General features: G+C 39.6%; 2 protein-coding genes and 1 non-coding gene across 6 annotated transcripts; 1 reads left to right on the top strand and 2 right to left on the bottom strand.

The window, feature by feature from the left end:
* Positions 1-13,197: 13,197 nt before the first annotated feature.
* On the bottom strand, positions 13,198-45,990 carry DDIAS (DNA damage induced apoptosis suppressor). 2 transcript variants are annotated; one of them, XM_033206780.1, is made up of 8 exons: positions 45,846-45,990; positions 44,836-44,999; positions 44,199-44,551; positions 34,950-35,049; positions 33,177-33,305; positions 18,617-18,778; positions 17,588-17,705; positions 13,198-16,146 (listed from the first exon to the last, which is right to left on the bottom strand). In XM_033206780.1, exons 5-8 carry the CDS (start codon positions 33,287-33,289, stop codon positions 13,510-13,512), a joined length of 3,030 nt encoding a protein of 1,009 aa, XP_033062671.1. In that variant the 5' UTR covers positions 33,290-33,305; positions 34,950-35,049; positions 44,199-44,551; positions 44,836-44,999; positions 45,846-45,990; the 3' UTR covers positions 13,198-13,509. The 2 variants fall into 2 exon arrangements, with proteins under 2 accessions (XP_033062671.1, XP_033062672.1); XM_033206781.1 differs by lacking the exon at positions 34,950-35,049.
* On the top strand, positions 44,281-127,452 carry PRCP (prolylcarboxypeptidase). Of its 3 annotated transcripts, none has more exons than XM_033206785.1 (9): positions 44,281-44,428; positions 92,439-92,579; positions 99,269-99,370; positions 102,077-102,258; positions 102,506-102,663; positions 103,346-103,515; positions 113,516-113,680; positions 114,374-114,561; positions 126,697-127,452. In XM_033206785.1, exons 3-9 carry the CDS (start codon positions 99,275-99,277, stop codon positions 126,911-126,913), a joined length of 1,176 nt encoding a protein of 391 aa, XP_033062676.1. In that variant the 5' UTR covers positions 44,281-44,428; positions 92,439-92,579; positions 99,269-99,274; the 3' UTR covers positions 126,914-127,452. The 3 variants fall into 3 exon arrangements, with proteins under 3 accessions (XP_033062676.1, XP_033062675.1, XP_033062673.1); XM_033206784.1 differs by lacking the exon at positions 44,281-44,428 and adding an exon at positions 44,433-44,453; XM_033206782.1 differs by lacking the exon at positions 44,281-44,428 and adding an exon at positions 45,409-45,770.
* Positions 108,569-108,669, bottom strand: LOC117081905. Its single transcript, XR_004436373.1, has one exon. It is a non-coding gene; the product is annotated as a small nucleolar RNA U13 (small nucleolar RNA).
* Positions 127,453-128,622: the final 1,170 nt, after the last annotated feature.

The raw sequence follows: 128,622 nt of genomic DNA, 5'->3' as shown, positions 1-128,622 counted from the left end.
TTACCCCTCTCAGCCTCTAGTAACCACCAATCTATTCTCCATTTTCATGAGATCTACTTTTTAAGCTATCACATACAGATGAGATATTTGTCTTTCTGTGCTTGAGTTATTTCACTGAACATAATGGCCTTCAATTCCATCCATGTTGCTGCAAATGACATCATGTCATTCTTTTTTTTATAGATGAACAGTAGTTCATTATGTATGTATATGTACCACATTTTCTTTATCCATTCATCCATTGATGGGCCCTTAGGTTGATTCCGTATTTTGGCTATTGTGAAGAGTGCTGCAATAAACATGGGAGTGCAGATGTCTTTTGGACACACTGATTTCTTATTTATTTATTTATTTTGGTTATATAGCAAGTAGTGGAATTGCTGGATAATATGGTAGTTGTATTTTCAGTTTTTTGAGGCACCTCTATAGTGTTCTCCATAGCTGTTGTACTGATTTACATTCCCACCAACAGTGGATGAGGGTTCCTCTTTCTCCAGATCCTTGCTGGCACCTGTTATTGCCTGTCTTTTAGATAAAAGCCATTTTAACTGGGGTGAGCTATCTCCTTATAGTTTTAATTTGCATTTCTCTAAGATTAGTGATGTTGAGCATGTTTTCATATACCTGTTAGCCATTTATAAGTCTTCTTTTGAGTAATCTACTCAGATCTTTTGCCTTTTTTTTTTTTTTTGCTGAGTTGTTTGAGCTCCTTATATATTCTGATTACTAATCCCTTGTCAGATGGGTAGTTTGCAAAAATTTTTTCCTATTCTGTGGATTGTCTCTTCACTTTGTTAATTGTTTTTTTGTTTTTGTTTTTGTTTTGTTCTGTGGAAGCTTTTCCGCTTGATGTAATCCCATTAATCTATTTTTGCTTTGGCTGCCTATGATTTTGAGGTCTTACCCCAAAAATCTTTGCCAAGACCAATTTTCTGGAGCATTTCTCCAATGTTTTCTTCTAGTATTTTCATAGTTTGAGGTCTTAAGTTTATGTCTTTAATACATTTTTATTTTTTTGTGGTATGGTGAGAAATTAGGTGTCTAGTTTCTTTCTTCTGCATCTGTTATCCAGTTTTCCCAGCACCATATATTGATGAGACTGCCCTTTTCCAATTGTATGTTCTTGGTGTCTTTGTTGAAAATGAGCTACTGTAAATGCATAGATTTATATCTGGATTCTCTATTCTGTTCTACTGGTCTACATGTCTGTTTTTATGTCAGTACTGATGGCAGTGGTGGCCTGTCTAGAGTGACCACTGCCATGACACTGACTGCAGTGAGGGAGGCACGGCTAGGGCTGCATGCTCCATGGAGCTGCAGGAACTGGGAACAGGCAGAAGCCCCACCCACTTCTGAGTTGACAGGGCAGGAGCTTCTTGCTCCCAGAGTGCAGCTGCAGCTGCCCAGCTGTAGCTATGGACCCAGGCATCCCTGTGCTTTTGGGGGCTGGGAGCAGGGAGGAACCCTGCCCTCCCAGGTGCAGCTGCAGCCACCCGAACTGCAGCTGTGCACCTGGGCATCCCTGTGCTCTTGGGGGCCCAGGAAAGTCCCCCTGTCCCTGAAAACTCAGAAATGCCTGCTCCTGCTGCGTGGCCTCTCCCTGCTCCTGGTGCCTGCTCAAATTTTGGAGCAAAGTTAAAGCTCAGCCCAGGGGCTGTCATAACCCAGCTGGGTATTTGCATGCTTGGGGCAGTGCTGACATGCTAGCTCCCTGCCACCTTGACCCCCTCTGGACTTTGGGCACCAATGAGCATGGGAGGGAGGCTGAGGGGGAGCTGAGGGCAGCTCAGCACTGACTTGCAGGTGCCCCCTGGCCTGAACAGCCTGGGTGCCATGAACAGTGGCAGGAGGCAGATAGGGCCTGGGGCAGAAAGGGATGGGTCCCCAGTGAAGCCTCACTTTCAAACTGGGGAAGGCCTGAAGCCTGGGGGTCAGGCTGCCAGTCCCACAGACCAAAGTGGGAACTTACGGTGTTTTTTCCAGACCCTCCCATGGCCGCCTATGGACCATTCAGCACGCACTTTCTCCTCTCTGAAGTCCATAAAAACCCTGTAGTCAGCCTGCCTTAGGGAGATGACAGGATGACTAGTCACAGAGAGGAGCTACCCACCCCGGGGGCTCCTCTCTGCTGAGAGCTGAAGAGACGTCAGGACAACCAGTTGTAGAGAGGAGCTACTGATATGGTTTGGCCATGTCCCCACCCAAATCTCATCTTGAATTGTAGCTCTCATATTGTGGGAGGGACCCAGTGGGAGATTATTGAATCATGGGGGTGGTTCCCCCATACTGTTTTTGTGGCAGTGAATACATCTCATGAGATCTGATGGTTTTATAAGGGGAAACCCCTTTCACTTGGCTCTCATTCTGTCTTGCCACCACCATCTTCCACCATGATTGTGAGGCCTCCCCAGCCACGTGGAACTGTGAGTCCATTAAACCTATTTTTTCTTTATTATAAATTACTCAGTCTGGGGTATGTCTTTATCAGTAATGTGAGAACGGACAAATACAGTGAGTTGGTACTGGGAGTGGGGTGCTGCTGTAAAGATACCCCAAAATGTGGAAGCGACTTTGGAACTGGGTAACAGGCAGAGGTTGGAACAGTTTGGAAGGCTCAGAAGAAGACAAGTAAATGTGGGAAAGTTTGGAACCTCCTAGATACTTGTTGAATGGCTTTGTCCAAAATGCTGATAATGATATAGACAATGAAATCCAGGCTGGGGTAGTCTCAGATGGAGAGGAGGAACTTTTTGGGAACTGGAGTAGAGGTGACTCTTGCTATGTTTTAGCAAAGAGACTGGCAGCATTTTGCCCCTGCCCTAGAGATTTGTGGAACTTTGAACTTGAGAGAGATGATTTAGGGTATCTGGAATAATAAATTTCCAAGCAGCAAAGCACTCAAAAGGTGATTTGGGTGTTGTTAAAAGCATTCAGTTTTAAAAAAGAAACAAAGCATAAAAGTTCAGAAAATTTGCAGCCTGACAATGCAATAGAAAAGAAAAACCCATTTTCTGAGGATAAAGTCAAGCTGGCTCCAGAAATTTGCATAAGTAACAAGGAGCCCCATGTTAATCCCCAAGACAATGGGAAAAATATCTCTAAGGCATGTCAGAAGTCTTCATGGCAGCCCCTCCCATCACAGGATCGGAGGCCTAGGAGGGAAAAAATAGTTTTGTGGACAGTGCCCTGTGTTACAGCTACTCTAACCATGGCTAAAAGGGATGAAGGTACAGCTTGGGCCATGGCTTCAGACAGTGCAAACCCCAAGCCTTGGCAGCTTCCATGTGGTGTTGGGCCTGTGGGTGCACAGAAGTCATAATCGTGGTTTGAGAACTTCCACTTACATTTCAGAGGATGTATGGAAACGCTTGAATGTCCAGGCCAGAGGTGTGCTGCAGGGTGGAGCCCTCATGGGGAACCTCTGCTATGGCAGTGCAGAAGGGAAATGTGGGGTTGAAGCCGCCACACAGAGTCCTCACTGGGGCACTGCCTCGTGGAGCTGTAAGAAGAGGGCTACCATCCTCCAGACCCCAGAGTTGTGGGTCAACCAATAGCTTGCCCTATGTGCCTGGAAAAGTCACAGACACTTAGCATGAGCCTGTGAAAGCAGCCAGGAGGGCTGCTATACACTGAAAAGCCACGGGGTGGAGCTGCTCAAGACCATGGAACCCACCTCTTGTATCAGCATGACCTGAATGTGAGACATGGAGCCAAAGGCAATCATTTCAGAGCTTTAAGATTTGACTGCCCCACTGAATTTTGGACTTGCATGGGGCCTGTAGCCCTTTGTTTTTGCCAATTTCTCCCATTTGGAATGGTTGTATTTACCCAATGCCTGTACTCTCATTGTATCTAGGAAGTAACATGCTTTGGGATTTTATAGGCTCATAGGTGGAAGGGACTTACCTTGTCTCAGATGAAACTTTGGACTATGGACTTTTAGATTAATGCTGAAATGAGTTAAGACTTTGGGGTACTGTTGGGAAGGTATGATTGGTTTCAAAATGTGGTAACATGAGATTTGGGAAGGGCCAGGTAAGGAATGATATAGTTTGGGTGTGTCCCCACCCAAATGTCATCTTTAATTGTATCTCCCAGAATTCCCACATATTGTGGGAGGGACTTGGTGGGAGATAATTGAATAATGGAGGCAGTTTCCTCCATACTGTTCTCTCATGGTTTTATAAAGGAAAACCCCTTTCACCTGGCTCTCATTCTGTCTTGCTGCTGCCATGTAAGACATGCCTTTAGCCTTCCACCATGATTGTGAGGCCTCCCCAGCCATGTGGAACTGTGATTCCATTAAATCTCTTTTTCTGTATAAATTACCCAGTCTTGGGTATGCCTTTATGAGCAGTGTGACAACAGACTAATATAGCTACCCACTCCAGGATCTCCTCTCTGCTGAGAGCTGAGCAGACGTTGGGGCAACCAACTGCAGAGAGGAACTACCCATTCCAGGGTCTCCTCTCTGCTGAGAGCTGAACACTTATCAGGACACCATGGCTGTGGAGAAAAGCTATCTACTGTGAGTCTCTTCTGGGCTGTTCTGTCACTCAGTAAAGCTCCTATTAGCCTTGCCCACCCTCTGCTTGTCTGTGTACCTTGTTCTTCCTGTGCGCAGGACAAGAACCCAGGACCTACCAAATGGTGGGGATGAAAGAGCTCTAACACAAACAGGGCTGATACATGCCCCTTGCTCAGCATATTGCAGGCATCAAAAAGGAAAGAAAACCTGCTGCCCTTTGGGGATCCCAGACCTAGTGGCTCCTTCAGCCAGGGCTGTGACATCCTCTTTGGGGCTCTGCGGTTCCTGGCATCTCCAAGCTTCTGGGCCCCACCACATTCCCCAATGTCAGCTGTGGAAGTAGCTTGTGGGATGCCTGGTCCAGCCACAGCCTTGCAGGGAGTTGGTGCTTTTGCTGGTTCCTGGAGCTGCCCATCCTGCTGCAGTTAACATGCCTGGCTGTGCGCAGTGGCTGGACCTCATGCTCACTCGCTCACTCACACACCCCCTGCTGCTCCTTTCACCCTTGACAGGCATGGGATCCAGGCTGGTAGCGTGAACCAAGTGCAGTCTGCCAAGCTGAGTGAGCCCAGTGGGCCTGAGAAAAACTCTGGTAAAGGCACCCTTGGCTACAGAGGTTTCTGGTTGGTGAAGCAACACCCCAAGGATCCCATAAGAGTGCCATGATGATTTGGTTACTATAGCTTTGCAGTAAATTTTGAAGTCAGGAAGTGTGATAAGCTTTTTTTTCCTTTCTTTTTTTTTTTTTTTTGTTCAGTATTGCTTCGGCTATTTGGGGTCTTCCATGATTCCATATAAACCTTAGGATTTTTTTTCTATTTGTTTGAAGAATGTCATTGGTATTTTGATAGGGATTGCATTGAATCTGTAAATTGCATTGGGTAGTATTGTCAGTTTAACAACATTAATTCTTCCAACCCTTGAGCATGGAATATCTTTCCTTTTTTTGTGGTCTCTTCAATTTTTTTCATCAATGTTTTATAGTTTTCCTTGTATGGATTGTTAGCTTCTTTGTTTAAATTGATTCCTAGGTATTTTCTATTCTTTGTAGCTACCGTGAAAGGGACTGCTTTCTTGATTTCTATTTCAGATTGTTTGCTCTTGGCATATATAAATCCTATTGATTTTTGTATGTTGATTTTGTATCCTGCAACTTTACTGAATGTTTATCAGCTCTAATAGTTTTTGTTTTTTGTTTTTTGTTTTCTTTTTTGTAAGTCTTTAGGTTTTATTTCTTTCTCTTGCCTTAGTGTTGTGGTCAGGACTCTCAGTACTATGCTGAGTGAAAATGGTGAAAATTGGCATCCTCTTCTTGTTATAGACTTTAGAGGAAAGGCCTTTACTTTTTTCCCCTTTTAGTACAATGTTAGCTGAGGGTTTGTCATATGTGGCCTTTATTTTGAGGTATGTTCCTTCTATACTCAATTTGATGAGGATTATTTTTTATCATAAAGGACATGAATTTTATCAAATGCTTTTTGACATCTATTGAAATAATCATGGTTTTTGTTCTTGGTTCTATGGATGTGATGTGTCATGTTTATTGATTTGTGTGTATTGAGCCATACTTGAATCCCTGTGATAAATTCTACTTGATCATGGTGAATGATCTTTTACATGTGTTCTTAAATTAGGTTTGCTAGTATTTTGTTGAGGAGTTTTGCATCTATGTTCATCAGTGATATTGGCCTGGAGTTTTATCTTTGTGTCCTTATCTGGTTTGGTATTGGGGTAACATTGGCCTTGTAGAATGACTTTGGAAGTATTCTTTTTTCTTCAATCTTTATTTTTTTGAAGAGTTTGAGTAGAATTTGTATTTGTTCTTTTTAAAATGCTTGGTAGAATTCAGCAATGAAGCTCTTGGTTCTGGGCTTTTCTTTGATGGTAGACTTTTTATTACAGCTTTGATCTCATTACTTTTTATTGGTTTGTGGAGGTTTTCTATTTTTTCATGACTCACTCTTGGTAGGTTATATATGTCCAGGAATTTACCCATTTTTTCTTGGTTTTTCAGCTTGTTGGTGTGTAGTTGTTCATAATAGTCTGATTCTCTGTATTTCTGTGGTCTCTGTTGTCTTCTGTTTCTAATGTTATTTGTCTGGTTCTTCTTTCTCTGTCTTTTTTGTTGTTAGTGATATAATATGGATCTGTGTCCCACCAAATCTCATGCTGAATTGTAATCTCCAGTATTGGAGGTAGGGACTGGTGGGAGGTGATTGGATCATGGGGGTGGATCCTTCATGAGTGGTTTACCACCATCCGCTTGGTGCTGTTCTCATGATGGTGAGTTATCATGAGATCTGGTTGTTTAAAAGTGTGTAGCACTCCTGCCCCCTACTCTTGCTCCTGCTCCCACCATGTTTGCCTTCTGCCATAAGCAAAAGGTCCCTGAGGCCTCCCCAGAAGCAGATGCTGCCATGCTTCCTGTAAAGTCTGAGAACCATGGGCAAATTAAGCCTCTTTTCTTACAAATTACCCAGGCTCAGGTATTTCTTTACAGCAGTGTAAGAACAGACTAATACCATTAGTTTAGCTAAAGGTTTGTCAGTTTTGTTTCTTTTCAACAAACCAATATTTTTTCATTGATCTTTTGGGCTTTCTTTAAGTCTCAATTTCATTTATTTCTGCTCTGATCTTTATTATTTCTTTCTTCTACTAATTTTGGGTTTGTTCTTGCTTTTCTAGTTCCTTGAGGTACATCATTAGGTCATTTATTTGAAGTCTTTTGACTTTTTTTTTATACAGGTGTTTACTGCTATAAACTTTTTAGTACTGCTTTTGCTATGTCCCATAGATTTTCTTTTTTTTTTGAGACGGAGTCTCGCCCTGTCGCCCAGGCTGGAGTACAGTGGCGCGATCTCGGCTCACTGCAAGCTCCGCCTCCCGGGTTTACGCCATTCTCCTGCCTCAGCCTCCCGAGTAACTGGGACTACAGGCGCCCGCCACATCACTCGGCTAGTTTTTTTGTATTTTTTTTTTAAGTAGAGACGGAGTTTCACCGTGTTAGCCAGGATGGTCTCCATCTCCTGACCTCGTGATCCGCCCGTCTCGGCCTCCCAAAGTGCTGGGATTACAGGCTTGAGCCACCGTGCCCGGCCAGATTTTCATATATTGTGTACCCACTTCCATTTGTTTAAAAAAATTTTAAGTTTCTTTCTTCTTCTTCTTCTTCTTTTTTTTTTTTTTTGAGACAGAGTCTTACTCTATTGCCCAGGCTGGAGTGCAATGGCGTGATCTCGGCTCGCTGCAACCTCTGCCCCCGCCTCCCCGGTTCAAGCAATTCTCCTGCCTCAGCCTCCTGAGTAACTGGGATTACAGGCATGTGTCACCACACCTAGCTAATTTTTGTATTTTTAGTAGAGACAAGGTTTCACCATGTTGGCCAGGCTGGTCTTGAACTCCTGACCTCGTGATCTGCCCACCTTGGTCTCCCAAAGTGCTGGGAAATTACAGGCATGAGCCACCGTGCCTGTTCTAAAGTTTCTTTCTTAATTTCTTTATTGACCTGTTGGTTGTTCAGGAGAATGTTTAATTTCCATGGAAATTAATTTTGTAAAGTTTCTGAGGTTCCTCTTGATACTGATTTCTTGTTTTATTCCATTGTGGTGAGAAAAGATACTTAATATGGTTTTTACCTTCTTTTGAATTTGTTCAGACTTGTTTTGTGGCTTAAGATATGGTCTGTTCTTGAAAATGTTTTATGTGATGTTGAAAAGTATGCATATTCTGCAGCACCTGGGTGAAATGTTCAGTATGTGTCAGATAGGCCTCATTAGGTGTTTTCTGTCTAGATGATCTGTTCATTCCTGAGAATGGGGCATTAACATCCTCTACTATTATTATTTTTAGAGACAGGGTCTCACTCTGTTGCCCAGACTGGAGTGCAGTGGTGTGGTAGCTCACAGTAATCGTGAACTCCAGGGGTAGCTCATTGTAACCATGAACTCCTGGGCTCAAGTGATCCTCCCACCTTATCCTACAGGTGCACAACACCATGCCCAGCTAACTTTTACAATTTTTTTGTGGAGATGGGGTCTTCTTATGTTGACCAGGCTGGTCATGAACTCCTAGCTTCAGGTGATCCTCTACTTCAGCCTCCCAAAGCATTGAGATTGTAGGCATAAGCCACTGTGCCCAGCTGCCTACTATTATTGCATTACAGTTTATCTTTCCTTTAGCTCTATTAATGTTTGCTTTATATACTTGAAAGTTCTGGTGTTGGGTGCATAGATATTTTTAAATGTTATATCCTCTTGCTGAATTGACCTATTCATCATTATATAGTGACTTTTTTTGGTCTCTTTTCACATTCCTTGATTTGTATTCTATTTTATCTGATGTAAATATAGCTACTCTTGTTCTTTTTTTGGCTTTCAGTTGCATGGAATATCTTTTTCCACCCATTCACTTTTAATCTACATATGTCTTTATAGGTGAAGTGGGTTTCCTGTAGCTAGCCCTTGTTTCTCTATCCATTCAGATACTCTATAAGAGGCACCATCATTGGGCTGGGCCTGGCAGCTCACCCCTCTAATCCTGGCATGTTGGGAGGTTGCGGTGGGAGGATTACTTGAGCCCAGGAGTTCGAGAGCAGCCTGGACAACATAGGGAGACCCTGTCTCCAACAAAACATTTTTAAAAATTGACCAGGAATGGTGGCTCATGCCTGTAATCTCAGCACTTCAGGTGGCCGAGGCGGGCAGATCACTTGAGCTCAGGAGTTTGAGACCAGCCTGGGCAACACAGTGAGACTCTGTCTCTACAAATAAAAATAAAAAAAATTAGTTGGGTATGGTGGTGCATGCTTGTAGTCCCAGCTACTCAAGAGGCTGAGGTGGGAGGATTGCTTGAGCCTGGGAGATGGAGGTTGCAGTAAGCCAGGACTGCACCACTGCACTCCAGCCTGGGTAACAGAGTGAGATCCTGCCTAAAAAAAAAGAGGCACTATTTTTTTTTTAAAACAGGCAAATAAGGAGGCACAAAAGGACAATAAGGAGGGATGATAAGTACCTCTGAGGCCTGGGTGAGTGGGGATCCTGTCACAGCCCCTGCGCTTCAGGGAGACTAAGGCTTTGGAATGCCTTCCTCAAGGTTCCTTCTAAATGCTCTAGTGCCTGGTAGAGGTGCACCCTGAGCCTGGACCTGGTCCCATGTGGGAGCTAGTTGCCAGAAGTGCCTCCCTTGAAATTTTCTAAGTCTCACTTTTGTGCTTGTGACGGTGCTATTTAACCAACCCTCTACATTGTGTTTGGTGTGTACCAAATGTCCTGAGGAGCTTGGGACTTGGCGCCTATGAAATCAAACCTGGGTCTTAAGAGAATGGGTCATTCCCGTTGGCTGAGGCAATAGTGCTTTCATAAGATAGTACAAGATTGGGTTGTCAGAATGGTGCTGACATATTTTTAGGGGACTCTCATATTCATTTAGGTGACTCTCACAAGTTCAGGGTTGTGGCTACCAAAGGTCACCACGGGTCCTCGGGACTGAGTTGTGCGTGTAGGCCTATGCAGTGGGTCTCCCTGGTCTGTGAGGGCAGTGGCAGCTGTTATTTACCCTGTCTGCCTCCAGCCACTGATACCAGGAAGGTTACCCTTCCCACTTCTGCAGGCCATGCCTATCTCTTCTGAGGCCTTTTAAGACTGTTGGTCCACAATGCCAGTGGGCAATTCCAATCAATGTCCTCGCATTTCCAACTGATAGTGACACTGTGCTTTCCAGATTAGGCGTTAAGCCATACTGATGGAGGGATAGACATTCTTTGCACAAATGGAACTGCTCTTCTTGCTCCAACCATGGAGCAAGGATAGACTCTTGCCTATCCTTCCAGGGTGCAGCCAACATTGAAAGAGATCACAGTATAGGAATGCAGTAATTGCAGCCTAACATGTTCAAAAGACTGCATGGTTGGAAAGCAATATTTAGTCCAAATGGTAATAGGACCAAAAAATGGATTGTTATTTATTTTCCTACACACTCTGGGTAGGACTTGCTTTTCAGTAATCGCCAGTGAAGTACAGTAACAACCTTTGAGAGATCATTGGAAACTAGTATTCACAGTAGCACAATGAATGCTGCATCATAAAGGAGGAAGTAGCATTAAACAAATGACATTAGGGAACTGCTGAGGCAAGATCTATACAGCTCAACACAAAACAGTTTCTGAAGTCATGACATTGTAAATACTAACAGCATCGTTACTCTTTTATCACAGAGGGAGATATGAAATTAGCCAGGAATAGCACATCTGACAAAAAGAACACAGACTATTTCCTAGTCCCAAAGACTAGGGAACAGTCTAGAAAGAATTAAGAATCTTTGTATGAACTGGTTGGACAATAAATATGCACCAGTCTTTTTGAGACAGGGTTACCCAGCCTGGAATGCTGTGGCACAATCTCTGTTCACTGCAAGCTGCACCTCTTGGGTGCACCTTAGCCTCCCAAGTAGCTGGGACTACAGGCGTGTGCCACGACACCTGGCTAATTTTTTGTAGAGGTGAGGTTTTGCCATGTTGCCCAGACTGGCCTTGAATTCCTAGACTCAAGCAAGCCTCCTGCCTCGGCCTCCCAAAGTGCTGGGATTACAGGCTCAAGCTACCGGGCTTGGCTGATTGTTCTTTTCACAGGAAAAATAAACATTCTTGAGTCTGTAGTGATAGAAGGAAAAGCAAACTCATTTACCACCACTGACTCTTTACTCTTAAAAATGAAAAATCAAGTATGTTTAACATCGAGATCTGGTGGGCAACATTTTAACCAAGCAATCTAACTTAGCATTACTAGTAGTGGAATAACTTGATATTGTGTCTCCTCATGTGTTACAACATAAAGTACACAACATGAGCCATGAAATATCCCTGCCAAAACCTGAATCGCATCTAGTCTTTAGGCCTAATTTTCAGGAAATGTGGGGACTGGGGTGGGGTAGAGGAACAATGTACTGATAGTATAAGGAAGCAAACATACCAGTCAAGAATGTAGGACATTCTACAGAACACTGGTTTTTTTTTTCTCATAGTTACTATTATGTGAAATAACAGGTGAGGTTCTAGAAAAAGAGACAAGCAAACACTGTGGATGAACCATGATGAAATTCTGGTTAAATAACAATTATAATTTGGGGACAAGTAGAAAAATTTGATTATGGGCTGAATATTAGATGATATTGGGGAATTACTGCTATTTTTCCTTGGTGTGATAATGATACTGTGGCTATGTAGAAAGAAGCCTTTAAGAAAATTTACACTGAAGAATTTAGGGGTGAAATGTCCTGTCTGCAGCTTACCTTTAAATGGTTTAGCAAAGCAAAACTGTATCTATATAGACACACAGAAACCAAACACACACACACAAGGCAAAATCTTTAAAATGACTGAATCTAAATGGTATGTACAGATACCGTATCATTGTGCTATTCTTTCAATCTTTCTTTTTTTTTTTTTTTTTTGAGACAGAGCCTTGCTCTGTCGCCCAGGCTGCAGTGGAGTGGCGCAATCTTGACTCACTGCAACTTCTGCCTCCTGGGTTCAAGTGATTCTCGTGTCTCAGCCTCCTGAGTAGCTGGGATTACAGGCATGCACCACCATGCCTGGCTAATTTTTGTACTTTTAGTAGAGACAGGATTTCACCACGTTGGCCAGGTTGGTCTTGAATTACTGACCTTAGGTAATTTGCCCACCTCGGCCTCCCAAAGTGTTGGGATTACAGGCGTGAGACAACGCGTGTGGCCGCTTTCAACTTTTCTGTTTGCAAATTTTCAAAATAAAAAATTGGGGAGAGGGGAAGACACAGTAGGGCAAGAAGGTAAAAATATAGGGGGAATATTTGGTATAAGACCTCAAAGATGGGTGTAATAGATCAATAGTCTAAATGGAAAGATTAGCACTTAGATGGTATGTATCATTTTCTGAGACTAGAGTACAGATAAGACATGTGGGTAGGTATGGGTGTGGGAATTGGAGAAAATATCAAGTGATCTCAATATTCTTCAAGAGATAGGAGGCAAGGAGACTAGCAGTTGCTTTGTGGCATGAAGAAAGTGTTGTTTTGGAATGGTTGCTGTGGGGAATGGCAAAGGAAGCTGACTAGGGATATGTGAAAGATTTCACAGGGTGCAGCAGAGCTGCTGCTAAGACTTGAGTGTCTGAAAATTGCTTCTCATTTTTGTTCCTATTAGCATCCCAAGCTTATCGCCTATCATAGAACCCACCAGATTCTAATTGCCTGATTACTCCAATAGATCATGAGTTTGAGGGAAGGAGCTTGATTTTTATCTTCAGTTTCCAGCACTAAGCATAGCCCTTGGCATGCAGAATAGGCATTCAGTGTATATGTATTAAATAAAACAGCAAGTTTCACACATAACTTGTAAATAGTTTTTTTTTTTTTTTTTTTAACGTTTCTTCTTACCCTCAGCTCACTGATGGGTTAGCTGCTTTTCTTCCATGCTCCCATAGCAACATAAATGTTTGTCATGCCCATTACAAACCCGTATCATTGCATTTTCTGCACTGTATGAAATTACCTGTTTATCTGTCTGTCTTCTCCAGCAGACTAAAATATTTTGAGATCAGTGATCTTGTAGCTTTCTATCCCAAACTCAGCACTCTCATTGGCCTATAATATAACAGGCATTTTCTGGTCTGAGCTGAACAATTAAAAAAGACTAAGTTTTGGTTTGCAAAGCCTTTATTTCTGGATGTATAGGTGATTTTAACAAATATTAATACTTCCAAAAACAATCTTAACAATATTATTAAAGTAAAATAAACAGAATAAGATAAAGTGCTCAATTACCTAATCATAGTATTCTAGATAAAACCTGGGGAAACAATGGCTTTATATTTTAAAAGGCACAGTAGCACCCAGCACAGTCCTCTTTTTCAATTTGCTTCTCTCCAAGTGTTCAAAATGTAAGGAATGCTTTCCATACCCATGAAGGCAAACATTTCCAAACAGATTTAAAAAGTTCAGGAATTGGGTTCAGGTGACTTTTTGTGAAAATAATTCAGGTGACCAAGCACTATGAGTATCACACACTGAAGGTGGGCCTTTTTCTGAAAACGGAAGGCAACATTCTAAACAAGAATCAGGTCCAAGAATAGGGTGCAGCTGAGGTGCTCCTAAGACTTGAATGTCTGGACATTTGAAAATCCAGCCTGAACTTTTACAGTTATATTTAGGAGTTTTCTCTTTCATAACAACTGCTGTAAGCATATTCTTTAATTTCTTCTTAATTAAACCTTTATTGGTTCCTTGTCTAATATGTTTCAGTTTCTTTCTTGGTAACTCTTGATCAGGGAAATGATGGGCAGCAAGGCATTTCCCTAGACCTAGGACTTGGAATCCAAGCATATCTGAAGGAAATATTTTTCGTGTGGTAGGAGGGACCCATTCATCACTATCAGTTTCATGGCACTCAGCAAAAGGATAGGGATTGAAAACTTCTGGTTGTGAAATACCAGATACAATAGGGCTTCTGATTTTCTGGCTAGGTGTTTTTATATTTTTTGGACAGCTTGGGCTGGCTTGCTGTTTGTCATTTTCCGGGAAAATCCTTATTTTTTCATAGTTAGCATCAAGATCTGAATAAAGTACAGGTTTTTTAAAAGCTCTGTTTATCCCATGAATTCTTGTTTGGTGGAATCCTGAAATTGGAGTTGACTGTGAACACGGAACAAAGTCTTGACTATTTTCAACATTATATTCTAAATCTGATTGAAATTGAGGTGTTGGAGAGCATGTTCTTGAACACCTAGAGTCAGAAATGCTTTGCAAGGATAATTTTTGTGAAGGCTGGATGAAGTCTTCAGAAAGTGATCTCAGTGAAAAATCAGACTCTGAAGGATGACTTTCTGCCAAACACGTTCCCCGTTGTAACAAAACTTCCTGTGATTTTTTGGTAATCTCTGTTGCAATGTCCACTTCTTTAGCGATATCATCAAAGAGATCAGCAGAGGCATCATAGCTACCTTCATAACCAATAGAATAGCTCTGCGTTAAGTTGTTATTGATATGTCCCCAAGGCATTTCTTTCAATGTATTTGTACTTCTATTTGGACTATTGCAAAGAGTTTCTAAAGGATATGTAAGTTTCCTGCAAATTGTAAAACTGTCATCTTGGTTCCTGGACCACCTATAATATTGTTTATTTTCTAATTTGCAAAGATCAGAGACATCGTCATACTTCCTAGAACATAGAGTTGTCAACTTTTCATTCATTTCTGAAAGTGATTTTTCTCCACATCCATTCAAATATTTGTTATTTAGACTAAAATGGTCACTCTCTGAAGTACTGGGCCTAAATAGAATTTCATCCCTGGGTGGTGAGATTCTGATAGTCTTCTTAAGAGTAACTATTGTTTCTGAATCTTTTGAAGATGAAAACAGAGCTGACAGGTAAGGATTTGGTAGAAAATACTCTGATATATCTCTTCCATTATGATTTACAGAGACAGCCTCTACTTTGTTATCTGGTTGTGACTCCTTTTCAACACTAGGACTTAGATTTACTTTACAGTTGAAAAGGAAGTCATCTTTGCTACAGTTTGCTTTGACTATTGCTTGTGATGATCTTAAAGCTATAGGTGGTGTATGCAGGGCTCCAGTAGTTCTCTGGGGAGTCACAGATAACCTACTGTGGTCTGCATGAAATGTATCAATGTCATTATCTACATGATACTTTCTACTACTGACATCTGCCTGGGTTATAGCAATCTCACTTTCAAGAACTGCCAGAAACTTGTTCAAGCTTTCAGAGAATGGCAGATCATCCCAAATTTGAGGGTCGCCATCCTGGGAATTGCTGGCTGTCTCTTCAAGTCTGACTAACGAAGGTGGACAACATGCAGACCTCTTTTGAAGGCTAGTGGGGGTATCTATACCATGATGCTGGAAACATAGTGGCTCATGCTGGGACCTATTTTTAATTTCCACTGCACTGTGGAAGGGTTTTGTATTACTTGACTCAAGGGGCTCTCGCATTTCCAAAGAGAATAAATTAGAGTCATTAACTCCAATTTCATGATGACTGCTGTGAACTGCACTTAGCTCCTTAGCTTGTAAGCCAAGTTTCTTACCCAACTTTTCTGCTGTACTCTTTTTATCCATATATGAAACAAGGCTCCATGAATCCTGAATGGGATCATGGCAGCTACTGGAACCAGTGGCCTCTGCAATGGAGATGGAATTTCTGCTCTGCTGAAGAGTACCAAAGGCCTTACTTTGTTCTGATGCTGAAAAATCATCATTATCTGTTAGCTTTGAAACAATGGAAGTGAACTCAAGTGATGGCTGCCAGAATTTTGAAAAAGTATCCTTGCTGCAGGACTTGAAAAAATAAGAAGTGCTGTCAGAAGTATATATGCTGCTGAGATCACTATTTGAGTGATTTAAAGAAAGTAAGTGACTGTTAGGTGCGTGAGAGTCACACTGAAGTTTCCTGAAATTAAAAGTCTGCAAAAGTTGACAGAAGTAGTCAATGACAGTAAAGCCTGCAACACCTGGGTCTGGTAGAACAATCTGGCAAGCCACTAGTGCTTTGGCTTTTCTTTTGTGGTCAGAGCATTGCTGTAAGAAGTTACTGGCATCTGCACCTTGTCCAGTGTGGCTTTCAAAATTCTGTGAAAGAAGTAAAGAAATTTAAGTAAGAATAAAATTGTCTTCCTTTTACTTAAAACATGAAACAGAGATTTAGCCAGGCACAGTGGCTCATGCCAGCACTTTGAGAGGCCGAGGCAGGCAGATCACTTGAGCCTTAGGAATTTGAGACCAGACTGGGCAACATGGTAAAACCCCGTCTCTACAAAAAAATACCCCCACAAAAATTAGCTGGGCATGGTGGTGTGTGTCATGCTACTCAGGAGGTGGAGGTGGGAGAATCTCCAGAGCCTAGGGAAGTCAAGGCTGCAGTGAGCCATGATCTTGCTACTGCGCTCCACCCTGGGTGACAGAGTGAGACCCTGTCTCAAAAATAAAATAAATAAATAGATTTAAAAGGTTAAAACAGACACAACTATTACCCCCCACCCCCCAATTCCAATTTCGATTCTGTTAGAGTTATAGGCAAAGTAGCATATGTAAGAGAATATAAACCTTAGAGTAAAGAGCTTGTTTAAACTGATTTGAAGAAATCCTAGTTCCAACATTTACTAATAGTGTTGAGACTGGACAATTTATTTAACCGCTCGGGGTCTTAGTTTTCTCATTTATAAAATAAAAATAAAAATGCTGATTACTGCTTAGTAATAAAATGGAAAACTGCACAGTGCCTAGAAAATAGTAGTGGCTCAATAAATGGCAACTATCACAGTTCTCATTAAATAAGGAAAGAGAGGAAGGAAGAGGAGGGGAAAAAAGGGGAGGGGGAAAAAGAAGAGAGAAAAGGATTGTCTATGATTTTAACAAAGTAAAGCTCTGTAGCCGCTGATTCTACCTTCCCTTTGGATTTTTCTCACTCTTCTGTTGTGGAGTGCTCTATTTCCTCTTTTAAAACCCTGATTTCAATGTGGAAAAAATGTCTCTATGTTCCCTTTAGCATAGATGAGACAGAAAACTATTACTCCTTCAAAGTCAATACATTTTTTAACTTCTTCTACAGTCACTGTTATAATTATTTAAGACCATATTTCTGAATCTAGTTTTAGTATTCTTATCAATACTCAGATACTTTGCCTTCAGTGTTCCATTATTCTCTTTTTATAAATGACAGAATTAAAAGGCTAGAGAATTGATGGAAGTTTTACTATATAATTTGAACAAAATCTGGAGGGCAAAATAAATACTAACAACCAAAAACAAATATCTAACATTTCTAAATATATAATAAATTTATATTTTTAAGCTCTGAAAGCATTTGAAGTAGGCTCCCCTGACTTTTGAAAGAGGAAGTTGTTACACATGGCGTTTTAACAGACCACCTATAGGCTATTTTTACGTAGTTTAAAGTGTTTCCACAGGCCTTCAGATTTATAGAACTCCTAACAACTATTTAGAAAATTCACATAATTCATTACAATGGAAATGTTAACAGATTATTAAAAAGAAAGTTAGTCTCAATTACCGTCACTCCAAAAATAAAGCTTTGTCCAACAAAGCAAGTTTCAACTGCTTTAGTTAATAGATTCTGAGTTGTATCACTGTCGAGTGTTTCTGGAATTTTATTAGGATCCTGAATGTACCTTGATTGGAAAAAAAAAAAAGTGAAGATATAAACTTTGAACTTTTAACTTGCCATAAAGTCAGAGACACAATTAATTTGAAAATGCAGCATGAATATTTTATAGAGGAAAAAAAAGTGACTTTAAGAGCCAGGCAGTTTGTTCTCTCTAGTTTCTGACAGCACAGAAAAACCAACAAAACCAATTGATCAAGTGTGAGTAAAGTAGTTACCTGACTAACCATCAGGCCTGGCAATAATTATAGGGAAAAATAAAAGTGGCAGTGCGAATAGTGGTGGGATCTCTAGCCCTTCACTTCAAAGCAGGAAAACGTCTTCCCTTTTCTCTGATAATCCTGGTTGTGGTCCCTTTATTGTCTCAAGCACAAAAATGTGGACATAGATTTCTTGTAAGTGATTAGGGGAGGAGGGCAGAAGATTGAAGGGGAAGAAAAGCTTTAATTGCTTATCCTTATATTCTCAGGACAATGTCATAAAAGGTCAAACTATGCAAATAAAGTTGCAATACAGATAAAAAATAACAAAACTTCAATTTCTGATATGCAAATATTCCCTCAAATAGATTCTCCTGCCTCAGAGGGAACTTAACTGTTTGAATGCTAACCTCAATTTGGATAATTCTTCAAGTTGAAATTACGTTACTTTCTTAGCCTCTATTTCTGTAACTTGGATTAGAGATTTATAATTTAATATTCTAATTACAGATTAATTACCCTAAATAAAAGGAGACTGTTTTAACATCATCATAATATATATTCAGGAAATAAACATCTTTCTAACTTGTTTGTCCTTTAAAGGAATTGACGATCTGGGGTTGAATGATCTTTTTACAAAAATGCATATTGCCTTATAAACTTGTATCTTCAAATTCTAAGGGCAGTCAGGAAAAAAGGATGTTTTAAGTATTCTTACCTGTGCAAACCAGTGGCAGTAAGACCAAAAAATGTATCTAAGCAACTTCCAAATACAGTAATAGCAAACAATTTGTTTGATTCTGCAACTTTTAAGGAAAGTTTGTATCTGTAATTGGCATTTCCAGATTCACCAGTACAGCCACATTTCGGACAATTAGACCTAGAAAAGTGGTGGAAAAAAGTGTGGAGATGTTCATTAAATGTTTTTCATATGATGAAAACTCCAGAAGAGTAAAAATTTAAAATAACATTTTGTGTATAAACACTCCTACACAACTCAAATTCTTCTTAAACTCTTTCAGATCAACTTCTTTTAAATTTCTCTATTCAAAATAGTCAGCTTTACTGATTTAAATTAAATAGCCCCAAGTTGATAGAAATACATACCAAATTGATAGAAAACTCAAGGAGAACTGTGCATGAAAGAGAGGACAAAAAGGCCGGGCGCGGTGGCTCATGCCTGTAATTCCAGCACTTTGGGAGGCCGAGGCATGTGGATCATGAGGTCAGGAGATTTAGACCATCCTGGCTAACACGGTAAAACCCCGTCTCTACTAAAAATACAAAAAAATTACCCAGGCGTGGTGGTGGGCGCCTGTAATCCCAGCTACTCAGGAGGCTGAGGCAGAAGAATGATGTGAACCCGGGAGGCGGATCTTGTAGTGAGTCAAGATCGCACCACTGCACTCCAGCCTGGGGGACAGAGTTACACTCCGTCTCAAAAAAAAAAAAAAAAAAAGAGAGAGAGAGGACAAACAACAAATAATCTCAAAATATTTAATACCTACTTATACACAAAGCACTTAATTGCATTTTTCTCACCATAATGAAAATTACTTTCTTTAATGCATTAGAATATGTTGATAATTTACCAGATTATAAAACTGGATATGAAAACCATGCAATTTAACTTGTTTTTTTAAGATAGTATGTAATGGTGGCTAAAGGCTTTCTAGTAGAAAAAGTACACATCTACATGGCAGTGTAATTCTATTGCCATGTACTCACTGTCTGACAGTTACTAAATTCTTGAGTTCCTCATCTATAAAGTCCAGGGCTGAAGGATTAAAATAGACAAATAAAGGGTCTAGTGCAAATACTGTGAAATTAGTGTTAGTCTGCTTCGCCCTCATAATTATATTAAGTATTGTGATAATTACTGTCACTTGTACTGTTTCCTTCTTTTCTAGTTTGCAATGTATTATAACTCCGATTTCTAACTTTCATGTTAATTTCCACCCCCTCAGTTATGTCAACTTTATTTAATAGACAGAATAGTCTAAAGATTTTTTTGAAATACAACAAGCACCTAAAAATATTTTACGGTAATGGCTAATACTACAATTTTGTTTTTTCTTCAGGTTGCTAAAGATCTTAAGAGTGGCAAAAGGCAAACAGAAAGCAAGGTGAAAGATGGTTGTATAAATTTGATTGTTGCCAGATAGCCACTAGGGGGAGTCTAAAATCTGCAGCTCTCAAAGTGACTCACCTTTATTAGATCTGCACTAGGATTCTTCTGCCATACTGAGGATGGATCTATATCAACCCATTCATATAATCCTACACAAATCGGCTGGAGTTTGTGCTGTCGGTTAGCCATAGAATGAATTAAAGGTAATTGACTCACTAGGGGATAAAACTCCATTCGTACCAAACTCTAGTGAAATGAACTGTTTAAAATATTTATTGGAATTTCTTTAAAGGCTATGCAATAATAACGCATACATGTCTAATGTAAAATTCCTAGCAAAACTTAGACTAATTAATATGCATTAGCATTAAGTTTACAAATGTTCTCAACATACATTATTTCATTTTTATAGGTAAAATTTACAAATGGAGAAATTAGTTTGAATTTTTATCTGAGATGACAAAGTTGGTAAATATGACCCAAACCCAAGGCTGCGAACTTGTATCATGAAGTTCTGATATTATGATATGATAACAGTGGGACCAAATGGTTAAAATAAAGAATTGCTTGCAATGACAATATCAATAATAGCCTCAAAAAACGATGTCTATTAGTGTTAATGCATTTACATATTAAACTATATGTTTTTATAAAGTACATATGTATAATGCAGATATTTATTTATATAGTTTCCTTTAATCCTTTTAGGAACGATGCTGGATTGAAATAAATGTTAGTGTGGTGTAATACAGATTAGAGCTTCTCAAACATTAATATGTATACAAATCATCCAGAGATCTTGTTAAAATGAAGATTCTGATTCAGGAAGTCTGGGATGAGGCCCAAGATCCTGCATTTTTAATAAGCTCCCAGGTGATGCTGATGCAGATGTACCTTGGGCCATACTTCGAGAAACAAGGACACAGACAACATATTCACATCACTGTCCCCTAATTTAACTTCTAGAGGCACCCCTATTTCTAAAATGTCATTTGATACAGAATAGCAGTTTTCAAACTTTTTGATTTCACACTCCTTTATACTCTTAAAAATTATTGAGAATATCAAAGAGCTTTTGTTTATGTGAATAATATCTATTTTTTTTATTCAAAAATATTTACTTGGGCCAGGTGTGATGGCTCACACCTGTAATCCCAGCACTTTGGGAGGCTGTGGCGGGCAGACCGCTCAAGCTCAGGAGCTCGAGTCCAGTCTGGGAAACATGGCAAAACTGCATCTCTACAAAAAATACAAAAATTAACGAGCGTGGTGGCATGCGCCTGTAGCCCCAGCTACTTGGGAAGCTGGGGTGGGAGGATTGCTTGAGCTCAGGAGGCAGAGGTTGTGGTGAGCTAAGATTGTGCCACTGAACTCCAGTCTGGAGGTGACAGAGTCAGACCTTGTCTCAAAAAATAAAATAAAATAAAATAAAATAATTTACTTGCCAAAGATTGAATATATTCAAGGTATACAACATGATGATCTGAAATACGTATACACTGTATAATGATTACCATAGTCAATTTTTTTTTTTGAGACAGAGTCTTGCTATTGGTCAGTCTTGCTAGTGGTGCGATCTCGGCTCACTGCAGCCTCCACCTCTTGGGTTCAAGTGATTCTCCTGCCTCAGACTCCCGAGTAGCTGAGACTACAGGCGCCCACCACCACACCCAGCTAATTTTTTGCATTTTTAGTAGAGACAGACTAAAGGATGGTCTCACTCTCCTGACCTCATGATCCACCTGCCTCAGCCTCCCAAAGTGCTGGGATTACAGGCGTGAGCCACCGCACCCGGCTACTACAGTCAAATTATTTAACACATCACCCATTACCACTCATGCTGTACATTAGATCCATAGAACTTGTTCCTCTTGTATCTGTCTATATTTCCTTTTTGGTTTGTTTTGAGACAGCGTCTCACTCTGCTGCCCAGGCTGGAATGCAGTGGTACTATCAAAGCTTACTGCAACCTCAAATTCCTGGGCTCAAGAGATCCTCCTGCCTCAGCCTTCTGAGTAGCTGGGACCACAGGCACATGCCACCATGTGTGGCTAATTAAAAATTTTTTTTTAGAGATGGGGGTCTCACTGTGTTGCCCAGACTACTCTTGAACTCCTAGGCTTAAGTGATTCTCTTGTCTCAGTCTCCCAGAGTGTCGGGATTACAGGCGTGAGCCATCACACCTGGCCTCTATCTATATTTCTCATGAAATGAGAAATTAAATGAAAGTGAGAAATTAAAACTGAGAAATCAAAAAAAATCAATTCATTAAAAACAGACCCATTACACAGTTAACACAAAAAACATACTTTTATGAAAAAGTTACGTTTTTCAAATTTTAAAAATTAGTAAGAAGAGACCAGCATTGTTTCACATTTTGCTAATCTCTTTAATGTCTGGTTTCATAAAAAGACAGCTGGATTCTCATATCTGCTTCTCTGCTCAATCTGTTGTGATAGTACATGTTATGTAGCCTCTGGGAAACTCCATTATGCACTCATGAGAGACTGAGAGTGAAAAGGCAAATAATGCCTTAGAATTATGAAAACAGATTTGAGTTCAAGAAGCCTCTGAAAGGATCTATCTGAAATAATGGTTGTAATTTGCTATCTTTTTTGTTTGATCCCAGTTAAAACACCAAGTTTCATTTGCTTATTTTTTATTTTTATTCTTTTTTTTGAGACAGGATCTTGCTTTGTTGCCCAGGCTGGAGTGCAATGGTATGATCTCAGCTTACTGCAGCCTTGACCCTTCAGGCTCAAGTGATCCTCCCATCTCAGAATCCTGAGCAACTGGGACTACAGGCACATGCCATGATGCCTGGCTAATTTTGTTTATTTTTGGTAGAGGATAGGTCTCACTATGTTGCCTAGGCTGGTCTCAAAATCCTGGACTCAAGCCTATCTGGGCCTCCCAAAGTGCTGGGATTAAGGTGTGACACACTGAGCCCAGCCTAAGTTTTAAATGTTTTTTTTTTTTTTTTAATTTTGTAGAGATGGGGTCTCACTACATTGTCCAGACTGGTCTCAAACTCCTGGACTCAAGCAATCCTCCCATCTTGGCCTCCCAAATGCTGGGATTACAGGCATGAGCTACTATGCCCAGCCTGATTTGTTTATTTTTCTAGTGTCCTGATATTTAGCCCAGATGTAGAAGAACTGGATTAATGTTTTCTTAGTCTTGAAAACCTTAAAAAATCAGATGAAAGCAATGGACTCACTCTCTCCCCTCAAAAAACATATATGAACACAATATTCTACATATTTTAGGGACCGGAGGAGTCATACACACCTATAATGTATCCACAGATTCCAGTTTAAGAATATCCTGACTATATGATTATATAATATCCCCTTCCAAGTTTATAGACCCAGATTAAATATACACAAAGTAATGAGACATATTTTAAAAAACATATCTCTTAATGCTTCCACATATCACTTCCCCCACAAAATAAGAAAACTATGATCTGTATGTGTGAAATTAAAATTTGACTTGCTTAAGTAAATGATAGAAGCTCTTTGGGTACTCGGGAATGGGGAGAGGATAGGTAGTCTCTGAGCGATGAGTCCTATTTTAAGACAGGAAAAGAAAGTTATTAGTGTTAGAGACAGATTTCTAGGCTAAAAGGGATTATGGGTCCCATTAGTCACCCAGAAGGGCAATTTCTATCTGTTTGGGCTGGATGGATAGCTTGTCTGGAAAAATAAATCCCTTCTCCAGCTTATAATTTTGGGGAGAGTACAGACATACACTATTGTGTGTGTATGTGTAGTTACTGCTTCTCATGAAGGACCGAACTAACTTTGTACACTTTTATAGATGTATGTCTATGTTTGTATATTTATATAATGACACCCCCTTTCAAATGAAATTTAATTTGGAACACTAATATTGATGAGAATAGAGATCTTGTTGAAACTAACCTGGGGGCCTGGAGTCCTTCCTACTACTCAGCACTATGCACTATTACTACTCTAATCCCATCTCCCTCCAGAAGCACTTCCATGGAGCCCCAAGGCTCTGCAGAATACCTATAGATTGGAAACTACTTTCTTTTTTTTTTTTTTTTTTTGAGACGGAGTCTCGCTCTGTCGCCCAGGCTGGAGTGCAGTGGCCGGATCTCAGCTCACTGCAAGCTCCGCCTCCCGGGTTCACGCTATTCTCCTGCCTCAGCCTCTCGAGTAGCTGGGACTACAGGCGCCCGCCACCTCGCCCGGCTAGTTTTTTTATTTTTTAGTAGAGACGGGGTTTCACCATGTTAGCCAGGATGGTCTCGATCTCCTGACCTCGTGATCCGCCCGTCTCAGCCTCCCAAAGTGCTGGGATTACAGGCTTGAGCCACCGCGCCCGGCCGGAAACTACTTTCAATTTACTGATCTTATCTTGGAGGCTAAGAAAAGAAAAAAGTTAATTCCATAAAGCACAAAATACTTATTATGATTACAGTCACTAAAAATTTCAGGTTCAAAGAAAATATTTAGGGAGGTCTCTCTGTTCTTCAGCATCTCTAAGATCTTCTGCAAAGGCAAGAGCATGGAACTCCTCTGTCATAAACTTGCTGTGCTATAGCAAGGGGGAAATGAACATGAAGAATTTCTGTTTCCTATGTTGGCGTACAACTGATTTCAAGTAAGAAAAGGGGAAAGCAAAAACAACAGTAGAAAAGATAAGTACCAGGATTTAGATCATCATGGCGAATGTGAGGCAAGATTAGATTGCAGCTCCAACTTGGACGGACAGAGCAGCATGTAGGGGCTCGTGTCATGAATTTTAGCTCCAGAACAACTGCAAGAACAAACAGGAATCCCAAGAGGACCCACAGACCCTCTGAAGGAAGTGGACTGCTCCTGCAGGACCTGGGAGACACCCCAAATACTGTGTAGTATTCATGGCTGAGAGACCCATAGACAATTCACACCACAGGACTCTGTGCAGACAAACCCTGAGTACCACCCTGGAGCCAGATAGACTTGCTGCATGGCTAGACCCAGAAGAGAGAGAATCACTGCAGCTCAGCTCACAGGAAGCCACATCCAGAGGAAAAGGGGGAGAGTATTACATCAAGGAAACATCCTGTGGGACAAAAGAATCTGAACAACAGCCTTCAGCCCTAGACCTTGCGCTGACAGAGGCTACCCAAATGAGAAGGAACCAGAAAACCAACTCTGGTAATATGACAAAACAAGGCTCTTTAACCTCTCCAAAAAAAAATCACACTAGCTCACCAGCAATGGATCCAAACCAGTAAGAAATCCGTGATTTACCTGAAAAAGAATTCAGCGAGGCACCAGAGAAAAGTGAAGCCCAATGGAAGGAAATCCAAAAACCAATACAAGAATCGAAGGGAGAAACATTCAAGGAAATAGAGAGCATAAAGAAAAACAATAAAAACTTGAGGAAACATTGGACACACTTACAGAAATGCAAAATGCTCTGCAAAGTCTCAGCAATAGAATTGAACAAGCAGAAGAAAGAAATCCAGAGCTTGAAGACGAGGTCTTCGAATTAACCCAATCCAACAAACACAAAGACAAAGGAATAAGAAATTACGAACTAAGCCTCCAAGAAGTCTGGGATTATGTTAAACAGCCAAACCTAAGAAGAATCAGTGTTCCTGAGGAAGGAGAGAAATCTAAAAGTCTGGAAAACATATTTGGGTGAATAATTGAGGAAAACTTCCCTGGCTTTGCTAGAGACCTAGGCATCTAAATATAAGAAGCACAAGAGCATCTGGGAAATTCATCACAAAAAGATCATCACCTAGGCACACTGTCATCAGGTTATCTAAAGTAAAGACAAAGGAAAGAATCTTTAAGAGTTGTGAGACAGAAGCAGCAGGTGATCTGTAAAGGAAAACCTATCAGATTAATAGGAGGTTTCTCAGCAGAAACCCTGCAAGCTAGAAGGGATTAGGGTCCTATCTTAAGCCTCCTCAAACAAAGCAATTATCAGCCAAGAATTTTGTACCCAGTGAAACTAAACATCATATGCGAAGGAAACATAACAGTCTTTCTCAGACAAACAAATGCTGAGAGAATTTGCTACTACCAAGCCACCATCACAAGAACAGCTAGGCTGGACACAGTGGCTCACGCCTGTAATCCTAGCCCTTTGGGAGGCCAAGGTGGGTGGATCATCTGAGGTCAGGAGTTTGAGACCAGCCTGGCCAACATGGCACAACCTCATCTCTACTAAAAATATAAAAATTAGCCAGACGTTGTGGTGGGTGCCTGTAATCCCAGCTACTCGGGAGGCTGAGATAGGAGAACTGCCTGAACCCGGGGGACGGAGGGTGCAATGAGCCGAGATTGCGCCACTCCAGCCTAGGTGAAAGAGCAAAACTCTGTCTCAAAAAAAAAAAGAAAAAGAAAAAGAAAAACTGTGAAAAGGAGCTCTAAATCTTGAAACAAATCCTGGAAACACATCAAAAACAGAATCTCCTTAAAGCATAAATCATGAAGGGCCTATAAAACAAAAATACAATTTAAAAAGCAAAAACAAAAAAAACCCAAGATACACAGGCAACAAATAACACGATGAATGCAATGGTACCTCAAATCTTAATACTAACATGGAATGTAAATGGCATAAATGTTCCACTTAAAAGATAAAGAATAGCAGAATGGATAAGAACTCACCAACCAACTATCTGCTGCCTTCAGAAGACTCACCTAACACATAAGGACTCACATAAACTTCAAGTAAAGGACTGGAAAAAGGCAGTTCATGCAAATGGACACCAAAAGCAAGCAGGGGTAGCTATTTTTGTATCAGACAAAAACAAACTTTAAAGCAACAGCAGTTAAAAGAGACAAAGGACATTATATAATGATAAAAGGCATTGTCCAATAGAAAAATATCACAATCCTAAACATTTATGCACCTAATACTGGAGCTCCCAAATTTATAAAACAACTACTAATAGACTTAAGAAATGAGATAGACAGCAACACAATAATAGTGGAGGACTTCAATACTACACTGATAGCACTAGACAGGTCATCAAGACAGAAAGTCAACAAAGAAAAAATGGATTTAAACTATGCCTTGGAACAAATGAACTTAACAGATATATACAGAACATTTCATCCAACAACTGCAGATTACACATTCTATTCAACAGCACATGGAACTTTCTCCAAGATAGACCATATGATAGGCCACAAAACGAGCCTCAATAAATTTAAGAAAATTGAAATCATATCAAGTACTCTCTCAGGCCACAGTGGAATAAACTGGAAATCAACTCCAAAAGGAACCTTTCAAAACCATGCCAATACATGGAAATTAAATAACCTGCTCCTGAATGAACATTGGATCAAAAATGAAATCAAGATGGAAATTAAAAAATTCTTCGAACCAAATGGCAATAATGACACAACCTATCAAAACCTCTGGGATACAGCAAAGGCAATGCTAAAAGGAAAGTTCATAGTCCCAAATGCCTACATCAAATAGACTGAAAGAACACAAACTGACATTCTAAGGTCACATCTCAAGGAACTAGAGAAACAAGAACAAACCAAACCAAAACCCAGCAGAAGAAAGGAAATAACCAAGATCAAAGCAGAACTAAATGAAATTGAAACAAAAACAAATACAAAAGATATATGAAATCAAAAGCTGGCTCTTTGAAAAGATAAATAAAATTGATAGACAATTAGCAAGATTAACCAAGAAGAGAGAAAATCCAAATAACCTCATTAAGAAACAAAACGGGAGCTATTACAACTGACATCACTGAGATACAAAAGATCATTCAAGACTACTGTAAACACCTTTACACAAGCTAGAAAACCTAGAATAGATGGATAAATTCCTGGAAAAATACAACCCTTCTAGCTTAAATCAGGAAGAAATAGATACCCTGAACAGACCAATAATAAGCAGCAAGACTGAAATGGCAATTAAAAAATTACCAACAAAAGGCTGGGCGTGGTGCCTCACGCCTGTAATCCCAGCACTTTGGGAGGCTGAGGTGGGTGGATCACGAGGTCAGGAGATCGAGACCAGCCTGGCTGACACCGTGAAATCCTGTCTCTACTAAAAATACAAAAACAAAATTAGCCGGGCATGCTGGCGGGCGCCTGTAGTACCAGCTACTCAGGAGGCTGAGGCGGGAGAATGGCAAGGGAGGTGAAGCTTGCAGTGAGCCGAGATCGTGCCACTGCACTCCAGCCTGGGCGACAGAGTGAGACTCCGTCTCAAAAAAAAAAAATTACCAACAAAAAAAAGTCCAGGACCAGATGGATTCACAGCAGAATTCTACCAGACATTCAAAGAAGAATTGGTACCAATCCTTTTGATGCTATTCCACGAGATAAAGAGGGAATCCTCCCTAATTCATTCTATGAAGGCAGCATCACCCTAATACCCAAATCAGGAAAGGACATAAGCAAAAAAGAAAACTACTGCCCAATATCCTTGATGAACACAGATGCTAAAATCCTTAACAAAATACTAGTTAACTGAATCAAACAACATATCAAAAAGATAATCCACCATGATTAAGTGGGTTTCATACCAGGGATGCAGAGACAGTTTAGCATACGTAAGTCAATAAATGTGATATACCACATAAACAGAATTTTAAAAACAAAAATCACATGATCATCTCAATAGATGCAGAAAAAGCATTCAACAAAAGCCAGCATCCCTTTATGATTAAAACTCTCAGCAAAAGTGGCATACAAGGGACATACCTCAATGTAATAAAAGCCATCTATAACAAACCCACAGCCAACATAACAATGAATGGGGAAAAACTGAAAGCATTCCCTCTGAGAACTGGAATGAGACAAGGATGCCCACTCTCACCATTCTTTTTCAACATACTACTGGAAGTCCTAGCCAATGCAATCAGACAAGAGAAAGAAAGAAAGGGCATCTAAATCAGTAAAGAGGAAGTCGAACTGTCACTGTTTGCCGATGATATGATTGTTTACCTTGAAAACCCTGAAGACTCTTCCAGAAAGCTGCTAGAACTGATAAAAGAATTCAGCAAAGTTTCTGGATACAAGATTAATGTACACAAATCAGCAGCTCTTCCATACACCTACAGCGACCAGAGAGTCAAATCAAGAATTTAACTCCTTTTACAATAGCTGCAAAAAAACAAAAACAAACACAAAAAACCAGACAAATAAACAAACTTAGGAATATACCTAACCAAGGAGGCAAAAGACCTCTACAAGAAAAACTGCAAAACACTGCTGAAAGAAATCATGGACAGAACAAACGAATGGAAACACATCCCATGCTCGTGGATAGGTAGAATCAATATTGTGAAAATGACCATGCTGCCAAAAGCAATCTACAAATTCAATGCAATCCCTACCACCACTATTCTTCAAAGAATTAGAAAAAAACAATTTTAAAATGCATATGGAACCAAGACATAGCCGGCATAGTCAAAGAAAGACTAAGCAAAAAGAACAAACCTGGAGGCATCACATTACGTGATTTCAAACTATACTATAAGGCCATAGTCACCAAAACACCATGGTACTGGTATAAAAATAGGCACACAGGCCAATGGAACAGAATAGAGAACCCAGAAGTAAACTCAAATACTTACAGCCAACTGATCTTTGACAAAGCAAACAATAGTGGGGAAAGGACACTCTTTTCAACAAATGGTGCTGGGATCATTGGTTAGCCACATGTAGGAGAATGAACCTTATACAAAAGCAACTCAAGATGGATTAAGGACTTAAATCTAAGACCTGAAACTATAAAAATTCCAGAAGATAACATTGTAAAAACCCTTCTAGACACTGGCATACCCAAAAGCAAACGCAATAAAAACAAAGATAAATAGCTGGGACTTAATTAAACTAAAGAGCTTTTGCATGGCCAAAGAACAGTCAGCAAACAGACAACCCACAGAGTGGGAGAAAATCTTCACAATCTATACGTCTGACAAAGGACTAATATCCAGAATCTACAATGAACTCAAACAAATCAGTAAGAAAAAACAAACAATCCCATCAAACAGTAGGCTAAGGACATAAATAGACAATTCTCAAATGGCCAACAAAACATATGAAAAAATGCTCAACATCACTAATGACCACGGAAATGCAAATCAAAATCACAATGCAATACCGCCTTATTCCTGCAAGAATGGCCATAATAAAAAAATCAAAAAACAGTAGATGCTGGTGTGGATGCAGCGATCAAAGAACACTTCTACATTGCTGGCAGAAATATAAACTAGTACAGCCACTATGGAAAACACTGTGGAGATTCCTTAAAGAACTAAAAGTAGAACTACCATTTGATCCAGCAATCGCACTACTGGGTAACTACCCAGAGGAAAATAAGTCATTATGTGAAGAAGATACTTGCACAGGCATGTTTATAGCAGCACAGTTCAGAATTGCAAAATCGTGGAACCAACCCAAATGTCCATCAATCAATAAGTGGATACAGGAACTGTGGTGTGTGTGTGTGTGTGTGTGTGTGTATATACACCCATATATATATATATGATGAACTACTAACTCAGTCATAAAAAGGAATGAATTAATGGCATTTGCAGTGACCTGGATGAGACTAGAGACTATTATTCTAAAGGAAGTAACTCGGGAAAGGAAAACCAAACACCATATATTCTCACTGATATGTGGGAGCTATGCTATGAGGACGCAAAGGCATAAGAATGATACAATGGACTTTGGGGACTTGGGGGGAAGGGTGGGAGGGGGTGAGGCATAAAAGACTACAAATAGGGTGCAGTGTATACTGCTCGGGTGATGGGTGCACCAAAATCTCACAAAGCACCACTGAAGAACTTACTCATGTAGCCAAATACCACCTGTACCCCAAAAACCTATGGGGAAAAAAAGATAAGCACCAGAAATTATGGATATAGTTTTAAAAAATTTTTGTGTCAATGTAGTATATGCAGAAAACAGGTTATAGTTCCATGGACTATGTTTCCACAGGCAAGGACTATGTGCCATGGGTTTTATATTCCAAAAGAGTCCCGTCACAATTCCTTTCCCAGGGCATTTTAAGCTCTAAGAAAGAGAGAGGAAGATGTCATTCTGAATACAAATTTCGCTGCCAATTTGGAAGTAATATGGTGATTATGAAGGTAGACAGAATTCAGATTGTGTAGGCTTGAATATGTTTCTGCCCCCAACTAGCTGGCTGCGTGATGATTTGTGGTAAGTTACTTAACTTTTCCAAGCTTCAGTTGTCTCCTTTAAAGGTTGGCATTAACAACAGTATTCACTTCATAGGGCTGTTGTATTAAAAGATATAATGCCCACAAAGCTCTTAGCACAGTGCCTACTGTACAGCAAACACTCACTAATGTTATCTATTGGTATTACCAGTCTAAATAAGTAACAATGGCATTATTGTTTAACCTAAATTTTTGTTGCAGATTATCTTTAACATAAATGACCGGAAAGAGTTTTAAAAATATTTTATATCTATATATTACTGATAATGAATCAGATAATGTTCTAGGCATGTTATGTATATTAACCTATTTGATCCTTACAAGAACCTTATGAGGCAGATATCACTTTCCCCATTTTGAGGCTCAGATAATTACAGTGACTTGCCCAAGGCCACACAGCTATAACGGCAGGGTTGTGATTTGAATCCAGGCAGTCAGCTCCAGAGAATTATGCTTTTAATCATGATAACATACTGCAATAAGGTAAAGTATACTTATAATAGATTATAATAATAATAGCTACCACTTTCGAAATTCTAATATATGTTATGTATTCTACTAGAACATTTCTAATTTACAATGATCCCATATTGTGGGTACCATGATCCCACCTTACAAATGAGTAATTAGACTCACAGAAGTTAAATATCTTGCCCTAGGTCACATAGTTAATGAGAGCCAGAGCCTACACGCAACTCTGTTGTGTTCTCTGAAGCTTGAAATTGTTCCATTACAGTAAGTCCTCATTTAACATTAGTGATAGGTTCTTGGATACTGTGACTTTAAGCAAAACTACTTATAGCAGGTTCTCAAATAACATCATTATAACGTTGATGAGAAAAAAATGTATTTCACTATACTTCATTTTGCTTAAAGTTGCGGTGTCTTAGAATCCGACAATATTAAGTAAGGACTGTATACCACACTGCTTCTAAGTATAGATTCTGATGAAAGGCAAATAGCCCATGGGTTTTAGTTGTTTCAAATGACAGGCAGCAACCTGAAAATGGGTGAACCTAAGACAATCTAAACACTATCATGCTATCACTTATTCATTCATTTAACGAACACTTGTTGAACATTTTCTATGAACTAAGCCCTAAGATGGATGCCAAGGATTTAATGATGAATAACACAAACAGGGTCTTTCTCTCAGAGCTTACAAATGAGTACTTGAGAGACTGGCTTAATAAAGGAACACTGTGATAACTACTTCAAGGATTACTTAGAGTCTAGATACGAGTTAGAACTGCCCATCTCCCTTTCTGCCTCCCCATTCAATGCTAACTAGACAAAAAGACTAGTTAAGAATATTGCTGGCACACTACTCTTTCTTACATAGTTTTAGCTACTTCCTAGTTATTCTTATCCTCTCTTCCATGCAGAGAGACAGTGTTCTGGAGAAACTTCAAACCTAACCTCTCATTTCTACTCTATAAAGATCAGAGGAAGACCTTAGGCTCTCAGGTATAGTTGGCTTACATCTGAGCACCATAATAAAGAATTATATGCCAAACACCTTTCTAGTTGCTAAAGGATAGAAATCACTATAACATAGCCTCTGGTCTCAAGGAGTTTATTTATTTACATTAAAAACTATTCTAAGGATCATGCAAAAATAAACAAACAATAAACAAAAGCCTCCTGTATTATTCCCAGGGATATCCCAGAAATGGGTTAAGTTTTGTACCCAGTATTGCGACTTACTCTCTGAGAAGTTATTTTTCTTCAATGAGGCAAGCATTTAGCAAAGGACTTGACAGTAACTTAAAACTTTTCTCTAGTAATAGACGATTAGCAGTGAAATCTGTTCTGGGATTTACAGAAGAACCAACTCCTGAGAGAATCGAATGTCCTGGTTTGGTAAATCTGGTCCTTGCCCTTGAGCCACAGGTAATCTACAGTGTGCACTTGTATTTCCTCTCTCACCCGTACAGACTTTACTTTTACCTTTTGGAGACCAGGATTATCCTAGAGAAGCACTTCTGACATGATGGATATATAAAACTTGAATTCTGGAGAGCAAGTACTGAGGCTAGAAGAAATTTTCTTCTTCTATTCATGTGTTCACACCGTGGCCTGCAAAACAAAATAGCCATTGGGATGACTGGCAAATCTTTCATTACAGTGCATATTCATTTCTTAGGAAAATCACAATCTCTACTGCAAAGCTAATAGAAGTCATGTGTTTCACTTTCAAAGTGAAGGTGGTGTCAATGTATTGGAAAATTAATTCTTTTTCTACTTAAAATATTAACAGGAAGAAAATCAGATTTAAAACAGTGTGGTTTAAGCAAATTCTTGTATCCTGTTTCTTAATAAATGCTCTATCCCAGTAATTCAGGAAAGATGTCATTTAGCCTCTTCACACCTTTACAAGAAGATACAAAACTTGTGTCTGCCATCAATACAAAGGAAACTACAGGTTGAGCATCTTGAATCTGAAAGTCCAAAACCCAAAATCTGAAATGTTTTGAGTGCACTATGATGGCACAAATCAAAATTCCACACGTAAGTACTTAACACAAACTTTGTTTCATGCACTAAATTATTAAAATAATTGTGGCTGGGCCTGGTGGCTCATGCCTATAATCCCAGCACTTTGGGAGGCCGAGGCAGGTGGATCACCTGAGGTCAGGAGTTCGAGACCAGCCTGGCCAACATGTTTTCTCTACGAAAAATACAAAAATTAGCCGGGCATGGTGGTGAGTGCCTGTAATCCCAGCTACTCAGGAGGTTGCAGCAGGAGAATTGCTTGAACCTAGGAGGCGGAGGTTGCAGTGAGCTGAGATTGCACCATGGCACTCCAGCCTGTGTGACAAGAGCAAAACTCCATCTAAAAAAAAAAAAAAAAAGGTATTGTATAAAATTACCTTCAGGATATATGTAAAAGATGTATATAAAACATAAACAAATTTTATGTTTAGACTTGGGTCCCATTCCTGTATCTCATTAATTGTATGCAAATATTTAAAAATGCAAAATTCACAAGACTTCTGGACCCAAACATTTCAGATAAAGTATATTCAATCTGTACACAAACTTACATGAATCTTTTAAAGAACCTAAATTGGTGGAAATGGTTCTTTTTTAGCTGAAATATCGTTTTATTAGATTCCAGTGTGCTCATTTTATACATCTTGGAAGAGAAAAGAAGACTTTAGATTTTTTTTTTTTTTTTTTTTTGAGACGGAGTCTGGCTCTGTCGCCCAGGCTGGGGTGCAGCGGCCAGATCTCAGCTCACTGCAAGCTCCACCTCCTGGGTTTTACGCCATTCTCCTGCCTCAGCCTCCCGAGTAGCTGGAACTACAGGCGCCCGCCATCTCGCCCAGCCAGTTTTTTATATTTTTTAGTAGAGACTGGGTTTCACCGTGTTAGCCAGGATGGTCTCGATCTCCTGACCTCGTGATCCGCCCGTCTCGGCCTCCCAAAGTGCTGGGATTACAGGCTTGAGCCACCGTGCCCGGCGACTTCAGATTTTGTAAACAGAAAAAGCAAAATGTTACATGTCAAACGATAGCTCAAAGTGTTTTAATATCCTTGTATAAAACACATCAGGAAGGCCAAGGGTGGTGGCTCATGTCTGTAATCTCAGCACTTCGGGAGACTGAGGTGGGGGGGGGATCACTTGATACCAGGAGTTTGAGACCAGCCTGGGAAACATAGGGAGACACTGTCTCTACAAAAAATATAAGAGAATTAGCTGAGTGTGGTGGCACGTACCTGTAGTACCAGCTGCTTGGGAGGCTAAGGCAGGAGGATCAAGGCCATAGTGAGCTATGATGATGCCATGGCACTCCAGCCTGGGTGACAGAGCAAGACACTATCTTCAAATAAACAAACAAAAAAAATCAGAGGAGTAAAATAATAAAATACAGACATACCTCATTTTATTATGCTTCACTTTATTAAGCTTCACAGATATTGCATTTTTTTTTTTTTTTTTTTTACAAATTGAAGGTTTATGACAACCCTGTCTCAAGCAAGTCAATTGGCATGTGCTCACTTTCCACCTGTCACATTTTGGTAATTCTCACAATATTTCAAAAGTTTTCATTTTTATTTTATCTGATGGTGACTTGTGATCAGTGATCTTTGATGCTACTATTGTAATTGTTTTGGGGCACCACAAACTGCACCTGTAAGACGAATTTAATCTATAAATGTGTATCCGACTGTCCCACCATCTCTCTCCCTCTTGTTGGGTCTCCCTATTCTGAGATACAACAATATTGAAATTAGGCCAGTTATTAACCCTACAATGACCTCTAAGTGTTCAGGTGAAAGGAAGAGTCACATGTCTCTCACTTTAAAACAAAAGACAGAAATAAAAATTAAGGTTAGTGAGGAAAGCATGTTGATAGCCGAGATAGACCAAAAGTTAGGTTTCTTGTGCCAAACAGCCAAGTTGGGAATGCAAAGGAAATGTTACTGAAGGAAATTAAAAGTGCTACTCCAGTGAACACATAAGTAAGAATGTAAAACAGCCTTTCTGTTGATATGGAGAAAATTTTAGTGGTCTGGATAGAAGATCAAACGAGCCACAACATTCCCTTAAATGAAAGCCTAATCCAGAGTAATATTCTAATGCTCTTCAATTCTATGAAGGCTGAGAGAGGTGAGGAAGCTGCAGAAAAAAATGTTTGAAGCTAGCAGAGGCTGGCTCTTGAAGTTTAGGAAAAGAAGCATCTCCAAAACATAAAACATAACTTGCTGCAAGGTAAAGCAGCAAGCGCTGATGTAGAAGCTGCAGAAAGTTATCCAAAAGATCTAGCTAAGATAACTAGATCTTAACTAGTTGATGATGGTGGCTACACTAAACAACAGATTTTAAATGTAGACACAACAGCCTTATATGGGAGGAAAATGACATCTAGGACTTTCATAGCTAGAGAAGTCAGCGCCTGGCTTCAAGGCTTGTTAGCACCTGGCTTCAAGGCTTCAAAGAACAGGCTAATTCTCTTGTTAGGGGCAAATGCAGCTGGTGACCTGATATTGATGCCAGTGCTCATTTGCCATTCCAAAAATCCTGCAGCCCTTAAGGATTATGCTGAATCTACTCTGCTTGTGCTCTAGAAATGGAAGAATAAAGCCTGGACGACAGCACATCTGTTTATAGCATGATTTACTGAATATTTTAAGCCCACTGTTGAGACCTATTGCTCAGAAAAAAAGATTTCTTTCAAAATATTAATGCTCATTGACAACACACCTGGTCACCCAAGAGCTCTGATGGAGATGCACAAGGAGACTGATATTATTTTCATGCCTGTTAACACATCCATTCTCTACCCATGGATCAAGGAGTCATTTTGACTTTCAAGTCTTATTATTTCAGAAACACATTTCCTAAGGTCATAGCTGCCATAGATAATGCTTCTTTTGATGGATCTGGGCAAAGTAAGTTGAAAATCTTCTGGAAAGGTTTCACTACGCTAGATGCTAATAAGAACATTCATGATTTATGGGAGGAAGTTAAAATATCAACACTAATTGGAGTTTGGAAGAAGCTGATTCCAGTCCTCATGGATGACTTTGAGGGGTTCAAGCTTTCAATGGAGGAAGTGACTGCATTTGTGGTGGAACAGCAAGAAATCTAGAATTAAAAAGTGGAGCCTGAAGATGTGACTCAATTGCTGCAATCTCATGATAAGGCATGAACTTATGAGGAGTTGCTTTTTATGGATAAACAAGAGAGTAGTTTCTTGATATGGAACCTACTCCTGGTGAGGGTGCTGTGAACATTGTTGAAATGACAACAAAGGATTTAGAATATTCCATAAACTTAGTTGATAAGCAGTGGCAGGGTTTAAGAAGATTGTCTCCAATTCTGAAAGAAGTTCTACTGTGGGTAAAATGCTATCAAACAGCACTACATGGTATAGAAAAATCTTTTGTGAAAGGAAGCCTCAATATTTCACAATGGTCTGTGCAGCCCTGGGTTAGCTAGATCTTGCCAATACCTGACCTCACTTAATATCACTCTCCTTCTTAATCACTGTATTTCAAGCCATGCTGGCCTTCTCTCTGCTCCTCAAGCATACCAAACAATTTCCCGTCTCAGGCTTTTGTGCTTACTGTTCTCTTTGGCTAGGATATTCTTCCCTTAGGTCTTGAAATAGTCGGTTCTTTATCATCCTTCAATCTGTAACTCTGTTATCCCCTCAGAGAGCCCCACTTTAGCTCAAGTAGAATCTTCCTTCCTCTTAGTTTCTATGGCATCACCTGTTTTATCCTTCATGGTACTAACCGTGCTGGATAGTCATCCCGTATATGTCTTTGCTTACTTATTTTTGTTCGTTCTACCCATCACTAGCCTAAGTTTCATAAAGATGGGGACCTAGTCTACCCTGTTCTCTACTGTAACCCCAGTGCTTAGAACAGTGCTCAGCACACAGTAAGTTCACAATAAATATTTATTGAATAGGGCCAGGTGTGGTGGATCAGGCCTATAATCCCAGCACTTTGGGACGCCAAGGTGGGAGGATTGCTTGAGCCCACCAGTTTGAGACCAGCCTGGGCAACACGGCAAGAACTCTGCAAGTAATAAAAAATATTAGCTAGGCATGGTGGTGCACTCTTGTAGTTCCAGCTACTCAGGAGGTGGAGGTGGGAGGGTCACTTGAGCCTGGGAGATTGAGGCTGCAGTGCACAGTGATTGTGCCACTGCACTCCAGCCTGAGCAACAGAGACTAGTCTCAAAACAAAATTTTATATTGTACCACAACAAAATTTATTGCATGAATGAAGAACTATAAGCAGAATTTTGCAATTCAAGAAAATTTTTGTAACAGAGTAGGCATATGCCATATGATACCATAATTTTCTTCCTATTTCATTTGAAGATCCCCTAAAAAATCTTTCTTTATTAACAAAGAGAATGGCTTTTCTTTTTTTCTACACCATATACTATTGTACCTCTGTAGTCCTACCATTTGTTTTGTCTATTGTAATGTATTGTCTATTTGGTTTTATTCTCCCTAATGCCTATTCTCTTAACTTTCTTTTTGCTCTTTATGTACTAGTAATTTATGCCAAGGGAAACAATCTGAGTTGTGTTCCTTGCTTCCCCGCTCCCATAGTATGTTTCACATTTCTATGCCTTTGTTTTTTTCCATTCTTCTCTCTAAAATGCTCTTTCACTCTCCTGGTAATGCTTATTCTTCTTTAAGATCCTTCTTAGAAGTCTTCTTTTCTAGGACGTTTTCCCAGAAGTTAAATTACTCTTTAATTCATCACATGCCACATTATATTAAATTTATCTGTTCAGTATGGTTTGTTTTTCCTGGACCCAGAGTAAGATCTTAGAAGGACTATCTGTTTATATCTTCAGTGCCAAGCTCAGAAATTGTCAATCTGAACTTCAGATATTAATCTTCTTCATGAGTTGCAGTTCCTCTTCCTAAGCCACAATTTTGTCACTTAGCGTTAAAAACACAATTTTACCAAATCATAAAATTATCTTATATTTGTATATGAAGTACACAGACTAGTTTCATATCTAGTATCTTATTTAATATTTATTTTAATCATTACTTACATCTTCTCCTCACTTCTAATATTTTTACTTGTGTTCATATTGTGAGCAGAGACTATTTTCTTTAGGGCTCTAAAACAGAATTTTATATTGTACCACAACACTATGGGCATTCATCAAATCATATTCTTTACACAATTGCTATTCAAACTTTAGGAAATGGAATAAACTTATAACATGACTCATACACTGGGCTAAGTGAAAATAACATACTGTCTGTCCTAAAAAAATTTGTTAATTGGGCTGACAACTCATCAATAAATGAAAAACTTAAATAAGCAAGAAATTTTGGATTCATTTCTAAATTAATTGTGCCAGCACTTATTACTATACTTTTAAAGGAAGATTGGTTACATTGTTTTTATTTAAGGGTTTATTGCCCTCTAGTGGATCAAATAAGTAAGTCTAAAAATCTATAAAAACGGCAAATTTGAGAACTGTAATGAAAGGGGTCATTAGTATTTTTACTATTTGTATTTCACCTGGTGAACCCCAGAAATTGGCAAAAAGGCTTCCCATTTATTGTCTATTGGACAATAACAGAATAAGATGCTTTCAGACAGTTAATATTAATTAATTTCCTTTGATGTTTTCATAGTATTTCCTTCATACTTGCCACCTAGTTTATTATTGTATTTATTTATTTGCCTAGGCTCTGGGGTGTTTTTAGAGTTTGTTTTATTTCTCTGTCTCTCTCTACTGCTTGACTTGCAGTAGAGTGGATGCATGTCTGATGAATAATTGAATGAAACACCAGGAATAAGTAAACACTAAAATTAGGAAGGCAGGATGACACACTTGGGAACAATTTCATATGTGGTATCCTTTGCAGTTTATCTTTCTTCTAACATTTATTGAGAAGGATGGTGATATCGTATTACATTTCTTTCAGCTCCATCACAGCAAACCATATCCCAATTTAATATGCTAACATATTTATTCATTCATCAGTTATTAATTGTGCAGCTGCTAAATGCTAGCGGGGGATAGCGTGATTGACGGACAAACAGACAAGGTCCCTACCTAGTCAGTAGATTTACTGTCTAGTGTAAGAGACAGACATTAAATAATCACACAAAAAATTTACCTGCAATTCTGGCAAATTCTATTTCGGAAATGCATAGTGCCATGAGAAGATATAACAGGGGGACTAATTTAGTTTTTGATGGGAGGAATGGGGAAAGAGAAGAGGATAGGAAAATACATAATCTTATTTTTAAAAAGTATTTTCTCAGGGTAGTAGTGTTAAGGGCGATTTTTATTTCCTTTATATATTTAAGATATTTTCTAAGTGTATCGCTTTCATAATTAGAAAAAATCAATAAATACAATAAAAATACTGGAGAGGGACATTAGCAATAATATACAAAGAAAAGCTTGCTTTCTTTAAATCTCTCACACATAAAAGTAGAAATAAGGAGGGTAGAAAGAGGGACAAAAGTATAAGTGTTGGGGCAGAACTAATTAAGGCCTCAATTGGCCTTTGTTTTGAAAGCCCAGGGATTACCCAGGTCAATGTCCAGGAATGAAGGCTCTGATAGACTTATGCTTATTAAAATATGTTGGGTCCATGTGGACACACTGTAGTACATATCTAATTTACCATGGAATATTTTGGAATACTTTCTCTCCTTTCACACAAGCCATTATGGGGAGCTGAACCGTAATCCAAAGATGTTTTACTAATTTACCATGAAAAATTACCATCACAGGGAAGGGACATATCAGAAGCCTGTATTTAAATATTTGGTATAACTACATATTATACTCAAATTATAAACAGAAAGTTGCTTGAAGAAGAGCTGTGTGGTGGATCAACTATTTAATGGAATCAAGCTAATGCCTGATGCATCTTCCATTCTAGAGATGATTTTGTCAGTGGTACCAGATATATAAACTCATCGATTACAACCTCTGCATCCCATTTTCATACTAGACAAGTATTTCTCAAACTTTATCATACATCAAAATCACCCAGAAGGCTTGATAAAACAGACTGCTGGACTCCAACTCCAGAGTTTGATTCAGTAAGTCTGGGATGGCCGGGTGCGGTGGCTCAAGCCTGTAATCCCAGCACTTTGGGAGGCCGAGACGGGCGGATCACGAGGTCAGGAGATCGAGACCATCCTGGCTAACACGGTGAAACCCCGTCTCTACTAAAAAATACAAAAAACTAGCCGGGCGACGTGGCGGGCGCCTGTAGTCCCAGCTACTCGGGAGGCTGAGGCAGGAGAATGGCGTAAACCCGGGAGGCGGAGCTTGCAGTGAGCTGAGATCTGGCCACTGCACTCCAGCCTGGGCGACAGAGCGAGACTCCGTCTCAAAAAAAAAAAAAAAAAAAAAAAAAAGTAAGTCTGGGATAAGTGTCTGAGAATCTGCATTTTCATAAGTTCCCAGGTAATGGCCAAATTGTCCACACTGGAAAACCAGTAGCCTAGTCATTGAGACTATCTCATGGTGAATAACACTTGCGATAAACATGGTTATAGTTAAATCCCCAAGGCCTGACAGCATCTCAGTCTCGTTTAAATTATTTTGCAATTCTTTGCTCTAATCCATTATTTGGTGACCTTTCAGCTTAACTACTTCATAATCAAGTTCTAAGAAGGCATCTTAATCATTTATGAAAAACTGTGCCCATACATGCACATACTAACACAACTTTTTTTCTTCTTTGGGCTAGACTAGAAGATCTAGAATAACTGGGTTAGATTAGAAAATCTAAACTAATTCTTATTCTATGTTAGATCTTATTCTATGTTAGATCAGTGAAGTATTTAGTGTAAACTGGCATCTGGGGATGGGGCTGAAGAGAACATAAAAGTATAAGATATGAATCCTATCTTAAAGTTCATAATCCAGTTTGAGTTCATTTGACTGCTTTACAGTTTGCAAAGTGCTTTTGCATCATTATCTGATCCACTTAGAGAAGTTAAATAACTAATTAAAGATCAGGAATTACGAGAAATCAGGTCTGGAACTCATGCCTTCTGATGAGTAGCTTACTAGTCTTTCTAGTACATCATTGTCTTTGTTCAAGCTTCACACTTGAAAGAAACTATGTGTATTTGCTTCAAGACTGTGCCCAAAGGATGAAATTACTCCTTTAAAAAACTAGTCCTAGTTCTAATGGCATAAAGAAAAGAAAGTATGACTAACTTTTCTCCCTTTCTTCATTCCTCTCCAAACTATTCTTGCCTTGCATGAAAATCTTTGTCACCTTATAATTATCCAATTTTCTATTTCATATTTTACAGGCCAAGAGGCCTCAGTTATGGGAAGGGTGGCTATTTTGAACTGTTTTCTTAAGTGCCTTGGTTTCCTCCAAGGGCACATACTTGTTTAATTTTTCTAAAGGCGGTCATAATTAGTCTCTAAAACATAATTTAGTGACATTAACACGAAAACTCTAGAAAAGTAAGAGAGGCAGGCAGGACAGCAAAAATTAAGTAAGCAAAAAAACAAAGAGACAAAACCCAGTGAAAGGAGAAATACTGATGAAAAATACTTTAAAAACATGAACCAGGAAAATCTTAGTGCAATACGGTTTTTCCGTTGACTATCATTTATGGGACATTTATTACAGGGATGGAGAAGGTAATAGGGTTAAAGAGAGAAAAAACAGGCTCTTGTGTTCAAGGAATTTATAATCTATTGGCTAAGACAGACAATATATTAACTATCAATGAAATAATATATGCAAGCTCCAGAATTCTATACCTTAACTGCTTACCTGAGAGCCAACTCTATTTGATGTCTCATAGGGATCTCAGGGTTTAATAGTTAAAAAACCTGAATTCTTAGTTTCCTCTCAAACCTCTTTTTCTGCAATTTTGCTCCATCTCAGTAAATGGTACCACTCACTAACCAGTAACTCAGGCCAGTACCTGGGAGTCATTTGTCATTCCTCCCTTTCTTTCACATCCCACATCACACTCATCAGAAGGTACTTGAATTTACTTCCATACTTAGAAACCATCATTCACTTTTCCCTCATATATTCTGCCATCATCTTAATCCAGACCACCATTATCTCCTGTTTATGGTGCTGGATTAACCTCCTTATCATGATTCGGTCTCTGCCCATCTTTCCAGACTCATCTCATACAACTATCCTTTCTGAATATATTCCAGCAATACTAGTCTTTCCTTAGATTCTTGAACATTAACATGTCAAGCTCTTTCCTGCCTCAGGACCTTTGCACAACCTGTTCACTCTGTTTAGAATGTTGTTTTTTTCCTCTCTTGCACAGTTGGATCATGCTCATCTTTTAGGCATCAATATCAACTCCTCGGAAAGATCTTAGACCAGTCTAATTCACATAGTTTCCTTGTAAATTCTCCTTAATTCCATCCATACAAGGTAAGTTCCATAAGAACAGGAATCTACCTTGTTCATCATCGGATCTCAGTACCTAGCAGTTCTTGGCACAGACCAAAGAAGCACTTAACTATCTGCAGAATAAACAAATAATTACTTGGTGCTCTGTGATCCAGTCTTGTGGGGTCAGGAAAGGGTTTCTGATTTAAAAGGCTTTGCAAACTAAGTAATTAGCCAGGTCACGGACAGGGTCAGAAGACGGTTTGGGGTGAGAAGGAGGATAGTACACTTCAGGAACACAGAAGACATTCTAATTGGCTGGAGCGGTGGAAAACCACTGGGGCTGAAGAGGCAGGCAAAAGTCAGACAGGAAAGAGCCTGTAGGTCATGTTAAAGAGTTTGGGCTTAAACCTGAGGGCAAATAGGAGCGACTGAAAGGTTTTCAATAGGGAGTGCCTCGGGCAAGTATGAACTTTATAAGCCCAGCAATGTGGAGACTGGACTGGAATGTGGCAAGAGTGAAAGCAGGAGAACCAGCTGGGGCAGGTGGGGGTACTGCCACAGCTATGTAGCAGTCATAGGGTCGAACCAAAATAATGTCAGTAAAAAACGGAGAGACGTGAACAGATCTGAGATATTCAAGAGGCTGGTAGGGACTGGCTGGATGCGAAAAGGAAGAAAACTTTCAAGTTCTGGTTTAAGCACATGGCTCAGTTAAAATATGTTCCCTCTAAGCCATGATACCAGTTTGGCAGATCCCCTTTCAGCACGTACTACTCTGCACAGTGGCCCGCTGAATACGTATTTGCACATCACAGAAGCAAGAGTCGCGCCTTTTCCACTCTATCTCCGATTCTAAAAGCTCACTCTGAGTCTAGCTCGATGGCACTGTAAGTGTTCAATAAACGTTCGTTAGGTGATTGCAACTGCATTGAGTCTAAAATAAAATAACTGACGTTTATATCTTTTACCCTCATGTCCGCCCGTTTACAGAGAATAACTCGTGAAAAAACAAGTGCCGGGCTCTGGGTGGATCTCATTCATAATGAAGTTAAGAGCCTCCTTGGGAGTCTCCGGCCCTTAGGCTTCCCGAGAACCCCTTTACCCAGCTCACCTGAGGGAGAAGACCAGGAGCGGGCCCAGGCGACACACAGTGACTCAGACCGTCCGGACTCACCAGTTCGCCGGCAGCCTTCCAATCGAATCTCCCGCGTCCTTTTCCGCCGGAAGTAACGCTTTGGCTGGGTTTACTCAGAGCCAATCAGAAGAAGGCGCCGCAGAGGGTGGCGCTTAGCCAAGAAATCCTACAAGCTTGTGGGAACGACCATTTTCGTCAAACTGCGGGTAGAGTCGGTGGATCAGTAGTACAGTCCGTAAAGTTGGTTTTGGCGGCGCTGAGCCTCTTGGGCGTAGGGATCCCGGGAAAGTGTGGGGCAAGCCTGCGCGCCCTGGGGTCTGGCGGGGTAACTGAAAGAGGGAATGGAAGCCGGATGAAGAGGGTTGAGGGAGCTTTGGAAGCCAGACGGGGCGCTGTCCTAGGGGCTAGCACTACCGAGGGGCGGAGGGGGGAAGGGGGCTTTGGCAGGAGGCAGGAGGGAGGTGGAGCGCGGAGTGGGTTTTCGGGTGCCGGAGAAGAAAGGGGGCGTTACTTGAAAGAAAGGACCGGGACTTGGCGGGATTTAGGGACGATGTGGACCCGGGGCGACCTCTGTAATTGATGGGTTGTGCAAGCAACACAGTTTTGGGGTTACCAAAGAACGGAGTATCATAGGGAGTGGTTAGGCTCCATGATGGAGGTGGGTGCAAGGAGCACAGTCTTTGGAGCTGGACCCAGCGGTCTGCGACAACGTGCTCCGCTTACTACTGAGTGATCTAGTGCAAGTTCCCGCACCTCTCTGAGCGTCCGTTTCCACATCTGTAGATGGAAATAACAATCAAATACGATGCACAAGATTGCTGTGACGATTGAGTTAGAGGAGATGATGCCTGTGCCTCCCTGCCTCCTGATATACTGGCCTGTAGTGAACCTTCAATAAATTGTCATGGAAGCTGTTATTGCCTTTATGTGGGATTTGCGGAGGGCAGGAGGTGTAGCAATGGAATTGAGGCAGCCAGGGCAGAGTTTGGCGGTGATTATAATGGTGGGGATATAGGGTGACCTGAAGGACAGGTGGGCTTCGGGGGCGCTATAGATAAAACATGGGCTACAGCGATGAGGTAGGAAGAGGCCCTAGCATGATAAAGGCCGACTTGGGATGTGACCGCAATGACGGTGAGTGCTAAGAAGCAGACGGCACGAGATGAAAGTGGAGTGGAGGCGGTGCCTTCGGGGATGGGGGCGGAGTGGCTGTGGTGACCTGGTTTGGGAGGTGTCTGAGGAGCTGGCTGGCTTTGGGTTTCCCCCGGGAGGAGCCGTTTTGCGGCGGGCGGAGCTGCAGGCTGGGCAGGGCTTAGCCTATGCGCTGCTGCTGGCCTCCTTTTCGCCCTCCCACCCGCACTGCAGCCGCCAGCCTGAGCCATGGGCCCCCGAGCCCTCTTGCTCCTGCTTCTGTCTTTTCTGGCGCCCTGGGCCACCAAGGCCCTCCGGCCGGCCTTAAGGGCCCTCGGCAGCCTACACTTGCCAACAAACCCCACATCCCTCCCGGCTGTAGCCAAGAACTATTCGGTTCTCTACTTCCAACAGAAGGTAAGGGGGAGTGGGGGCTTCGCCTTCCCCGGCCCAACCGCCGGGAACCCTCAGAGCCCGGGCAACGGAACCTACCTCGAAATTCACACCCCTTGATGCCTGGGATCTCTTCGGTCTTTGGCTCATGTCTTCCAGAAGGTGGTCTCAAATCCCAGTTTTGTTGAATTTTTCTCCTCCCATTACCAATAATTTGGTAGTAGTTCTGGCTCCGTACTCTTGATTCAGGCTGTTCTGCAATTGGACACGGCCGTCACTTCAACTCCGCCTGCTCCCATAGGGTGCCCCAATCCGAACTCCCTTGACCTTCCCTCAAATTCAAATTATTAAATGCCAGCTCTGCTACCTAGTCTGCGGTGATAGTCATCCTTTGCCCCAAGGCTGCCCTAAATACAGATTCTAGTATCTTTACCTATTAGATAATATTGGATAGTTATCCATCCTAAAAACCAGCCTCTCACAAGGGGTCAGCTCAGAGCTGATTTTGTAGCCCTATTATTAAGAATTGTTGAAATCCCTATTCCCCATAAGACTGAACATGTGTAGCCTATGGTTGTAAAAGGAGTTGTAGGAGCTTGTGGCGGGGGTGGGGATTAGCCTTTCTATGCTTTGTAACGTGATTTTAGAGGTTTTTAGGCTTAATGCCTTTGTGCTTGGCTGCAGCATGAGGCATTCCCCCACAGGTCTTGATGGAAAAGTACATCCTCTGTGAAATGACGAGGAATCCTTACAGTTCAGCATTTCTGAAAGCCTGTGTAAAAATAGGAAAAGATTTGGAAAGGGTTGGGATTAGAAAGAGTGCAAGGGTCTGAAGCTTGGCTTTAGGGGTCAGGTAGAACCAGATTCCACCCTGCTAGCTCTATGACCTTGGGCAGGTTACAGTACTTCTCTGAGCCTAGTTCCTTGATCTCCTGGGGTTTGTGGTGATGGTTAAGTGAGAGCAGATAACGTGTTCCTAGCAGAGTATCTGGCCTCAAGTAGGCACTCATATAATATGTGGTTATAGACCTACGTGAAATTTTGTTGTTGTTGATTGTGTAGAGACAAGGCTCACTATGTTGCCCAGGCTAGTCTTAAACTTGTGGACTCAATAATCCTTCTGCATCAGCCTCCCAAAGTGTTGGGATTACAGGCTTGAGCCACTGAGCCCAGCCCTTATATGAATTTTGAATGGGAATTTGTGGTAAGGGGATGTCATAGACTTCCAGAATAACTTAGAAATAATTTAAAAATTTTTTTTTATTTTTAAAAATAGAGATGGAGTTTTGCCATGTTGCCTAGGCTGGTCTTGAACTCCTGGGCTCAAGCGATGTCCCAAAGGGCTGGGATTGCAGGCATGTGCCACTGTGTGCAGCCAAGAAACAATTTTTTTTTTTTTTTTTTTTGAGACGGAGTCTCGCTCTGTCGCCCAGGCTGGAGTGCAGTGGCCGGATCTCAGCTCACTGCAAGCTCTGCCTCCCGGGTTCACACCATTCTCCTGCCTCAGCCTCCCGAGCAGCTGGGACTACAGGCTCCCGCCACCTCGCCCAGCTAGTTTTTTGTATTTTTTAGTAGAGACGGGGTTTCATCGTGTTAGCCAGGATGGTCTCGATCTCCTGACCTCGTGATCCGCCCGTCTCGGCCTCCCAAAGTACTGGGATTACAGGCTTGAGTCACCGCGCCCGGCCAAGAAACAATTTTTAACCCAGACATTTGAGTTAAAGTTTATGAGGAAGATAAAACATTTTAATTTTTCCGGGGATACCAGGAAATAGTCTTTTTTCTCAGGCAACTCCCTTAAATTAATTCTCTAGGCATGATTCCCTCATTTGTAAATTGGGAGGGTTGGGACAAAGACCAATGTGTTTCACACTTTACTGAGGAAAATTAAGGGCCCTTTGGGGAGCTGTTTCAGAGGGAAAGTGGATGAAGGCTGAAGCGGAGGCCAAATTAGGTGCTCCAATACCCCCCTCTTGGATCTCTTTCGGCTTTTATCTGTTTTATATGCTGGGATTTTATATACAACTATTTGCAGAGCTCAACTGCTAAAGTAAAATGGGGAGAGGACTATTGGAATGGAAGATCTCTAAAATTCCATTGGGATTGGTGAAAAAGAGAACTATCAGCAGAAAAGGAGAGAGTGAAAGAGTGAAAGGGTGGACGGGAACAAATTATTTGTTAGTACCTTAGTTCCTACTTTATATTCCTTTATTGTAGATTCCTTTCTTGGCCACCACACTCCTTAGAAATACAATTCAAACACCTTGGCATGGGAATCCATTGTTCCTTACTATGAAACCCTAGCTGGTCGTTCCAACTTTATATTCTGCCATAATCCCCCATCCCAGCTCCCACTTTTAGCAACCTAACAGACTCAAGTGACTTTTACTGTGTCAGAAATTCTGTTTGGAATAACATCCCTCTTCTCTACTATTTAAACTCATACTTCTGTTCCTGCAGAAATGTCACCTCTTCTGTGAATCTGACTATTTTAAGGCAATTTAGTTGATCTTTTTTCATCCTGCTCATTTCTATATTGTAGGTGTCCCTCTAGCTAGTTAGTACTCTACAATACCTAGAAGAGCCTATAAAAAGGTATAAAGCACAAAATAGCTGTTGAGAAAGTGAATGCGTGATCATCCAAAAAGAACCTAAACAAAGGCTACCATCATTTAATTGTCACAAATCATTTTTTATTTTTCTTTTTATCTTTTACTTTAGTTCTTTATTAATTATTTTTTCCTCCTTTTTCAAAGTCTTCAAATATTGATTTAGGTAGGAATATTTGATTTCTTTTACCTGAAATAACTGAATTAGGAGACCAGAGAAAGGATAGTACATCACTGGGGCACATCAAGGCTCTGGGTACATGTGTAGTATGTGTGGTATCAGTGTCATAAAGGGCTCTCTGGAATGTGTGGCTTGTGGTTACAATGTTGCATGCTTATTACCTTGTACCTCCCACCTGAGCCCCACAGGCTCTTAGAATGTGAGTCCCGAATCACACATTTTAGCGTGTGATATAGTCAAGAGGGAGAATGGGTCCTTGTCAGGCCATCTTTTTTCTCAGTGGTAAAATTGGGAGCAATATCTATTATATTGTCAGGGTGTGTGTCTGTGTGTTTCTCTCTCTACAAGAGAGATTTTTATTAAGGAATTGGCTCATGCAATTGTGGAGGCTTAGTAAGTCCAAAATCTTCAGGGAAGGTTGGTAGGCTGGAAACCCAGGGGAGAGTTGCAGTTTGGATGCACAGGCATTCTGCTGGCAGAATTTCTTCTTGCTTAGGGGAAGTCAGTCTTTTTTTTTTTTGAGTTGGAGTTTCGCTCTGTTGCCCAGGCTGGGGTGCAGTGGCGAGATCTCGGCTCACTGCAGCCTCTGCCTCCCGGGTTCAAGCAATTCTCCTGCCTTAGCCTCCCGAGTAGCTAGGATTACAGGTGCTTGCCACCATGCCTGGCTAATTTTTGCAGTTTTAAAAATACAGACAGGGTTTCATCATGTTGGCCAGGCTGTTCTTGACCCCCTGACCTCAAGTGATCTACCTGCCTCAGCCTCCCAAAGTCAGGGGAAGTCAAACTTTGTTCTATTAAAGCCTTAAACTGATTAGATAAGGCCCACCCAAATTATGGAGGGTAAAGTCCATTGATTTAAAGTCCACTGATTTAAATGTTAATCTCATCCAAAAAATACCTTCACAAAAACATCTAGAGTGATGGTTGACCAAATAGCCGGGCACCATGGCCTATAAAGTTGGCATGTAAAATTAATCATCACATCCACCAAGGTTGTCAGAGTTCAGTGTGGTAACACATGAAAGCCACATGGATGGTGCATAGAACATGGTAGGAATTTAGGCCGGGCATGGTGGCTCAAGCTTGTAATCCCAGTACTTTGGGAGGCCGAGACGGGCGGATCATGAGGTCAGGAGATCGAGACCATCCTGGCTAACACGGTGAAACACTGTCTCTACTAAAAAATACAAAAAACTAGCCGGGCGTGGTGGCGGGTGCCTGTAGTCCCAGCTACTTGGGAGGCTGAGGCAGGAGAATGGCCTGAACCCGGGAGGCGGAGCTTGCAGTGAGCTGAGATCCAGCCACTGCACTCCAGCCTGCGCGACAGAGCCAGACTCCGTCTCAAAAAAAAAAAAAAAAAGAACATGGTAGGAATTTAAACAACTTAATGGAACAAATGCTAGTTCCTTTACAACTGTGTCCTGAAAATTCACTCTCATCCAAATGCATGACAATAGTGGTAAAGGCTCTTCTGAAAACTGAGTACCCCACCATTCCTATTTAACTGCTGATCATTGTTTCTGTTAGAAGTCTGTGTTTTGGCCCAGCATTGAGCTCATGGTCACTGACTCCTGCAGCTCCTTCCTCATCTGCTATGAGGGGATCACATCAGCGGGCTAAGCTATTTAAATGTACATACGTCCTTTATAATTCTGCTTTCAATTCCTGTTCTAGGTTCCCCTTTCCCACTTTTGTCACAATGGCCCTGATGTCTAGTAAAATGTTATGTCTAGCTATGTTAGGCACCTTGGAAGGCCATGTTGATAAAGATCTTGTTCCTCCTTCTTTAAATTTTTCTTCCCGTTTCTCCTCTTCTTGTCTGTTCATCTACTGATGGCCTTCCCCTTAGGCCTGGAGTATCCTGTCGGAAATATTATGTGAATTCAGAACCGATTTATGTGTTTGGTGATACAGAATCATTTTTAGAAGGGGCCTTAGTGAATATGTAGCCTCCCCCTTAGATATGATGGATTGACCTTGATCTAAATTAGAGAGCGTCAGAAACTTGATAGAGCTTGAATAGGAGGGTGGTTCAAAGCACAGCTTTTAGTGTTGGGTGTGGTGGCTCACCCCTGAAATCCTAGCATTTTGAGAGGCCGGGAGGATCACATGAGGCCAGGAGGATCACATGAGGCCAGGAGCTAGCGACCAGGTTGGGCAACATAGTGAGACCCTATCTCTACAAAAAAATAAAAAACAACAACAAAACCCAAAGCATATCATTTAGAGGCAAACAGGTTTGAGAACAAGTTCTGTTTCTGCCACTACCTGAGTAAGTTACTCAGAGGCAGCTCCTATTTTCATAATCAGCAAAATGGAGATAATTATATTACCTATCCCATAATTTTGTTGTAAAAAGAGGTGGTATGTGTAAAGTGCTTATTTAGCACAGTGCATAACACTTAGTAAACTATAAATGATAAACATTTTTATTTTGCCGTTTCGTAATGTACATGGTTTTAATTAACCCCTTCACTTTTTTTACATCAATAGGATTAAAATAATCAATACTTTAACAGACTTGTGGCCTAGGAATTAACCTTTTTTCTTGCTTGAAATCATTCTTTTCACACAAAATTCTGTACATAAAAAGAAGCATATGAAACTATTTCTATTTTTCTTTCTATGCTATTTTAAGTGTTGATAAAGTGTTGGGGGGAAATAATGAATTTACCCTTTTAGGTTTTTGGAAGTAGCTTCTTCTCTTGATAATAATAGTAAATCTAACACTGTCTTTCTGATAGCTGAGTTTTAAATTTCTTGCTAACTAATGCTAAAATCTAATTTCAGTAAAAATTAACTTTAAGTTATTCACTATCTTGTTTATATTCCTCTGTCAGCACATTGCAGGGACTTTGTGCTTTAGAGAATTTAGACTTTTAAAACATTTTCAAAGTTTGGGTTCTAGGATCAACCCTGCCAGTAATTCACATCATACTCTTGGGCAAGTTGCTTAACCCTCTAGATCTCATTGTACTAATTTGTAAGATGAATGGATTGGATCTACTAATCTCTGATATACCTAGTATTCTGTTCACTGAGTGCCTCCTGTTTATTGGGCACTGCATTAGGAGCAGTGGCAATGCAGGTACAAGTTTTGTTTTTTGCCAGAACATTAATTATCTTTGGTGAATTGGACCTAAACAACTTTACTGTCTTGACTTTGAAGAAGACACAGACCCATAACATATAAAGTGTTTTTAAATTAAAAAGTAGTCACCTCTTCAATTGATACAATATTTATAACGTTGCATAGCTGATCTATTTTATAATATAATAGAACATTGTGTTTATGATTTTGAAGTTTGCTTGGTTGTGGGTCTATTGGAGAAGAAAGGAGCATCATAGGTAAGGAGAATACCTTGGTGATAGATCTTGTTTGTCTTCGTTCCTAGTGCCTTGGATGGTACTTCTTTTTACTTACTTTATGTGGTTCTGACAGAATATGGTACTTCTTAATAAAGATATTATGAATTGAAAAAATTGACTGTAAATTAAAATGAATAAGGAGTAAGAGATGAAAGTAAAATGACATATGTAGTGTAAATGTGTCTAATGCATTATTAATGATAATAATTTACTACAATTTATTGAATTGTACCCTAAATATTATCCTAAGTACTTAATAGGCATTCACTTATTTAATCCCTATTACTGTTCTGTGAGGTAGATGCTATTATTCCATTTTGTAGGCAAGAGAACGATCCTTTTTGTTTGTTTGTTTTTAGACAGGATCTTGCTCTGTCACTCAGGATGGAGTACAGCCATGCGATCATAGCTCACTACAGCCTTGAACTTCTGAGCTCAAGTGATCCTTCCACCTCAGCATCCTGGGTAGCTGGGACTACAGGTGTACACCGCAATGCCTGGCTAATTTTTGAATCTTTTTGTAGAGATGGGATCTCGTTATGTTGTCCAGGCTGGTCTTGAACTCTTGTTCTCAAGCCGTCCTCCTAGCTTGGTGTCCCAAAGTGCTAGGATTACAGGCATGTGCCATCAAACTCAGTGAGCAAGAGAACTATCATACAGAGAGGTTAAATTATTTTATTGAGCTATACTGCTTATCTGTACCATTTTGTTTTTCTGAAATTTTTTTTTTTTTTTTTTTTTTTGAGGCGGAGTCTCGCTCTGTCGCCCGGACTGGAGTGCACTGGCCAGATCTCAGCTCACTGCAAGCTCCGCCTCCCGGGTTTACGCCATTCTCCTGCCTCAGCCTCCCGAGTAGCTGGGACTACAGGCGCCCGCCACCTCGCCCGGCTAGTTTTTGTATTTTTAGTAGAGACGGGGTTTCACCGTGTTAGCCAGGATGGTCTCGATCTCCTGACCTCGTGATCCGCCCGTCTCGGCCTCCCAAAGTGCTGGGATTACAGGCTTGAGCCACCGCGCCCGGCCCATGTTTTTCTGAAATTAAACTGATAAATTTCTAGTTCTGAAATGAATGCCATTACCTTGCTTGCATTATCCAGGATAGGTTAGGTTTTGCTGCTATAGTAAAATGTATGAATTTCGGTCACTTAACCTAACAAAGTATATGACCCTTACTGTCATAAACTTCCAATTGAATGAGCAGGGGGCTGTGCTCCTGCTTTCACTCAGGGACTAAGTGGTTGTTCGGGGTTTCCTTTTTAGCATATGCTTTCATGAACACTTAACAGTGGAAAAAGAACATGGAAGATCTTATATAAATGCTCCAAAATGGAAATTAAATTACTTATGTCACTTCTCACAATTCCTTGGCTAGAACTGGTTAAATGACTGTACCCAATCACAGGATAAGGAGACAAAAAGTCTTGGCTTTGTAGTGCCTAGACAGACAGGACTAATGACTACCATACTCAATCAGTCACTTACCCATCCACCCACCTACCTACCTACCTACCTACCTACCTACCTACTCAGTGCTGATCCAGTATCTTTTATATGTCAGGCACTGGGCTAGGTCCTGGCCAGGCAGAGATGACTGTATCCTGAAGGAGCTCAAATTGTACCTGTTGACCATTCCAACTGCATATACTCCAACTTATATCTAGCACTGAAGATTTTGTAATGTCTTGGCATTCATCTGACTCCAACACACAGATTGCTTCAAGAAATAGCCCCGAAGTGAGGTGAATTTTTAAAATGTTTTCTTGCTTAACTTGTCATCATTATAATAGTTTACTGACCTGTTGTGCATATACATTAAAGCACATGATAAAAAGGAACTTATTTATTAATACCATCATTCAGTAATTAAAAATAATTATTTTGCCTATCTTTATTATAATAAAAGAAACAAAATTGATTTAGAGATTTTTGTAATCTTAAGTGTGCTTTGGTAAGTGTGCCGATCCAGTATCTTTTCTATGTCAGGCACTGGGCTAGGTCCTGGCCAGGCAGAGATGACTATATCCTGAAGGAGCTCAAATTGTACTTGTTGACCATTCCAATTGCATATACTCCAACTTATATCTAGCACTGAAAATTTTGGTAAGTGTTGAGTAATTGTTAATTAAAAAGAATAATTCGATGTTGAAAATTTTTATTATGTATTTAAAATCTGTTTAAAAATATGTATGTAATTGGATAATTTATAATTATCATTTTGTAAAAATATTTTTTCTTTCTGGTTCATAATTTAAAAAACCCTAGGTATTGTTTATGAGTAGCGAATGAATGAACATTTATTGATTATCTACTCTGAGCTCAATATTATGCTAAACTCTTTTACATCTTTTTAAAATTATTATTAATATAATCGCTTTTTGAAATAGATGGTTTAATTGAAGCTCATAGAGGTTTAAGTGTCTTAATCAAGCTATTAAACGACAATATTGTGAGTCACGTTTTTATCTGTTTCTTTCAAGATCTATGATCTTCATTGACATCATGATGCCTCTGTAATCTAAGCAGTAGTAACAAAACTGATGTCTCTGTGTCCACTTATTAGTTCATAGTCAGCCTTTACAGCAATCCTGTGAGGTACATATCCTTACAGAAATATCAAAGGAAGAAACATCCAAAAATATCCCATTTGTAAAGATCCTGGTTTTTCAGTCCCAAACTGTAAATAACTTGTGGTATGTCTGTAAAATGGAATATTGTTAGCTCCAAAAATTATGGTCTTAAAGTATTTTGACAATGTGATAAAATGTTTATGCATTAATAATAAATGAAAAAAGCAAAATAGAAAATGAATGTTCAATGTGTGTCTAAATTCATTTACCGAATTTTTTATTAGGTGCCTACCATATTCGAAGCATTGGGGAAAGAGCATTCTAGGCATGGGGAAAAACATTCTAGGCACAGGAAATGTCTAGACAGGGAAGATCAAGTGCAAAAACCCTGAGGTAGGTGTGCGCCCCGTGGGAGGAACTGTAGGGAGGACGGTATGTCTGGAGGGACATGTCCAAGGGAGAAAGTAATAGAGGAGCACAGAAACTAGGTTCAGGGTGCCAGATAATGCGAGGACATCTGGGCCATTGTAAGGAATTTGGCCACAAATCAAAATGAGATGAGAAGCCTTTGGAGCTTTAGGGGCAGAAGAATGACATACTCTGATTAATAAGTCTTAAGAAACACTTTGGCTATTGTGTTGAGAATAGACTATGGAGGGGAAAGGGGGAAAACAGAAAGACCAGGTTGTTGCAAAAGTTCAGATTAGAGACGATGGTGGTTTGGATTAGTGTGGTAGCGGTGGAGGCTGAGAAGTGCTCAGATTCTGGATATTTTTGAAGGTGTAGCTGAGGTGTAGTTGATGAAGTAGATGTAGGGTGTGAGATAGAGTCGAAGATGACTCCAAGGTTTTTGGCCTGAGCAGTTAGAAGGTTGGAGTTGTCATTTACTAAGATGGGGAAGGCTGCAGGAGTAGGTTTGGGGAAGCAAGAAGAGGAACTTGGTTTCAGGAATGATATTGAATCAAGAATTTAGAAAAAAGGTGGGGCAAGTAATACAAATTTGAAGCTGTCAGTATACAGATGATATGTAAAACCATGAGATTGAAGAGAGCAACAAAGGAGTTGGTGAAGATGGTCTTTTCTTTTAAAGGTGATCTTCTCAACTCTGCATATTTAGAAGTCAGGGAAATGGGGAACCAGTTAAGGAGACTGAGAAGGAACAGTTGGAGGAGGAAAACCAGGAGGCTATGATACCCTGATTACTTAATGAAGAAAGCATTTCTTTTTTTTTTTTTTTTTTTTTTTTGAGGCGGAGTCTCGCTCTGTCGCCCGGACTGGAGTGCAGTGGCCGGATCTCAGCTCACTGCAAGCTCCGCCTCCCGGGTTTACCCCATTCTCCTGCCTCAGCCTCCCGAGTAGCTGGGACTACAGGCGCCCGCCACCTCGCCCGGCTAGTTTTTGTATTTTTAGTAGAGACGGGGTTTCACCGTGTTAGCCAGGATGGTCTCGATCTCCTGACCTCGTGATCCGCCCGTCTCGGCCTCCCAAAGTGCTGGGATTACAGGCTTGAGCCACCGCGCCCGGCCAAGAAAGCATTTCAATAAGAAGGTAACCAATAGTGCCTAAATAAATGACTGGGAATTGGCCACTTGATTTAGCAATGTGGAGGGAGGTTATGGTGACCTTGACAGCAATTTCCTTGGAGGGTAGGTGGAAGCGAAAGCCTCATTGGAGTGCATGCAAGAGAGAGAGTGGGAGAAGCTGTATTGAGACCACGGGTGTGGTAATCTTTTGAGGAATTTTGCTGCGAAGGGGACCAGAAATATGGTGCAGCAGATGGAGGGGAAGAGGGTTCCCATTTTTAAGATGGGAGAAATAATGGAATGTATACTAAGGGAAATGAGCCGCGAGAGTGAGAAAGTGATGGAACAAGAAAGAAATAGAAATGCTAGTGGGAGATCTTAGGCGAGAGGAAATGGGATCTAGTTGAAAAAACAAGAGCATGAACAGTTTGACCATAGTCAAACTGGGTTAGGCACATCACATATGCACAGATGAAGGTAAGAAAGTGGTATGGTAGTGAGAGCTTGTGTGCTGTTTTTCAGAATGCTTCTCTTTTCCCAGTGAAATAAGATGGAAGGTCATCAGCTGAGAATGAGAAAGGGAGAGGACAAAAATGCTCCTCTAGCAGAGAAGGAAAGTAAATGCACTAGGGACATATGGTTTGATTGCAGGGCAGCTTTTGTAACTTTGTGAGGCCATTTGATGTAACTGTCATGTAAGTTAGTAAGGCCATTTGATGTGGCTGTATGTTTCTCTAGCTACATTCAGTTTCTTGGGTGTGGTTGTGGAGTTGGTGAATTTCACTTTTGCCAAGTGGAGAACAAGGTGAGAGAGGCCTGAATAGTGAGAATTGCATGCAAGGGAGTGATTAAAGCCCCTTGTTGCAGCCCCTGTTACTGCCTCCCCTGACAGCTAGAAGAGTAAACCAGTTGGTCCTCCTAGCTTCCTGCAGTTCCCCCTCCAGTACAGCTCCCATGGGTTGTCACATAAATCACCTCTCCCTCCAGTTAAATCACTGTTCTGTTCAGAAACTGCAACAACTCTTTATTGTTTGCTTTATTAAGAACAAAATCCTGTAGCATTTAAGGCCTTTCAATCTATGGCCCTAACTGCCTTTCCATTTTGCTAATCTATTCACCACATATGCCCATTTCTTTCCTGTCTATGAGTTAATCCACATTGTTCCCTTTGCCTGGAGTCTCTCTCTCCCATGGGTCTTACCTCTTTTATCAATCCCATTCCGTTTTTTAACCCCTGCCTCTACCACTGCCTCCTTCAGGAGCTGTTTTTTTTTTCTTCTGCTTCTGCTGCTCCTGCTGCTGCGTCGTCTTTGGCTGCTCCTGCAGCTTCCTCTGCTGCTTCTGCCTCTGCTTCTGCCTCTGCCTCCTCCAGGAGCTGGCGTCATCCTCCTCCTCTTCCTCCTCCTCCTTCTTCTTCTCACTTCCTCTTCTTTCTTTCTCTTCCTCCCCCTCCTTCCTCCTTCCCTCCTCCTCCTCCTTCTTCCTCTTTTTTTTTTTTTTTTGAAACAGAGTCTTGCTCTGTCACCCAGGCTGCAATGCAGTGGTGTGATCGTAGCTCATTGCAGACTTGGCCTCAAACTCCTGGGCGCAGGTGAACCTCCTGCCTCAGGCTCTTGAGTAGCTGAGACTAAAGGCATGTGCCACCATGCCTGGCTATTTTTTTTTTTTTTTAAAGAAATGGGGTCTTGCTCTATTGCCCAGGCTGGTCTTGAACTTCTGGCCTCAAGTGATCTTTCCATCTCCACCTCACAAAGTGTTGGGATTACAGGTGGGAGTCACTGCATCCAGCCCGTTTTTAAATCTCCTGGACAGTGTGTGATTGGTCAAATCTTTTTTTATACTTTTATGGCACATGTCTTATTCTAGCCTGTGTTATATATAATCTTTTATACTCCTCTCTTACTCTACATTTAAAGCAGGAATCCTGTCTTGTAAACATCCATACTTCTCCATAGCGCATGTGACATTGTTTTTCCTAGAGTATTGTTTTCACAAATCTGATGAATCTCTATCTTTCCCCCTCCTTCTCTCCCATTTTTCTACACACTGAGGTAAGGAAGGTATGTGTATATGGAGGAGGGGAAGGGTAAGGAAACTTGAATCCTAGCTGTCTCACATCCTTTGGAGAGCACGATAGAATGTCAGATAAAGACACCCCTACCTGTTTTAATTTTCTTATTTTGGTGGTCTGGAAGCTGTGGCTAGAAGTTTGTGCTTTTCCTTCTTCCGACATATATACAGAGAAAGGATTAAGGGAGGGAATGCTGCCTATCTTGCTTTTTCTTTGTTTTGTGTATGGGTGAGGGCTGGGATGAAGAATGAACACAATGAGAAAAATGTTCCTCACAGGCCACTTTTGTGGTAATTGTGTACCACCTGTATTTATTATTAGAGTGTTACAGTAAGCTTTTTATGATTTTGGTTTTTCATTTGCAAATGGAAGCCACTTAACTGTGTATATTTATAAATCCTTACTTTCTATGGCATACATGTTAGTTCAAGTTGCCCTGTGGTGCTGCAGCTGGAGAGAAGCAGCAGCTGTGTCTCTGTCAAGCCCATGATGCTATCTTCCCTGCTGCTCATGTTGTGCAGATTGCCCATATGGGTTAGGAGAAAACAGATTTGTTAAAGGCAGATTTCCTTGGAAGCTTTCTCTGAGCAGCCCTGCAATTTGGTTGTATGATATGTATGGGCAGAAAGGTGCAATACTTTTTCTCACCCATCATAAGGGTCATGGTCAACATTCCTATAATAAAATACAGGTTAACAAGAGAAAAGCATAACAAGTTTATTTAAGCACAGTTTTATGTGACATGGGAGTCTTCAGAAATGAAGACCCAAAAAACTCAGGGAAAAATCTTCATTTTTAGGCTTACGTTTGATGAAGAATGGACAGTCCTGTAGAAATGTGATGGAACAAAAAGGGAATGATCCTAGTGATAATAGTCTGAATGGGGGAACTCAGCAAAGTCTATCTGTTCTGATTCTTCTTGGTCTCTTTGTGTGGCATTCTTTCTCCCTACATGTAGTGTCAGACCCCTTTCGGAATGAAGGTCTTAAGATCAACTATGAGACAAGGTAGGTCAGATAATTTCTTTTTAGCCAGCTCCTACACAGAAAGGAAGGGGAAGGTAAAATTTCATTTTTCTAGGCTTCATGACTGGCTTTTGGGAAGAAGGGTCCTAGTTTCTATTACCTGTCTTGGTGGAGAAAGAGGAGCAGGAGAGAGAAAGACAGAAGAGGGCCAGAAGGAGACTTCGCTTCTGAGACTCTTCCAGTGTTCTTCAGTTCAAAGTACTCCCAAGGAACAATACTTTGATAACAATGAAGTATCACCCTATGATAGTTGACATCATATCAATACTTTGGGGTATTGTTTTCTGAGCCCCAACAGATAACAGTGAAGTATTACTCTATGATAGTTGATATAACAGTTACACAGTAAAACAGCACAGTCATACATTCATTTAAAAATGTTTCTTGAACTCTTCCTTTGTGCCATACTCCGAGTTAATAGCTAGGGATAAATGGAAAGCAAACATAGGCCTCATGCAACTTACAGTTGACTGAGAAAGAAGATAGTCATAAATAATTATAAGTGTGATGTATGCTTTAAGAAAGTACGAGATGTCTATAATGAGATCCTAAGTCTGGAGTATTAGGGAATCCTGTAGATGGCAATGATGTTAAAGGAGAGACCAGAAAGATAATTAGGAGTGAGCTAGAAGAAGGGAGATGATAAAGATTTCTGTCAAGGTAGAAGGTATATCATGTACAAGATCCTAAGGTAGGAAAGACCAGGCTGTGTTGGAGGAACTGAAAAGAGATCAGTAAGACTGAGATGGGGGCGTCAAAGATGATGACCTTGGAGGTGGGCTTCCAACACTGTGAGGTCAGTATTGTCGTTATTTCCATTTGCATATACACGGTGTGGATATTCCTTCTTTGTAGCTTTCATTGACTTTAAGAGCATAGCTTGGTGTTGAGATGGTGTGGGATAGAACACAGTTGATCAGAGTATGGTTGTTTTGTATTCATCTTGTGATGGCACTGAATAAATGCACGTTTATCTTTTACCCTGTAGGGAGTTACTACAGTTTTATAGAGGAAAAAGGGCTCAGAGGCTGAAGTGATTTATGCATGTTTGCATAGCTGATAAGTGATAGAGCCAGGATTTAAACCTGTCTCTGTCAACATCACAGCCCTTGTACTATGTTGCCTCTATATTTCAGAAATAGAAGGTTTTACAGTTCATGGCTTATATTTAATTCATGTAGTTCAACCAAGCGTGGTGGTTCACATCTATAATTACGGCATTTTGAGAGGCTGAAGTAGGAGGATAACTTGAGACCAGGAGTTTGAGACTAGCATGAGGAAGAAAGCAAGACCCTGTCTTTAAAAAAAATACAAAAATTAGCCAGGCATGGTGGTGTGCACCTGTGGTCTCAGCTACTTGGGAGGCTGGGGCAGGAGGATCACTTGAGCCTTGGAGGTGATTGCACCATTATACTCCAGCATGGGCGACAGAATGAGACCCTGTCAAAAAATTTAAGAATTAAAAAATTCAGGTAGTTCATGGCTGATTTAGAGATATTAACCCATATTAGACAGTAATAAAGTTGAAGAATAAGCAGAATTTTAATTCTCCTAATACTGGGTTGGATAATTTTGGACAGCAAAAATATAATGGAGATTTAAATTATACAGAACTTTCTTCTGACTTTGACTTTGTGTTACAGAAAGAAGAGGTTTAAATTAATGGGAACTATGTTAGCATCAGAAGGGGACTATGAAAACTTCTAAAATAACACTATGAGTTATTTTGGGTAGCTCCATAAATTCATTGAGTAAAGGATGTTAAGAGACCTCCATTGACTATCACAAAAATGTCCTATTCAAGGGAATAAAGGAGGATGCATCATTGGTGAGGCAAGAGTGAAGTCACTACTATAGAACTTTGTCTCCTGAAGCTTGGTGCTCAGTCCATGAGCAAATTATCCATTTTAAGCTTTCCCAACAGTTTGTGTATAAAATTTGGTTTGGAATAAGTTATAGAGTTTGTGTAAAAGTCTCTAATCCAAGCTGCTGGACTGGTCACTGACATGTATTCATCTTTCACTCTTGGAAGAGTGGAAGGTCCTTGCATGTCCCTCTCTTGCATTCTGCTTTTGAAAGTCTACCAGCTCTTAGATTAGGGAGTCAAATCTAGTTAACTGTACCTAAGCATTTTATTTTCTTTAAAAGCCTGGAGACTGGTCTTATTTTTAGCATGTTGTTTAGAATAAAAATACATCATTCTATTTAATAAAGTATATAATTTAAAAGGATATTAGACTGAAAATTTAAGCTAGTCTCCTTAACCACTTTTATGAGAAGACTGGCTGTTTGGACCATGATTGTAGTTGTATTATTCTGTCATATAAGGGGAAATAAATAGTCCCTTGAGAAGTGGATTTATAATCTTCAGTATATGGAACAATAAAAGTGATGTCACAGATTATTTAAAAAATAAAATATCCAAAGCACTCATGTTATATTTCTGCAATATGTACCATTCCTCATAGCTCAGTTATTTATACAATGATAAATGTATATTTGAAGGGGTGGCTTGCCCCTCCACACCTGTGGGTGTTTCTCATCAGGTGTGGAACGGGAAACTTGAGAAAAGAAAGAGACACAGAGACAAAGTATAGAGAAAGAAAAGTGGGCCCCGGGGACTGGCGCTCAGCATACGGAGGACCTGCGCCAGCACTGTTCTCTGAATTCCCTTAGTATTTATTGATCATTGTCTTTACCATCTCAGAGAGGGGGAAGTGGCAGGACAATAGGATCATAGTAGGGAGAAGGTCAGCAAGAAGACATGTGAATAAAGATCTTTGTGTCATGAATAAGTTTAAGGAAAAGTGCTGTCCTTTGATATGCATATATGCAAACATCTCCATAAACATTTTCAGTGCATAAAGAGCTGCGTTGCCGCTAGCATATCCCACCTCCCGCCCTAAAGTGTTTTTCTCCTATCTCAGCAAATAGAACATACAATCGGGTTTTACACCAAGACATTCCATTGCCCAGGGATGGGCAGGACACAGATGCCTTCCTCTATCTCAACTGCAAAGAGGCCATCCTTCCTCTTTTGCTAATCCTCCTTAGCACAGACCCTTTACGGGTGTCGGGCTAGGGGATGATCAGGTCTTTCCCTTCCCACGAGGCTGTATTTCAGACTATCACTTGGGGAGAAACCTTGGACAATACCTAGCTTCCCTAGGCAGAGGTCCCTGAGGCCTTCCGCAGTGTTTGTGTCCCTGGGTACTTGAGATTAGAGAATGGTGATGACTTTTAACAAGCATACTGCCTTCAGGCACTTGTTTAACAAAGCACAGGCTGCACAGCCCTGAATCCATTAAACCTTGAGTAGACATAGGACATGTCTCTTCAAGGACAGGGTTGGGGGTAGGGTTACAGATTAACAGCATGTCAAGGCAGAAGAATTTTTCTTAGTACAGAACAAAATGGAGTCTCTTATGTCTACTTCTTTCAACATAGACAAAGTAACAGTCTGATCTCTCTTTTCCCCACAATATTAAATATATATTACACATGTCACAGCATTGGTGACTGTAACTGAACAGAAAGGAAAAAGAAAAGCATGTCATTTACCAGGCTGCATCATATTTGGTGTATAAGAGGTTCTTACTGTCACCAAGACACTACTCTGTTTCTGTTATCTGTTCTAAGATAGCTGCCATTAAAAAAGTAATTTTACTTTGCAAGTCATGGTTTCTTAAGTGACCACTCAGAACAAATTGCTGAAGTTTTATATCATATTTTTTCTTTCACATGACAATATTGGGCACTGATGACATACATTGTTTGAACTGGGAGGTGTGTGCTAGTAATACCTTGCAAAATATATTAGTAATAAATCAAGCCCTTACTTCCTGCAGGCCCTTGCTGGGCACTTGCACACATGTATTATCCAACTAAATCGTTCCAAGACTCCTCTGGTAGGTGTTATTTTTTTCATTCTGCATTTGAGAAAACAAGCCCAAAGCCATGAGCTTGGTTAAGTAGCTAATAAATGGCCAAGATGGCACTGAAAGTCAGATCTGTCTGCAAATTCCCTTCTCTTTCCACTACATCAGAACATTTGTGATCTTCAGAAGGAGAAAAAACAGGGTTTTAAAAGGTGTCCTTGGTATATATTAAATTTTATTAGCGCAAAAGTACGTGTGTTTATGTGCTTAAGACTTGATACAACTGGATTTTTTGTAGTTGTTGTTGAGACAGGGTCTCACTGTGTCTCCCAGGTGGGAGTGCAGTGGCGTGATCATGGCCCACTGCAGCCTCGATGTCCCGGGCTCAATCGATTCTCCCATCTCAGCTTCCTGAGTAGTTTGACTCCAGGTATGCCCATCATGCCTGGCTAATTTTTGTATTTTTTTGTAGAGGTGGGGTTTCTACAGGTTGCCCAGTTGGTCTCAAATTCCTGGGCTCAAGTGATCCTCCTATCTCAGCCTCCCAAAGTTCTGGGATTACAGGCCTGAGCCACCGTGCCCAGCACGAATGACATTTTTGATAAGTTTTCCTGATGGCATGTGACTAGCATGTTTGGCCAGCATCATTGTGATTGAATAACCTAATTTAAACCAGGAACTACAACCCAAACAATGGCTGTGATTCAGCAGATAGGAAAGTAAGGAAGTACTTGTTATCGTTTGTCAGTGAATTTATATTTTTATGCAGTTTGAACTGTGGGTCACGCTGCAGACACTGTCCTTTAAAACTGTCGGAAATCTCTGCCTCTTCCTGAGCACTGATGGTCTCTTCCTTTGAGGGAGCAGCTCATACAACAATTTTGGAAAGCAGCGGTGATGACTCCCTTCTCCTTGGCGTTGAGTGGTTCCTTCCTCTTGAACAATTGGCTCTAGATGACAGTGACCAGTGCAGACTAAAACAGGCTGTTGGTTTGCCTTTTTATGTAGTCTAATTTCTAAAAAACAACAATCCTTTAAAAGAGATGGGAATTTATACTTACCAACCACCTTTCTGTGATTTCATTAAGCAACCTTGGGTCACACTTATCTGTGCATCTGAGAGGACTGCAGCAGCACCAAGTCTCATGTTTGCTTACACACATCTAACAAGTGCAGTCAACACTAATTGATGTTGTGAATTTATTTTTACGTGCTTTATTTTTAAATTCCAAACTGACTGACCCCTGCCTCCCAGGATATCTTGAATGCCCATCCCTTGCTTAGCTAGTGTAGGCTTAGACAATGCAAATATATTTTAGGATCAACCTTTAAAAACATCATCAGATAAATAAATCTGCCAGAAAAACTCTAATATTTATTATTTATTGTGATTTATTATTGACACTGTGTGCCAGACATTATACATTCGTCATCTCATTATTTTGTACACGGTATGTTGAGTTGTGGCTTACATAGTGCTGCTATCTGTCAGCTTGGAATGGTTTGTCTTCCTCCTTTCTCTCCCTAGCAAACTCTTGTTCATCTTTCACTGCTCAGGTCTTGTATCACCTTTTCTTGTTAGGAACTGCTTTGCCTCCCTCCCATGGGCTAGGTAACTGACTACTCTCCTCTTTGTGCCTCTTACTGTATTTTATAGTTACTTCGATGCTGCTACTCTGGATTGCATTGCTTTATTTGTATGTTGGTATCCTGTTGGGACTGTGAGCAGCCTGAGTGCTGGGACTACACCCATCAGTGTATCTCAGTGTGTGCTTTCATCAGCTTTTCAGACAAATAACTGCCTGAAGCTGAAATTATTCTTCTACCATTAGTACTTGGTTTTGTGAACAGTCTGCCAGTATTGTACTACCAATATGGCATAGACACTGGCCAGTCAGAACAGAAGCTAGTCATGGTGTTGAGGCCTTTTGAAGTACCATGGTTCTTTAGGTCTGGAGATCTAAAAAAGGGTCTGGGGCAGTAGGGCAGAGAGTGTGTGTGTGTGTATGTGTGTGTATCGGGGTGTTGCACAGGTAGTTTTTCTCCAACTTGTATGAAATATTTCAGTATTTTAATAACTGGCTCAATATCAGCTTTGGTCTTCCCAGGTAGTGAGTGCCTAAAGAATGGGATTCAGCCTGTACTGCTTAGTGTCTCTAATATGGATATCTCAGTGCAACTCAGGTGTCCAAAACAGGTTAAACTTCTACAGCAAATGTTAAAGTTATTACATAACACTTCTTTTTAAAACTTCTCCGAATTTTTCACATTACTGTTAATGGTGCAACAGTTGACCCTGGAACAATGTGGGTTTGAACTGCCCGTGTCGACTTATACATGTTTCTATTTTTAATACATCTCTTCTGTCTCCCCTTTCATCTCCTCCACTTCGTCTGCCTCTGCCACCCCTGAGACAGCAAGACCAACCCCTTCTCTTTCTCCTCCTCCTGTTCAGCCTTCTCAAAGTGAAGATGAGGATAAAGACCTTTATGATGATCCACTTCCACTTTAATGAATAATAAATATATTTTCTCTTCCTTAAGATTTTCTTAATAACATTTTTACCTAGCTTATTTTATTGTAAGAGTACAGAATATAATACATATACAAAATATGTGTTAATTGACTTTATGTTATCTGTAAGGCTTCTGGTCAATAGTATGCTCTACTAAGTTTTTGGGAGTCAAAGGTTATAGGCAGGTTTTTGACTGTTTGTGGGTTGTGGAGGGTGGGTTGGTGCCCCTAATCACCCCATTGTTCAAGGGTCAGTTGTACTCTTCTGTTCACATGGGATGGAAAACTTTGGAATTTTCTGGTCCTCTCACCTTCACATCCAAACCAAAATCCAGTCAATCGCCAAGACCTTTCCAAGATTCCTTCCTAGTTTCTGCCCCTTCTTTGCTTTCCCAGGGTTACCAGTTTGTACCATTTAATTCCAGGCTAACTTATTATAATACCCCCTTCAGTTCTTCTGTTCTTTTAGCTTCAGTCCAGGCCAGCTGGCACCATGGTTTTTTTCTCCTCTCCTTTTGTCCAATCCAGGCTTTACAGGGCCCTGCTTAAACCCCACATCTTTAGAGAAACCTTCCTCTGCTGACTCAGCCCATCAGGGGCTGTCCTACCCCCAGGTGCCCTAGTACTTACTGTCTGTAGCACGCATTTGGATGTTAACTGTGCTGTACTTTGTGAGACTGCCTGAACTGTAATTACATCTTCAAATGACATTGAACAGGTGGTTGTCCCTCAAGTAGAGAACACACACTGCCGTTAAGTGAGAATTAAGACACTCACCGGGGCATAATGGTTCAGGCCACTTAGATTTTTAAGATTTCTTAATAGAAATAATTTCAAATTCTGTAGCTTGGTTGCTGAATAGCACGAAATTTTGTTAAAAGAAAAATTCTGACTATGACCCACTAAATGAATTCCTAACCTACAAATGGATCACAACCTCCATTTTATAAAACCCTGATCTAGACCACAAAGGCCTTAAAAAGAAGAATGTTTCTCTCATAATGGAAGGGTAAGACCTGGAAACAAAAGCCTTTACTATGAGTATAAAGTATTGCAAGAGGAGCATAAAGTATGCAGGTTTAGAGGAGGGAAAATTGCACGGTGAAAATGACTTCCTATTGTAGGAAGATGATTCTGTTTGTGGGAGAAGGGACTTGGCAGTGGCTTAGCAGTTTATAGATTTTCCCTTGAAAATTAAGTCATTCATTGCAGAGGATTTTTTTGTTTGTTTGTTTTTGTTTTGCCTCCACAAGGGCAGATGGGAAAAACACGCATTTCCTCCTCTCTAGTTTTCCTTAGGCTTTTATTTATTCACCATTTTGTTTTCCTTCTCAATATTTTTGCTCTTGCCTAATAGCAGGGCTTGGTGAGATTTTCTGATTTGGACTGTGTTTCTAAACACTAAAATGAGCAAAGTGAGGAGGTTGCAAGATGGCCAAATAGGAACAACTCCAGTCTACAGCTCCCAGCATGAGTGATGCAGAAGACGGGTGATTTCTGCATTTCCAACTGAGGTACCAGGTTCATTTCACTGGGGCTTGTCAGACAGTGGGTGCAGCCCATGGAGCAGGTGGGGCATTGCCTTACCCGGGAAGCGCAAGGGGTTGGGGAATTCCCTTTCCTAGCCAAGGGAAGCCATGACAGATGGTACCTGGAAAATCGGGACACTCCCACCCTAATACTGGGCTTTTCCAACAGTCTTAGCAAATGGCACACCAGGAGATTATATCCCACGCCTGGCTTGGAGGGTCCCACGCCCACAGAGCCTTGCTCACTGCTAGCACAGCAGTCTGAGATTGAACTGCAAGGTGGCAGCGAGGCAAGGGGAGGGGTGTCCACCATTGCTGGGGCTTGAGTAGGTAAACAAAGCAGCCAGGAAACTCGAACTGGGTGGAGCCCATCGCAGCTCAAGGAGGCCTGCCTGCCTCTGTAGACTCCACCTCTGGGGGCAGGGCATAGCTGAACAAAAGGTAGCAGAAACTTATGCAGACATAAATGTCCCTGTCTGACAGCTTTGAAGAGAGTAGTGGTTCTCCCAGCATGGGGAGATCTGAGAACAGACAGACTGCCTCCTCAAGTGGGTCCCTGACCCCTGAGTAGCCTAACTGGGAGACACCTCTCAGTAGGGGCCAATTGACACCTCATACAACTGGGTGCCCCTCTGAGATGAAGCTTCCAGAGGAAGGATCAGGCAGCAACATTTTCCGTTCTGCAATATTTGCTGTACTGCAGCCTCTGCTGGTGATACCCAGGCAAACAGGGTCTGAAGTGGACCTCCAGCAAACTGCAACAGACCTGCAGCTGAGGGTCCCGACTGTTAGAAGGAAAACTAACAAACAGAAAGGACATCCACACCAAAACCCCATCTGTACGTCACCATCATCAAAGACCAAAGATAGATAAAACCACAAAGATGGGGAGACACCAGAGCAGGAAAGCTGAAAATTCTAAAAATCAGAGTGCCTCTTCTCATCCAAAGGAATGCAGCTCCTTGCCAGCAATGGAACAAAGCTGGATGGAGAATGACTTTGACAAGTTGAGAGAAGAAGGCTTCAGATGATTGGTAATAATAAACTTCTCTGAGCTAAAGGAGGATGTTCAAACCCATTGCAAAGAAGCTGAAAACCTTGAAAAAAGATTAGACGAATGGCTAACTAGGATAAACAGCATAGAGAAGACCTGAAATGACCTGATGGAGCCGAAAACCATGGCACAAGAACTATGTGACACATGCACAAGCTTCAGCAGCCGAGTCGATCAAGTGGAAGAAAGGGTATCAGTGATCGAAGATCAAATGAATGAAATGAAGTAAGAAGATAAGTTTAGAGAAAAAAGAGTAAAAAGAAGTGAACAAAGCCTCCAAGAAATAGGGGACTATGTGAAAAGACCAAATCTACGTCTGATTTGTGTACCTGAAAGTGATGGGGAGAATGGAACCAAGTTGGAAAACACTCTTCAGGATATTATCCAAGAGAACTTCCCCAACCTAGCAAGGCAGGCCAACATTCAAATTCAGGAAATACAGAGAACACCACAAAGATACTCTTCGAGAAGAGCAACTCCAAGACACATACTTGTCAGATTCACCAAAGTTGAAATGAAGGAAAAAATATTAAGGGCAGCAAGAGAGAAAGGTTGGGTAACCCACAAAGGGAAGCCCATCAGACTAACAGCGGATCTCTCAGCAGAAACCCTGCAAGAGTGGGGGCCAATATTCAACATTCTTAAAGAAAAGGATTTTCAACCCAGAATTTCATATCCAGCGAAACTAAGCTTCATAAGTGAAGGAGAAATAAAATCCTTTACAGACAGGCAAATGCAGGCCTGCTTTACAGGAGCTCCTGAAGGAAGCACTAAACATGGAAAGGAGCAACTGGTACTGCCACTGCAGAAACATGCCAAATTGTAATAGACCATCGATGCTAGGAAGAAACTACACCAACTAATGAGCAAAATAACCAGCTAATTTCATAATGACAGGATCAAATTCACACTTAACAATATTAACCTTAAATGTAAATGGGTGAAATGCTCCAATTAAAAGACACAGACTGGCAAATTGGATAAAGAGTCAAGACCCATCAGTGTGCTGTATTCAGGACACCCATGTCATGTGCAGAGGCACACATAGGTTCAAAATAAAGGAATGGAGGAAGATCTACCAAGCAAATGGAAAACAAAAAAAAGCTGGGGTTGCAATCCTAGTCTCTGATAAAACAGACTTTAAACCAACAAAGATCAAAAGAGACAAAGAAGGCCATTACATAATGGTAAAGGGATCAATTCAACAAGAAGAGTTAACTATCCTAAATATATATGCACCCAATACAGGAGAACCCAGATTCATAAAGTAAGTCCTTAGGGACCTACAAGGAGACTTAGACTCCCACACAATAATAATGGGAGACTTTAACACCCCACTGTCTGTTGATCAACATTAGACAGATCAACGAGACAGAAAGTTAACAAGGATATCCAGGAATTGAACTCATCTCTGCACCAAGCGCACCTAATAGACATCTACAGAACTCTCCACCACAAATCAACAGAATATACATTCTTTTCAGCACCACATCACACTTATTCCAAAACTGATCACATAACTGGAAGTAAAGCACTCCTCAGCAAATGTAAAAGAACAGAAATTATAGCAAACTGTCTTTCAGACCACAGTGCAATCAAACTAGAACTCAGGATTAAGAAACTCAGAACCGCTCAACTACATGGAAACTGAAAAACCTGCTCCTCAATGACTACTGGGTACATAATGAAATGAAGGCAGAAATAAAGATGTTCTTTGAAACCAATGAGAACAAAGACACAACATACCAGAATCTCTGGGACACATTTAAAGCAGTGTGTAGAGGGAAATTTATAGCACTAAATGCCCAAAAGAGAAAGTTGGAAAGATCTAAAAATTGACACCCTAACATCACAATTAAAAGAACTAGAGAAGCAAGAGCAAACACATTCAAAAGCTAGCAGAAGGCAAGAAATAACTAAGATCAGAGCAGAACTGAAGGAGATAGAGACACAAAAAACCCTTCAAAAAACCAATGAATCCAGGAGCTGGTTTTTTGAAAAGATCAACAAAATTGATAGACCGCTAGCAAGATCAATAAAGAAGAAAAGAGAGAAGAATCAAATAGATGCCATAAAAAATGATAAAGAGGATATCACCACCGATCCCACAGAAATACAAACTACCATCAAATAATACTATAAACACCTCTACACAAATAAACTAGAAAATGTGGAAGAAATGGATAAATTCCTGGACATATATACCCTCCGAAGAGTAAACCAGGAAGAAGTTGAATCCCTGAATAGACCAATAACAGGCTCTGAAGTTGAGGCAATAATTAATGGCCTACCAACCAAAAAAAGTCCAGGACCAGATGGATTCACAGCTGAATTCTACCAGAGGTACAAAGAGGAGCTGGTACTATTCCTTCTGAAACTATTCCAATCAATAAAAGAAGAGGGAATCCTCCCTAACTCATTTCATGAGGCCAGCATCATCCTGATACCAAAGCCTGGCAGAGACACACAAAAAAGAGAATTTTAGACCAATATCCCTGATGAACCTCGATGCAAAAATCCTGAATGAAATACTGGCAAACCAAATCCAGGAGAACATCAAAAAGCTTATCCACCATGATCAAGTTGACTTCATCCCTGGGATGCAAGGCTGGTTCAACATATGCAAATCAATAAATATAATACATCATATAAACAGAACTAAAGACAAAAACCACATGATTATCTCAATAGATGGAGAAAAGACCTTCAACAAAATTCAACAGCCCTTCATGATAAAACCTCTCTATAAACTAGGTATTGATGGGACATGTCTCAAAATAATAAGAGCTATTTATGACAAACCCACAGCCAATATTGTACTGAATGGGCAAAAACCAGAGGCATTCCCTTTGAAAACTGGCACAAAACAGGGATGCACTCTCTCACCACTCCCATTCAATGTAGTGTTGGAATTTCTGGCCAGGGCAATCAGGCAGGAGAAAGAAATAAAGGATATTCAATTAGGAAAAGAGGAAGTCAAATTGTCCCTGTTTGCAGATTGTATATTTAGAAAACCCCAAATCTCCTTAAGCTGATAAGCAACTTCAGCAAAGTCTCAGGATACAAAATCAATGTGCAAAAATCACAAGCATTCTTATACACCAATAACAGACAAACAGAGAGCCAAATCATGAGTGAACTCCCATTCACAATTGCTTCAAAAAGAATAAAATACCTAGGACTTCAACTTCCAAGGGATGTGAAGGACCTCTTCAGGGAGAACTACAAACCACTGCTCAACGAAATAAAAGAGGACACAAACAAATAGAAGAAAATTCCATGCTCATGGATAGGAAGAATCAATATTGTGAAAGTGGCCACACTGCCCAAGGTAATTTATAGATTCAATGCCATCCCCATCAAGCTACCAATGACTTTCTTCACAGAATTGGAAAAAACTACTTTAAAGTTCATATGGAACCAAAAAAGAGCCTGCTTTGCCAAGACAATCCTAAGCCAAAAGAACAAAGCTGGAGGCATCACGCTACCTGACTTCAAACTATACTACAAGGCTACAGTAACCAAAACAGCATGGTACTTGTACCAAACCAGAGATATAGACCAATGGAACAGAACAGAGCCCTCAGAAATAATACCACACATCTACAACCATCTGATCTTTGATGAACCTGACAAAAACAAACAATGGGGAAAGGATTCCCTATTTAGTAAATGGTGCTAGGAAAATTGGGTAGCCATATGTAGAAAGGTGAAACTGGATCCCTTCCTTACACTTTATACAAAAATTAATTCAAGATGGATTAAAGATTTAAATGTTAGACCTAAAATCATAAAAACCCTAGAAGAAAACCTAGGCAATACTATTCAGGATATAGGCATGGGCAAGGACTTCATGACTAAAACACTAAAAGCAATGGCAACAAAAGCCAAAATAGACAAATGCGTTCTAATTAAACTAAAGAGCTTCTGCACAGCAAAAGAAACTACCATCAGAGTGAACAGGCAACGTACAGAACGGGAGAAAATTTTTGCAATCTAACTGTCTGACAAAGGGCTAATATTCAGAATCTACAAAGAACTTAAACAAATTTACAAGAAAAAATCAAACAACCCCATCAAAAAGTGGGCAAGGGATATGAACAGATACTTCTTAAAAGAAGACTATTTTTTTTTTTTTTTGAGGCAGAGTCTTGCTCTTTCGCCCAGGCTGAAGTGCAGTGGCATGATCTTGGCTCACTGCAAGCTCTGCCTCCTGGGTGCACACCATTCTCCTGCCTCAGCCTCCCGAGTAGCTGGGACTACAGGCACCAGCCACCACGCCTGGCTGATTTTTTGTTTTTTTTAGTAGAGATGGGGTTTCACTGTCTTAGCCAGGATGGTCTTAATCTCCCGACCTTGTGATCCACCTGCCTCGGCCTCCCAAAGTGCTGGGATTACAGGCGTGAGCCACCACGCCTGGCCAAGAAGACATTTATGCAGCTAACAGACACATTGAAAAATGCTCGTCATCACTGGCTATCAGAGAAATGCAAATCAAAACCACAATGAGATACCATCTTACATCAGTTAGAATTACAATCATTAAAAAGTCAGGAAACAACAGGTGCTGGAGAGGATGTGGAGAAATAGGAACACTTTTACACTGTTGGTGGGAAAGTAAACTAGTTCAACCATTTTGGAAGACAGTGTGGCGATTCCTCAAGGATCTAGAACTAGAAATATCATTTGACCCAGCCATCCCATTACTGGGTATATACCCAAAAGATTATAAATCATGCTGCTATAAAGCACAGGCACACGTATGGTTATTGCGGCACTATTCACAATAGCAAAGACTTGGAACCAAACCAAATGTCCATCAGTGATAGACTGGATTAAGAAAATGTGGCACATATACACCATGGAATTCTATGCGACCATAAAAAAGGATGAGTTCATGTCCTTTGTAGGGACATGGATGAAGCTGGAAACCATAATTCTGAGCAAACCATCGCAAGGACAGAAAACCAAACACCGCATATTCTCACTCATAGGTGGGAACTGAACAATGAGAACACTTGGACACAATGTGGGGAACATCACACACCCGGGCCTGTCATGGGGTGGGGGGAGGGGGAGCGATAGCATTAGGAGATATACCTAATGTAAATGACGAGTTAACAGGTGCAGCACACCAACATGTCTCATGTATACATGTGTAACAAACCTGCATGTTGTGCACATGTGCCCTAGAAGTTAAAGTATAATAATAATAATAATAAAAGAGCAAAGTGAGATAACATAAAAGAGATTTATCTTTTGTTTAATATTCATCCATTTTGGGATGATCAAAAAAGAACAATTTAAAAATAGGGAGTTCTAGAAGGTACGAGGCTATGGGATGAAAACACCATCACTTGCAAATGGTTATAATTATCTTTTAATTGTAGGCTGCTAACATTATGGTTTTAAAGGGAAGGAATGTCCTGTAGTAAATAGTAGCGGCAGATTATAATTATTACCCCTGAGTCAGTTTTTCTCCAAATGTGCTGTTTGGTTTTCCACTGATTATTTTTTTTCTTAGTGAAATGAGCCTTTGTGGTAAATCTTTTCTCAGTTATATTCTTTGTGGCAATTTTCCCTTGTAGAAGATCCTTTATTTAAAGGCTGTATGAAATTATTTTTATTGCTTAAATCAGGATAGAATTGTACCTGGGGAAAATGGATCATCAAACAGCTTTTTACATTCTTCAGGGTCACATGCTGTATTAGTCTGTTTTCATGCAGCTGATAAAGAACATACCTGAGACTAGGAAGAAAAGGAGATTTAATTGGACTTACAGTTCCACATGGCTGGGGAGGCCACAGAATCATGGTGGGACGTGAAAGGCACTTCTTACATGGAGGCAGCAAGAGAAAATGGGGAAGAAGCAAAAGTGGAAATCCCTGATAAACCCATCAGATCTCTTGAGACTCATTCACTATCATGGGAATAGCATGGGAAACGACCCCCATGATTCAATTACCTCCCCATGGGTCCCTCCCACAACATGTGGGAATTCTGGGAGATATAGTTCAAGTTGAGATTTGAGTGGGGACACAGCTAAACCATATCCTACCACCCCAACCCCACCAAATTTCATGTCCTCACATTTCAAAAACAATCATGCCTTCCTAGCAATCCCCCAAAGTCTTAACTCATTTCAGCATTAACCCAAAAGTCCACAGTCCAAAATCTCATCTGAGACAAGGCAAGTCCTTTCTGCTTATGAGCCTATAAAATCAAAAGCAAGTTAGTTACTTCCTAGATACAATGTACGTTCAGGTATTGGGTAAATACAGCCATTCCAAATGGGAGAAATTGGCCAAAACAAAGGGGTTACAGGCCCCATGCAAGTCTGAAATCCAGCAGGCAGTCAAATTTTAAAGGTCCAAAATGATCGCCTTTGACTCCAGGTCTCACATCCAGGTCACACTGATGCAAGAGGTGGGTTCCCATGGTCTTGGGCAGCTCCATCCCTGTGGCTTTGCAGGGTCCAGCCTCCCTCCCAGCTGCTTTCAGTGGCTGGCATTGAGTGTCTGTGGCTTTTCCAGGCTCACAGTACAAGCTGTCGGTGGGTCTACCATTATGGGGTCTGGAGGATGTTGGCCCTCATCTCACAGCTCCACTAGGCATTGCCCCAGTAGAGACTCTGTGTTGGAGCTCTGACCCCACATTCCCTTCCAGACTGTCCTAGCAGAGGTTCTCCATGAGGGCTCAACCCCTGCAGCAAACTTTTGCCTGGGCATCCAGGCATTTCCATACGTCTTCTGAAATCTAGACAGAGGTTCCCAAACCTCAATTCTTGACTTCTATGCACCTGCAGGCTCAACACCATGTGGAAGCTGCTAAGGCTTGGGGCTCCCACCCTCTGAAGTCACAGCCTGAGCTCTATGTTGGCCCCTTTAAGCCATGGCTAGAGTGGCTGGGACACGGCACATCCAGTCCCTAGGCTGCACACAGCATGGGGACCCTGGGCTCAGCCCATGAAACCACTTTTTCCTCCTGGGGCTCCAGGCCTGTGATGGGAGGGGCTGCCCTGCGGTCTCTGACATGGCCTGGAGACGTTTTCCCCATGGCCTTGGGGATTAACATCAGGCTCCTTGCTACTTATGCAAATTTCTGCTTGAATTTCTCCACAGAAAGTAGGTTTTTCTTTTCTACTGCATCGTCAGGCTGCAAATTTTCTGAACTTTTATGCTGTTTCCCTTTTAAAACGGAATGTTTTAACAGCACCCAAGTCACATTTTGAATGCTTTGCTGCTTAGAAATTTCTTCCGCCAGATACCCTAAATCATCTCTCTCAAGTTCAAAGCTCCACAAATCTCTAGGGCGGGGCAAAATGTCACCAGTCTCTTGCTAAAACATAACAAGAGTCACCTTTGCTTCAGTTCCCAACAAGTTCCTCATCTCCATCTGAGAGTACCTCAGCCTGGACCTTGTTGTTCATATCACTATCAACATTTTTGTCAAAGCCATTGAACAAGTCTCTAGGAGGTTCCAAACTTTTCCACATTTTCCTATCTTATTCTCAGCCCTCCAAACTGTTCCAACCTCTGTCTGTTACCCAGTTCCAAAGTTGCTTTCACATTTTCAGATATCCTTTCAGCAATGCCCCACTCTACTCATACCAATTTACTGTATTAGTTGGTTTTCATGCAACTGATTGAGACATACCCGAGACTGGGAAGAAAAAGAAGTTTAATTGGACTTACAGATCTACAGGGCTGGGGGCCCTCAGAATCATGGCAGAAGGCGAAAGGCACTTCTTACAAGGTGGTGGAAAGAGAAAATGAGGAAGAAGCAAAAGTGGAAACCCCTGATAAACCTATCAGATCTTGTGAGACTTATTCACTATCATGAGACTAGCACAGGAAAGACTGGCCCCCATGATTCAATAAGCTCCCCCTGGGTCTCTCCCACGACACATGGGAATTCTGGGAGATACAATTCAAGTTGAGATTTGGGTGGGGACACAGCAAAACCATATCACGTGCCAAATGTAAAAATACACATATGGTTATAATATGCTGTTATGTGTGTTTTGTTTAATACCACAATATAAAATTGTTGGTTATCAGTCACTGGGAGTATTTTTTCAGCCTTTGCTGTGGTCGGGCTTCTACACATACCACCTTGAATCCTTGCAACCTTGCAAGGAAGTTATTAGTTTTCCCTTTTATAGATGAAGCAACTGAGGTACTGAGATATGAAAGAGTTTTCTGGAAATCACCTAGCTGGAAAGTGGCACAGTCAGCATTTCAACGTGGGACTTCCAGGTTATAGAGCTGGGCTGTTTTCACTGTGCTGAACCAACCTTCAAAACAGTGACAGCACAGTGTGGTGGTGACTATTCTGGAAGCTGTCATAGAATCAGAGAAGGAGCATTCTCCTTTGGGCTTGGGGTTGTCCTAGAAAACTTTGCAGAAGGGACACACTTGAATGAACATTTTGAGGATGAGGTAGTAATTTTTTTTGTAATGATGCGAGACAGGAAGGCATTCCGGGCAGGAGGAAATCCATGTAGAGAAGCCTGGAGACTTGAGAAAGCGTATGTCCAGAGCATTTCTGGAATATGAAGTGGGAGAGGGCCATGTGGTAGAAGATGAGGCTCGAAAAGAGGTGAGCAGGGTGCCAGGATGGACATTATCAGCTTCTCTGAGCTTGCCTTCACTACCGCCTTATGTACCACTGGTTAGTTGGGTGGTGTCTCCTCTTTGCTGCCATAACAATCACCCTTTTCTCACCCACATTCATAATGTGCATTCCTTGTATGGAAATAATTTCTTTGCTTGCTTGTCTCCTCTGGTAGACTGTGGCCTCCTTGAGAGGAAAAAATAAGGCTTTTATCCTTGTATCCAGTGTAGCCAGGCACACAGAGTAAGCACTCAGGAAATGGTGGGACAGTGAAAGAACCTTGTCTTTGCTGAGGAGTCTCAGTTTTAATTATAGTCACCTATGTGTTTACAACTTTTCTACTTTTCAAGGTTGAGTTGGATTTTAACTGGATAATTGAAGTATCTGTTCACATTTCCTGAGGCTAACACATCTCTGATAGAAAGAAAACAGTCTTGCTGGTAGCCCCACAGGCCTAGAGCAGAGTTAACTGGTGTAGTCTAAGTTTGGGTGAGGTCACTTGGTCTTCAGGTGTCACATCACACTTCTCACCTCTCCCGGTTCAACTCAGGAGTCATTGATGTAGCAAGGCCTGTGCACATTGTGCTTTGCGCTTTGTGGGTACAGAGATTAGCCAGAAAGGGAGAGACAATAGGGCATGGGGAGGAAAACACAGCCTCTCTACTCCATAGCGTTCCTCTGAAGAACAGTTGAGATTATTTACCTATAGCCGTAGTTCAGCCCTTACACTATTCACAGGGGCAGGAGGAAATAACATACGTGGTGTGTTCAATAGATTCTAACTTTTTTCTCTGGGTTTTTTACAGTTTTACAGTTTATAGTAGTATGAAGGTTATAAGACACGTATGTATAAATAACTACAGTGCAAGGCTACATTTGAAAAGATTATAATATAGCTAAAATACCATGAAAGCACAAAGAAGGCAGGAATGCTTCATGAAGGGAGTGGCATTGAATAGAACCCCCAGGACCTTTCACAGGGTAGACAGCTGTGTGGATTAAAGGCTTAACTATTGTCTGCTCCAAGACTTCTTTTCTGACCACCCTATTAAAAGTCAATCTGCCTCTGTTATTCTTTATCAAAATAAAACCTGTACAACTAGTTTCCTTTTTTTTTTTTTTTGAAACAGGATCTCACTGTGTTGCCCAGGCTGGAGTCCAGTGGCATGATCATAGCTCGTTGCAGCCTCAACCTCCTGGGCTCAGGTGATCCTCCCACTTCATCCTCCTGAGTGACTGGTAGCACAGGTGCATGCCATTATGCCATGCTAATTTTTGTATTTTTTGAAGAGACGGGGTTTTGCCGCATTTCCCAGGCTGGTCTCGAACTCCTTGACTCAAGTGATCTGCCATCCTTGGCCTCCCAAAGTCCTGGGATCACAGGTGTGAGCCACCACACCCAGGTAAAACCTGTACAATTAGTTTTTAAGTTCTTATTTGTGTGTTTGCTTGTTTTCTGTTTCTTGTTGTCTGTTGCCAGACTGTAAGCCCTGTGAGGGGAGTGACCATATCTAGCTTGTTCACTGTTATAACTCTAGTACTTATCCCATGGTAGGCACTCAAGGAATACTCACACATCCTACTAGCTCTGGGAAGTTGTTGATTATCTGGTGATGCGGTGGCAAAACCACCTGAAAGTAATCAAAGGAAGCCACTTGGTTACATTTCAGCTTGCTGTTATTGTTCTGAGCTTTTTGCTTTCTGCTGAGCATATCCTCTTCCCTTCCTTTATCTTTTTTACAGTGCCGTTATCATTTAGACCGGATGAATGTGCAAAACAATGAGTAGTCTGTAGAGTGTGTCTTTAAGATAATGATAAAAAGTCCCTGGAGGACCTTTTATAGTGAAATCAGGACTGCAAATTTGACGTTGGAGTTTCCAGGAGGAAAAAACTTAGACATTACTTTCCTCAGCTGCTTCCTTTTGTGGATGCTATTCATGTGGGGATTTTGTAAAGTGTAATTTTCCAGAGTGCTTTAATATGTATTTTTCAATGTGATAAAAAATTATTTTAAAGCAGTCTCTGAAAAGAGGTTGTAAGTTTTCTGTTTCAATGGTTCTCACGGTATCATTCGCAGAAGATTCTCCATGGGGGAGGAAGAGTTGTATTTTAGCATTATGTTGTAATACTATGTTTGTATGTGCCTTTTCTTTTTTAAAAATGTAGTTTATTAATTCATCAGAGGTAACCAGTGAAGATTGTGGCTGTTGATGTCTTTTATCTCACCAGGGTGGAACAGGACCGAAATGTTTGAGAACAATTAGTTTATTACCTTCTATCAATTTCTTTAATAGGTTTTGGAGAAAAGGGTAGCAATAGAATATGCTTTATTGACTTCTACTAAATGCTGGGGGGAGCCTGATGGCCTTGGAACTCTTTTGCCGATTTAGTGGGGTGTTTAGTGTTTACAATGCCCACAGTCAGGACCAGTGCAGAATCTGTTATACGTGACTACAACTGTTCAAAAGACTTCCTTTTGTTGATTGTTGTTAAACGAATACTGCTGATGTCATATATTGAGTCCTTCTTCATTAAGATCTTTCTTGGGTGTATTACGACTTTGGAGAGTAAACATTATTATATATGTTAAATATATAGCAATTTAAGAGGGACCTACCTTGGCTTGAAGCCTGACTTGTTCTCATAATTATGTGCCATGTGAACCTTTCAATAGCCTTCTGCTTTCTTCTCACTTTCTTTTTTTTTCTTTTAAAAAAATTTCCTCTAGGCCATCTTCCACAGAACAGGTAAACTGATCTTTTTTTTTTTTTTTTTAATCAGAATTAGTTTTAAAACTTTTGAAGGCTTCGTACTGCCCTTAAGTTCAGACTTTCAGACTCCCTATCACAGCCCACTTAGCTCTAAGCCTCATCCAGTACCATTCTCTGTCTTGTTCACCACTGGTCTTATCTCTGTTTCCACATTAAGCTCTTTCTGGCCTCTAGCTCTTTATATTTTCTGTTTCTTCTTTCTAGAGTTCTTTCCTTGTCTGCCTCCTTCAGGCTTCAGTTCCATTGCCACCTCCATAGAGAGACCTTCTGTATTAGTTGCTTTGGGCTGCAGAGTATCACAAACTACGAGGTTTAAAACAATAGAAATTTATCCTCTCACTTCCAGAGACCAGAAGTCCAAAGTCAGGGTGTCAGCAGGATTAGTTACTTTCTGGGGACTCCGAGGGAGAGCCTGGTCCGGGCTCCGAGGAAGAGTCTGGTCTGTGTCCTTTGCTAAGCTTCTGCTGGCTGTTGGCAGTCCTTGGCATTCTTTTGCTGGAAGCTGCTTGATTCCAGTCTCTGCTTCCATTGTCACGTGGCCATCTTGCTTTTGTGCGTCTGTGTCTTAACATGGCATTCTTCTCTCTGTGCCTCTTTGTCTCTACTTTTCTTACAAGAACACCAGTCATATTGGATTAAGGGCCCACCCCTCTCCAGCATGACCTCATCTTAACTAATGACATCTGCAATGATCCTATTTCTAAATAAAGTCACATTCTGAGGTTCTAGGAAGGACATACATTTTGGGGGGATGCTATTCAACCCAGTATACCTACATGACTTTCAATTAAAAGTAGGCTGTGTTATTGGAGCTATACAGTAGTCCTCCCTTCTTCATGGGGGATAAGTTCCAAGACCCCCTGTGGATGCCAGAGACATTGGTTAGTACTGAACACTATATATACTATGTTTTTTTCCTATACATACATACCTATGATAAAGTTTTATTTATAAATTAGGCACAATAAGAGATTAATGAGATTCATTTTAATGAATAATAAACAATTATGACACATTATGTGAACACGCAGTCTCTTTCTCTCTCTCAAAATATCTTGTTGTACTGTACTCACCTAATTTCTGACGATGGTTGACCATGGGTAACTGAAACTGCAGAAAGCAAAACCATGGATAAGGTCTATAAACACACTGGTTATTTATTCCTGGCCAGTGATGAGCAAGGGACTTTATTAGACCACATGTTACATATTGTACTCAGCTCTGGGCACACCATCTGTAAGAGGGAATGTTAATTAATCCAGGGTGGGAGCAGGGTTAGGAGGACTTTAGAATATAGTGTTATATGGGAAATAGTAAGAACTGGGGTTGCTCAGTTGGAGAACAGAAGATTTGTGAGGTCATCACAGCTCTTTGCAGGAGAGGTAGTATGCAAGATTGGATTGTGAGTTACATAGATCACAGGTCTGAACTCCTGTTCATGAGAAATGTGATTTTTGCCCTTTTTTTGGAGGTTGAAGGGTCTTTGTCCTTTTACATTATACTATCAGATACCAGCCTCTATCTCTCAGAAGATGTGATGTAGTTATATCAGTGGTATCAGGAGAACATTTTGTATATATAGAAGAAACATTCAGAACAGGCCAGGTGCAATGGCTTATGCCTATAATCCCGGCACTTTGGGAGGCCCAGGCGGGTGGATCACTTGGGGTCAGGAGTTCAAGACCAGCCTGGGCAACATGGCAAAACCCTGTGTCTACTAAAAATACAAAAGTAGCTGGGCGTGGCGGGGCACGCCCATAGTCCCAGCTACTTGGGAGGCTGAGGCAGGAGAATCACTTGAACCCAGGAGGTGAAGGTTGTAGGAGCCAAATCATGCCACGGCACTCCAGCCTGGGTGACAGAGTCAGATTCTGTCTCAAAAAAAAAAAAGAAAAAAAAGGAAAAAGATTTAGAACAGTAGATTATAAAGGAAGAAAAACAGTAACACACCATCTTATGTTTAGCAAAACAGAAGAATATAAACTTGTAAGGCCTTGATGATATGCAGCCTTACATTATTTTTATAAGATTATTATTGAAATGCTTATATATCATATATATGAGTTCTGGCAAGATTATTTACTCCTTAAAATAGAATACATACAGCATAGTTTAGATTACCTTGCAAATCAGCTAACAGATTATGGCAGCATTTGTCTGTGGTGGACAGGACCTCATAGCTCTGGATATATTCAGGCTGCATGAAGACAGGAATGACCTTAATTCTCTTGCCCCCTGTCCTCTCTCACAACCCCTTTATGACATTCTCATCCTGGTTTTATCCAACCTTCGAACTTCTCTGCTCCTGGGTTGTGAATATCTGCTAAGCAAGCCCATACATAGGCAGATTATTGTGCCTACCAATTCAGTCTCCAACCTCAGGAACTTTGTGGAGGGCTAGGCATCAGTTTTTTCTTCCATGCTGCACTTTTACCTGTCTTTAAATCATTGCCATCCTGGGCTCTCTTTTACTATCTCTTTTAATAGATTACCTTGTCTCTTTACTTCATTGACTAAAAACTAAGATGTTATATGACAGGCATTTTAACTAGAACCCTTTTAGTTTCCTCCCTTGATAATTAGAAAGATAACTCCTGCATCCTCTGTTTCCCAGTGGAGAAGCCGTTCCTTGTTCGGCCCAAGTCAGATCTTTCTGTTGGTGCTATTGACCCCATTCCCTCCTTGGGATCTGGCTGCATCACATATCCCTCACTTACTTATAGTCTCAACTATTCCCTCCAATTACTTTTTGTCCTAGGGCATTACACCTCTCCCCTGTTTCTTCCTTAAAACTCTGTTGTTGGAAACACATATTTTACACATTGATCAAATCAACATTTTGCAGCACATGTGGGTTCACCAAACACTACTATGCTGCTGAACGAGCTACTATGTTGTACATTTTACAGAAAGCTGTTTTTCAGGTAAAGTTATTGTGTCCTGGCTGACAGCCATGACTTTAAAGTCCTTTCCAGTCTTAAAAACTTTGACTTATAACCCTGTCACCAAGATCAATTACGTTTTAGGTAATATACTTTGGTAAAATGCTGATTAGCCCTTCTCTTGCACCCCTTGCAAAGATGGCCTTCTGTCTGTATTATTTGTAGTTATTTATAACTGTTTCTCCACCCAGCAGAAGGCATGCATTTCCTACTTCCTCAGCAGACCAAACTGTTGTGCGTTGCCCTTAGATTTAAGGCTTGGGTTCTCCCTTAGGCATGTGATTTGTCACTGGGCAAAAGGCACATCCAACTACAGTGTTGTGCAACTCTTCCAAAGCTGGGAACAGACCCACCCAGTAAATGAACCTGCACAAACTTGACCTTCTTGGGAACATTCTTTCCATTCTCAGTTTTGTTTGTATACCAACTGCACAGCCACGATACATGCATGCATTCATTTACTCTCTATATATTCATTGGTCTTCTACTACATGCCAGGCTTTATTCCAGTTACTGGACAAAACAGAAAAATGTCCCTGCCTAGTTGAGTCTATTTCCAGTGGATGTTTTTCATTCACTGTTGGTTTAGAGAAACAATCTTGGATTTCAGCTAGGTTTCTTTCCTCCCTTTCTCCCTCCCTTCCTCTCCTTCTTCCTTCTTTCCTTCCTCCTTTCCCTTCCCTTCCTTCCCTTTCTTCTGTCTCTCTATACTGCTTTTTTTCTTTCCTTCCTTCCTTTCTTCCTTCTTTCTCTTCTTCTTCTTCCTTCTTCTCTTCTTCTTCTTCTTTCTTCTTTCTTCTTTCTTCTTTTTTTGAGATGGGGTCTCGCTCTATCACCCAGGCTGGAGTGCAGTGGCGTGATCATAGTTCATTGTAACCTCAAACTTCTGGGCTCAAGGGATCCTCTGATCTCAGCATCCTGAGTAGCTAGGACTACAGGCATGTACCACCACACCCAGCTAATATTTTTATTTTTTGTAGAGACAGGGTCTTGCTATGTTGCCCAGGCTGGTCTTGAACTCCTGGGCTCAAGTGATCCTACTGCCTTGGCCTCCTGAAGTATTGGAATTACAGGTGTGAGCCAGTGAGCCTGGCCTAGGTTTTTCTTTTTCCTTTTTTTTGAGACAGAGTCTTGCTCTGTCACCCGAGTGGGAATGCAGTGGTGTGATCTTGGCTTACTGCAACCTCTGCCTCCCAGGTTCAAGTGATTCTCAGGCCTCAGACTCCCAAGTAGCTGGGATTATAGGCATGCATCACCACACCCGGCTAATTTTTTTGTGTTTTTGTAGAGAAGAGGTTTTGCATGTTGGCCAGGCTGGTCTCAAACTCCTGGCCTCAATTTGATCCTCCCACCTCAGCCTCCCAAAGCGCTGGGATTACAGGTGTGAGCCACCGTGGCACCCAGTGAGTCTAATCTCATCTCCCATGTCTTCCCCTCATAAACCTCTTGCCGTAAAACAACAGCTCCTGAATTTATGCTCATTCTATATAGCTCATCATAGCCTTGCACATGTTTTTCTTCCTTTGCTTGAAATGCTCTTTTGTAACTGAAAAAAAAAAATTCTTCTCTGTGTCAAAGTTCAGCTCAGATATTACCTCCTTGGTGCAGCCCTCTGTAATTTCCACGGGCAGGGTGGTGGCTTTGGCTTCTGAGCTCCCACAGTGCTTTGTATACAGAACTTAACTACACCACTGCTTGCTTGGTTGTTTACTAGCACATGAATCATTTCTCTTAGATTCCCCAGAACTTGAGAAATGGAATTGTATCTTAGTTTTTTTCTTAATACCTGCCTTTTAGTGAGTACTCAATAAGTATTTTTAAATGAAAGAAAAATTTAATATTAATGTGATTTAGTGCAATATAATTTACATATGACTATATAGTGAAATAGAAATATAAACATGTACCTTGTAAAATAATATATATCTTCAATGAGATTTTAAATGTTTATCAATGTGCTTTTGAATTATCTTATTATACATACAGAACAATGCATTATCCGAACTCCAGAATCCCCTTACTCTCTTTTACAGTCACTTTTCCCCTACAATGGTAACCAATATCCTGGTTTCTGACAGCACAGATTTTGAATCCTGACTTTAAAAAGAAGGGAGATGATTGCTATGTTTCAATTATGTGAACATATATTTACTTAGAAAAGAAAGATTTAAAATAACTGGCATCTCCTCGTCTGTTTTTTATCCAAGAGTTTGGACTTGAGATCTAAGTTCCCTTTCTGTCCTAAGATTTTATGAAACTTAATTTAAAACTTAACGAACCGGGTGTGGTGGTGTGCGCCTTTAGTTCCAGCTACTCTTGAGCCTAGGAAGGAGGATCGCCTGAGCCCAGGAGTTCGAGGCTGCAGTGAGCTGTGATCGGACCACTCCACTTTGCCTGGGCCACAGAGGGAGACCCCGTCTCTTAAAGAACAAACAAAAAACCTAGTGGGCTTTCCGACTTTACTACTTATATAAGGGCGCCCTCTAGTGGTGTAACATTTCCTAACATTTATATGCAGTACTTGATTACAGCAGCACTTTTTCTCTAATTTGGGAGCTTGAGCTGTGGCCAGCTAATTCTCTTAGTACAAAGCTTCCTGAGCCATGGGAAGGCATTGATTATGTGGTGCTTTCACAGAGCTGTTTGGCCAACAGATAGAATCTCCCTCTAATGAAACACTTAACTGTTATTTGATAAGACATGTTACTTCTCGATTTACTGGAGCATTTTAGATATCCTCAAGGGCAGGATATTTTCACCTCTGTTTTAGCAGTAAAGCAAAGAGTGTTTTGGTTTCACAGCATTTTGATGACTTAGCGATTCCCCCTCTGGGGCACAGAGTTCTTGGTTTGAGGAAAGAAAGGTTATTAAGCACTGCAGAATTTTTCGAGAGAGTGTTTTCCCTCCCCATTTGGTTACTAAGCACATTTTTTTTTTTCACGTAGATAGATGCTATTGTGATATTTATTTATACCATTATTGAATTTATAATAGCTTCTCATTTTCTCAAGCACTGGCTACTAATATATGACACATCTGTGATAATTTTAACATTAACAAGGGAACCTCATAATCAGAAACACAAGAACCACTTACTTAGGAGGTTTGAACTGCATCAATTGAACAATTATCTATGGCTGGGCACAGTGGTTCATGCCTGTAATCCCAGCACTTTGGGAGGCCGAGGCAGGTGGATCACTTAAGATCAGGAGTTCGAGACCAGCCTGGCCAACATAGTGAAACCCTGTCTCTGCTAAACATAAAAAAATTAGCCGGGTGTGGTGGTGGACACCTGTAATCCCAGCCACTTGTGAGGCTGAGGCAGGAGAATTACTTGAACTCGGGAGGCGGAGGTTGCAGTGAGCTGAGATCATGCCACTGCACTCCAGCCTGGGCGACAGAGCAAGACTCCGGCTCCAAAAATAAAATACCATACCATACCATACCATACCATGCCATGCCATGCCATACCATGTCATACATCACATCTATAAAGTATCTGCCATGTACAAGGGCACTGCGGTAGCTATTGTGTTTTTGCCTTTCAAACTAGCTGAGTATAGGAGGCTGGGGCACCAAATTTTCCCCGTGATGGATTCTCCCATTATCATTTATTTTCTTCCCTTTCTCATTTACCATTTTCTCTTTACAAAAATTTATTTCTAAGAGTCTCATTTTTAAGATTAGAGGCATATTACGAAAAAAAGCATAGAAATCAGGGAATGCAGTTCTCTCTCCTGGTTAACACTTATAGTAGGGCATGTAAAGAGGAGCAGTGTCTTATTACATACAAAGATGATTGCCTTTGAAGGATATCTCTGACAGGACTTCCCCCCTTTTGTTAAGATGGAAGCTCGACCTGCTAAGGTTGGCAATGACGAGAGCATCTTTGTGGGAAGGGAAGACAGTTCCTTCTTGGACTCACTTTCCTCTTGGAGGGACTTGTTAACATTTCCTTTGCCACCACCACACTTTCTGGGGGATACTGTTTCCCCTTTAATTCTTTAAGTCAAATTTAATCTCCAGTACTTTCTGGTATCCTCATTGTATGGATGAGTAAAGCTAGAACATTTAAGCAGGGTTTTTGAAAGGCCTTGACATAATAAAGAAGAAATGAACCAGGAGTCATCCAAGAGCCAGGGATCTGAATCATAGGATGTGACTTGCTCTCTGATCTTGTCCTAGCTCTAGGGTGCCCATGTGTGAGGGACAACCTAGTAGGAACCCACTCCTAGACATCCATCCTTCTCCAACTGTAGATCTAGGGCTTGTCTAAACTCCACCTTCCTGCCACGTTTTAGTCCTTCTTTGGGAACCTGTGTTCTTCTAACATAAAGGTGTCTATCCTTTCAGGGGATATCAAGCTTGCCCAGAAAGTTGTCAGTCTCTATTTAAGGACTCTAATGGAATGTAACCCCACAATCCCCAAATTAATATAGGACACACACATCAAATGGGAGTAAGAAGGTCTTATTTTATTTTAGCATTTCTGCATTAGAGTTGAAAACCAGAGCACATGAAAAACTCCTTTAAGGTGCTTTAATTTATTGGAGGCATTAGTTAATTTTTTTGGTCGTGTATATCTCTGGGTATACTTTTTGTATGTTTAGTAAAATTTTAGTTAACTGTTATTAGATATTTGGGTACCTGAATAAATCCAACTGCAAACTGAATTTTCTAAAACCAAAGGCTGCTGAGAAGGAGCCAATGTGATTTTGGTTTTATCAGTGCCTAATGGAGTTAGCAATAGTAGTGTGGTAACAATTATTGTCAGGTCAGTGAAAAGACCAACATTCCACATATTCTGCAATGTAACTGTTGGTAAATGGCTGGGAGATTTGTCCTTCATTTTGCAAATTTAGGAGAAAGATACTCACTCTGAGTGTCCCCTACTGAGCATTGAAGTTTATAGTCAGTTTTACCTGCATGAACATGTTATAATGCAATGAGTATGAAGATCTGGGTTTTCTTGGAGGTGCGATTGGGTAGGGGTTAAAAGCATATGAAAAGAATTACATTTGATTCCTAAACATTAGTTACATTCCCTTGGGCAAGCTATCTGACCTCTCTGAGCATTAGCCTTCTTACTTTAAACCTGGGTGATGAAAGTGCCCCAGAGGGTAACTGACGAGATGGTGAAGGGATCTGTGTAAAGCAACAGCGCTGTGGCAGACACGTGGTAGGTGCGCTATGTTATTCCCTCCCATCCCCACCTCTTCCACCCACGCTGTCCCCAAGTTGCCAGCAAAACTAACAGATGTAATGTTGCTACTGATTTTTCTGTACGCAAACTTTATTCTTGAGCGGTTTTAAAGTCCAAATAATTACTTTTGTACAATAAACATCATTTGAAGAATGGTCTCTTTTCTTCTTGCCTACCCATTCTCACAGATCTATTTCTCCTCCACATGGTAAAGTGGGGAAGCATGTTTTGAAATTTCTTGGACCATAAAAAAATTTAAAAAAAGAAAAAAATGAAATTTCTTGAGCCATATGCTAGAAAGAACTGCTGTGCCTGACTAGAGAGGTTTGTTTCCTTTCCGAGGTCATACTGTGTTGTCTTTACAGTGCTATTATTTATTTTAATTGGTTCAATAAACCAAATTGCAAAAATAAAGTTCTAGCTCTGCCTCTGCCTTGTGACCATGGCCAAGTCATGTGACCTCTTCGAGCCTAATTTCTTCAGTTGAGAAACACAGATGGAATGGTTTCTAAGGCCCTTGTCACCTTTTCGTGTTGTGCTTCATAACATCTTTATTCAGGAGCCCAGAACAGGAAGTGGCATGTGGGTCCCACTTCTCAACAGCAGAGGGCATACTGCCCCTAGTGTGCCTGGCCATTATGTATTGAAAACTATCTAGTTATCTAGCCAGAAGTTGATATCCTTGATGATAGGAAGGAGCCAAGGAAATTCTGTAAATTCATGTTCTGCAAAGGACATTTCACTACATATTTCCAGTTGTTTAGTACCTAGGTGAAACACTCAAAAAATAGGAGATTTTGACATTCTAAGGTCCTGTAATTCTGTGAAGAACTTAATCTGTCTCCCATCTAAGTACTCTGTGCTTAGGATTGGTGTGCAGATGGGATGGAGAGAACTAACATCTTTTAAGCATGTATATATCAGGAACTATGCCTAATACTTTAGGTACATTTTCCCTATCCTCACAGCAATCCTTTGAATTATATGTGGTTATCCTTATTTTATACAGGAAGATACTAAGGTTCAGAGAGGTTAAGTGCTTTGCCCGAGTCTTCACAGTTAGAAGAGATTCAAGTTCAGGTCTGTTAACTCCCAAGTCTGCTTTCTTGCCAGGGTTTCTCTCTCTTTTCCCCAGTCTTAACAATCAAGGCTATTGCTAGGAGCAGGAGTACCTTGGGCACGGCCACACAAGGGAATTTGGCTTTCTCTGGTTCTGAAGTTCTTGTGGCCCTTGTGATTCTAGATGGAAGTGTTTCTCTGGCAAGAACTTTTTATCAGTAATATTTAGCACGACATATACAAACACATACCCATGTTTTCAAATTTGAAAATTTTAAACTGGATTATTAATGTTTTTCTTTGTGGGATGCTTTTAAAGGTTACAGCAAATCTCAGTTTACATGAAGACTCAGTTCTGTAGTCAGTGGGTGAGATGAAAATCATTAGGGCAAAATTATCTTCAAGAATCTCATGGGAAGGCATCTTGTAGAGAGCCATGAGCTTCCTTTCTTTAAGTCCAACACGGTCAGTTTTTCCTCCCCTGTTGAAACCTGCTGAGCTTCAAAAGGTGTTCCTGTGGTGGTTTCTCATGTTGAGTTTCAAATGATACAGTTAGCTTATATTTGGGGGTATGTTCAGTGGTAATTCAAATCTTCAGACACCAGAGTCTTATTCAGCATGGTGAGATACTTACAGTATTTTAGCTATTCTGAAACCTAGAACAAGAGAAGGAATAACAAATTAATGTCTTATTTTGGTGCTTATTCTAACTCAGTGGTTTTCAGAACTTTACAGAATCACCTGTAGGGCTTGTTAAAGCACAGTTTACTGGGTTTTACCCCCACGGTTTCTGGGATTGCAGTTCCAACAAGTTCCCAGGTGAAGATGATACTGCTGGTCTGGGGACGTCACATGGAGAACTACTGTACTAATTGAATGGAAGCAGGTGGAATCATTTGTCCGTCTTCCTTTCACTGTCTGTCTGCCTTTCTTGCCCTTTCATTTTTAGGCTGAGTGGATATAGTTGAGTTAGTTTAAGTTAAATTCAGGGACTGTAGCTCAGCCAACTCTTTATCCCACTGCTTAGCTTAGTACTTGGCCCAGAATAGGAGTTCAATAGATTCTTGTTGAATGAATGATTGAGTAAATTAACATGTATAATGGAAGGGTTTACAGCACATGGACATCATTATTACATACCTAGTCCATAAAAACTGCTTATTTTCCTGAAAAGTAGACAGTCTTTAGATCAGAATATTATATTTTAGGACTACATATGGTGATGATCATAGATACCAGGAAGTATGCAGTTAGGTAAAGTTTTGAGACACTTAGGTTTTGGAACCTGTGGTGTGAATGGGAACTGTGTATGTAGATAGAGCTGGGTGCAGGAAGTCTCATCTGTTTTAGAATGACCTAGGCAAGTCTTACAGGGTTTACAGTCTGGTTTAGGTCAGAACTAAGCACTGTTCCTGGGAGACTGGAGCAGCACTGGAACAGCATATATCTAATCCAGACTGGGTGCTGCTTTCTCATTTCTGTCCTTCCAAAGCACTGAGGAATTCAACCCCATGATGCTAAAGACTCAGTGAGACTGTACTGCAGGGTAACTCTGTCAATTCAGACAGTTGTACAGGAATCTTACCATGTTATAGTATTTGATAATTACATTTTCAATATTAAGTTAAAAAATCACAAAGAGTAAAAATAATCTCAAAAATATATTTAAAGTTCAGTTTAAGAAATCATTTTCTTATGTAGCCAAAACAATATGATCATTTTTGACAAAATCAACAAGTCTTTAGTACAAATTATTTGTTCTCTGAAATGCTTAGGACCAGAAGCATTTCAGATTTTGGATTTTTTTTGATTATGTAATAGTCATATTGTAGTTACTGATTGAATATACCTAATCTGAAAATCCAAAATTTGAAATGCTCTAATGAGCCTTTCCCTTGAGTATCATGTTGGTGCTCAAAAGTTTCAGATTTGGAGCATTTGGATTTTGGAGTTTTGGATTAGGGATGCTCAACCTGTATCATTTAATAACTAGTCCATATTAAAATTACACATTTGTCCCTACATCTTTATTTATATATTATTTGTTCAAACTAGGATCCAGTCCAGGGTCATGTATTATGTCTGGTTATTATGTTCCTTAAAATTCATTTAATCTAAAATAGTGCTTTCTCGTGATACTGCCTTGTCAATTGTCTTGTAAAATGTCCTGCCTTCAGTATCTGTTGTCCGTTTAAAGTATATTCAACTTGCTCTTTTACCTTTATATTTCCTGGAACCTGGAAATTAGATCTAAAGGCTGGATTAAGATAAAATGGAACATTTTTGCCAGGAACACATCATAGGTGACATGGGCTTCATGTTGTGCCACATGAGGAGATACATAATCCTTGCCTGCTCTACCATTGATGATGCTAACAAAATTGATTACTAGATTAAAGTGATGACAGCCTGATCCTTCCATTGTAGTTATATTTTCCCCTTGTGACAAGAGAGTATTCTCTATGGTATTATTTTGATACTATATGAATGTTCATTTTCATATTATCCGTTTTCCTAATGCTTTTAACACCAATTGGTAATTCTTGCCTGAATCGGTAAATTTACAGAACTGTCATTATTCTAACTCTGTCATTCCTTCTACATTAGCTGACATTTGACTAAACACAGCTCTTCTTCATTAACTGGGACTATTCGCTGCCATCAAATACAGTTCTGTTGGACAGGCAGGTTAAATGTTGAATTTTTTACTTTTTAATTCCCAATTTCAAAGTAAGGAGTTGATTTAATAGACAACTTCAATGGTGGCAAATGAACTTTTTCCTTTCTTTCCTTTTTAAAAATATTTTTGTGGACGAATGGAGTTTCATGAATTGAATGTTTCAGTTAACTACAGTGATTATTCTTTTTATGTTTAATTTGTTTTTGTTTTACATTCAATTTATTAAAACGATTGCCAGTGATAGTCCCTTGTAGTTGGTTCCTATGTTCTTTAAATATAACTCTCCATTAATTCTGAGCACTTTCTTGCTTCCTTGCACAGTAAAATGCATAGGCTTATCTTGCAGCTTCCTTGTCCCAAATGTCACTCAGCCACTTCACTAATAAGCCCTAGTTTCTTTTGGTGGGAATGGTATAGACATGAAAATCTTATAACTTAGAATATCTGTGGTGTGCTGGGATGACAAGGTTTATGGACCTTTTCAGTAGTCTACTTAGTTCATGAATTTTTAATATTAAAACTGTGTATAATGAAAATTCAGATAGTAGGGGAAAACTGTATTTTGAAAAATAATAGGATGTATTATATACTTAAAAATTGCTAAGGGAGTAGATTTTAAGTGTTCTTACCACAAAAAATGATAAATATGTGAGGTAATACTTATGTTAATTAACTCAATTTGGCCATTCTACAGTGTATACATATTTCAGAACACCGTGTTATATACACCATATGTAAAATTTTATTTGTCAGTTAAAAATGCATTAAAAAATTAAAAAGGGTTCACATTGTATTAATGATTCAATTTTAACATTATGTTTTTAAGTAGCTACTTGACTTTATAATTGTATTTTTTCTTTTACATTGAAAATCTGGACTACAAATAGCAGACACTGCTTTATTTTATAATACAAAGAAAATGATTTCAAAATAATATTATCAATATTACTATTAATAATAAAACAATGAAGTTTAAAATTTCTTGTGATTATTTTTGTAGTATAGATTGATTTTAATGGAAGAATTAATTACCTTTGTGTTGATCTCATTTTATTACTTTCCTTTGAAATATGTTTTGTTTGTTTTGTTTTTATCACAGGTTGATCATTTTGGATTTAATACTGTGAAAACTTTTAATCAGCGGTACCTAGTAGCTGATAAATACTGGAAGAAAAATGGTGGATCGATACTTTTCTACACTGGTAATGAAGGGGACATCATCTGGTTTTGTAATAACACGGTATGTGCAGATTCATGAAATTCCAGTGCTCAATTTGACTTTTATTATGATAACTTGGAAGAAATGTTTTGCAGTGTATATGAACAAGCATTACTGTTCTTAATTGTAAAGTTCTATAAAAAATAACAAAAAAATTGACTCACTAATAATAGAAAAATAGCAAAAGTACATGAATAGAAAGTTCATAAAAGAATTAAATACAGATATCCAATAAGTCTACATATTCAGCCTTCAAGAATTACAAATGAAAAGGATAATGTACAATTTTTGGATAATTGAATTATTTTATTTTATTTTATTTTATTTTTCATGGACTGCCTGAACATCCCAGAGAATTGAATTTTGCAAGTTTTTTGTTTTTGTTTGGCTTTGTTTTGTTTTTAAAATCCCAGCTTATTTCTAGAGTGAACAAGGATATAAAGGAAACAGGGATAAGAATGTTACTGTGTACAGTTTATTTTGATTATAGTCTCTAGAAGGTAAAAACAAGGGCAGGAATTTTTCTATGTTTAGTGTTATATTGTCAGTGTCCAGGACATATAGAAGGTGATAAACATCTGTGAAATGAATGAGTGAATAAAACCTAAACAAAACCAATGCAAATGAGAAAAAAATATACAAATAAGGATGGGAAAAGGTAAAGTTGTAGCTACATTTTAGTTTAGCTTTCCTGTTCTACCATTTTCTTTTATTTGTGAGGGTTAAAAATAGTATATAGCCCTGTAATCCCAGCACTTGGGAGGCCGAGACGGGCGGATCACGAGGTCAGGAGATCGAGACCATCCTGGCTAACACGGTGAAACCCCGTCTCTACTAAAAATACAAAAACTAGCCGGGCGAGGTGGCGGGCGCCTGTAGTCCCAGCTACTCGGGAGGCTGAGGCAGGAGAATGGCGTAAACCCAGGAGGCGGAGCTTGCAGTGAGCTGAGATCCGGCCACTGCACTCCAGTCCGGGCGACAGAGCGAGACTCCGCCTCAAAAAAAAAAAAAAAAAAAAAAAAAAAAAAAAAAAATAGTATATAGCCTGTTAGCTTGCTTCCCTGACTATATTTTCTATCGCCTTTTATAATGCTGAAATCCATGAACAAAACTTAATTTCGAAAGATATGTGAAAGGAAGAAATGCCCCTTTTCAACGTGTCAGTGCTGTGACGAGAAACTGTCAACTTTGTACCAAAAAATTAGTTGTGAACTACCTTAAAGTGGGGAATGAATTATGTCTTATCCCCAATGCCAATGTCTGGCATGATGCTTGGTAGTCAGGAGGTCTCAGTAAATGTTTGTTGAACTGATATATGAATTTAAAGTAAAGATATGAACCCAATTACATTGTTATTGCATTTCTCATTTCTGATTATTTCCTTAGGAATGTTAAGAATCTAAGTAAATTAGTTGAAATAAAATAATTCCCAGAGAAATGAGATCCTAGGATGCCTATTTCTTTTAGATCAGTGGCAAGTGAAATCAGGACCTCCTTTCCATCAGATTCCCATTCTGTTATTCTGTGAAATAACAGAGGCTGCCTTGTCCCTTTTCTCCTTTTAGTGTGACTTTCGTTTTATGTGAAGGCCATAGGGTAACTTCTCCTCTCCAGTGATTTTTCCAGTTTCCATTCTCTTTTATTATAGGCAGGTAGCTGTTCCTGCCTTGACTAGGCACTACTCTGACAGACACTGGCAGAACTTAAGGTTTGCTGGGGTATCTCTGTTCTCAGAAGTGGTGGAAAGGAAGAGATATTCAGTGTAGGAACAGTTCCAAAGAACTGATTGGAGGCAGATTATAGAGGAGCAGATCCTGGCCCATCTCCAGGCCCAGAGACCTTCCTTTACACACCAAAATGTTGCAGTGCACATTCACTTCTGGACATTAATTTGTTGAGAGGCAGCAATCACACAGTGGTCAAAAGTGAAGGCTTCAGCCAGATGGACAAGGTTTGAATGCTGATTTTGCCACTTTGCTGTGTGACTTTGGGTAAGTTTCTTGTTCTGTGCCTCAGTTGTCTCATCTGTTAAATGGATACAGTAATAATAGTTCATGGAGTTGTGTAAAGACTTAGAGAAGATTAAGGGACTTGCAAGCACATAATGTTAAAAGATGTTGATATATTACATGAACCTCTTTTGAAAAATAAGAATACTCCTGAAATGGATCACTTATTACTTTGTGAACTAGTTCAATGAAATTGCCTCCTTTTAAAGCCTGAAGTCAATTGCACAGAGGTCTGGACATTTTAATGGATGATCTTTACTCTTAAGATACTCATGGTCTGGTGTGTGTGTGACATACATGTAAGCAAAATTTGCGGCACAGTACCAGCGACATATACCTAGCACAGTGGTGTTGAGAAGGGGGAGTGATCAGCACTGCCAAGGTGGGGCCAGCAGAGGTGGGCATGCTTGAGCTGGGTGGTTGCAGGATTTGTAGTTACATGGCAGGGAATGAGTAGATTCTTAAGAGAGAAAGTGGGGGTTATTGAAACCATCACAGATATCTGGTTAAATTCTCTATCCTTACATGTGTATAACTCTTCTAATTGTTCATTTATTGATCAAAACAAACAAAAACACTTGAGGTTCTTAGTCTTTGTTAGGGAGCAGGAACTCACTAAATAGCAACAGTGTGCACTAGGAATGACAAATAGTTTTAATCTGTGCTAAATCTAAATCTAATCCTTTGATGCTAATTGCCTAGAATGCTTTGTTGAGAAAAGATTCTGAGGCCACAACTGAGTAAGTGAAAAAATGAAGTGATTGGCTAATGACCAGATATAGATGATTCTAGCAAGGAGATCTAACAGTTCTTGATGATGGTGCTCTGGAGCCAGACACCTATGTTTGAATCATGGCTCTGCTGCTTACTAGCTGTGTGAATGTTGAAGGTTATTTAAACTCTTGTGCCTCAATGTTCTTGTCTATAAAATGGGATTAATCAAAGTGCCTATTTCATAGATTGCTGTAATATTTAAGTGAATTAATACATATAAAATGCTTAGAACAGTGCCTGACACATTATAAACACTGAGTTATTTTAGCCATTGTGAGCTACTATTTATTTTCTAATAAATAAGATTAATTGAAAACCCTAGGGAGTTTAGTATGCTTGTTTGTTTTGTTTTCTCTTTTATGTTGTCAATGCCTCTGAGTAGACAGCTGCTTTAGATATCTTTAGCTCTTTCCTAGAAGATTTGGCAAACAGTGCAATTTGAAGACCATTTTTTTTTTAAAGTTGAAGTTGCCTTTTATTTTTATTTAATTTGTTTTCTCTCCATTATGGTTTTTTTTTCTTGACTCTTATTTTAGGTTTGGGGGTACATGTGCAGGTTTGTTAACTTGGGTAAATTGTGTGTACTGAGATTTGGTGTATGAATGATCCCATCACCTAGGTAGTAAGCATAGTACCTGATACATAGTTGTTGAACTCATGCTCCACACCCACACCCCCTGCACTGTTAGCCCCCAGCCCCTCTAGTAGTCATGCAGTGTCTATTGTTCCCTTCTTTGTGGCCATGTGTATTCAGTGTTTAGCTCCTGCTTATAAGTGAGAACATGCAGTGTTTGGTTTTCTGTTGCTCTATTAGGTCACTTAGGATAATGACTTCCAGCTACATCCATGTTACTGCAAAGGATATGATTTGTTCTTTTTAATGGCTATGTAGTATTCTATGATGTGTATAGACCACATTGTCTTTATCCAGTCCACTGTTGAAGGGTATCTAGGTTGATTCTGTGTCTTTGATATTGCAAACAGTGCTAAGATGAACATGCAAGTGCATGTGTCTTTTGGGTAGAATGGTTTATTTTTATTTTTATTTTAAATTTTTATTTATTTTTTAATTTTATTTTTTGTAGAGAAAAGGGTTTCACTTTGTTGCCCAGGCTGGTCTCGAACTCCTGGACTCAAGTGATCCACCTGCCTTGGCCTCCCAAAGTGCTAAGATTACATGCATGAACCACCACACCTGGCCTATTTTTCTGCAGGTATATACCCAGTAGTGAGGATTGGTGGTCTGAATGATAGTTCTATTTCAAGTTCTTTGGGAAATCTCCAAACTGCTTTCCATAGTGGCTGAACTAATTTATATCCTACTAACAGTTTATAAGCGTTTCCTTTTCTCCACAACCTCACCAATATCTTGTTATTTTTTGACTCTTTTTAGATAATAGGCATTCTAACTGGTATGAGATGGTATCTCATTGTGGTTTTAATTTGCATTTCTCTGATGATTAATGATGTTGAGCATTTGTTCATGTTTGTTGGCCTTGTGTATGTCTTCTTTTGAAAAGTGTATGTTCATGTCTTTTTCTCACTTTTTAATGGGGTTGTTTTTTCTTGTAAATTTATTTATTTTATTATTATTATTTTTGAGACAGAGTCTCGCTCTGTCACCCAGGCTGGAGTGCAGTGGCGTGATCTTGGCTTGCTGCAAGCTCCGCCTCCCGGGTTCACGCCATTCTCCTGCCTCAGCCTCCTGAGTAGCTGGGACTACACGCGCCCGCCACCACGCCTGGCTAATTTTTTTGCATTTTTAGTAGAGACGGGGTTTCACTGTGTTAGCCAGAATGGTCTCGATCTCCTGACCTCGTGATCTGCCTGCCTCAGCCTCCCAAAGTGCTGGGATTACAGGCATAAGACACCACGCCCAGCCCTTTTATTGTAAATTTAAGTTCCTTATAGATTCTAGACATTAGGCCTTTGTCAGATGCATAGTTTGCAAATATTTGCTCTTATTCTGTAGGTTGTCTGTTTACCCTGTTGATAGTGTCTTCTGCTGTGCAGGAGCTCTTTCGTTTAATTAGGTCCCACTTGTCAGTTTTTGTTTTTGTTGCAGTTACTTTCTGGGACTTAGTCATAAATTCTTTGCCAAGGCTGATGTCCAGAATGGTATTTCCTTGGTTTTCTTCCAGGGCTTTTGGGCTTTTTATAGTTTCCAGTTTTACATTTAAGTCTTTTATCCATCTTGAGTTGGTTTTTGTATATGGTGAAAGGAAGGGGTCCAGTTTCAATCTTCTGCATATGGCTTGCCAGTTATCCACGCACCATTTTATAGAATAGGGAGTCCTTTTCCCATTGCTTGTTATTGTTGACTTTATTTTAGATCAGGTGGTTGCAGGTGTGTGGCTTTATTTCTGGATTCTCTATCCTGTTACATTGGTCTGCATGCCTATTTTTGTACTAGTACCTGATGTTTTGGTTATTGTAGCCTTGCAGTATAGTTTGAAGTCAGGTAGTGTGATGCCTCTGGCTTTGTTTTTCTTGCTTAGGATTGCTTTGGCGATTCAATTTTTTGCTGTTGTTGTTGTTGTTGTTCTATATGGATTTCAACAGTTTGTTTATTTTTCCTAACTCTGTGAAAAATGATGTTGGTAGTTTGATAGCAATAGTATTGAATCTGTAAATTGCTTTGGGGAGTATGGCCATTTTAACAATATTGATTCTTCCTGTGTATGAACATGGAATGTCTTTCCATTTGTTTGTGTTGTCTCTGATGCCTTTCAGCAGTGGTTTGTAATTCTCATTGTAGAGATGCTTCACTTCCTTGGTTAGCTGTATTCCTGGATATTTCATTCTTTTTGTGGCTATTGTAAATGGGATTGTGTTTTTGATTTGGCTGTTAGCTTGATTGTTATTGGTGTATAGACATGCTACTGATTTTTATACATGGAATTTGATGTATAAACATGAAGTTGTTTTGTGACTTCTAGAAGCCTTTTGGCGGAGTCTGTGGGGTTTTCTAGGTGTAGCATCATCTCATCTGGGAAAAAAAGATAGTTTGATGTCCTCTTTTCCTCTTTGGATGCCTTTTATTTCTTTCTCTTGCCTGATTGCACTGGCTAGAACTTCCAGTCCTATGTTGAATAGGAGTGCTGAGACAGAGCGTCCTTGCCTTGTCTTAGTTCTCAAGGGGAATGCTTCTAGCTTTCGCCCATTCACTATGGGTTTGTCGTAAATGGCTCTTATTATGTTGCAGTATATTCCTGCAATACCTAGTTTATTGAGAATTTTTACCGTGAAGGGATGTTGAATTTTATCGAAGGCCTTTTCTGCATCTATTGAGATGATCACGTGGTTTTTATTTTTTAATTCTGTTTATGTGGTGAATTCCATTTATTGATTTGTGTATGTTGAACCAACCTTGCATCCAGGAATAAAGCCTATATGATTCTGGTAAATTAACTTCTTGATGCTGCTGGATTTTTGTTTGCTAGTTTTTGGTTGAGGGTTTTTACAACTATTTTCATCAGGGATATTGGCCTGAAGTTTTCTTGTTTCATTGTGTCCCTGCCAGGTTTTGTATGGTAATGATGCTAGCTTCATAGAATGAATTAGGGAAGAGTCCCTCCTCCTTATTTAAAAATAATTTCAGTAGGATTTGTACTGGCTCTTCGTACCTGAAGACCATTTTAGACATAATATTGATTCTAGGGCTAGAGTGTCAGGATAAAAAGACGTGGATGACTAGTGGATGAGCAACCTGGGATTATTTTTAATTTTTTCACTCATAAAGTGTGAGATTGATACGTAACAATAAGACAGCAATTATGTCATTTATTTGTAGAACAAACATAAATTGTGCAACTTTTTAGAGTGCTCTTTTTGGTCTGGCTTAACATGTATTTCATATGGTTTGCCAAAAGGTTCAGTGACTTTCACATCCTGATTTTATCCTGTGATTTTGTAAACTCTTCTTAGGGGTTCATGTGGGATGTGGCTGAGGAACTGAAAGCTATGTTGGTGTTTGCTGAACATCGATACTATGGAGAGTCTCTCCCCTTTGGTGACAACTCATTCAAGGTAAAGATACTTTTTACTGTTAAGTTACAAGTTTTTTCTTTTCATTTTAGAATAGTTTCTAAATTACATGCCCCACTGTGAGATAACTTTAATCTGAAATGCCTAAAAGCTCAATAGTTTATATTTAGTAGTTTCTTTTTAGATACAATTTGAACAGATTGAGGTTTTTTTTTAAAGGCATTTTATTATAATTCTTAATCAGTTTTTAACTTGGTGTGCCTCAGGAAGTTAAATTTTACTCTGTGGTGCGGAGACAGTACAGGGAGCTTTTTACTATTTCAAAAATATCAGTAAACAATTCCGCTTTATAAATTGTACACTTAAATTATTGAGCCTGCCACTGGAAAAATAAAATGGCATAACAAATTTATCTGATGTTTTTAATAGAATAAAATCAATAAAATAAGGACAAATAAGCTGTATGATGCATTAAGGCCAACTGGCCCCTTGGATTCCCTTTGAACGTTTCCTGTTCTCACAGGAGCTTTGGCCTTTGTCATAGACTCTGTATCTAATAAACCAGGAGACTTTTTCTTCAACGGAGTCATTCATGTACTTCTACCCTTGTGACTTTGGCTACATTAATTTGCCACATGTACTATTATTTACTTAATATTTTTCTTTAATCAACTCACTTTTTAAACTTAGCATTATCTTAACCAAGGGCTCTATGTACTGGTTATTCTTTCCAAATTACACTAAAATGAAGCAATAAATGTTCCATTAAAAATGTTTGTGTGCTTCCTAAGACCACCAGTATATACAGAGGCTTTTGGGAACTCTCAGCTATAAGGACTTGGGGCCAGTCCTTTACTAGGCTGCCTGTTTTGAAAGGAGTTTTTTATTTTTAAAAGGGAGGTTTTACTATCTCATATTATAAATAAATACATGAGTAAAAATAAGTAAATGTGTTGTGTTATAAATAGAAAGTGGGATAATTTGCTGATATTTGTTGAGCTGTATGGGAAATTCATTCTTTAGCTTGATATTTTGCATAAATATCTGATTAAGGGACTTGACAGGTCCTAAAACCTTGGGAAGCAGTTAGCTTGTTATAGATAGAAACATAACTTCTTCTCCTAGGTTTCTGTGATTGAATCTGTGTTAGCAAAATGGAGCCAGGGGCTCTTTTTGATATACTTCTTTCCCTTTGTGTGCTCACAGAATATGTCAGTAGCATGAGGGATATTACAGATATTATGCAAGGATTAGAAAAAAAATGCACTCAACTGTACAGAGTGCCATAAAAACTAGAAGTAAAGGATAGTGACAGACAGGGAGAGAGGAGGTAAGAAGGCATATATCTTGGAAGAGGGGGGAAAGCTAAAGGAGTAGGAGGCATATACAGGAGATAGGAAAGATGGGATCTGTGTGATTCAGTAATATGCCAGATGATGGAAGGAATCAGAATGGTAAGACCAAAGCATGAAAGTCAAACAGGGTAGCCTAATAGAGTTATGTAGCTGTATTAGTTATCTATTGCTATGTAAAGATGTACCTCAAACCTTATGGCTTAAAACAGCAATAAACATCTATTAGTTTATAGTTTCCATGGGTGAAGAATTAGGAGTAGTTTCGCTAGGTGTTTCTGCTTCAGGGGGTCTCATGAGGTTAGGATATCAGCTGATGGTGCAGTCATCTGAAGGCTTGACTGGGGCTGGAGAGCCTTTCTACTCATATGGTGGATCACTCACATAAGAGATAAAACTGGTACTGGATGTTGACAAGAGGCTGCAGTTAAGGGCCTACTTGAGTTCATTACAAGGCAGCTAATTTCCCTCAAAGTTGGCAGTGCAGGAGAGCAAAGTGGAAGCTGCAGTGTTTTTTTAATGACCTAACCTTCGTAGTCACGTATCATTACATCTGCCCCATTCTGTTAATTAGAAGCAAGTCATTAAATCCTATCCAAGTTCAAAGGGAGTGGAATTAAGCTTCACTTTTTAAAGGAAGGAGTGTCAAAAATTTGCAGACATATTTTAAAAGACCTTCTTAGCCTTCTCAGCTCAGCAGGACACTAAGCTTCACCTTCTGCAGTAGGGAAATTGTCTTCATGTAGAGAGCAGGACGATTATCAAACTTAACATTATGAGTTTTCCTTTTCTCAAAGATCAATGTCTTGTGTTGCCTGTTTTCCAATACCTGAAAATAGTTTTTTTCTTTCCAATTTTATAGTTGTTTAAAATAGGTAGGCTACTTTGTTTCAGTTGTTGATATCGCCTAGGTCATACATAATCTTTCTGATAAAGAAGGGTGAGTTTTATTTTTACTGGTGATTCTTACCTCAATTGTCCACTAGATTTAGTTTATATTTGCCTATGTGGTAGACATTTTAAATGTGCCAAGATTTAAAACAAAAGTTATAACAGTTATTAAGCTTAGTTAATATTCTGTCATATTTGCTATTAAATTTTACCTACAATTTGTTTCTATTGTTTCTACAACCTTAAACAAAGTCTTTGGTAAATAGCATTTAATAGAAATTACACTTGCATGCAAAGTACATTATGTTCTTCCACAAACTTAAAATCATTTTCCTGAGTTTAAATGCACACAGCTATTGCTTTGACTAGGCGTTTTAGTACAATTGCCTAGAAATTCTATTTGGAGAAAAGCTTATCTGACACTGGCTCTCTTCTGGATCCATGCTATTCCTAAGCTGCTATTATGTGCACATTTATACCCATGTTCTTTGTTATTTTTCTTTAGGATTCCAGACACTTGAATTTTCTGACATCAGAACAAGCTCTGGCTGATTTTGCAGAGTTAATCAAACACTTGAAAAGAACAATCCCAGGAGCTGAAAATCAACCTGTCATTGCCATAGGAGGCTCCTATGGTGGCATGCTTGCAGCCTGGTTTAGGATGAAATATCCTCATATGGCAGTTGGGTAAGTGCATTTATACTGGACATGAGTGTTTCTTAATGATTATCAAGGGAAACGTAGAGATTCATTTTGGGTGAAACATGTTTCATTCTATTACACTGAGATTTCTGGCTTCTGTCTCATTAACAGCTGTGTTATTTTTCTCACTATTCGTATTGTAAGTTTCAACTTTAAAACTTGATTTAGATGACATATATATATATATTTTTTTTCTTTTCTTTTTTCCTTCTTTGATTTTCTTGTCATTTAGAGCTCTTGCAGCTTCTGCCCCTATCTGGCAGTTTGAGGATTTAGTACCTTGTGGTGTATTTATGAAGATTGTAACTACAGATTTTAGGAAAAGTGGTCCACATTGTTCAGAGAGCATCCGCAGGTCCTGGGATGCCATTAATCGACTCTCAAATACTGGTAAGCTTTAATTAAGAGAATGGAATTGTGTGTTTATTTAGCCTTTCATTTGTTAAATTCAGTAGTTGTCACTTTTTAAGTAAACATTTTATTAAAGTATAATGTACATACAGAAAATTATACAAATCAAAATGCATAGCTTGATGAATTTTCACAAAACAAGGACACAGTATAATTAGCATTTAAATTAATAAAGGGCATTGCCAGCATCTCAGAAATCTCCTTATGCCTTTTCAGTCATGACCTGCATACCTACCCAGCAAAAACATCCTCACTTCTAGAACCATAGGTTAATTTTTACTTGTTCTTAAATGTTTTAGTAATTGGAATTACATAGCATGTCTTTTTTTGTGTCTACTGTCTTTTGCTCAGCACTGTTTGATAGATACATCCATTTGTTTTACTTAGTTGTAGTTTATATAGTCTTGTTCTATGGTGTTCCTATTTATTCATTTTAGTAGTGTCTTAAAAAGGGAGAATAATTCTGCATACTAATTCTGGTAAACTCTATGAGGATAGGCAACTTGTCTGTCATGGGATTCTCCAGTTGCTCTAAAAATATCCTGGGAGAAGGGGTATAAAAGATTGAGTTTTCGAAAATACTATGTGAAGAATAAATTATCTGTAAAGCCATCTGTTGACCAGTACTTTTTAGATTCCAATAATGTGATTCTATTCCCAGGCAGTGGTTTGCAGTGGCTTACTGGAGCCCTTCACTTATGCAGCCCATTAACTTCTCAGGACATCCAACATTTGAAAGACTGGATCTCTGAAACCTGGGTGAATCTGGCAATGGTGGACTATCCTTATGCATCTAACTTTTTACAGCCTTTGCCTGCTTGGCCTATCAAGGTAATAGGAAAATGTCCTCTCATAATTTTTAATAACATACTTCTCTTTTTTTTTTAATGTGCAAACTCTGACTTTCTGCATCAGAGAAAGTCTCAGTGACAAAGGGGCTCTGGCGTTGGTCAAACTTGAGCTGGAATCCTGGATTCTGCTACTTTCTGATTATGTGGGCTTGGACATGTTACTAGCTTTTTTGATCCTCAGTTTCCTCATTTGAAAAATGGAGATAAAATTCATTGATTATAGAGTTGTATGAATTAGAAATAATACCAAAAGTTGCTATTAATGGAATAATTAATATGTGCCAAATCCTGGGCTGTGTGCTTTGCGTGTACAATTTATTTAATCTTTGTGATGTGTGTGTAACTTCCATCTATGTAATTAATACATGGTTGATGCTTAATAAATGGCAGTCATTATGATAGTACTACGATCTAGTCAGCTGCGAAAGCATTGTAAGTGCTGCCCACAGTGTGAAGAGTGACCCCCATGCATCACAGTAGAGTGGAAAGAATATCAAATTAGACTCTGAAAGTGAGGTTTTGGTCCAGAACTGCCGCTTCACTTACCAACTGTATGATCTTGAGCAAGGTGCTTTTCTTTCCTCATCCTCTGTCTTCCTCTGTGGAATGGAATAACAGCACTTACATACCAAATAGGGTTGTGCTGAGAATCAAATAAAATGTTGGATGTGAAACACTTTGGAAATATAAGGACACATTACAGTATAAATTTTAAGGTTCTTTTCATGGCAAAATTCTTTATTGTGTATGTTCATTTTAAGCATTTCTTTATAAAGAACATTCCTCTTAGTTTTAAAAACAAAGGCTGGCCAACTTGATGGTTAAATTTAGAGAATATAACTGACTCTTCAGCTAGAATGAGTGTTGGAAGTGAAAATAGAATTGGTGATATAGATCCGGGTTTCAAATGCACTTTTAATTTAACCACCCCTTTGAATTATTACATGTATACATTGCTTAAAATTTTGTAACTAAAACAAGTTCATTTGCTATTATTTTTCCTAATTTAAAAAGTAGAATGACCAGTGAGTGTCTTGCATATAGTAGGCCGGAGGTAAATATATGTTCAATTAGATTGAATTTTGATAATACATAGTTGTTGAAAAGAGCAGATCATGTTTTATGTTAGAAAACCTAAATCAAATCCAGCACTTTGGGAGGCGGAGGTGGGAGGATTGCTTGAGGCTAGAAGTTTGAGACCCACCTGGGCAACATAGTGAGACCTCATCTCTACTACAAATCAAAAAAATTAGCAGGGCATAGTGGTGCCTGCCTGTAGTTCCAGCTACTTGGAAGGCTCAGGCAGGATGATTGCTTGGGGCTGCAGTGAGCTGTGATCATGCCACTGTACTCCAGCCCGGATGACAGAGCTGGATCCTGCCTCAAAAAAAGAAAAGTGAAAAAAAGAAAACCTGGACCAAAATGACAAGGAAAAACTAAATCTAAACTAGTTCATCTCCATAAACATCTATGTGCTAATAACACCTTATCTGTCCATATTATTTACTATCTACAAAGCACTTTCATGTATGCTGTCTCAGTTCTTATAAAAGTACTGTATAGAAAAAGAGGTATAATCCAAGTTTTTTGGAGAGGAAATTAAAGCTCAACTAAGAGGTGTTGGAAGTAGGATTTGAACTTGGGTCTTCACTGTTCCGAGCTTATGCTCATCTACTGCATTGCACTGGATTAAGAGGAAACTTGCCTGAGGGTTGAGGGGGCCATTGCTCACAGTGAGACATCTATCAGATTTAACTCGGTATCTATCTGTGTATAAGGTGAGAATTACATTTGCATCTTTATTCTCATTTGAAGAATGAATGAGTTGTCAGATGATAAAAACATATGGGAAATTCTCTCGTTATTAAGAACAGAGGTTGACAAACTTTCTCCATTTAAAGGGCTATATTTTTAGGCTTTGCAAGCCATATGGTTTCTGTCACAATTACTCAACTCTGCTGCTGTAGCATGAAAGTAGCCATAGATAATAAATAAGCAGATGAGGATGGCTGTCTCCAATAAAAACTTATTTATAAAAATAGGCAGTGGGCTGGATTTGGCCTGGGGGTTGTACTTTCCCAACCGCTTATCTAGAAAAAGGCTGGAGAAATATAGCTGTTTACTGTTAGTTGGTGTAGCACAATTTGGAATGGTGAGAAGTCTAACTGGTTTTCTCCCTACCTCTTTAATGTTCATTCTGGGATATTTTGCTGTTCAGTCTTAACATGTGAATAAATATTTTATCCTTTGTTCTTCTAAATAATTACTCAAAACCAGCAGAGTATACCTCAAATATTTTGTCATCTATTTTTGATTTACTGCAATCCTTTTATCCTTTATATATATGCATTATAAAAGTTTATTTTTAAGGTAAGGTATCTTTAGGTCTTTCCCTCACAATCACCCTTTACTTCTTTTATCCAGGATTAATTCTTGTCATTCTCTTCAGTTATTTCTTACTGACATTATCCTTTCTTTTGACAAATCAAGGAATTCTTTATTGCATGTATTTATGATTCTGTTTCCAGCCTGCACCCCCACCAGAGGTAATCTTATCTCTTGCCCCTTGCTGGAGAAATTCCATTGCTTCTGTTTCCAATTTCATCCTATAGTTAGTTACCCATCTGATTTTCAGAATTTTTCCACTATGTCTCCCTCCCAAACTTGTAGCTTCAGATCACTTTCTTTCACTGTTCATTCTATTTCTCCTTTTTTGACCCCCTCTGTGTTCTCCCAACCCACTAATCCCTGGAACACAACCCAGTTGGGGACCGCTCTTTCACTTGGATAGTTCCATTTAACCAGAACTCCTCCTCCCTCTGATACACTTCCTCCTTTTTAAAGGGCTGACAAACAGGCGTCCTTTTCTGAGTCTGTAACTCAGGCTTAGGATGGTGAGATAATATGTAACAGTTGGGTTATGAAAAAAAGCAGGTGATTTCCAATTCTGTCTGGGACCTTGTACAGTTCTGAAGGATCCATGGGCAGCGACTAAATGCCATTTTCCGTGTCAATTCAAGTATCGTTCCTTTTAATTTGTCTTTGGGCTTTGCACACTCAGACTCCATTTGCTTTTGTTTACTGTTAACAGAAGCTGCAACATTCATGCAGAAATAATCATGGACTTGGCTGGTAGAACACAAGGAAGAAGAGAAAAGAGAAACAGAAAACCCCTCTGTCATTTGACTGTTCTGTCAGCATGAAAACTACTAGGTCTCTTCTTAGCTTAAAGAGCAATTTTAAAGGATGCTGTAATTTGTTAATTTTGGAATCACATTTCAGCTGATAGCTTCTCAAATATTTCAGCGTAGGCTTCTGTGAATGTAGATAGATATAGTGAAATAATGACATAAGATGGAAAAATCTCTTCTGTTTGTCTTGGTGTTTGGTAATGTATGCGACCTCTCTGGGTGGTTTAAGCGGTTTAGGTGCATTCTATGAAAAGGGAGCTTTTAATGACAAAACTAATGTGATTATCTGAGTGAGTGTGAGGGGGTATTGAAGCCTTAGAGAAAGAAAATCTGTTAGAAAAGCTGAATGTATCTGCTTAATCCTTTCTCTAATGTGGATGGACCATGCTCTGAGAGGAGATTGGTCTTTTTTTTTTTTCACCCAACTTATCTTCTTTCCTTCCTCTGTTAAAAAATTTTCTTTGGCCCTCTTTTCCTTCTCTTATTTAAATGTGTACTCTCATAGGTAGGAACACTTAAAACTTTTAAACGAATCATTATCTTTACTTTGTCTGGTGTATGTGGGATTAAAGGGCAGAACCGAAATAGTTGGTTGCAGATATGATTAGTTTGGTACTAAGGTTGCATGAATGTTCTATTTTCTCAACTATTTCTATACACTTTAAAACTGGAATGAGTAAAATGGACTTTCTAATGCTCTTTCTGTTTCTTGAATGTTCATCTTTATTCTAGGAAATCCCTCATATCACTCTACTATTTTACAGTTTTTTTTTTTTTTTTACTATTACATACTTTTAAGGTTTTATGATTTCATATTGCCACAAAATTCATTCTAAGTTTTTGCCAAAACAAATAAACCTAGAAAAATATAAAGATGATCTAAGAATTAGAAAAATTGTTTTAAAAAGTTATGCATGAGACAGCAGGTATATTTCAGCATTGTATGTGTTGTTTTTCTTTTAGCTTTTAGTTGAATATGTGTAATATAGTTACAGTGGTTGGAAGCTCCAGAGAGTCTGCATTTGTGTTTTTTTCTTTTCTTTCTTTCTTTCTTTTTTTCTTTTCTTTTCTTTTCTTTTATTCTATTTTATTATTTTATTTTTTGAGAAGGAGTCTCGCTCTGTCTCCCAGGCTGGAGTGCAATGGCACGATCTTGGCTCACTGCAACCTTTGCCTCCCAGGTTCAAGTGATTCTCCTGCCTTAGCCTCCCGAGTAGCTGGGATCACAGATGCCCACCACTGTGCCCAATTTTTGTATTTTTAGTAGATACGGTGTTTCACTCTGTTGGCCAGGCTGGTTTCAAACTCCTGATCTCAGGTCATCCACCTGCCTTGGCCTCCCAAAATTCTGGGATTACAGGTGTGAGTCACCGCACCCGGCCTCTTTCTTTCTTTTATTTATTTATTTATTTAAGAGAGAAGGTCTCATTCTGTCACCAAGGCTGGAGTGCAATGGCAAGGTTATAGCTCACTGCAGCCTCGAACTCCTGGGCTCAGGGGATCCTCCCGCTTAAGCCTCCTCAGTAACTGGGATTACTGTATTTGAATCCCAGTTCTGCCACTTCCTTGCTGTGTGGTTTTGGGCAAGTTTCTTAACCTCTCTGTGCTGTAGTTTCCTCATTTACAAAATGTGTTTAATAACAATTGTAATGCTTATTAGGGTTGTTATAAGTATTTCATAGCATCTGGTGTAAAGTAAAAGCACTAAATTGGTGCTAGTTATAAGTAATAACAATAGCTATTTTTATTATGTAATATTGGGAAACCAGATGATTATGCCAGGACTTTGTGGTCAACATCTTGATTGAGACCTATATTCATAGTACTTTTTTCCCCCCTCCACATCAGATAGGTAATGTGCCGACAGCATAACCAGGTTTGAGGGCGGTCCATTTCACATGTGAGCATGAAAACCCAAACATACGCTTTCTACATTCATAGTTTTTAAATTGTGTATCTGTAGCCAGACCTGTGAGCTTGGTTTTTCTTCTGTGAAATGGGAATGATCATTATATGGTGCTCTCTGGGTTACTGTGAGGAAAGAACCTGCCCTCAAAGAATATATGAGTTGTACGAGCAACCTCAGTCCCAGCTGTTCACGTTTCAGTGCATTTACAGTATGTGTAGGAATGACACGCCTTATGTAGAAATTGTTTAGAAGAAGCCGTTTGCTAGGGCTCACAAAATAAATAGAATGTATAGTTCAGGGGTACCTGGGTGTTGAGTATTTTGGACAGAGATGGTTGGCCAAGACTCTTTCCTTGTTGTCTGATTATATCACAGCCTCTATGTAAACAATCAACAGGCCAAGTGCTTGCTTTTATCACGTGGGTAATATCTGCAAATTATCAGGGTTAAGCTAAAGTATTATATGAGGTTGAGACAAAATTGTTGGTATTTGACTGTTTTTGATTTATACATGTGAGAATTTTATATGGTTCAATTTAATATTTATGTACTTTGTGCATCCTACAGTTCTTTGATAAAAGTATGTGAATATCTCCTTTTAAAGTACTTGTCTTTTTTTTTTTTTTTTTTTAAGAGATGGAGTCTTGCTCTGTCACCCAAGCTAGAGTGCAGTGGTGTGATCATAGCACTGGAGCCTAGAACTACTGACTGAAGCAATTCTGCCACCTCAGCTTCCTGAGTAGCTGGGACTACAGGCATGTGCCATCATGCCTGGCTAATTTTTTGATGTTTTGTAAAGATGAGGTCTTGATATATTGCCCAGGCTGGTCTTGCACTCCTGGCCTCAAGCGATCCTACTCCCTGGGCCTCCCAAAGTGGTGGGATTACAGGCGTGAACCACTGTGCCTGGCCTTGAGTTACTATAGTCTTTAAACAAGCATGAGAATAGTGCCAAGGTCTTGCTAATATGACTTCAGTATTTTTTTGAAACTTCATTCACTGTGCTACCAAAATTGTTAAGGAAGTGCAAAGAGATATTAGAGATTCTGTTTTTTTTTTTTTTTTTTTTTTTTTTTGAGACGGAGTCTCACTCTGTCGCCGGGGCTGGAGTGCAGTGGCCGGATCTCAGCTCACTGCAAGCTCCGCCTCCCGGGTTTATGCCATTCTCCTGCCTCAGCCTCCCGGGTAGCTGGGACTACAGGCGCCCGCCACCTCGCCCGGCTAGTTTTTTGTATTTTTTAGTAGAGACGGGGTTTCACAGTGTTAGCCAGGATGGTCTCGATCTCCTGACCTCGTGATCCGCCCGTCTCGGCCTCCCAAAGTGCTGGGATTACAGGCTTGAGCCACCGCGCCCGGCCAAGAGATTCTGTTTTTTAATGCTAGAGGATGATGCTTGGACTCACAAAATCTTTGAGTTAGAAAGGAACTTTAGAGCTACCTAAAATAAAATTTCCATAGTAATTTCGCAAATATTTTGCAAAAAAATTTTAAGTGACATTTTTCAGGCTTTCTATCTAGCATACTAGTAGAATTAAAAATCAGCACATCCTTTCTATAAGACAGTTTGACATGACTACCAAGGGCCTTAAAAATGTTGATCTCTTTTGAGCCAGTAATTTAAGAATTTATCTCAAGAAAACAATTAAGAATATATGTAAAGATTTAGCCCCAAGGATATTTATTGTAGCCTTATTTGTAATGATGAGAGGTTGGGAATGACCCAGTTTTAGGGTTGCTTCAGCTGTTTTTCAGCTCCCCATCCCGATTGCTCTCTTCTAGATTTTCTAATGTTGATCGGTGCCCTTCATAACTTGTATACAAAGCTGGATCCAGTACTCCAAGGGTGAGCTGACCTCACAGAACACAGTGCCTGGGGAGTGCCCTTAATCTGGACTTGGAATCCCATCATACAGAGGCCAAGTCTCTGACCATGATGTTCTCTCTGTGTAACTGGGACTGCTGAAACCCAAGTATTGTCAGCCAGTGCCGGTCTCCAGCCATGCTTGTGTCTTTTAAGAAGTGACAGTAACTGCTATTTGTGGAGATGGCTATTCATAGGGACTCCTTTTCTTTGCCTGACAGAGGCCCAGTGTTCTAAGCTCTAAGAGGGGCTCTGATGCCAGCATGTGAGTCACACTCACTTGCTACTGTTCTTTTCCAGAGTTTTGGGCCACTTGTTGCTCCACATCACTACCTCCTCTCCCCCTGCCCAGCTTACATTGTCGCCCTGCCCTATCTACCATGCTGTGCTTGTACATAAGGGTGCTTCTCTGCATTCCGTGTGTCTACATTGTACTTTTGTGCTGCATTTTGAAAGAGCTGAATCGGCTGTTGGTGTCCAGGTTCAGGAAAGAATACTGATCAACTTTTGGCAATAGATGGTTTAATATATCTTATGATTGTTTCTTGATTTCCATATTGTCTTGAGTTATAGCCTATTGGCATATTTCCTAGGAATGTTTTCTGAGAAAAGTGCCATGCAAATGTTAGGTATTTTTTGACTTACCATGAAAAATCAAGAGTTGTCAAAATAATAAAACACTGTTTTGACTTTTAATTTTTCATCAGTTTGCATTTCCTTATTGCTTTAGTCTTTATAGGTTTGTGAAGCTCTCAGTTTAGCTCAATTCTGTCTCTTCATGTACATCCTAAACCCTGGTATTCCTTATTCTTATGACCTCACAGTTACTTTGTAAAGGCATATGCAATTGTTTGAACATCTTAATTTTTGACTTTTCTCACATTCAACAGTTCTAAAAACTTTTGGCAATGATGCACACTCCATCTTCCTTTGGAAAGTCATATTACATTTGAGCATGTTAAAAGTTCTGAGAAATCCTCTGAAAGTATATAATAATAACAGCCAGTCAGGAAAACTGTTCACGTTTGCTAATATACAGTTTCTCAAAACTATTTGACTGGGAAACATTTTTCCACAAAGTACCAATTAACATTCCATGGAAATATTGTTGGGCAGAATATATCTGGGGAGAGGCATTGAATTTTCCTGAAAATTCATTTTCTCGTTTACAATTTTCCTTTTTTTTTTTTTTTTTTCCACTGGCTGTTGGTGCCAGGCAGAATTGTGATGAAGGGCTGGGTTTGGTTGCATCCTTTCTCAATACCCTCCTTTCCTGACTGGGAGCGTGCCCCCAGCCCAGGCCTTGTTACGCCTGCTGCCCAGAATCTCTCTCCCTGAGGTGGGGTAACTGGGCTCCTTTCCGGGCTTCTTCTCTGGACTAGTCTCTTTTTTGTCAGGACTGGTCTATTATATATATAATCTTTTCCATATGAAATGGGAAAGGACCAGGTTACTGAATTCATGTCAGAGTCAATAGAGATTCAAACTTACTGGGTTTTCATTGCCACTGGGGCTATTTGTGGTTTTTCAGGTGGACACTTCCTAAGCTGTGTGACATAATGGATAAGATGAATATTTCATAACCAGAGACAGCTGGGGACAAATCTAGGCCCTATTATTTACTAACTGAGTGACCCTGAAGATGACTTAACCTAAGAATCAGGTTTTTTTTCATGTAAAATAATGGACAATCATCTATCTGATAGGATTACATGGTGTATTGGTTGGAAACCCAGGGCTTAAAAATTACTAGCTGTTGTTGTTGTTAGTATTATTCAGCTATGATTCCATTGCCGGTTATTTTTTTCCAACATTTTATTATGAAAAATTTTAAACATATGTTAAGTTAAAATAATTGGATAGTGAACACTCATAAACCTAACATCTAAATTCAGTAAATAATATTTTATTATATTTGATTTGTCACATATATATTCACCTATCCATCACTTCATGTTTCCTTTAATTTATCTTATTTTAAAATGAATTTTAAAGTAAATTGCAGACATCTTCCTCTTAAATACTTCAGCTTTATTATCATTAATGAGAGTACAATATTTGTGTATGGTTCTTTTGGTGGTGGAGGGATGAAATCTAGATACCATGAAATGCACAAATTATATCATTTTTCATGTAACCCTATTAAGGTATAGAATATTTCTGTACCCAAGAAAGTTTGCACTGGCTCTGTTTAGTCAGTCCTCGCCTTTACTCCTAACCCTGAATATTGTCTGATTTTTATAGCTAGGATTCCAGGCATGTTTTGTAGGATAGTGATAGGAATATTTGGGAGCTGGGGAGTTGCAGCATATGCTTTTTTATCACACCATGGATGCTGGAACTTGGTATTGTTTTTCCATATGAGATTTTATAAATTTTGCATTTTTATAAAAGTATAGTAATTCATTCAGCAAACATTTACTTACCAGATACCTTGCTAAGTACTGAGGGAGACATTCTGGAATCAAGTGAGTGAAGTAGAGCACTACAGAGGCTCTAATAAAAATAGGTACAGGGTATAGGAGGCACCAAGAAGGGAGAGGTTTAGTTCTTCTCAACTTGGAAACATAGGCAAGGATGGCCTTAAGAGGAGGTGATATTTGAGCTGAGTGTTGTAAAAGATGAGTTGGTGTTTGAAGGCATTGGTGGAGTGGGAGAGGAGTTGGAAAACGGTGTTTCAGGGTGAGCAAGGGCAAAGGGGAAGAAGGAGCCTGGTGTGGTGGGGAATGGTTTTCCCAGGCTGGAGCAAAGGCAGCAAAGAGGAAGCTAAGGTGGTAGGTGGAGAGGACTTTGCATACCATGCAAATGACTTTGGTTTATTTTTATAGCCTAGGGAGTAATTGAAGAGATTTATTCATTTATGGAGGGGATTAAACTCAAGAGAGAAATTGTTAAACAATGCTGTTAGTAGCTTAGAATATTTTATGATCAGATCAAAATCATATTTCTTCTTTGTGTTATTAAACTGTAATTTTATTCATATTCTGACTCTTTCCCCATTTATCTTTCTAAAATGACAGGTAGTATGCCAGTATTTGAAAAATCCCAATGTATCTGATTCACTACTGCTGCAGAATATTTTCCAAGCTCTGAATGTATATTACAATTATTCGGGCCAGGTGAAATGCCTGAATATTTCAGAGACAGCAACTAGCAGTCTGGGAACACTGGGTTGGAGCTATCAGGTAAATATATATAATTTCCCCAAGTGGAACTTACTTTTCACTGATACAGTTGTGCTGTAAAAAAAAAAAATCAGGGTACACAAGATTTTGTCATCTAACCTGGATCCAGTTTTGGCTTCTGTTACTTTATGCTGTGATACTATGGACAAGTTCTCTTGTTCATTCATTTGTTCATTTAATAATCACCAAATATATATTGAGTTCTTACCATGCGTCAGGCACTCCTCTAGGTTTCAAAGATACAAACATAAATAGTATATGATCAAATATAGTGCAGTGAAAAAGTAAGTAATTAGTATTTCAATAGATCTTGGTAAGTCCTACAAAGGAAGCATTTTATAGACATATAAGAGAAAGGGAGTCTAATTTGTCCTTCATCTGCACAATGAGACAGTAATAATAATAATACTTTCCTTCCAGAGTTGTTTTGAGGGTTAAATATGATAATAAATGTGAAATCAAGCAGTTTGCAGTGAAGGGATATAATCCTGACTTCCGTGGCTTCTTGACCAGGTCTTTTTAAGAATAATGAGAGATTATATGGCACGGAAGTAAAGAACGGGGCTTTGAAGCTGCCTTGCCTGAGTTCAAACCCTGCCTTCACTACTTATCAGCATTATGACTTTGTATTATTTATTTAACCTCTTTTTGCCTCATTTTTCTAATTGGATTCTTTCTTGGTTTGCTTTTTAGGCCTGCACAGAAGTAGTCATGCCCTTTTGTACTAATGGTGTCGATGACATGTTTGAACCTCACTCATGGAACTTAAAGGAACTTTCTGATGAGTGTTTTGAACAGTGGGGTGTGAGACCAAGGCCCTCCTGGATCACTACTATGTATGGAGGCAAAAACATCAGTTCACACACAAACATTGTTTTCAGGTGAGTTTTTACTGTCCCAAGATAAACTTCAGTTGGTGGAACATTTGTAGAATATCTGAAAAAATAGAACCAGGAAAATGCTGGACAATAGAACAATATAGAATACAACAGTGGTTCCTGTCATGTTTTCCTATGCCTTGAAAAAAAGGATGCTGAGAAGAGATAGAAATTTTTGCTCTATTACCAATGTGCTTTATTAAAGTCTTAAAAATCAACAGCAACAAAATTTTTAAAATATTAAAAAAAAACTCTCCAGCACAAAATAAAGCATCATCCGCTGTTCTCAATTTGTCTTATTATTGTTATGTTGTTGTTGATGATAATAAAAAATTTCAGTATTCAACACTTTTGAAGTGCCCACTTCATTCTGTTCCAAGTACTAAATGAGGCACTTTAAATAAATTACCTGGTTAAATCCTCACAACAACCCTGTGAAGTAGTTCTTCTAGGCCCTTTTTTACTGTGAAGGAAACTGAAAGTCACTGTGTTCAATCACTTGCCAAAGCTCATCCAGCTTTGTTTTAGTTACTAAGTGATAAAGCCAGCTTTCTATCATGGCCTGACTACAAATCCCATGTTTGTTTTTCTACATTACACTGCTCCTTAAGAAGTCACATAGTTGCCACTGGTTCACATTAGAGTTAATTGAGCAGACTCTATGTGTATCTGACTGGGACTTCAAAATTTCCATGTTTTGAGTTGAACATTAGGTTGTCAGCTGTTAAAATAGCAACGAGTTATTCAAGAATTTCCCCAAGTCTATATAGAAATAGGAGATATCACTACATATCTGTTAACCAGAGCTATTTTTAAAATTGTAAATGTCATTCTTTTACAAGTTCTTTTATTTGTTTTAATTTTTATTCTTTGAAAAAAAATCTGTTAAAACTTTATCTTGCATTTTACAGAAGTCTATGAATGATTTTTAAAAGGTACTTCCTTACCCCATATCACATTTCTCTGACAGTTGTTAAAGTAGGCAATGAGTATATCACCAGCTTGAGCATCGGCATCTTGCAAGGATTTCAGACCAACCAACCACTCACCAAAGAACTTGGCAGCTTTTTAATCTTATTTTTAATACAATGGTAGGTCCACTCTGATGGCATACTTATCCAGCCAAATCTCTACAACACACTTTGCAAAATCAGTGATTAGCAAATTGGTTAGCTTTGGCATGCAGCTGTGCTTATTTGCCCGTGACAGCCTGGTGTTGATACTGGCAACAGAACATTGAGAAGGACAACTTTCGCACTATAAGAAATAGAGTCGGGTACCCTTCTGCGGGATTGTGTCTGGTGATCAGCATGTGTGACATCACCTTAACAATTCCTTGATGTATCAAGGGCTAGTTTCCTTGAGCCTTTTATGAGGCACTACTCTGTTCATAAGGGTGGAGCCCCATAACTTAAATGACATATTTCTTGATGTATCTCCTCAAGACATTTTCTGTTTCTGTTGGAATCTCCCTTTGATTTCAAGTTGGTTATTACCATCTATAGAACCACTTGTACCCAATTCAGCCAACAAAAATGCAAGGAGGCTGGGTGCAGTGACTCACTCCTGTAATCCCAGCACTTTGGGAGGCCAAGGCAAATGGCTTGCTTGAGCCCAGGAGTTCGAGACCAGTCTGGGCAACATGGTGAAACCCCATCTCTAGAAAATATATAAAAATTAGTTGGCATGGTGGCATGTCCCTGCAGTCTCAGCTACTCGGGAGGCTGAGGTGGGAGGATGGCTTGAGCCCAGGGGGTGGAGGTTATAGTGAGCTGAGATTGCACCACTACACTCTAGCCTGGGCAATAGAGCCAGTTATTGTCTCAAAAAACAAAAACAAAACAAAAAACACCAAGAAACATAAAAACAAAACAAAATAAATGAAAAAAATGCAAGGAAATGTTTGGGCTGATTATGTAATAGTTTACAGATATCCATAAAGTTGACGAAAGGAGTTTTCTTCGTTCCTACTTGGATGACCTGTGGAGGTTTCATGGTGAATTTCCTTTTCTTTCAAGCAACCGTATCTGGATTCTTTCCCCTTATGATGTTGAACACGTGATCCAGCAGCTCCTCATATGTGCAGTCTCTTTCTGAGCCTACCTCGCAGGGCCTATCTGATTACTGAATGAGACAGCATCGTCTTTTTGCTGTCTTCATCTTCTAGAGCTGTATCTTTTTTTTTTTTTTGAGACAGTCTTGCTCTGTCACTCAGGCTGGAGTACAGTGGCGCCATCTTGGCTCACTGCAATCTCCGCCTCCCAGGTTCACACCATTCTCCTGCCTCAGCCTCCCAAATTACTCCCAAGTAAATTTTTGTATGTTTAGTACAGACAGAGTTTCAACCATGTTAGCCAGGATGGTCTCGATCTCCTGACCTCGTGAGCCATGTGACTCGGCCTCCCAAAGTGCTGGGATTACAAATGAGACACAACTCCCGGCTAGAGCTGTGTCTTTAGATTCCATCCTCATCTGGGAACTTGACATTCTTCTTTTTATTGCCAAGCATAATGTCAAGGTCCTCCTCTGGTTCATCTGGTTCTTGAACATCACTTTCAATCTTAAGATCCTTTACAACTTCTTCAGCTTTATCAATATCAAATATCTTTTTTTTCCCTTCTTTTTCTTCTGAATAAAGAAGTTCAGGTCATCTAGAATGTCAGAAACGTCTTTTTTCCTACTGTCATCTTCATTGGCTTCTACATCTTTGTCTTCAGCTGGCTCCAGTTCCTCTTCTTGGGCTGGTTTTTCTCTGTTTGTGTATCCCCTTCCTCATCTAACATAAAGGAGTTTTTCTTTTTCTTCTTGCTCATAGTAGGATCAAAAACTGTCTCATCCCCAGACATGGCTGTGGCTCAAGTGGGCTCAGCACATGGGAACTCGGACAGCTCAGCCCCAGGCCCCTGGTAGCATTGCTGCTCCTGCCAGTACCTCTCTGACCACTGTACTCTACAAATTCTTTTAAATAAGAGTCAAATTTGGCCTTTGGTATGTAGGCAAAAGTTTTTAGGGATGAGGAGAGCTGTTTGCCTGTACGTTGACTCTGAGTTTAGGCTGGTAGCACTGCCCACTTTGCAAAAAAAGGTCTCTGACTCATTAGACTCATTCTATTTTCTCTTTTAATTTTTAATTTTTATTTTTATTTTAAGTTCTGGGCGGGGTACATGTGCAGGATGTGCAGGTTTGTTACCTAGGTAAACGTGTGCCATGGTAGTTTGCTGCACCTATCAACCTATCACCTAGATATTAAATCCAGCATGCATTAGCTATTTTTCTTTTTCTTCTGAGATGGAGTTTTGCTCTTTTTGTGCAGGCTGGAGTGCCATGGCACAATTTTGGCTCCCTGCAACCTCCGCCTCCTGGGTTCAAGCTATTCTTGCCTCAGCTTCCCAAGTAGCTGGGACTACAGCTCACCTGGCTGTAGAGAAGGGGGCATATTTTGTGAGAAAAGTCAGTGGGTAGGAATTAGAGCTCCATGTAAGAAACTTTTAGCTCAGTGTAAGAAAGGACTTTCAGGAAGAGCTGTTCAAAGGTAGAGTGAGCTGTCGTAAGCTTTTTTGATTCTCAGTTTTATCCTTTGTGAAGTGAGAATAATAATACCACTCACCCCATAAAGTTGTTGTGGTGCATCAAAAGAGCTCATCAAAGTACTTGGCCCAGATCTGGCAAATATCTACGCTCAAAAAATATTTGTTGATGAATAAATGAAAGTACACTCTTCACCTTGCCCTTTATGTTCTAGCCACAGGGAACTGTATACTTATCCCTGAATGTCCTTTCTCATCCTCTTTTTCCTTTTTCCTTAAGTTTCATACCTTCTCCAAGAAATATTCCATAAGGGAGGATAGGTTTCTACCTCCCCCTTACTTCTAGTAGCACCTGTAAGTACTGCTTATCACTCCATGTGGTAGTTATCTGTTTGTGTTTCTATCTGCCCCATGAGATTGTGAATTTATCACTGGCAGGGACTTCATCTTAACCATCTCTGTATCTTTAGCATTTGCTACAGTGACTGGCACATAATGAATGCCTAGTAAATATGCCTGTTGTTGATAAGGATGATGAATGAAATACACAGCTCAGGAAGGCTTCAGAAGCATGTGAAAGTTTAAAGGCAAGACTGTGTAAAGATGCTGGTTTATCTTTTTGCAGTGGCAAGTCTACTTTTACAAAGAAATCTTTTTCTATAGTTTGCTAGGTATGAGAAATACAATGCAAAAATTTTTAAGTTATCAAAAAATTCAAAATTCTCCTACTTTTCTGAAGAAAGAGCACTCCCAAAGTAAAGGAACAGCCACTGGTGTGTCTGTTCTGTGTACTTCATGGCCACTAGCTATAAAATGTTTCTGGTTGCTGAGTAAGAAGGTGTCCAAGCATAGGCATGGGCAAAGACTTCATGACTAAAACACCAAAAACAATGGCAACAAAAGCCAAAATTGACAAATGGGGTCTAATTAAACTAAAGACTTCTGCACAGCAAAAGAAATTATCATCAGAGTGAACAGGCAACCTACAGAATAGGAGAAGATTTTTGCAATCTGTCCATCTGACAAAGGGCTAATATCTAGAATCTACAAGGAACTTAAACAAATTTGCAAGAAAAAAACAACCCCATCAGGAAATGGGCAAAGGATATGAACAGACAATTCTCAAAAGAAGACATTTATGTGACCAACAAACATGAAAAAAGCTCATCATCACCGATGATTAGAGAAATGCAACTCAAAACCACAGTGAGATACCATCTCATGCCAGTTAGAATGGCAATTATTAAAAAGTCAGGAAACAACCGATACTGGAGAGGGTGTGGAGAAATAGGAACGATTTTACACTGTTGGTGGGAGTGTAAATTAGTTCAACCATTGTGGAAGACGATGTGGCAATTCCTCAAGGATCTAGAGCCAGAAATACCATTTAACCCAGCAATCCCATTCCTGGGTATATACTCAAAGGATTATAAATCGTTCTACTCTAAAGACACATGCACATGTATGTTTATTGCAGCACTATTCACAATAGCAAAGACTTGGAACCAACCCAAATGCCCATCGATGATCGACTGGATAAGGAAAATGTGGCACATATACACCATGGAATACTATGAGCCATAAAAAAGGATGAGTTCATGTCCTTTGCAGGGCCATGGATGAAACTGGAAACCGTCATTCTCAGCAAACTAACACAGGAACAGAAAATCAAACATTGCATGTTCTCACTCATAAGTGTGAGTTGAACAATGAGAACACATGGACGCAGGGAGGGAAACATCACTCACTGGGATCTGTCGGCGGGACAGGGGTTGGGGAGGGATAGCATTAGGAGAAATACCTAATGTAGATGACAGGTTGATGGGTGCAGCAAACCACCGTGGCACGTGTATACCTATGTAACAAACTTGCACATTCTGCACATGTATCCCAGAACTTAAAGTATAATTAAAAAAAAAAAGAAAGAAAGAAAAAAGAAAGTGTCCAAAGAGCCCTGTGGAAAGTATCTTCATCTTCATTTCCAGGTTTCTCTCCTTAGTCTGCCTCACACAAATCCAGGTGTGATTGTTTTTCTGGTTGGGAAGTTTAATCTTTAATTGTTGGATTGGAGATTTTTCAGTTAAGGCTTTGAAGTCAGGTAGACTTTGATGCCATTTTTCTTCTTCCCTAAATGAGCTGCATGACCTTGGGCAAATTGCCAATTCATATTACTTAGGAATAATAATGAGTACCTAACAGGGTTATTTCAAGGAACAAATTATTGTGGAAATAAGCAACAGAGATTTTGTCTGTTTTGTTCACTGTGGAGTCCCGTGCCCAGTCGGTGCCTGATATATAGTAGGCACTCAGTAAACATTTGTTTACCTGTTAATAGTCTCATTACAGCAATTCTTTTTTTATTCCACAATTGTTTTTTGGGGGGAGATTTATTTTCTCTCCCAACTTGTAGACATTATTTTACCAACAGTCATTCTCAGTTATTTTAGTATAAATCCAAAAGGGAGTCCCTGAGGAGCTGGTTAGTTTAACATCATTTCTCAGGCAAATTAATTGTTGCCAGTGACTAAGTGAAGCTCCCTGTTGGGGAAATTTTACCCAGGCATCTAGATCCTCTCATGAATGCCAGTTTTTTTTGTTTTGTTTTGTTTTTTTTTTTGTAGATTTCCCAATGACTGGTTTAGTTTTCACACATCTAGGACCAAGAAATTCAAGTCCATGTGCATCTTAGGTCTCTCAGCAACTCCAAACACTGTTGCTAAGCCACTAGGCTATTTCAGATGACCTTTTAAATCAAATGCAGTTTGCTTATTATGTGGCTGTTGGGATAGCTTTTTTGTTTTGCAAATAATGGAGAGTTTCCTATCTGCATTGGGCTTGTCAATTTGGAATAACGATTAAGGCGATTTATTAATTTAAGAGAATCCAACTCCTTACGTAGTTTACTTTAAAAGTTTACCTGGTAGTTGAAAACTGAGGCTTCTATTTTACATGAGTTTTTCTTTTTGTTTTTAATAAAACCAAAAAAGCACGCTTCTAGAGTGTAGTTTTTGTTTTTTTGTTTTTTTCCAAGAATGATGTTAAGTTGCAATTGAACAGAGGACAATTTTTATTTTATTTTATTTTTTTGAAACAGAGTCTTGCTCTGTTATCCAGGCTGGATTGCAGTGGCATGATCTCGGCTCACTGCAGCCTCTACCTCCCGGGTTCAAGCCATTCTCCTGCCTCAGCCTCCCAAATAATTGGGACTACATGCATGCGCCACCACGCCTGGCTAATTTTTGTATTTTTAGTAGAGGCAGGGTTTCACCATGTTGGGCAGGCTGATCTCGAACTCCTGACCTCAAGTGATCCATCCACCTTGGCCTCCCAAAGTGCTGAGATTACAGGTGTGAGCCACCGTGCCTGGCCAGGACAGGCAATTTTAAATTGTATTTCAAACACACATATACTTAAAGTACCTAATTTTTTTTCTCATATAATTTGTACATTTACATTTTCATGATTTATTTGCCTCTTGGTGGTGGTAATACTTATTATGCTTACAGAATATGGTAATAACTATAATGACATCACACGTTTGTGTAGTAGTTTATTTATTTTCACATATATTATTTGACTTGGGCCTCACAATAGTTCTATCTGAGAAGGGTATTATCTTTCTTAAAAAACATTTTATTTTCTATGATCCACGTGAGAATTGAGGTTCACAGGGGTCAGTAACTTACCCAAAGTCATGCAGCTAGTAAAAATGTACAACTTAGATCTGCTGTGAATGAATTCATTGTTCTTTCCACTATTAACACATAGCTGAAGGTCAGTCTCTTTATATTTGTATTAATTGTTTATATGAACTTTTCTTTCCCATGTAAAAAGTACCAAAGTGATTTACAGCATGTTTATGAACTTGCATATGTGTATTTATAGATGTCTATGATGGGCATCCAGTATGAGGCCACAGCCAACTAGACACTTTTTAAGTTCATTCAGTAAATTTTTTGGGCCTCCTATTGTGAGCCAGGTCTGCTTCTAGGAACTTGGAGATGTAGAAATAAACAATATGGACAAAAATCTCTGCTCTCATGGAGTTCTAGTTTGAGAGATAGGAAATGAAACAAGATAGAACTTATAAATATGTTAGAAGGACATAAGTGACAAGGAGAAAAAAGTAAACCGGGGAAGGGGACTGTAAAATGTCATAGGGAAGGAAAACAGTTGAAATATTTTATTAGAGTGACCAGGGAAGACTTCATCAAGGGGTGACTTTAAAAAAATGATATAGAGGAAGTAAAGGAGCTAGCCATGAAGTTGGTGGAGTAAGAGGATTAACTGAAGGCAAAGGCCTTGAAAGAGAAGTGTCCCCAGCCTATTCTTCAGGTGGAGTAAGGTCAGTGTGGCTGGAGTGGGGTTAGTAAGTGAGAGAGTAATAGGAGGTGAAATCAGGGAGGGAGCAGAGGGCCCGAATTATGTAGAAACTTGTTGGTTCTAGTAAGGACTTAGGTTTTTATTGTGAATGAGATGGGAAAACTTGGAGCTTTTTGAGAAAAGGAATGACATTATCTGGTTCAGGTTTTAACAGGATCAGGTTGGCAGCTCTATTGATAATAAATTGCAGGGAGACAAAGGTAGAGGCAGGAAGGTCAGTTAAAAGGCTATTGTAGTAACTCGGGCTAGAGATAATGGTGACTTAGATTAGGGTTGTGCAGTGGAGGTAATGCAAAATGGTCAGATTGTGGATATATTTGAAGATATAGATGACAGGATTTGTTGACAGATTGTGTGTTAAACAATGAGAAAATTAAAGAGTGAAACCAAAAAGATTAAAGAGTGACATCAAACTTTTTGACCTGAACAATGAAAAGGATAGACTTCCCATTGACAGAGATTGGGGAAGATGGCAGGAGGAGCTGGTTGGCATTTGGGGAGCATCAGGAACTGCCAAGTGTCTAATTTGACTTCCATGTAAAAATGTGAAGTACACAATTGAACTTTGGTTCTGAAGTTTAGGGGAACAATCCTGGCTAGATACATTATTTGGTAGTCATCTGTATATAGGTTGTACTTATAGTTGAGAACTTTTTGATGATTATGCAAATTATGGGAATAATTTCATGTATTTGATAATGTGAGCTTGAAGATTTTTTATTTCAGGCTTTGTAAACAATACCAGCAAAATGGAGTTTGCATTAAACAAATATCAGGACACACATAAAAATGTCCTATAAGTGATTTCAAGTAGTATGTAGGTAAAGATATGCCAAGAGGTACCATTCTAGGGGAAAGTGATCTAATACATGCCATGGGCGGAATACTCAGATTCAGGTATTTCAGTGACAGTTTTTTTCCTGAGGAATCTGTTTCCATGAGATTAGGTAGATGAAAGGCAGACCTGGGACTAGAAGCAAAGTATGTCTGATCCCAAAGCTCATGCTCTTCTTACTTTGCAGCACACAAGAGAGCGTGAGCTGTCGACTTCCAACAGCAGTCATGGTTCCACTGAATTGCAGCGTAGTATAAAATTAAGCATTGGACTAGGGTTTTTGGAACTGTGTTTGAATCTCAGATTTGCTAAGTCAAATGATTTTGGCAAGCCTTTTAAATTCTCTGGGCATTAGTTTTCTCTTTTATAAAATAATTGTAATTAAACCTACTTCATAGGGTTGTTACAATGAACAAATGTGAAAGGCTTTGTAAACACGAATGCAATCTATGCATAATATGTTATACTAGGGAAAAATTTGATTTAAATAGTATCAAGAATAAAATGCTTTGGAATAAATTTAACAAAAGAAGTGCAAGATGTATACATTGGAAACAAATAAATTAAAAATTGCTTCCTTCAAATGGAAAGACCTCTCATGTTTATGTATTAGAAGAATTAATACTATTAAGGTGACTATACTCCTCAAGTTGATCCATACATTCAATGTGATCTCTATCAAATTTCCAGCTGGCCTTTTTTTTAAAAAAAAAAAAATTAGAAATTGACAAGCTGATCCTGAAATTCATATAGGAATATATGGGACCCAGAATAGCCAAAACAATCTTGAAAAGGAAGAACGAACTTGAAGAACTCACACTTCCTGATTTCCAACTTACTACAAAGCTACAGTCAATACAGTGTGATACTGGCATAAGGATAGACATATAGACAAGTGGAAGAGAATCAGGTGTCCAGAAGTCAAACCTTACATGTATGGCTTATTGATTTTCAACAAAAGTAGCAAGACAATTCATTGAGAAAAACAGTTTTTTCAACAAATGATGATGGGAAAACTGGAGATCCTCATGCAGAAGAATGAGGTTGGCTCCCTATTTCATACCATAACATAACAAATCGACTCAGAATAGATCAAAGGCTTAAATGTAAGGGCTAAAATGATAAATCTCATAAAGGAAAACATAGGAATAAATCTTCATGACCGTGGATTACACAGCAGTTTCTTGGTTACCATACCAAAAACACAAACAATGAAAAAAAATAGATAAATCGACTTCATGAAAATGAAAAACTTGTGCTGCAAATGATACTATCAAGAAAGTTAGAAGATAGTCTACAGAATGGGAGAAAATATTTGCAAGTCATATATTTGATAAGGGACTTGTATCTAGAATAGGTAAGGCTTTGTAAACAATACCAGCAAAACGGAGTTTGCATTAAACAAATATCAGAACACACATAAAAATGTTCTGTAAGTTATTTCAAGTGGTATGTGGATAAAGATATGCCAAGAGGTGCCATACAAGGGGAAAGTGATCTAATGTTTGCAATGGGCTGAGTACTTAGATCCAGGTATTTCAGTGCCAGTTTTTTCCCTAAGGAATCTGTTTCCATGAGATTAGGTAGATGAGAGGCAGACCTGAGACTGGAACCAAAGTGTGTCTGATCCCAAAGCTCATGTTTTTCTTACTCTGCAACACACAAGTTAAGAGAGTATGAGCTCTCAGTCAAAAATAAAAAGATATATAACTCTAGTTAAAAAATGAGCAAAGATATGACTGGGCATTTTCCCAAAGAAGATATAAAAATGGCCAATCAGCACATAAGATGTTTAAACACCATCAGTCTCTTGGGAAATGCAAATTAAAACCATAGTGAAATAACGTTTAATACTTACTAGCCTAGAGTGTCTAAAATAGACAGATAATAATAAGTGTTGAAGATGTAGAGAAAGTGGAACCCTCAAATGTTGCTACTGGGAATATAAAATGGTGTAGCCCGTTTGGAAAGTAGTCTGGCAGCTAATCAATAGGCTGTTACCGTATGTCCTAGAAATTCCTAAAATTCCTAAGTATATGCCTAAGAGAAGTGAAATCATACATCCACACAAAAACTTGTATGTGAATGTTCAAAGGAGCAATACTCATGAACCAAAAAGTGGAAACAATACAAATGTGCATCAAATGATGAAGAGATAAATAAAATATGATGTATCCATACAATGAAATATTATTTGGCAATAAAAAGGAACATGTACTCATTCATGCTGCAACATGGGTGAAACTTGAAAACATGATGCCGAGTGAAAGAGACCTGTTCCAAAAGACCACCTACTATTTAATTCCATTTGTATGAAATGTCCAGAATAGGCAAATCTATAGATTCAGAAAATAGACTCATGGTTTCCTGGGGCTGAGAGCAAGGCAGGAAGGTGGGGAATGACTGCTAATGAGTATCGGTTTTTATTTGGGGTGATGAAAATGTTCTAAAATGGATTGTGGTGCTGGTTGCACAACTCTGAGTATACTAAAAACCATTGAATTGTGTATTTTAAATGGACAAATTCTGTGGTAGATGAATTATATCTCAACAAAACTATTCCGAAATATTATTAGGGATGCTCTCTGTGGTTGTATTGGATTTTTTACTCAGTTAAACTAAATACTCAGTTTTAGTGACTGATTATCTTTACATTATTCTGAATTGTGTTGTGTGAACCAGTTGAGACTAATAACCTAGTATCATTTCCTTAACTTTAAAGCTGATGTAAAATGAAGATTTTTGTGTAATGCCCAAATTTTCAGATTCCAGATCCCGGTGACATTTTTCAGATCTGCTATCCTGTTTCCCAAAGTACTGTACTGTATTGGATAAAAAAATGCAGACTCCTCCTTTCCTCCCTCCCTCCCTTTCTTCTTTCCTCCCTTTCTCCATTCCTCCCTTCCTTAAGAAAATGAGGTTTCACCATGTTTCCCAGGCTAGCTGGGCTCAAGTGATTCACCATCTTGGCTTCCCAAAGAGCAAAGATTACAGGCATGAGCCACTGTGCCCGGCCTGTTATCTCCATTTTACAGATGAGGAAACTGAGTCAGGTAACTTGCATTATATAACTTTTGAATGATGAAATCAGGATTGAAATTAAGATTTCTAAATTTCATATCCCAGTATAATCTAGGTTGATTTATGGGAACACCTCCTTCAATCATCTCTGTTTCCTTTTTCTTTTTTTTTTTTTGCACCTGGTTACAGGAATATTGCAAAACTCCAGTACGAATCATCTCTCCATATGATAAATTAGGACCTCAGATCAAACCCCCAGGTTACAAGTTTATAATTTTAGGTGTTAAACATATAATAGGTTTCTCCTAGCTTATCTTTGTGTTGATATGAAAAACTAACACCTTTATTTTTTCTTCTGTTTTTCACTTGCAGCAATGGTGAACTAGACCCCTGGTCAGGAGGTGGAGTAACTAAGGATATTACAGACACTCTGGTTGCGGTCACCATCTCAGAGGGGGCCCACCACTTAGATCTGCGCGCCAAGAATGCCTTAGATCCCACGTCTGTGCTGTTAGCCCGCGCCTTGGAAGTCAGACATATGAAGAATTGGATCAGAGATTTCTATGACCGTGCAGGAAAGCAGCACTGAGAAACTTTTGATTGTTTTCAGTTTCTTCTTTTATATTCTCACCACCACATTCCCATTCACTTTGGTTTTCTACATGTAATTACCTTCTCTTGTTTATCATTAGATTTGATGGGGCCAAGGTTGAGATAGAATAGAGGGTGATGACGGTAAAAGCAACTGTCCCATGAATGTGATTTCCTGGGTTCTAACTGTCTTTGCACCACATCTAGGAAGAATCTTCTTGATAACTCTCCCACACCATCAGTGGCCTTCATAACTGGAGCAGAGTTCCTGATTGCTTTTCATAAGAGGGAGAGTTACTTTCTTTGTATCTCTGCAAGCAGAGATTTCTCTTTGGCTTTGAGGTTGAAGTCTCTTTAGCCCATTTGTAAGTCCCCATCCCTACCCTACACAAAGTAAAAGCAGAAGATAGATAAAAAATGATGTAATTGCAGCTGGTGGGATGTCTGGTGCCAATCCAGGAAGTGAGAGCCATTTCTTTTGTACTGGATTTAATGACTTTGAACTGTGCTATAAATAAAGAATACAGCTGGACCTTATACCTGTGTGTTGCTTCTGAAGCTCACTCCGGCTCCGGCGGTTGGGAATGCTGTGTGCACTGGGCTTAGCTGGTTTTGGAAAGTCCTTTAATTTTTTCTCTTCCACTTGGCAGCTTTTCTTAGTTCTGGGATGTTGGCCACTGTGGTACTGCCAGTAAGAAATCTGGCCTTTTTCTGCTCCATTTCTCTTTGTTTCTAAGGTCAGTTTTGTGGTAATTTGGTTGAATTCTGCCAGTTTAGGAAAATGACTCTGTTTTGTCTTTTTAAATCTGAGCAAGCTTTATGCTGTAGTCACTAATTATATTTCAGTAAGAAGCCTTTAAAAATTGATGAATCAGCTATTCCCAAAGTAGAATATAGTAATACTCAGCTTTTAAATTTTTAAAATTTTATTTTCTGATAGTTGTTACTGCTGTCATTAAAACCAGAAGTGTTAGACACTAACAGGCAGGTGCACGAGAACTTTTCTGTATGACTTCCAAAAGACAAGCTGACTAATTCATGCAGGCAGCATATTTGACATTAATAAATGGCCAAGCCATTCCTATTTCCAAGGGGTTGGCTTCTTTCAAGCAGTTCTTACACTGAGACCTTTCTTCAGAAGGGCTTTTCTAGGATAACAAATAGGGTTGGATCAAAACCTTTCAGGGACACAGAGAGACAGAGAGAGAGAAAGAGACTAACAGTTTCTACTCTGTTGAAAGATTTCTTCCTCCTTGTTTCTTTTCATTTTCTCTCAATAATTTTTTTTTCCTTCACACTGCCTTGGGAACATTTTCTGCTTTTAAAAAACTGTACCTTGAGCTTGATCATTTTTAAGGCACTTATTTTTTTTTTTTTTTAAGTGCAGATATAGAGTTCATTCTTGGGATGGAAGGCTGAAATATTTCCTTTACTTTCCCTGGCATCTGGGAGATACAGGAAAATCTTTGTCTTATTTTGGAAGGCTTTAGTTCTCATTGTAATGAGTTGTCTATCAAAGCATTTGGTTACTATTTTTGTTTCAGCATCAGAGAACAATCTCTTTGGGTGGGAATTTAAGGGCCAGAACAATACTGGTTTTTATTCTTTGTCAACTAAGAAATTATATAATGTAGGGTTTATGGGCTTAATAGAGGATATTCTTACAATTTATTTTACAATTTTGGGGTTTTTTTCCTTGTGTAGAAT

Source organism: Trachypithecus francoisi, unplaced genomic scaffold (genome assembly GCF_009764315.1).
Source record: "Trachypithecus francoisi isolate TF-2019V2 unplaced genomic scaffold, Tfra_2.0 Lachesis_group8, whole genome shotgun sequence".
NCBI classification, from domain to species: domain Eukaryota; kingdom Metazoa; phylum Chordata; class Mammalia; order Primates; family Cercopithecidae; genus Trachypithecus; species Trachypithecus francoisi.
Note: the sequence above shows the minus strand (reverse complement) of the source record. Positions and strands in the feature narration are given on the sequence as shown.

What these genes read in the sequence shown, in the direction of transcription:
- DDIAS (XM_033206780.1), bottom strand. Translation starts at nt 33,289, where the DNA reads ATGAATAGAAGAAGAAAATTTCTTCTAGCCTCAGTACTTGCTCTCCAG. An exon ending in ACTGCCACTGGTTTGCACAG is followed by an intron (nt 17,706 to 18,616) that starts GTAAGAATACTT and finishes TTTCCAATCAAG; the next exon opens with GTACATTCAGGATCCTAATA. An exon ending in GCTTTATTTTTGGAGTGACG is followed by an intron (nt 16,147 to 17,587) that starts GTAATTGAGACT and finishes CTTCTTTCACAG; the next exon opens with AATTTTGAAAGCCACACTGG.
- PRCP (XM_033206782.1), top strand. Translation starts at nt 45,603, where the DNA reads ATGGGCCCCCGAGCCCTCTTGCTCCTGCTTCTGTCTTTTCTGGCGCCC. An exon ending in TCTGGTTTTGTAATAACACG is followed by an intron (nt 92,580 to 99,268) that starts GTATGTGCAGAT and finishes AACTCTTCTTAG; the next exon opens with GGGTTCATGTGGGATGTGGC. An exon ending in CACACAAACATTGTTTTCAG is followed by an intron (nt 114,562 to 126,696) that starts GTGAGTTTTTAC and finishes TTTCACTTGCAG; the next exon opens with CAATGGTGAACTAGACCCCT.